The 144,179-nt window shown below is 40.5% G+C and overlaps 1 protein-coding gene and 1 pseudogene across 4 annotated transcripts; one reads left to right on the top strand and one right to left on the bottom strand.

Moving 5' to 3' along the window:
• Positions 1 to 55,407: 55,407 nt before the first annotated feature.
• Positions 55,408 to 122,666, top strand: LOC148014286 (uncharacterized). Of its 4 annotated transcripts, none has more exons than XM_087666498.1 (4): positions 55,408 to 55,570; positions 55,659 to 55,895; positions 120,107 to 120,183; positions 120,260 to 122,666. In XM_087666498.1, the coding sequence occupies exons 3-4, from the start codon at positions 120,169 to 120,171 to the stop codon at positions 121,637 to 121,639; spliced, it is 1,395 nt and encodes a 464-aa protein (XP_087522624.1). In that variant the 5' UTR covers positions 55,408 to 55,570; positions 55,659 to 55,895; positions 120,107 to 120,168; the 3' UTR covers positions 121,640 to 122,666. The 4 variants fall into 4 exon arrangements, 3 of the variants coding, with proteins under 3 accessions (XP_087522624.1, XP_087522625.1, XP_087522623.1); XR_015688614.1 differs by lacking the exon at positions 55,408 to 55,570 and having other exon boundaries at positions 55,579 to 55,895; positions 120,260 to 121,733; positions 121,858 to 122,666; XM_087666499.1 differs by lacking the exon at positions 55,408 to 55,570 and having other exon boundaries at positions 55,579 to 55,895; positions 120,364 to 122,666.
• LOC148014287 (uncharacterized) lies at positions 85,469 to 86,393 on the bottom strand (annotated as a pseudogene).
• Positions 122,667 to 144,179: the final 21,513 nt, after the last annotated feature.

The following is a 144,179-nucleotide window of genomic DNA, read 5'->3' as shown; positions in this document are numbered from 1 at the left end:
AAAATATTTAGTAGGGGGTAGGTGATACATTGGGATCCATTGTATCTTGATGTAAAGCAACTATTGACTTGGAATTGGGGATACAATGACAGTGGCCAAATAATTGCCTTGTTGATGGCACATTTTGGGTTAGTTGATGAAGTCTAAGTAAATACCATCACTTTGATTAGTACTATTAGTTGGTATATCAAATCTTTAGGAGGGTTAAATGGGAAGATTTATCAATTTGTATAAATGTTCTAGAGGTATGAGCTTAACTTTAAATACAAAGGGAGGCTAGGAAAGTTGTAGAAATTCTAGGTTTAATCCTCAAGCAAGAAGAGAAATTATCATATGAACTTTCTTAAATTACTGAGCACTCAAGTGAGAGGAAGCCCTAATTAAGTATCAGAGCTTCAAGATATGATGTATACAAAAGGGAATAGTGGGGGAATGATAGAAGCGAGCTCAAAATGTAGCTTTGTGCAAAATAAGAAGGGGGTAGTTTGTGGATGAATTCTTAGGATAGGAAAAATTAAAAAAAACAAGGCTTGAGATCAATGAGTGAGAGAATGAGTCTTGAGATCAATGACTAAGAGAATGAGCAAATTGGTAAGACGCCTGATTGTTAGAGAGATTAGAAAGAGCAAATGCATTACTAAGTTTGGGCATCGTGGACATAGTGTCTAGCTTAAACAACAACAAGCCTTTTTGGCTTGATGTGCAATCACATAAGACACCCTCGTGTGGAAGTGAAGCCAATTCATATTATTGGGAAACATTTATCTCAAGTAGTGATAGTCCAATTGCAAAAAGTATTGAGCAAAGAAAGTGAGATCAACACTATAGTGGGAAGTGATGAACCTTATAATTGGGATTTAGAGTATACTTTTGGTTTAAATTGATTATTTAAAGATCTTGTTAGAAGCTTTTGGTCGGGTCAAGTATCCGATTTGGGATTGAGATATCCATTTAGAATCCCTATTTAAAGAGCATGGTAGACATACTTGGTTTGATCAAGCTCAAGAGTCAAGTCTATGAACATCATTTAGAGAAGCAATGGCTCGAAGCCCATTGCATGTAGAGGATTTCACCCAATTTGGGGGATTATGGGGTGAAGATCCCAATGCATATAAGCAAAGGTTCGAAGTAACATTTGTGGTGAATGAAATAGTGGATGATGATCAAAAACTACCTATACTCCTTGCAAAAGTAAAGGATGAAGTAGCAAAATAGTACGGGAACATAGATGCACAACATACAATGACATATCATGCTTTATCTACGGCCTTCTTAGAAAAGTTTAGGTGTCAAGGTTTCCAAGACACACTAGTGCTTCTACTGGTTTATTTATCTCAAGGAGTGATCGAGAGTGTTATTACATTGAGCAAATGGAAATAATTATACAAAAGATAAATTCAACTTATATATGGAATTAACCTTGAAGTACATAAGTATGTAAGCCTACAAAGGCCATCCACACTAGAAGATACAAAGCTACATACTAGATGGTGGGAAGAAGTTCAGGCTAGCCAACAATGATGGAAGGATTTGGTTAAGAAACCTTGGATGGAATATCGAAGTATCTCAAGAGGGTTACCTAATAATGTGTCAAATGTGATAGTTCCATTAAATCCTCATGCAACTACAAGTTCTAATATGTGGAATATACCCTTGAATCCATATACTTCTATTCTTGCCTATGTGACACAAATAGGAATGCCCTCAATGCTGCAATGTCAACGTACATTAGACAAAACTAAGGTGACTGATATTATTGCAAAGCCCCTAAGCAAAATAAAATAATAAATAATATGAGCATTCCAAGCTCCTCTAAAGGAATTTTTTTTGCTAAGAATGCAAGTTGCTACTTTGCAATAGCCTCAAATTAGTTCAACTTCAAATCCACCTAGATTAAATATTTGGTATGGTAAGTACCATGGATATTGTCATGTGGCTATAGAATACCTCACTCCAAGATTAATACTAGACCACCTACCTTCTATACCTTTTGTGAAATGAAGCATACTTCTAAACATAGAATGCATGTAATAATTCCAAGAAACACAAAAAATGATCAAGCCATAGTCATGCCATGGTAGAGCTTCTCATTAATACTCATGGTACATTAATGTAGCCCCATAGCATGGAATAAAATGAATGCACACAATGAAAATCTACATGAAACACACCTCATGCAATGGTGGGTATGGAAATACACCTCCATGAAAGGCGAGAAGTCCAAGAAGAGATCCTTAATATGAAAGATACAAATGAAAAATGTCAACCCTAATTCTTAAGGCTAAGACTACAACTAATTCCCTACATGATAAGCCATGGTGATAGGAAGCCTTGTAATAAAATCCATGCAAATGTCAATCCATTTTCTATGAGGAACAGGCAAAGGTTGAAGTAAATCATCAAACAAAAGAGTGTAATCCTTGTTTTGTTGACATTAAGGAAAGCATTGGGAAACAAAGACTTTAACATCCTTGTAAATCCCTTTCCAATATAATCTCTTGTGGATCTTGTCAAAGGCTTTAAACAATCCAAGATATCCCACTAATGGTTAAGAGTGCATCTCTTGTAAAGTTTAGTGCTTGAAATTTGTTTGACATGTCAAGTCTCTCTTTGAAATAAAGGAGCCCATCATCGCACTTCAAATCAGAGAATTTATCTCCATCACCTTATGGTAGTTTCCTCATCATGGTGGTATCTTGATCATCCAATAAATACTCCTCTAGAATGCCTTATATCCAATCTTTGTGTATGGTAGAGATGGTAGATAGTGCATAGGCCACAATAATGTTTTTACCCAACACATACAAGATCTCAAAGTCATAACTTTTCAGTGTGGCCGATCCCTATTCTTTTTTGGAGATAGATTGGGTTGTGAGAGGAAATACTTTAAAATTCGATGATCATTCGTTGAATATCTTGTGGGTTTCAGGGAGCCAAAGTAAGCCTTGGCTAAAGGAAGTGATCTCAAGGGTCTATTTAGAATTGATATGGCCTCCATTCCATCCTAGTATACTACTGTAACACACTATTTATCCACAAAAGAGGCTAGAGCCACTTTGTAAAAAGAGAAAAATTAGGCAGCAACAAGCCTTGAAATTTACATTTATTCCAAAAACACTATACCTATACAAATTGTACACAAAAAATGTGCATAACCTGGTTTGGCAGCAACTTATTCATTAATAGCCTCAATCCTTCCGCCTTTGTATTTTCTTTCAGACTGAGCATAGACCCTTATTTAATGGGTTGTGGATCAGTCAATGTATCGAGATCCAAATCAATCACATCCATGTCTCTTATTCTATCTTCAGCTTCTGTTGGGTCATTTAGAGTCATCTACTAGACATCTTCTATAGTGGACCCCTCTTTTGATTCGTCACTTGATGAAGTCCCACTACCAGATGAATCATCTAATGCATCTAGTTTTGATGAAGATAAATGTATTCTCTCAGTTTGAGGAGACTCAAGATATGCATCCATTATCACATGTCGGAAACCTCTACCAAAAATCAGACGACTAATGGGTATATCAACTTGATAGTTGGATTGATCCATGGCCTTCCTAACAATACTTGATAGCTCGGCCATCTTGCAAACTTGATAACCCTAAAGTCCACAACACATTCCACATTAGCAATAGTTATGTAGACTTTGGTAATGCAACCTTCAGATTGCCTTAAACTCTCATCAGCCATTCAAAGAATCACGAAGGCATCCTTTTGGATTTCCAGCCCTAATCTTTTGATCAATTTTGAACTCATAATATTGACAGAGGATCCCGTATCCACAATGGCATGGTCCACTAATATGCCATCAACATATGCTGCTATCCTTTGGCAATGATTTTTAGCATGTTTAGACAAATCATTTTCCACCCGAGCTATTCCCAAGGGGTCAACAATATACCCAATGGCAAAGAATCTTCTTGAACTCTTTATGCACTCCTGGAGATAACTTGATCAACCGCATGAGTTTCACGTCAGGCTTTACCTCGGAAAGAGAACTCACTAAATCAAATTTGTGATGGCTAGCAATAGTTCTCTTCTCCTCTGCCAATCCATTATTTCTCTTGGTCATTGTTGCTAAACAAGCTTAAGCATATCTTTCTTGGATTTCATCATATTCTTTGGAAACACCTTATTGGGGTCAACTTTGCCATCAACAACTTTTAGAGGACCAGCTTCTTCACATCAAGGTTAAGGACTTGTGTGCCTTTATCATCCTACTTGGGGTTTGTCTCAACATGTTTTACATTATCCTCGTCACCTTCTTCAACTTTTTGTCCTCTTGTCACATCTCGAAAATTGGAAACCTTAGTGGTGTTAACACTTATAGATTTGATAAGACTAACACCACTACCACTCGGTAGCTCCTCTATGGTAGCTTTTTCTCTTTACAATATTTGTTTTAGTCCATCTCATTGAAGATTGTTACCTTGTACTCGATGATTTATTGGACATGGCTGCTTACTCCCTTACTGAAGAGAGCTAATCTTAGTATAGCAAGTACTAGCTAAGTGGCTAGACTTCCCACAATGTCACTTTTGACATTAGGAAAATTTCTCGGAAAGTGATGACTGTCACACCACTTACAACTAAATCTTGATGAACCATCCTCTTCAGGACTTTGACTTTCTATCAAGTTATGTTGTTTCTTTAGGAAATTAACATCTACAACTATCTACCCTGTACTATTCCATTATCATATCAGTATAATGCTTTATCATGTCCTTGACTTTGCCAAGAACATTTGATGCACTATATTCATTGCCGTAATCATGTACTTGCCGTTCAGTTGGTCTAACCAGTTGATTCGGGATCATTTGTTGCTAATTAATTGGAATGACAATATCATTTATCATTTGGCTTCCATTATTCGGTGGAGCCATTTGACTAGCTGTCGACATACACTTCCTCTCCCATTCAAATTGGTCATGGGTCTTCCTTGACTTCCATCGGTCACTCACACCGGATTATTTCCAAGCCCTAGACTCAAATTCAAGTTTACCCTGGAGACATAGGCTACTTTTAATTGCGACTCTACCTCCTCTGCTTCTGTAATAGCCGTATCAATGTCAGAAAGAGTAACATTGCTCAATTACACCTGGTTGTTAAAGTCTAGCCCATGCAAAAAGTATTGTAATTAAGTAGCAGCTGGGATGGGAATATAAGTTTGTAATTTACGAAACACTTCCATCAGTTTCTTGGCATAGCCTTGAACATTCTCGTGAGGTTCTTGATGTGTTACATTGAGACGTAGCTAATACACTCACCTCCTCTTTCAAGGGAAAACTCTCTTTATAAGGCTATAAAAAATAGATCAATCATAGATATGGTTCGAGCTTCTAAGCTGTGATACCATGGAAAACTCTCTTTATAAGGCTATAAAGAATAGATCAATCATAGATATGGTTCCAGCTTCTAAGCTGTGATACCATACTACATCGCATCCTTCTAGAGTCATATTGAAAAACATCATTAGATGTTCCTTATCTTGGATTCGACACTTAAACATTAACTTTTGGAACTCATTAATGTGGAGCTCCACATATCCCTTTGCTAATCCGTTGAAAATGGGTAGATGAAATCCTAAGGTTGGCAAGTCCGGCGTCCCTACAATGATTGGACTAAGTTGTGCCATGACGATGATTGGATTTGCTAAGGGTCTTCGAATTATTGGAATTATTACCCCTCTCGAAGTAGGCTAACTGACTGGGAGAGGAGAAGTACTAGAACTTCCTCTTCCTCCTCCTCCTAACAAACTATTCATAGAACTAGGGTTGCTAAGACCCCTTCCTTGTAGGGATATCAGACAACTCCATTGAGGAGAATACCTGCTAATAATTTCAGCCCACCATCTAGCCCTTTCAGCTTTTTCTTACTTTTGAAGCTTGGCTTGATAGTCATTTGGGTCTATTTCATTGCCTTTTGGCATACACTAATCAACTAGTCCCTATCGATTGAGATTCGAACACTGCCACTTATTAGTGACTCCCAACAAACACACCACCTATCGAGATAAAAAATGGGCCCAATAGTGGCTCTAAGGCTCTAGCTGGGCCTCTATTATCAACCAAAATGCCCCATGGCCTCGCAGCCCCCAGGAGTATCCAGAGGCTACACACACTAATCTAAAACACACATCCATACTATTTATAGTTCAATGGATCTCTTTCCAACATCTCACAGTAGGGAGTACTAAAAAAGATTGTACCATATATTCAGGACTCCCCTCGCGGGGTGGTTGACTGCCATGGCCCCACTATGACTCTCCTACATCTTAGGGATTGGCGTCAAGATGCACCATTTAAACATATAACATGTGCGATACATAGTCCTCTCTTATCAATCAATCATTCCAAGAGATAAAGTATAGTCCTCTCAGTGAGTAAGTCCCCCAAAGGAAATGGATCACTAACCATATAGCTCGGGACTTCTTACTGTGGGTTAACATTTATAGAAGCAGGTGCTATGCATCCACGATATATATTTCTATTACCATGTAATGAACGCAATGCAAGAGTGAATTATTTGTCGTGCTCAACCATTTTATTTATTCAAAACAACATTGTGGCATTGCACACATAGTTCTCTTTATACTTTCATACTAACACATTTGCTTTGTTGCATAGGGAACAATAGTGAGTATACTCATGCTACTGAACCCTTTAACTTTCAAACCAAACGTGTCCTATATGTTAAAATATTGAGAATGCATGCTATGGATGATCATTGATGAGCAGATAGACAAGCATAATGAGGCATAAGTAATGACAAAGAAGAACAACTGATATTATCCAAGCATAATGTAGGTACAATTGAATGATAATGATAGATGAAATGAGTGTGGGTATGAGTGTCTTTTATAGGCTTACAGTAGGTGTGGTATTGGTAGGTAGAAAAAGGTGGAAAGTGACCATGGTATTTACCAACTATGGTTTTAATAAAGCATGCATACATGACCTAGTCTAATGCTTTATTTGCACTGTGTTTCTTTGCCTTGTTGTTCATTACAAAGAGACTATAGTGGATGTGATTGCACATTTCTCAACACCCCTCCTCAATCACAACCAAGAGATACATTGAGTATATAGAGGTTGTCATGAGTAGAACCTTGCTAAGTGTAGACATGGAAAGTACCAACCATACAAAGCTAGAGGCTGTCTGTCACAAGGCCTCACTAAGTGTGTTGAGGCTGTAGTGTGCAAAGGTTACATGAGGAGTATAGGAGCTTATGTTAAGAACATTAGGCAATTACACATTTAAAACTTAAAAAAGTCTATCAAAAAATGAGCTACAAAAGAGGGAATGGGGAGTCCTATCCTTTTGTTCTTGGGTGTCTTCTTCTTCTTCTGCTTCTCCATTGTTGTCTTCATCTTCTTTGACTATTGCAAGATATGCTCTTTGAGACCTTTTCTTAGCATGAAAAAACTTCTCAATATGCCCAATTTTCTTACAAAAATCACAAACTATGCTCTTCTTCCCTTTCACATAGAGGAGTTATTGGTCTTACAAAAATCACAAACTATGCTATTCTTCCCTTTCACATAGAGGAGCTATTGGTCTCCTCTTGGGATGCTTGTTTCTCCCTTGCTCTTGATCTTCTTTTCTTCTTCTAGGAGAGATGCTTTGATATCCACGAGCTTTGGCTTTGGCATGTTGATTAATGTGGTAGACACATTATCAAACTTAGGTGGAAGACTCTTGAGAAGCACTCCAATGCAAATGTCTTCATCCATCTTCAAGTTGATTCCTACAAGTTGTGTCAACAAACTTTCCATATAATTCAAATGAGATGCAAGTGAGGTGCTATTTTTCATGTCAAGCCTAAAAAATTCAATTAATAAGCCATATTTGGAGGATTTTGAGTGAGCTCCAAACAAGGTTTCTAATCGATCCCATGTTGCTTGAGAGGTTTCACAATCATCAACATGATGAATGTAGCCGTCATCAAGTTCGAACTTGATAATAGCTTGAGCCTTATCATCATTTTTATCCCATATATGACTGAAAGTGCATCTTCCCTTGGTTTCTTCTCTTGACCACTTGTGATTGACCACAAGCCTTTCTTCATCAGGATCAGTTTGATCCTAGTTTGCAATGTATGGAATCCGACACTCTTGAATCGAGCTATCGGTGAATCCTTTCCCATATTGAGGTTGCAAGATCAGTAGCAAATCAACTCCAAAAATGTCATATTTTAGCAGCAGAAGAGTTGAGCCGCACAAGTGCCAAGAAGCACTAGGTGATTACTATCAAGAGATATGAGGTGATTAGTATGCCCTTTGAACTTGAAATCTTCAAAGATATTTGAGGCCTTCAAGATCTTGCAGGTCCAAGTCTTCCCCTCCTTGATTTGATGCTGGAGTAGCACAAAAAACTCAGATTTGATCAAAGGCAATTTATCAAAGGCAAAGCTGATTGTGTCAGATGACATAGTAACAAGAGTCACTAGATCAATGCCAAGAGACACTATGCTTGACTATACTTCAATCTTGCCAAAAAAGTCAGCAAGATCTCCCTTTCTCAATGATTTGTTGTGAGAATGTATGCCAAATCCAATTATGTTTGAGTGGTAACACTATGGCTTGCAGAGTGGCAGAGGAGAAAAATGAAGTGAAATAAAAGCTTGAAGTTAAAAGAGCTATGGCTTCTCTGTTAAGGTGATTGTGTTTTCAGCTCATGTAGCACGTAGACTTGGTCATTTTCCAAAAAAAATTTATGGATAGAAAGCCTATCTCATGGGCTTTCAAAGCCCCATGGTAGTCATCAAGATCGTGGGCTGCGGGCATGGCGTCAATAGTACACCATGTTGCAGGTGAATTCTGGGAAGTGGGCTGATACACGCGCAATGCTGGAGTAGAGAGGTGATAATGTTAGGCTTTGAGGTGATAGGGAGGAGTGCTAGAGAAGAGGAAGAGTTCCCTAGAAGAAATTATGAGCTGAAATGGCCTGGTTTGAGAGATTCAAGCCCTCCACTGAAGGTGGGTAGCTATGGAGGTAGGTGAGAGATTCATGGGAAAGTGGAGGGAAAGCTAGAAATTCAAAGTGGAATGACCCAATCAGTGGGGCCTAATGACTCATTAGCTTGAAAACCTGCTCTGATGCTATGTTAAAATATTGAGAATGCATACCAAGGAGGATCACTGAATGAGCAAATAGACAATCATAATGAGGCATAAGTAATGACAAAGAAGAACAATTGATATTATCCAAGCATAATGTAAGTAAAATTGAATGATAATGATAGATGAAATGAGTCTGGGGATGAGTGCCTTTTATAGGCTTACAGTAGGTGGTATTGGTAGGTGGAAAAAGGTGGAAAGTGACCATGGTATTTACCAACTGTGGTTTTAATAAACCATGCATACATGACCTAGTCTAAGACTTTATTTGCAATGTGTTTCTTTGCCTTGTTGTTCCTTACAAAGAGGCTATAGTGGATGTGATTGCACATTTCTCAACACTATATATAAAGTGCATCATAAAAATTAGATTTCGACCTATATTCAATACTCATAAATCCCCCTTCCCCTATTGTTTAATGTTATACTTTGGTGGTAGGTGTAGAGAGTGTTTCCATATCATTTTCTTATTGGAAAAGCAATAAATCACTCACTATAACACAAAAATAGTGGGTCTAAGGCTACACATCATGCCTTAGACCCACCGTACATCCACAAACACATTTGTATTTTTTTTGTAATTTTCTAACACAGAAGAAATATTTTTCCTATTTTTCTTAATTTATTTACTATTTATCTACTGCTATTTTTTGATTTTATAATCAACTTGATTAGGGTTATTGAGATTCATCATTATCTTTCATTCCATTCCATAAGAATATGATTTCTCCACCCGAAACGCCAAAACCCCCTATTTTTTGCTTAAATACTATATTTCGGGCTTTAATTATTAATAACAACCATATTTAATTACAGGTTCTACATATTACCACTTGCAACCTTCAAAGACATGTCAAACAAGGTTCATACAAATTTTGATTCCATATACACTTCATTTGGACCATAAACAATAAAAAACAAGTAATTTTTCTTCATAAAATAGAAATACCATTAAATTGCGTGTTTTGGGTAAGGGAAATTGAATAAGTGGATAGCCATTAGATCCGCCATCGATCTCTACATAGCATGGAACATCAATTCTCAACATCTTGCAATAATCTCGTACCTGCCAGACAAACATCCTTCATCTTGTTCTTCTCCCTCTTCCACTTGCATGAATTGCCTCTTGGAGGAGAGAGAGGGAGGAGAGAGAAATAATGAATTCCCATTTTCTCAACTGGGTAGCCATTCCTCGTGCAGAGACAAGTGATAGAAAGTAAAGAATTGGAGAAATCTGTGAGAATGATCAAAGTGATAGCTTCTTCTTGCCCTCTAAACCCTCCTCTCTCCAAATCAACATGGCATGGGCGGGTGTCATTTTACTACTCCACGTTGTTTAAACCCCCCCTTTGGTCAAAATTTTGGGGCTTATGGCCCCCTAAAGACCAAAGTCCATGCCCACACCAACTTGGCCTTTATTTTGACCGCTTCCCACTTCTATCGTATTTGGCACTCGATTCGTGATTCAAAAATTTCCGCACATCCATCTTGAAGTCTAGAACTACTAGGGACTTGTCTCGCTTTGATCTGGTACTTGGAAAAATTATGAAAAATTTGCAACCACTACAAAGGTCGATCTTTTAAAGTAATTTGAATTCTTGTCTTCCATGACCACTTAAAATTGTCAGATTTGAATCTTCTTCCTCCATTGAGCTTTCATTTCCACTTTAAATTTGCATCATTTAGCACATATTTGGAATTTCCTAGATATTTAAATCGCGCTCTCATGGCCTTCACCTGGAATGAGGTGGTGGATTTGGCCTTCTAATGTTTTTGGCTCTTACTTTCCAAGGACCCAATATTGGTTCCCCTAGATTGGATAAAACAATTTCATGTCTTTGCGGATGCATTAGATATTGCAATTGGTAGTATCATAATGCAACAATACACTAATGAATGATTCAACCCTATTTTTAATGCCAATAGATAGCTCCCCTCTGTCGAGCAAAATGATTTAGTTACTAAAAGAGAATGCTTGGGAATGATTGACTTAGTTAATAAATTTTGATATTATTTACTTGGCCATTCCTTTTTCTTTCATGTGGACCATTTTACTCTTGTCTACCTAGTCAAGCAATAGAATGCCACTGCAGATTGGCTAGATGGATCCTCTTGCTCTGGGAATTTGACTTCAAAGTGGTGCATAGACCTGAAGCATTACATGTCAATTTTGTAAGAAGTTGGAAATAGTTTAAATGTTGATAATATGCCATGTCACACTGACATTGGTATATAAGGAGATAAGTTGTAATTTTTTAGATCTTTTTGACATATCAATACATTTACAATCTTTCTCTCCCTTCTTGCTCCAAGCTTCCATGGCTTCTTCATCTTTCCTGTCTTTCTCTCTCCAAGTCTAGTCTTTCTCTCTCCTCGTCACTCTATTTCTCTCTCTTCCTGCAGTCTTTCTCTCTCCTCTGCAGTCTTTCTCTCTCCTCTTCTTCTCTCCCTAGTTCTCTCTCTGACAAGTGGTATCAGAGCCTAGGTATTTGATCCTTTCTTCTTTCTCTTTTCTCACATCCAGTTCTATTTTTCAAAAAAAAAAAAAAACTAGTCAGACAGGTACAGCATGGACAACAGGAGCTGTAAGGAGTAATGATGGAGTACAAGGGGATGGCAGCTTTCTTGAAGACCACACAAGCTATGCCAAGAAGCTTGGACAAATTGGAGGCAAGGGGATAAAAATGGCAATTCGTTTTCAACCCTAGTAAAAATTTAGAGCCATGGAGGATAGCCTTTCAACTTGACCCTTAGCTGGAGGAGCTTTTGATAAGCGAGACTCTTCTTTTCGGGATACTGTATGTTCTGAGTTCCATGAGGCATCCATGGCTTTTTCAACCTTTGAAGTCTGTGCACCCGAAGGTTTAGTACTAGACGAAGAAACATAAGAGCCAGTGGGTTGTTGTCCCAAGGCAGATTGCCAGGATGCCAGACCATCGGATTTAGGCACATCAGACAGCCTAGCATTTGCTGCATTTTCTAGGACATTCTCAGGCGCAAACCTTGGAACATTTTCCGCAGGATGTTTTGCATTTGGGTGGCTTATGCAGGCAGCGTAATTGGCAACATGGTGCTCAGGGTGGGTTAGGCGGTAAATCGACAGTAGTTGCAACTGCTTAGAGTGGTAGCCCAATGATGAATTGCAGTGATAGCATAGGATGATGCACTTTGTGATGTTGCATCTACTACAGTGCGTCCACTTCCTGATGCACCGCCACATGGGTAACTGCCTTAGTGACCATGACCCATTTTAATGTACTGGCCTTTCTAGGGAACATATGCGTGTTTTTCCACTGCTGCTGCAGAAGCAATCTTATTCTGTCCTATAACAGTGCTGGTAACAGCTAGCATTCCCTGAAGTTTTGATGCCATATTCATGGAAGATATAGCAAAGGCACTCCGTGAAGCGGCAGGAGCTTTGGAGGCGCAATGAGAAGGCTTCACTGTTAGTGTCGAGGGTGTAGTCTTCTCCGGAGTTCCCAACAATCGACAGGAGCAGGCCTTCAGGAGAAATCCTCACTCTGCAGTGAAGTATTACCTCTCCTTGGTTGAGCATTGTATTGGCTAGAAATAGGAGAATCTAGCTCTTTGGGCACAGTGGCACCAGGGCCCCTAAAACATTCAATTCACTAGTGGATGTTGTGACTGCTTTTGGAAGCTGTACAGCCTTGGCATCAACCTGCTTCTTTCCATCTACATCTTGCATTTTGTGCCCCTCCCCAGACTTGCTGAGATGTAGGGTCTTTTCTGGACATTGAAGAACTCCCTTCCAGTTTCACTGCAGTAGAGGCCTGTACACATGTTGCAGCTTCCTGCACCGGCTAGAAGAACTGGGAGCTTTCTTCTTGCTTTGCAACCTTGAAATTTTTCTCACCCACATGCATCTGGCCTCCCTTGGCCAAGGGCCTGCATCGTGAAATCAAATGCATCCTTGAAATCTGTGAGTTGTTGGCGTGGATCTGCATACACTAGTCTAAGTATCAACTTAATGACTACCTCTCTCATGTCTTGTATCTGAGCAGGAGAGAACTTCAGCAAAATCTCCTCAATGTTCACCTTGCCACTTCTAATATCATCTTCTGGTATAAAGACCGAGTACTTATTGTGATTCTGTGGGAGGTGCCACACATACTGAGTATAAGCAAAGTGCACATGGAATAGATCTTGGCTCATTCTCAGAATTGTGAATGCACACATAGGCTAAAATGTTGCATCATGAGGATCATCATTTAGAGTCAAGCGAGAGTTCTTCAAAACCTGTCTGTGAGTTCCACTGTCAAATCGAGGAAGGGCATTCTCCCTTGCAACTAGAAGAGATGGTTTCCTGGCTGCAAGGACACCTGCCTATGCCTGTGTTCATTCTGCTTTCATCTACAAGGGTGTTGGCGCCATTCCCTTGCGCATAGGCATTTTCCTAAGGTAGACAGAAGTTGTACATGCTTACAGAGTCCATGAGCAATGGAGGGGAACATTCTGCCGAATTGTTCACTTCACCTCCTCAAGGTTTTGGAAAACAGAATGTTGTTGATGGCTTATCATCACCTGAATTGTGTGGAGAGATTAGTGCAGGGATATTGGACCTGCACTCCATCGATGACATAGAGCTTCTATCTAAGGATGCTATTCATGAACCTTTTGAGGCTTCTCCATGCCTACAAAAATCTAAGTGACTCTTAAGCTTCCCACCCGTGTCAACTCATGTTGTGCCCATCAAGAGGAGATACATCATTGGATGACAGACTGTTGCTCGGAATGTAGGTGATGCTAGTGTAGCAGACTTTTCCATTTTCAGATTCAAGACATAAACACATCCTTGCTGGCCTTGAGTTCAGGCTTACATTAGGAGCTACAGTTGCAGAAGAAATGCTTGACAAAAGTTCAGAATGACTTGTACTAATGGACTGAGTATACTCAAGATCACCTTGCATTGAACTAGAAAGGGAGCTATAGAAGAGCTTATTGCAGAATTCTTCCAGAAGACATGTCTTCAGGATGGATCAGAAGACACTGAAAGATCACAGCTTGAAAATGTAGAGTTTCCAAAAGCATTTGGGACAGATATAATTCATGTCAAGGCAAGCAAGGGAACAATTATTGCGTGAAGGAGTGCTGAAAAGGCAGTATCACGCATCTTGCTGACTCCACTTTCACTGTCTTACTTCAGAAGTTGGGGTTTATCCTCCTTTCTGCAATAGCAATTTTTCCTCTTGACACACTACTTGAACTGTAACATTTTTGCAGCAGCAAGCATGTGTAGCTCAGGATTTTGAAGTAAGAAAAGGCTTGGTAATGCTGGAGTAACTGAAAAGCAGGAGGAACTCCATGTTGCAAAAATTTCAAGAGTGCTCCTGTACTACTGGGTGACAGTGGATTGAAATCGATATCTTCTTCGTCCTCTTCATCACTCTGTGTGCAACGAGTACTGTCAATCATTAAGGCAGATAAACATGAGGTTACAAGTCATATAGCTGAACCTACTATGCAGAGGAGGCAAATGTTCCAAGCATTTTAAAGCCAGCTATGAACAGGATTCTTGTCACTACTCAGGAGGCTTTTGTTATCTGGGAGACGCAAGGTTTCATATTGCATCAATAGTTCGATTGTCACCCATTGACAATGCAACCAATGGCAGTTTCCCATGCTTCAGAGAAGATTTGATTGTCTCCTGGCTCACTGGAGATCCAGATTCATACATTGCATTAGCATCATCAATGATATCTGGAACTCTAGGATTGACAGTTTTGGACAGCACTAAAATTGTTCAAAAATTTTGAAGAATTTCATGGGGCTTTTTCTCTTCAACACTTCCTAATTGTTCTTAGCATCAGTGACCGACAACATTTGAAGGTTCTTTCCCAACATTGAAGAGATTGAACCATTTCTTAAAGGCTCAGCAATGATCTATTTGATGAATCTTGTACCACTTGACTTTTCATCATCAACCTATTGCCTATGGAAGACCGATGGAGTATTCTCAAGGGTATGATGCTTTGGGGATGCAATCTTGTAATGCCATATTCATGGAATGCTCTCTCCTACTCATTTGAGTGTATAGGTATTGGGTATTGACTCAAGTTGGATAAGAAGTACTCAAAATACTTGGAACAGGGCCAAAACATGGTGCAGTCCAAACAGGGACAGATTTGGAAAAGTTGCTATAGAAATTAGTAGCATCATTCTAACGACAAAGAAACAACTGGAAGTGATATTAGTTATCATAAGCTTCGAGTGGAGCCATCAAACGTCTCTTTTGGACATATATTTCTTGAGTTAGAGCCTATTTGATACTGGCAGTTCACTAGCAGTTTACTGTGGACAGTTCTGGAAATTCTTAAACAGAGAGGGGTATTGCTACTCCTGAATTCAAACCAGGATTTCTATTTGATACTAGACATCCAAACCTTTGAGTCAAGCTATCATACACCTTATTTGGACTTCTATTTTTCAAGGAACAACATATTTCTGCAATGGCAGCTGAGAACAATAGTTCCAGCTATAGTGAACAACGTTGGCTTCAAACACAAGCTAATATTGACAAACTTGTAGCTTCGAATGAACAGTGTATTGCTCTTATAAAGGCATATATGGAAAAAATAGCAAGACCTGAACCAAATGCTTATGCTCATGGCCAGCATCAATATGCTGATGGTACACTTGGATCAAATGTTCATGCTTATGGACAACATGTATATGCTGATGGTACACACTATGATCCACATGCATCTTATGACTATGAACAACAACAATATGCAAATGAATATGAGCAGTATGCAAGTACATCTAGACAGCATGTTAATGCTTATAAATATGATGTACCATATCATAATGCAGAGTATCATTCCATTGAACCTTGGCAGCAGAATGGTTATTATGGTCAACATGCTTATGCTTATGAGCATCCATCTCTTCAGCAAAATAGTTCTTATGGATGTAACAGAAATGGTTATGCTTATCAGTACACTTCTAGCTTTGATCAACAGCAAGCAAGTGATTATGACCAATACAGTGGGATCAATGATCAAAGGCAACATGCTTATGTATATGAGCAGCAAACATCAGTAGAAGCAAATGTATATGCTCAACCAAACTGTTCCTCTGATGTGCAGCAGGGCTATTATCACCATGTGCAGTATGAACAGCATGAGCAATATGGTTATGAGTATGGACAGCCATCTGTTGTACATGATGAGTATGGATAGCCATCTGTTGTACATGATGAGCATGGACAGCCATCTGTTGTACATGATGAGCATGGACAGCCATCTGTTATGCATGAGCAGCAAGATGACTATGAGCAGCATGTCAAAACTATCATAGAGCTGATCAATGGTGATGAACAGGTGTGTAAACTGCTATCTAAAGCTAAACGTGTTAGACACCTTACTAGTGATACAATACGGGAACTGCATGCTGCGGGCTTATGCTATCGTTGTGCTAAGCCACTATCTTGTAATCACCAAGCCACATGTAGAGCAAAGTCTGCCAAAATAATTTTGCTATTTGAATATTATGATGTAAATGATGGAGAACATCTTGTTGAAGACCATTTTGGTATGAGTCCACAACAAGAAGTTCAACAACAAGAAGTTCAGTTCAAGAAGGCAGTTTATGGACAGCATGTGGACTTGGAAGACCATCATGCAATGGAGACTTTATTAGTGAGTACTATCATGATGATCGTGTTTCCAGCAGTATTTGATTTCGATCTTATGAAAGTTGATCCTATGCATGACAAAGATACAATTTTTCCTTTTGATCCGGGAGGCTACAGGCTGATTTTGACCTCCTGTATAGATTAGTACTACTATTGAGTATTAGGTAATCTTTTCTTTTATCCCTTGTAATGCTGTACAGAGTAGTACTCTGTTCTATCCATCTCCTCTTTAGCTTGTTTCTAGGTTTGTTTTTGGGGACAAAAACTTTTGGGAAGGGATGGATTGTAAGAAGTTGGAAATAGTTTAAATGTTGATAATATGCCATGTCACACTGACATTGGTATATAAGGAGATAAGTTGTAAATTTTTAGATCTTTTTGACATATCAATACATTTACAATCTTTCTCTCCCTTCTTGCTCCAAGCTTCCATGGCTTCTTCATCTTTCCTGTCTTTCTCTCTCCTCGTCACTCTATTTCTCTCTCTTCCTGCAGTCTTTCTCTCTCCTCTGCAGTCTTTCTCTCTCCTCTTCTTCTCTCCCTAGTTCTCTCTCTGACAAATTTTGACTTCCTTTCTTAGTTAGATTTCAGAGACTCTCTTGTAGGAGTGGATGATGACTTTCTTGATGCCCAATTACTTTTTGCAGCATGACTAACAATCTCAAATGGATTTCGATATACTACTGCAAATTACTAGCTCTTTGGAATCAGCATTTTGAATCCATCCTTGGCGAGCTCTATCAAGGACACTATTCAAAGTGTTGCAACACATTGTTCTCTCTATGGAGAAAGATGCTGTAATGAAAGAAGCTCATCATGGTATTGTCGAAGGCTTATGCAGTTGCTCAACCTATGCAATAAATCAGAAAACACCAATCAATGATATTGCCACACCTGGTCAACATCACTTCATTGCACCTAGGGGTTCTTAAATTAGGTACACCTGGTGGCCTTGGTTGGTCAGTTCTATCCCTAGTCCCATAGCCCTTTTTTTAATTCCCCCAAAACTCACTCAAGGCATGTGAAGGGAAAGACATACCTACGTAGCATACCTTGGTTAGACCTATTACCCTAGGTCACTTGCATATTTCCTTTCTTAAACCACATAAATGCCTTGACAAAGAAAGGTGAAAAAGCATTAAAATAAGAGACTATTCTCTTCAAACTCATTGGAAGTAAATACTATTGTAGATCCTTATTCTCAAGCCATCTAGCTATGATACATCTTATGTAGCATACTAATGTCATCTTTAGAATCTCCTTCAAGTGCAATTTCACCTAGCCACAATGCTTCTCCCATCTCTACATCAATGACATAGCTACGAGGAACTAGAATGGCAATCTTCTAGCTAAGTAATATCTAAGTATTCATGTACACTCACATAATATATGCACCATAACCTATGCATGGTTTAGGTCCTCAAAGTGAAGGACAACACTTTAGGTTCACTTAGAGTTTTGACCTATCTCCCAAACCAACAAATATGTCATACACATGATAAAAAGACTAGCATTGTGCCATCATATTTTATTCAATATTTTCCATCATTAATCAATATTTCTAACTTGTGAATCACCATGAGAACGTACCCCATGAGAATAATCAACATGGGAACCCATCAAGAGAATCCCAAAGAATTCTACCAACGAGGACATATACCACCACTTCAATAATAACTTGCCTTATAACTAGAAGCTTCTATGCCATCAACAGTCAAAAGAGATCCTCCAAGGCCAAGACACAATGGTCCTTAGCATCCACATCTTCAGTGCAAGCTGGAGCATGCCACTTGCAACGGAGAGTGCCATGGGACTCATACTCAACTAGGCGGGTGATAAAATATTAACCATAAAAAGTATGCAACATGCAATATACAAGCAAGCATGAGAAGGAGAAAATATTGCAATAATTTTATTGATTTATTATGTAAATCTATAGCTTGGCCATGATCCCTTGTGCAAGTTGTAATGATAGCATAGGCTCATGTGGAAAAACCATAAAGGTTCTAGTTCATTCTCACCATAGAAAAATCATGCAATGAGGGATGATCGGTCTTGAGGCCCTAACATGGGCTTGACTCCCAAGAGGGATAGGAAAACCCTAACCCTATAAATTATATATAAAAAGGTTTAGAATGAATAGAATAAACTATTCATGTGTATATACACTTTTTGCACGGTCTTTTCTACTTTGAATGTGAGAGACTGAGGGTGATATCGAGAGTAAGAGAGTGTGAGAGTGAGGGTGAGGGACCAAGAGGGTGAAGCTCTACTCATCTTCTCTCCAACCACACTCTCTTGCATACCCATGCTTCTCTTTTGCATGTGGAGATTGTAGAGGGTTGAGAGTTAGGGGAGTACTCTCTTGAATTGTGGAGTATGCAAAGTGTATCCTTTATGGGAGTGAAGGAAGGCCATGCCACAAGTACTCTCTTGGATTGTTGAGTATGCAACGTGCATCCTTTATGGGAGTGAAGGAAGGCCATGCTACTTACTACAAATAAATGCTTGCATTAATATGTAAGAGACTATGTGAGAGCTAGTTGTTGATCCTTGTGTATTGAAGATCTTGGTGAAATAAAAGTGTGTCTAACATTGCACTATGTTGAGCTCATGTAGTACGATACTTGGCTATTTGTTTATAGGTAGCAAAAGATGGACTTCCTATGGATCAAGAATATGGATAGTAAATGTTGGATTACATAATTTAAGAAGTGCTTTCCTTGATCATGCTGATGGTTTCAATGGGACAATCAAAGCATGAGATGACTTGCTCCCAAAGGAATTGAGTAATGTTTTGTGTATGGTTTTTCCAGGTTGCACTAACCTCCACACATTTAGTCATGTAGTTTGTGGTAACAATTATATACTGAGCTTGTGGGTATTGGCTATCTAAACTAATGGGTCCCATGAAGTCAAATTTCCAATTTTCAAAGGGCTAGCAAGTGATTACTGGTATGAGTTTCATTTTATCTTTTCTGATGGTTGGTAGTTTTGTCCTTTGGCACTCATCACAATGCTTGACAAAACATGCTACATCTTTGAAGAGTGTGGACCACCATAGTTGGCCTTAAAGTACCTTGCATGCTTTGGTAGTTGAATCAAAGTGTCCATTGGAAAAGCCACCATGTGTTTTTTGGAGGAAATTTTCAATTTCATCTTCACAAACATATCTCTTGAGTAGGCTATCATGCCCTAAGTAGTATAATTGAGTAGTGGTGGTCAGTTGATAAGATTTGCTCTTAAAATCAAGAGACATGTGAGGGAAGATTTCTCAATTGGCCATTTTGGTAGGTCTTATTCCAAGATATAAACAATGTAATTAGGCCAACAAGGTGTAAGATTGGCTTTGAAGAGCTAAGCTTCTTTTGTAGTATGGAATAGATGGGTGTCACCTTTTCACAACTATTAACTCTAGATAGGTGATGAGTAATGAAGTGCTATTTTCCCTTACACAATACAATCGAGAAGCCAAATTTAGGCAATAGTAGAAACTATTGAGCGAAATGTCATGTGGCACAAGGCTTATTCACGAGGTAAAGAAGTGCCTCATGGTCTACAAAAAGGTGAAGAGAGTGGAAAGAAGGTAGTGTCCCATTGTTATTCCTTCTCGTTTAGATTAACTCGTTTTAGCCTTAATGAGTTGTCGACTAGTGAAACTTACTAGATTATCCATATTATATTCACTAAGTTGGCAGAATACATCTTCAATTGCAATCTTAGAAGCATCAATGTGCACATGGAATGTGATTGCCCAATTTAGGGATCTTAAAATAGATGCAACCATTAGAGCCTTTTTCAAAGTTTTATAGGAGACTTAGGATTCCTTGGTCCATGCCCAGGTGATTAGTAGCTTGTAAAGTGGCTAACAAATAGCTGCATAGCTAAGCACAAATTGATGATAGTATCTAGTATAGACCCAAGGAAGTACTACACCCCATTTGGGTTGGTGGGCAGAGAGAGATTCATCTATTCTCCTTCATTGGATGGTAGACAAGTTCTACTATCCCATCCTTGATCAAGTTGTGCACATAGTGATACAAGATCTCAATGTGTTAGTTATATGCATGAAAATTTGAATTTTTAACAATGCTGATGCAACTCTAATTGTCACATGCTAGCATTATTCGATCTTTAGCCTCTACTCCCATATGCTATAGAATCCTCCTTAACCATATAGTTTCACATGCAATAAAAGAAGTTGCCTTATACTCTGCTTTGGTAGAAGACAATGCCACACTTGGTTGCTTCTTACTAATCTAAGAGAAGATTCCTAAACTTGAAGATAAACAATATCCAAAAACTAATTTCCTAGAATCATTGTTACCTACCTAATGTGAATCATAGGTCTCCATAAGAGAACTTTTGGAACTATATGTGATACTATAGTCAAGAGTTTCCTTCAAGTATATGAGCACTAGATCCCAACTTTCCAACAATGAATTTGTTGTAGTTTGTTTGAGAATCTACTCAAAACAACAAAAATAAAACACCAACACAAGTAAATGAGGATGTTAAACTAATCTCTTTTACCTTCCAAAGTCTGCTACTAGTGTTGATGTATCCTCAATGGATAACTTCACATTGATCTCCATAGGTGTAGCTATCTCCTTACACTTAGTCAAGCCAAATGCTTTTAAGGTCTCCTATGCATACTTCTTTTGAGAGATGAAGATTTTTCTAGGATCTTACTCGACTTTAATCCCCAAACAATAGTGCAACAAGCCCAAGTTTTTCATTTCAAGCTCAAAGTTTAAAGCCTTTCAAGTTTGATGGATCATATCTTCATATTCACTTGTATTAAGAAGGTTCCACATATAGGACAACATCTACAGGCTTTTCACCATCCTTGTAAACATAAAAGTTAGCATATGAGGTATATCTTTTGAAATTCAATTCTAAAAAGAATTTGTCTATCCGCACTAGTACTATGCTCTAGGGACTTGTTTCAGCCCATACAATGCCTTCTTTAGCTTACAAAATTTGTTCTCAAATTGGTGGGCCCCAAATCCCAATGGCTTAGCCATCTACACCTTCTCCTTGAGGTCACCATTTAAGAACACTTATTTAACATTCATTTGGTAAACTAGCCACTTATTATGAGTGGCCACTAAAAGTGCTATGTAAATAGTGGTCATTCTAGTAGTTAGAGCAAATGATACTTGCAAATAAAACCCTTCAACCTATGAAAATTCTTATGCAGCTAATCAGGCTTTGAAATTTTCTAAGCTCCCATTACCCTTGTACTTGAATTTCTAGGCCCATTTGGTGCCAATAATTTTCCTCTTTTTTGGCTGATCCACTAGCTCCCAAGTATCATTCTTTATTATGCTACCATACTCAGCTTGCATAGCTGCTCTCCATGCTAGATCGAGGGTTGCTTCTTCCAAGTTTGTTGGATCCTTTACTTCTCTCATAGTCTTAGCCATTGAGGACATATTGACTATGTAAGCAGAAGCCTTTCTTTGCTCCTCTATTCTCAGAGATCTCCTTGGTCCATCTACCTTTTCCTAAACAATGGTAGAAATAGGATTACTGCAATCATAGGGCTAGTTCACCCATTGCAGCAATGGCTTTTTCAATGAACTTTTTCCTCATCATCTGTAGATGATGCTTCCTCTTCCTTGAGGGTAGGGATTACTCTTGGAACATGTTCATAGTGAACTACTTCTTTGTCGGATGATAGAGTAGAATAAATTGTATTCTCCTCCTCCACTATATGTGGTTGCTCCTTGTATACCACATCATGGTTCATTATGATCTTCTTTACCTCTTGGTCATACAATTTATAAGCCTTTTTCTCATCAATATATTCCAATGCTAACCTCAACACAAGAAGAAAGTAAAAAGTGGAAAAGTGCATTCTTAAATGCAAGGCACCCCTAAAATTTTTTGTAAAAGAGCGTTGGGCTCCCTCCTGTGCAAATTGCAAAGGTAGATGGGTAGTAGAAAGGAAGCTAGGAAGATAGGAGGACAATGGGAAAGAAGGCCTAGGATACGATCGGCCATGTAAAAAGGGGACAAGGGGATGACTGCCCAAAAGATATTGAGGGTTTTTTATATAAAGTTGAAAAGTGAATGAAGAGCTTATTCTTTGGTGTGTGGCAAAAGTAGACTCTTGTTCTTCTCTCCTTCTCTTCTCTTTGCTTGTTTGTGAGTGCTTGAGGGAGGAGTGTGAGTGAGTGAGGGATTGTGTGTGAGCGTGAGGGATCTTGGAGGTGAAGCTTTCCAACATCTCATCTCTTCCCTTCCCTTCTCTTCTCTTCTCTTCTCTTCTCTTCTCTTTGGCTATGGAAGATGGAGCTTGGAGGAAGAGGCTTGAGGATGCTTGAGCTTGCATCATGAATCGTGGGGCTACCGGAGTGCTTGAGGGAGGAGGCAACTCGTTTGGGCATCAAGGTAAGCTCACTACACCTCGGTAGGATCGAAAGTGTGTCGACTAGGTGAGAGATAGCCATAGATGCTCGCTTGAAACGCTTGAAGGAATAAGTGGTCTCTGGGTCTGGCGGTTCATCTCTACATTTTAGTTCTGTTGTCGGGACCAATGGATTCAAGCTTGAGCACTTGCGTACCTCAAATCGAGTATCGAAGTAAGGGTTTTATCCCCGAACCATAGCTTGAGTTAGATAGGATATTTTGGGTTTTAATCCATGCTACAAGTAAGTATTTTTGGTTTTTGATGATTAATTGAGTGGGAGAAATAATTTTACTACTTTACTTTTGATTTTTGTTGTGATTAGAGTAGGTTAGGATGATCAAGAAATTGGAGTGGAAAGATTAGGGTTTGTTGCTATAAAATAGGCTCAAACAAGGCATAAACAGGGAAAAAATAGAAAAAATGAGTGCTTAGATGTGTTGGAATGGCAAGGGGGGTGATCGAGAGGATTAAGGTTGTGCCCAGCACAAGGGTTTAAGACCCTGAGAGGCAAGAGAAAGCCTCATTTGCACTCTTAGCTTTGTGTGTGTGTGTGTGTGAGAGAGAAAGAAAGAAAGAAAGAAAGTTATATTAACGTCTTCTAAAGACCAAAACTGGCCTATGAGACAAACTGTGATACAACTGATGAGGTCCAGCTATCCAAAATAAAAGTGCTGAATGAAAAGCTAAAAATTGAAAACTGAAAATACGGTGCTATGAGTGTGATAAGTGTCGTGTATGTGTATGTGCGTATGTAGCTCTGGTACTCCAGATAATGGCTACAAAAGGGGAACAAATGTCGGCTATGACAGGAGAACAACTGTCGGCTGTGATAAAGTGGTGCGAGAGAGAGAGAGAGAGAGAGAGAGAGAGAGAGAGAGAGAGAGAGAGAGAGAGAGAGAGAGAGAGAGAGAGAGAGAGAGAGAGAGAGAGAGAGTGTGTGTGTGTGTGTGTGTGCGCGCGCTTGGAGGCCACGAGCTTACATCAGATTGATCAGAGCATGCTAGAGTTTTCTGCGAGATTTAGGTATATGAGACCCTTGTCCTACACCCATAGTTGAATTCTAGAAGGTCTTTCAGGCGATCGTAGCTTGAGCTTGTAGATTTTTAACAAATTGTAGTCAACATGTGTTTCGGTTAATGGAATTAAACAGGCTTACCAGTGTCCGATTCCCAGAATCAGACGTATGATTCCACGAGATCGGACAGTCGGATCAAAGACCTTGTTCGATTCTAAGAATTAGACTACTAGAATAGGGCCTTGCCATGTCATCAATCGAATCACTCTGTCCTGTTTTGATTTCGATCCGTCCGATTTCCAAAATTGGTCACATCCAAATTGGACCAGCCACCTCGTTCGATTAGACACACCCTATCCGATTTTGATAATCATACGCCACCTATTCGATTTTGACAATCGGACATGCCCATTAGGAAAAAAATGAACTCACAAATGGGCCTTTTAGCCCCCCTCTCTCCTCCTTAAAACAAGGAAAATAGGAGAGAAGAATAGTAAAGTAATCCTCCTCTCTCCACTTTTGCAATCTCATTTTGCCTTTTTTATATTATCTACAAAGATATACTCAGATTCCTTCTCTCTCCTCATTCAAGAAGTCTTTTTCAACCAAAATTTATATTAAAAAAAGAGTTAGTTACGGGAGTGTGGTGCTTTGTTTTCAATGCAAAATGATTAGTAGACACGAGGTAATTGATTTTTTAATCGAGAATAAGGAAAATAAAATTTTGGAAGTTCCTTTTAAGATATTTTGGGGATTTTTTATATTCTAGATTTTGGTCAAAAAACAAACCAATTGGTCAAATTTTGTATTTTTTGGAAAAAAAATTGGAGGTAAAATAGAAATATCTAAAATACAAAAAGTCTTGGTTATCCCTACCCTCTGAGCTATTTTCCCCCATATCTATACTCTCTCATGGCTCTATTGTGACATCTTCTCTGTGTTTATGCAACCTTTATCAACAGAGTGAATTACTTACACCCTCCTTTCCCTTGGCACTTTTGTGTGCATGTCTGTGCATCTCGACTCTACCTCCTATGACAATCAAGTAGGCTCCCCGTTTCTGTTAATAGTAAAATGAATACAGGAAAGAAGGAGCTGCATATTGAGGTAGAGATTGAATACGCCCCATTATTCAAAAGAATCCAGCATACCAATGTCAACCCTTAGGTTTTGTAGAGTTATAGGCAAATGGGATTGAAACATGTGGATTTATGGGTTGATGGGGGAATCTACCCGATTGACCCCTTAAACAATAGACCTCAAACTTTCTCAAGAATCACAAATTTGTTGAAGTATGTGTGCGAGGGTGAAAATGGGTTGCTCGGTTACACTAGGCAACTCAATGATTAGGCATTCAAAGTATTTACAACTTGCCAAGCAACCATTAAAAAATTTCATGATGTGATTGTTGTACAATAGCTCATAGGACAAATGCTATAGCTGAATGATACTATAATTCAACAAAACAATCAAATTATTTCAATCTAGGACACTATCCATGGCATTGGTATCTCATATGAGGAGGCAAAGGCACAATTGGATGACTTGAGAAAGATCAATAGCAAGCTAACATAGGAGCATAAACATCAAGCCAACACAGGAGCACAAATGAAAGAAGAATCCAATCAATGAGTTAATTGTAAATAGCAGCCATTGGAAGCAACATATCAAAGCATGTAAGGTAGCTCAGAAAGAGAACTTAGGTGAGGGTGAGGTTGGATCCTGTATTAGTAGATTGTTGAAGGCAAGTACATTGGAAAATACTTAGAGCAATCCTAAGTTTAAGACTCTGAAGGAAAAGGTGATTGAGTGCACATTAAAAGATGTGTCATATGAGTTCTCAGCTGTGGATGCACAATCTATTTGTGATAGGGCCGGTATTAGCACAACAACTTACTCAAAGATATTCAAAGGTGTGAAGACTGGGTTTGGTCGTGTGTTGAAGAGAAATAGAATTGTGCCTCTTCCTCAACCTTGAAAGTTAATAGAGGCCCGACGGCAACTTAATACTAAGGTTTTGGAGCTGATAGGAGATCCCATGCATATTCAATGTGTGGAAACACTAAAGGTTGGACCAAAAATGCATATGAGGTGAAGTTCACCGAACTCAACAATTACTATTTAGATTTGTACAAGGTACAGTCGGCAATGCTAATGTACTACAATATGTCTATTGAGAAATGTAATGGTAAATTGCAGTTTGTTATAAAATTAGATAAAAGTGAGGTCGTCAAAGGAGTAAAGCTTGAAAGAGTTAGTGTAATTATGATGAATAGAGCTTTACAATTCAACAAGAACAACCTAGGGAACTTTAGTGTTCAATCCGAGCACCATGTGTGGTGGTTTGCTGCATTTGAAGTTCCTAAGGAAACATTTAAGGTGTTGCAGTTGTTCTTTTTGCACATGAGCATTCCTAGCATCATCGATTGTCAGAAACATGGTGAGATGCTCTCAGTTGAAGGGTATGGTCAATACTTGATTGAATGGCAACTTGCAAGAGACTTGAAAACTTTAAAATGCATGGTGGAATCTCCAATGGTGGAAATACAAAGAATCCATGCCTATATTGCTTGATAGAGAGGATGGAAGGAAAGGACGAAAATAAGAATTGACAAAGGGTGACAAGTGCTGCACCGACACGCAATAGAGAAGTTCCCACTTGAAAGCCCATCTTCAACATTCCGTTGGATCGTATTAACATTTGTTCATTGCATGCTTTTGTCAAAATCATGGAGAAACTTGTATATGAATACATTTTCTTTGCTTATAGGATGCAACCAGAAAAAGAAGCCATTGCAACGTGTAGGAATGTGGAGCGAGTGCTATTAGAAACTGGGCTACACAAGCATCAAGTGACGATTGAAAAAGATGAGAAGAGATCAAGAAAATCTAGTAACTTGCCAAAAAAACATTGCTTTGGAAGAGCAAAGACTAGGAAGTTTCTCTTAGCACCCATCAATGAGGAAAGGAATGTCATGATTCATAGGCCGCAGGACTACAATAGGTGGAAAAAGTTACATTTTGCAATTTCCTGATCTAAGTAATGGAGGAAAAACAAGGTTGGCCAAAGCTAAGGTTTGGATAAGTCTTAACAAATTGGCTCCCTTACTTTGCAAGATGGTGTTTAACAATGAAGATAAGTAAGAATTTATCAATGATGTGCATAGCTTCTATAAAAACATGGTGGAAGTGTGGGGAAAAGGCTCTATCACACATTACATGGTGCGTACTAAGTTAATATTTTAAAATAGTATGAATTGTATTATGTGTCTTTGTAGCATATCCTTGAGGCACATGGACCATAGTTTGCAGAAAAGGAAAGCATCAGAATTTGGTCCACACAAGGGATGGAAAATTCACATTGGATAGCACGTGGTGCATACCAAAGAAAAACCGATCATGGTGGAGGGGTGAATGGTAGTAATCCAATGATCCAATTGCTATCTTGGTGATATATGATTATAGTAGCAGATGAAGCTAAACTCTCGCAAAAGAGAGTAAATGAAAGTGCTAATGAATTGGCTATAGACATGATGGAATCATGTCGTGTCACTAAAAGAGTGCATTATGAAGCCTCAAGTGTCAAAGAAAACCATGGCAAGTGGCTAGAAACAAGGCTTCGACAAGGCACCAAATGGGTTCGAAGAGAGCTAAGATAGTAAGATGAACAATGTGTTCAGTGTGAATGCAATTCATAGTTTAAGAGAGAAAGAGAGAGTATAGATCTATGTGAATGAGTCTTATAGTTTAGGTTCATATAAAAGAGGGTTTCACTTTCTATCTTATTCATTGAGTCCTCACATCTCTTGTGCAGGAAAGATGGTTAGGTCTAAGGTAGTTGCAAATAAGCTTCCGCTCAGAGCCCCATATTGTGTTCAACTCCTTGGAGCATCTACTAGTTCAGATGCATCCCCTTCTCAACCTAACCCAGCTTCCTTAAGCCTCCCTCACAAGGGTCCTCCTCAGCATCCAACATCCCCACAAGAAACACAAGTGGAAGCAAGATACAGTGGCCTTGAGAGAAATTAGGAGGTATCAACGCTCTTTTGATCTCATCATTCTGAAGGCAAACTTCTCGAGACTTGTTCGCGAGATTGTGCAAGACCTCTACTGCACAGAAAGCAAGAGGTGGTTTTTGGCACAATGTTAGGATAGACCTGATTGCTTAACAAAATAATGTCTTCATGCTCTACAGTGTGTTGCAAAGGCCTTTTTAGTTGACTTGAGTAACTGATGCTCATCTTTGTGCAATACATGTGAAGCGCATCACTGTAACTCCCAAGGACTTCCAACTTGTAGAAATCTTCAAGCAGTGAAGGATGCATTCATTCCAATGGAATGAACACACTTTGTAATGTTATCTTTTTTGGCATAGTGTTATCCTTGTGCATTAGATATATGACTATGTCCTAGTGCAAAACTATTGTATGCGCCCTTAAAATATGAATTAAATTTTTACTCTTATCATTCACTCTCAGCTTTGACTGTGCCTGTTCACTATATTTTCAATTCTTACTTACAGTTTTTCTTACCACTATCAATTTCAATAGGAAAAACATGCAAAAATTTACCATTGCAGACTTTACTCTTGATGTCTCTTTATAGTCTATGTGGTGCGAAGTTTCTAAGGACCAGTAGTCGCGATATTTATTTCTCAATAATCAATCCATCCATAATTTTGGTGTGGGATAATTTTTAAAAAACTAAATTGTATCAAAATGCGACGAAACTTCACACGCGCACTCATTAGGTGGCCAAGAGCCTTAAAAAAAGAAGCCTTTCACTTCGGGTAGGAAAATGGCTCCAAATGCCAGACTTCGGACCAAGGGTCTATAGGCTTTTTTCTTCAAAAAAAAAAGGGCTCACTTCAGGCAGGAAAGTGGCTCTAGATGCCAAACTTTGGACTAGGGGTTTGCATGCTTTTTTTTTTCAAAAAAAAGGGGCTCACTTTTGGCAGGAAAGTGGCTCCAGACGCCAAACTTTGGACTAGGGATCTACAGGCTTTTAAAAAAAAAGCGCTCTTGGCCACCTAACGAGTGTGTATGTGAAGTTTCATGGCATTCCGATAAAAGGTTATGGATTTACGATTACACGATGGATAGTGTATATGAAACTGCATTAACCTGGTTTTGGGGTTTAAATGGGTTAAAAGTTCATTCTTCTTTTCATTTTCACATCTTGCTTTCTTTGCTTCCTCCATTCTCACACCCCCAACCTTTGTCTCTTCTTCATCTCGCCCTCCTCGAGGCTGCATGGCAGGCACCAAGCAAGCATGTCATCGTTTCCGCCCCAGCAAGACCTCATGCCAAGGCCCGCCACCTGGAACACAAGGTGGAGCCTCCTCTAGTGCAGCAAGAGGTGCTTTCTATAGAGCATAAGGACCACCACAAAAGAAGAGGAGATGGAAACCGGGCACTGTCGCCCTTCGGGAGATAAGGAGGATCCAATGCAGATACAAGCTTCTCATCCCGAAAAGTTCTTTTCATAAGGTTGTTCGGGAAGTCATGCAAGACTTGGAGTTGAAAGGGATGGGAAGATTTTGGGCACGAGTGTGGGATGGTCCACCAGTAGGAAGGTGGACTGCTACAGCTATGGAGGCCCTACAAACAACTATAGAGGGGTTTCTCATTGACTTGTTCGATGATACACAACTTGTGGCCATCCATGCAAAGCATGTCACAATCACAAATAAAGACATGAACTTTATCATTCGACTTCGATACGGCAAGGGGACTCCTCCATAGGTTTTGATATTAATGATGAAAGGTTTTGTAATGAGTGTTGTAGCACCATAGCATCTTGGAAGGCCAAAAAAATTTGTATACTTTACCACATTGGAATATTTATTTATATATACATAATATCTCATGCGATGTGTATTGAATTCATATAATTGAGTAAAGTTGTTTTGTTTTGTTTCTTGAAACGCATGACTCTTAATTTTTGTTTAACATACGAATGCATCAAAAGTAGTAATACATATGAATACGAGTTATGTTATTGCTTATGCACAATCGCAAGTGCAGTACTACATTTTTTCAATAAATATTTATTTATATGGACAAAGTAAAATATCTTATATTCATCAAGAAAAATACGTGCGATGGTGATAGTGATGGTAGATACAAAAAGCTGATAGCCAACAAGAACTCTCAATTATTCCTTGGCTTTTTCATCAGTGGAGAGGGGCCAGCTTCCAATGAAAATATAAGTTCCTTCTTTGCTTAAAAAATGATGTGCTCTCCCCTTTAACTCTTTCTCTAGGAGAAGTAGATCAGACACTTTAGCAAGGTCACCTAATGTAGCAAGCACACACATTGATCCACCACACGTTTGGTCAAACAAGTAAAGAAGCTTTGACTGCTTGATTAACACCACCTTCTCCAAGCTAGATGTCACGGGTATCACTCAAAAAGGTCCAAACTTGGTCAAAGCCCGAATTTTTCATTTTCACGATTATTTCTTGCACTCGTGGTGAGCACTTCTTATGGAAGACTACCAAGTTCACAACAAGGTTACCAATGTACTCCTTGAGAGTTGAATCCTTTTGTCGATCCGCATGCTGAGCTCCTCTTTGCCTTGATGAAAACTCATCTATATACAGTATGTCATGAATAACAAAGTCAAATCAAACAATATATTTAGCGACTAACCTAGAGTTATCAGAAAGCAATGAAACTTGACGGTCGAGTATGTCAAGTCCCCTGGAGTCCACCATTGAAATCTTGGCAAAAAATGATGCATGCACGGCTGCCAGAGCTGGGGCAACTTTTTGGGTGCAAAAAATGATGCCTGCAGCTGCCAGTCTCGCATCTGCGGCCACTTTCTGGGCCAGAAAGTGGCCCTAGATGCCAGACTAGAAGTTGCATGCATCATTTTTTGCCAAGATTTAAATAATGGACTCCCGAGGACTCAATGCACCCTCCCGTTAAGTTTTGTTACATAAAAATATGTGGTAGTTAGAAATCTCACATTCTCTAGATCATCTTATATCTTCATTTCCTCGTGTGTCAGCAAGGCACCTCTTTGGGCAGAGGGATCGGGCCAGAAAGTGGTCCCAAATGCCAGATTGGAAGTTGCATACATCATTTTTTGCCAAGATTTAAATAGTGGACTCTCGGGGACTTGACGCACCCTATCGTCAAGTTTTGTTGCATAAAAATATATGGTAGTTAGAAATCTCACAATCTCTAGATCATCTTGTATCTTCATTTCCTCATGTGTCAGCAAGGCACCTCTTTGGGCAGAGGGATCTACAAACTCCTTGGTAGGAAGCTGGGGCCTTGGTCCAAATAGATCATACTGTAGCGCTTCAAATTCGGCATCCGACACAAGGTAATCTTCTTCAACTGAGGTAATATTTTCCCGTGTTGCTATGATGGCACTCAATGTATCTAAGCTTGTCCCATCATATCTTCAAATCTTTGCCATCGTCGGGTGCACATCCATGTAATCATAATCAATCGGGTCTTCCATCAAATCCCTGACTAGGATGGAAAATAACTCTTCTTCCTTCATTTCCAAGTATTGCAGCACATCTGATAAAAGCAAGTATTGTACACCATCTACTTCAATGGGCTCTTTAATTGGTTCTTCTCCCATGTATGTGATAGTAACAACCTATGGAGTTGTATCTTCATTACTCTCCTCCTCTAGGGGTGTATCCAATGCAAGGAGGTAAATTTCCAATGCACAATCACACTCCACGAGATCCAAAGGTGTTGTACCTGGTGCACTGCCCATGGGAACAATGCATACTCTATGCGAAGGATCCACGTGGACCAGACACCTATTCACCACTTTTTGGTGATTCTTCCCTGCCTGAAATACCATGAGTTGTTCCAGAGGCACCCAAGTCATGTGTTGGATCCCTCGATGGAGTATGTGTAGGTAGCAATGGTGCTCACAAAGTCTTCCAAAACCTAAAGGGGGGGATCGAGTGATGAGAGCACGCTTTCAAGGTTGAAGTTCTTAAAGGAAACGTGAAATATATCGTCACCCTAGCTGATAAAGATAGTCTCGTGGATCCACTCATCAAAGTGTGTGTGAGCATCCATCGTAGCAGGTAGGAGGGATGTGGTGGATATAAAGAGATCAAGAGAGAAAGTGTGAAATGAAACAATGAAACGAGAACTAAACTAGTTCTACCTTAAAAACCTTAAGTTTTAAACCATTAAGGGTTGTTCACATAAGATATTTAGTTATGGCTTTACTTATGTCTTTGTAAAGTTTACATGCATATGTAAATGTGTTGATGTGGAAAGTGTATAATAAGTGTATGATTTTACATAAATACCATAATTTTCAAATATAACAAGTTTGCAAGCGACAATATTCTATTGGTTGAAAAAATCCAAAAATTTATAAGTGTTGGATATTACAACTTGTGGTATTGGGATTTTTAGGGAAACTCTACAATTTCTAAAATATGTGGTGCCACACACTTTCCGTTGGTAATAGTATCCTTAGCTCGGCTTTGAATTTTCCTACCACCTAGTTTAAAGTAGAAGCTAACAGGTGGATTCTGCATTAACATTGTATTTTCTTGGCACATTATACTCAAGGGCCAATCATCCTCCATTTGCAACACTTGGGGCTTGCGACCCTCACAAATGACAGTAATATCCACAGCTGCACTTTCACGCATGTCTTGATCAAGGCACAACCATTTACCCTTGAGCATCCTCCATCTATGATACTTGAACACTAGGCATAAAGTTTGTCGTGTGACAAAGTATGTGTAATTGGAAAGGAAAGTTAGCTGATTCATCCAAACTAAGATAATAGTCAATTATGAGATAAAATTTTTACGTGAAAGCCATGTCCCTTGTTGTGACTCGACACTCCACTGTGTCAAGACTGTGAGTCATTTTTTATGTCCAAGTTTTGCCTAGAATCCTTGTTACATAATCCTTTGATGCACTTTTTATGACGTACGTGCTTTTGGTATGTCTCAAACCCTTACATTCCTTGAACATGTGTGCAAAAATTGCAATCGGTATGAGCCAGCTTAGATGTACATTCTTTAAGCCGGTGCTTGGCTTCATAGAATTCAATATGTCTGCTAAAATTTTTGTGCTACACATGTGCAAAATGTCGCTACTACACAATGGCCATTCTATGCTATTGAGATTCAATATGTGCATAGACTCAAGGGTTCCATATTTTGACCCCCCTTGGGCAATATGTACTTGAAGTCATAGAAAAAAACAAGGTCCTCTGCAAGCTTGTTGAAAGGTAAGCATAGGAACTCTCCCTACATTAGAGAGGATAAGGGTACCTAGGTGTAAAAGGGATGGAGGACAGGGGAAACCCTAACCCTAACTCTTCTAGTGGCTATATAAACAGCCTAAAGTACACACTCAATGAAGAGGAGAGTGTATTAGTTGTACTTTGAGCAACTAACTAAACAATATCTTTTCTTGTACTTGAGCTCTCTCTCTCCCTCTTGTGCACACTCTCTCAAGCCTCCAACTCTAACTTGCAACATGGTATCAGAGCCTTCTCTGATCTCTTTAGCTTCCTATACCCTCAGCTTCACTAAGTGCACATGATTTTCCATCATCTTCATCTTTTACATCTTGCCTCCATAGCCAAACTAGACCCACCTCTGATGGAGGACTTAGGGAGAATAAAGGAGGAGGTTTCAACCCAAGGCCCCTTCTAAGGAACTCTTCCCCAATTCAGGGTGCAACAGCCCAGCACCATAAACCTTGACATAAGCCACGTAGAAGGATGACATTGTCTGAAACACAGAATTAGCTTAGTTTCTGGTAGCGTGACGTCTCCAAGCTTGGAGTGGGTAGAGCAGCTGGTGCAATCACTGGGGCCACCATAGGGATTTCATAGCCCCCTTGTGGGCCATCTCCCCCTAAGAGGGCTTAGGGAAATTTGATCTCTCTACTAGCTTCTAGAAGCCAAACCCTAACTGTCAGTTTCCTAGCAGTCATAGCCAGGAAGCTTCAAACTTCTTCAACTTTCAGATTTCTCAATGTTTGGTCATTAACAATGATTTTAATCACTGAGTTAACTCCTTCTGAGTTAGTTACTAATCTGGGAACCTTATCTTAGAGGTTAGTGCACTTGGAAAGTTATCATCAAACTTATCAAGACTGATATTTACCATCTCTAGCAACATGAGCTACAGATGAGTGCTTGTAAGCACTAAGGCACATTGTTTAATCATCATTGCTACTAATACTTACACAATCTGAATGTTTTTATCAGGAAATTAAAACAACTCAGTGTGTTTCTTCAAGTTGTAAGTCTATGTGTACAATTATAACCACATAGACCATCATACACTACAATTGTATTACATATATTGAGTGACTTTTTTCAAGTACACTGGTCAATGAAATCAGAGGGATGAGTGTCATTGTACTCTCCTTGGAATCATCAACAATAAGCATTGAAATCATAGACCGTCCTTATCAAACACAAGGTTCATCCATTAAGCCATACCACAAGGAGGAGCCTGAAGTCTAGTCTAGGCTCAGATCATTGAAGCCTAAAAAGACCATTAAACCTCGGAAGAAGATTGCACATAAGAAAGGACCACCTCATATTTTGAAATATTAGATATGTATGATTTTTAGCCTATCTCCTCATTACAACTGTGATATCAAGCGTTTGATTTGCTTCCGCATTCAGTGGCAAGGTTGTAAGGGACTAGACACTGCCCTTGCTCTAACAAGTGGTAAGACCTTCCCAATGGCCACAATATATGTTGATGTCTGTCCTCAAAATTAGAAATTTAATGGAAAAGATTTCCATCTTTGGTAGGTTTTGATCAAATACAAAATGATGGAAAGAGGATATTGGCCCTTCATACAAGGAACCAAAGTAATTGACCCTTCTAATCCTCTTGATGTAGAAGATGATGAACAAGCTCAGGCCATCATCATGCTTCATTTAGATGAATCTTTAATTCATCACATTGACCAACTCTCAACTGCAAAAGAAAAATGGGATGAGCTCAAAAGGCTCTACGGTGCTACATGGAAGAACTCCAAGATATTTCTCAAGATTTAGTTTTTTAGCTTGGAATACAAACATGGAGAATATCTAAGCAAGTTCATTTCACATATGAAGGGGCTTATGGCATAGCTTGCCTCTGTTTAGGCACCTATCCATGATATAGATGCCATTGCCATCCTGCTAAAGTCTGTGAAGAAGGTCTTTCCAACCCTTGTGACGACCCTAACTAATATCCCGAACCCAACTTTAGCAAGTACCATCCAGTCATGCATGAATGAAGAGAAGAGAAACCATACTGAAGGCCTTCAGCATTTACTTCCCGTGAGCAAGTGTTAGTTCATACAACTTCTACTAAGTGCTCTTTCTGTCACAAAAAGGAGCATATTATGAGCAACTGTTGGAAGAAATATCCTAAAAAAATGAAGTGCCGTAAATGCAAAAAGACTGGGTATATCACTAGTAAGTGTCCTAGTGTTCCAAAAGTACCTAAGGAATTGGAGGTCAACTTTGCCTCCCAATCCACAGGTGACCGACTCTTTTGAGCCTTGTAACACTCTCTACCTATAAGCTTTTCTTGTAGCCTCATTTATAAAGGCATTGAGAATTAAGGGGAGGCATCCTATTTGTATCCAATGCCACCTAGCATTGAGGGGGCGTGTTGAAAGGTAAGCATAGGAACTCTCCCTACATTAGAGAGGATAAGGGTAGCTAGGTGTAAAAGGACTCGAGAACAGGGGAAACCCTAACCCTAACTCCTCTAGTGGCTCTTGGGTAATTTACTTATGAATATATGTGTGCATCATGTGGATTCAAAATAAGGTGTTTTTAAAATACTATTCTTATACATTATTTACATATAGAAGGGTGTAATATAAAGGGGTTATTTATAGATTGAATAGAAAAGGTTTATGTTTTATTTAGAAAAATTTCATAGATAAGGATATTTATAAATAGGCCTTGAATGCACATGATGTAGAGGATATACATATAGTAACTTCCCTGAGCAGTGGCTATATAAACAGCTTAAAGTACACACTCAATGAAGAGGAGAGTGTACTAGTTATACTTTGAGCAACTAACTAAACAAGATCTTGTCTTGTACTTGAGCTCGCTCTCTCCCTCTTGTGCACACTCTCTCAACCCTCCAACTCTGATTTGCAACATTGCTTAATTGTATGCCCCTCAAAGAGCAATCTACCAATTTTGAGGTGGTAATACTTAAAGAACCTGTGAAACTCTCAACATTTTGCCACTCACAGCAATCTGAAGGGTATACTTCTATAAATACAAGACAAGTTGTTACATAGATATAATGAAAATTCTCATTCTCAATGAGTTGCAAATACTTACTGTTTGCAATATTTCGTTGAAAGCGCAGTGTGCGCGCAATATGTATTTGTTTTTGCATGAATACATGTTGTAAAAATGCCTCTATTACAAGGTGAGAGTCAACATTCCTTTTTCTAAGAGCTAAAATTTTATTCTTCCAATGCTTTGATACATTTGCAATTGCAAATGCTTTCACCCTGAAAGCTCCCTTCATAGTCGGATGCATATGTACCCAAGACAAGCAATGATACATATCAGTGATCCAATTCCCTTCTTCATATTTTCTATTACGTACTTCTATCGAGAGAATACTTGTTCTTCTCTCAGGCATTATAACCTATGCACTAGATGTAAAGAAGTATGTATTAACCCCCAAACAATAAGCATTTTAAGTATGTCTAGTAATCACCAATATGCCTTACAAATCAACATGGCATTAAGAGACGTTTACACTTTTGTAAATAGACACAAACATCGATATAGAAACGCATGTAGATATGTACATCGACACAAAGTATAGATCAAATTCCAAGGCATCACTTTAATCATACCACTTACATGAAATATAATGAAAAGAATAGCAAAAGAATACTTAGAGAAATTTGCCAAAATAAATTTATTATAATGAATAGGAGTTTGATTTGACTCAATACATTGTATGAAATGTAGGTATTATAGAGTAGTTGTTACAAGGATAGCAGCAACACGGCATGCAAATCTTAATAGGCACATTGGATTGACACCTGAGATATTCTAAGACTCAACACATTGTGTGTTAGATGGATGATATGATACAAGAGTTTATGGATCATTGCCAATTGGTATGGAGATCCGAATGGACATATAGGACCAATAAAGTAGAGGATTTTTGAACCATCGACTTCCAGCAAATCTGTATCATCCAGCACAAAGGAATAACTCACCATATCAAAATAGTTGATCGAGGATTATGTGCTTCACCTAAACCTTGTACAATACTTGCATGTATAAAAAAATACATGCATGAATCCCTTTTAACAAAAATACTTGCATGAATCCCTTTTAACAAAAAATATCTAGATAATTGCATGAATACAAGCAATACAAAACATGGCCAATTTACCTATAAGCTGATTTGCTGAAGATAAGATTGAATCGTTGCTTATCAAAACCCATTGCAAATGATGGACATAAGAAAACATAAATCCCATCAAACATAAAAGTCACTAATTAAGTGAATAAATTTTGGCACCACAAAATATGGCAGATTTACCCATAAATTGAGCTATAGAATCTCTGCTCTACCTTGTCTTAAGTGCTATGACAACAATTGATCCTTGAGTTAGAACTAACATCAAACCCTAATGTAAAGATAGTAGAAAAGGGATAATGTAGAGAGAAAGAAAGAGAGTGTGTGTGATACACGAGAGAGAGAAAGAAATGAGCACCTATTCAATCTTTCCCAAATTGATCTCTGCAAAGACAATAGCAAGAGTTAGTATTTACATGAACGTATACTGAAAAAACAGTAGAAAAGAGGAAACACAGAGAGAGAAAGAGAGAGGGAGAGAGAGACGAGCACTTATGCAATGTGATATCTACAATAAAACAAAAATAAGGGTTAGAACTAACATTATGTTGTATTGAAAAGATATCAACAAAAGAAAACCAAACAGAGAGAGAGATTAACACCTTTGCCTCTTGCTCCAAATAAACTCTGCAAGAAAAAAACAATTAGAACCAAGTTACATCAAATTCTATTGAAAATACAACATAAAAGAGAAACAACACATAGAGAGAGGGGGGAAAGAAAGGAAGGAGAGAGAGAGAGAGAGAGAGAGAGAGAGAGAGAGAGAGAGAGAGAGAGAGAGAGAGAGAGAGAGAGATGAGCACCTCTGTCTCCTACCCAAAAAAATCTCTGCAATGAAACAGCAATAACAATAAGAAACGACATCAAACCCTACTGAAAAAATAGCTAAGAAGAGAAAATGCCAAAATTTGGAGTTGCATGGAGAAGAAAGTGTAGAGGTAAGCATAATGCTCAAAACCCTAATCACTCTCAGGTAGGGAGCTTCAATGGAGACAAACATTCACGAGTATAGAGAAGAGAGGGAAAGCGGTATGTTGCTCAACTTTTGGGTCAAACTGATTTCGTGAGAGGGAAAAAAACCGAAATTGAAAATTCTCCAAAAAAAGGTAGGGAAATACAAGGTGAGAGAAACTCAAATTTTGTGTACTTTTCATTTTTTCTTTTTTAAAGTCCCCCACTACTCTTTTTTTAATAGATTACCCAAGATTTGGAGAGAGAAGATTCACCCTCATGGATGTCAGCATCTAGCCTTCCTATTGGACAATCCAAAAGGCTCACATCTTAAACTATATTATTTTTAAGGGCCCATTTGTGAGTTTATTTTTTTCCTAATGTGAATCAGACCATACTAAATTAGACCATTGGTAAATCGGACATTCGATTTCTAGAATTGGACCTTGCACAATCAGACACACATGGACTGTCAAATTTGGGAATTTGACACATCTTGGACAACGTAGAGTGCAACCTGCACCAGGAGAACGCATCAAATACCTTATAGGCAGTTCATACCTAGAATGGTAGCTGAACGGCCAAGAACAGTGTTGACGCACTTAGTAGCAAATGTAATATGCTTAGGACCATAGGATGACTAGAAGACCCCAGTTCGATCCCCCTGAACGAATTGAATGACATGGTGGAGACCCTAGCAAGCATCAAGAAAGGCCAGAACCAAGCTTAGAGCCCCATCAAGCCACGAATACAAGTGGGAGTGCGAAAGCTGAATAGCCATCTTGTCTTCGCACTCATACTATCTTCTAGCACTTGAAGTACACTTAATAAAAGTTGAAAGCTTGATTGTGTAACTGCACGAAAAAGAGCACACATACACACACGCATATGCACACGCACATGCACATGCACACGCACACGCACGCTCACGCGCATGCACGCACGCATGCACACACACACACACACACACACACACACACACACACACACACACACACAGAGTGATTGTAAATTGAGAATTGCATGTAATTAACAAGGAACTCACTCAGACACAATAACCTGAAGGAACCCACTAGTAGTAGGAGAAGACCCTGAGACTTAGCTAGGTGATTGAAATCCCAAGTATAGGATCTAGCTAAAAACGCAATAGAGAAGCTAATTGTAGCAAGGACAGACTCCATCAAAGAAGTGGATCTACTCAACCTCATCGATAACTTGGTGGAGCACAAGACCGCGGACATGGCAGAGAAGTACTAACCACAGACGGATGAGGAGCTTGACCTAGGCGGTCTCCAAAAATCCAGCGCAGCTGGTCGCCAATTACGATCTATAGGCCCGGACAGACCACCATGGTAGGAATTTTGAGGATGTCATAGCAGACTTTGGAGAGTAGAGGAGACTAGCATGGGAGGCCTTGCAAAGCCTAGTGACATACAATTAGGAGCAGTAAGCCAGGAGCTTGCAAAAAAACATGGAGGTACGTGAAATTTAGTGGGTGTAGTGCTAGCAAATAGAATTAGGATAGACCTTGGATGCCGAAAGGGAAAGAGAGCTAGAAGAAGAACTTACGCTGAGTGAGCTTCTCATGAAGCGACTGTTAGAGAACACTTCTGCCAAGTGAATTGCCACTGCAATGGCAACCTCATTGCTTGTAGGATTAGGGGTTTCTCAAGGCTCCAAGAGCTAGTCTAAAATCCCTATAGCCGCGAAGCAGTTAGACAAATACCAGCCAGACAATGACCCTTACAGCTTCGTGGAGCAGTTCATGCAGGTCTGTGAAGCCAACGGCCTCACCGATCTCACTCAACGATTGCAAGCCTTTGGCTTATGCTTAGGCGACACAACAGGGGAAGGACTTGGTACACTAGTTTAGATGTTGCAGAGTGCAATGACTTCAATGACCTAAGAATCTCTTCATTAAGAGATTCTCAGAGGCTGGGTACTTAGATAAGATGCTAGTGCGGCTGATGAATGTCAAGCAAAGGGATAAGGAAGATATCCAGGATTATGTGGCCCATGTGAGGAGTCTCTTCAAGAAAATTCCAACTATCGAGCTACCAATTGAGAGAGTGGTGTCCACAATATTCATTAATGGAATACGAAGCGAAGAGCTCTACAAGACCTTGGCCGACAACTTGAGCTTAGAGCGAGATGCGTTGATGAGAGGGTCTTTGAAGAGGGCATTAGAGTGGATGACCAGCTCAAGGAGAGAAACTTCAGGAGCTCAAATCGAGATGAGACTATCTCTAGGAATTCCGAGAGAGCTTCGACGACAAGCAAAAGATCCAACCCAAGTACTCATCAGGATAAAGGCAAGGGCACTGACTCAAGCCATGAGCTAGTGGAGATGAAGATGAAGCTAGCAAGATTACAATAGATGATGAGATGACCAACACGCCCTCACATCCAATATGTGTATTGAAGTGGAAACCACCTGCTAACTGAGTTTTAGGACCCTCGGTCCTGACCTTGTGCTAATTGTGGTAGGTTTAGCCACAATGCTATGCATTGGAGACTGCCGAGGAGACTCCCGTACTAGCAACCATATAATCAACCATACCTAGCCAATAGGCTGCCAAACTTCTTTAGAAGGGGAGTCCCATTGGCTCTCCTGGCACTCAATGATGCCAAGCCAGTCATTCCTAGGATGGAGATAAACCCTACAGGCATACCTAGACCACTTGGACCCTACGAGACCCATCCACTAAATGAAGCTCCAGTCCACTACACGGAGGAGCTAAACGACGAAGAATCTTACATGCACCCTTATGTCTCATATGACAAAGAGGGAAATGCGCTCCTTATGGACTACTGACTAGTACTAGTGATGGCGTTAGGTAGAGGAAGAGGTAGAGGCTTAGGAAGGCAGACCCAAGAGCCAATCACATGTTGGACTTGCAGTCACCCAAGGCATATCTCTTTGTGCTGCCCTGAAAGGGAGCAAGCAAATCGAGACAAGGCTGATCAGAGATGTGTTGAATGCAAAATCACATACCTCTTTGTTGGTTTCCCTAAACAAAAGCCATCCTCTAACTCAATGAATGAGCCATCATCCCCATTGGGATTTTTTGGTGTTGAGACACTCGATGGGGAGGCCACACCTATCCCATTGCATGTCATGACCCGTGCATAGACAAAGCAGACAAGAAGCCCATTGTGTCATACTTGAAAGTGTTTGGTTGTATTACATATGATTATGTGCTAGATGAACTGTGAAAGAAGCTTGATTCAAAAGCTTAAAAATATATTTTCATTAGATAATTTTGAGAGAAAAAAGAGTATCATTATTATGACCCTATCACAAGTGAGTTCAAAGTGAGTAGAGATGTTATTTTTTATGAGATGAGTAATTGGTATGTATCTAGTGGTGATGCATTGGATTATGATGATGAACATGATAGTTATGTGCAAAAAGAAAAGAGAGAATCATAGAGTGTTAGTGGACCAGAAACATAATCTAATACTACATCTACAATTATCCCTTTATCTGGGTTAAGGAGCAATCCCACATCTTTAGGTGCATCTACTAGTGTTGCAAGTAAAGACAAAGGGAATAAGAAAGTGTTAGATGGTAATGATGCATCTGCCAATCATTTGGGGTTTGATGGAAATTACTTTGGTTTAGGGAGTTTGGATGATGAGCTTGGTATTCCTTCAATCAAGACACCATGTGTACAAAGAGCACATGGTAATGTAAAGGCTCCAATGTGAGCGATCCAGTGGTATGCAGGTCTAGTAGGGTTAGATATCATGTTAAAAGATTTTGTTTTGAAGATTATGTAGCTTACCATTATTCTTATATGGTAAAGGCAGTTGAGAATGTTAAACCAACTTATTCTTATATCGATGTGCAGTGGTTCAAAGTGGTACTTGAAGGAGCTAGAGCAACAATTTGACAAGGTCCATCTGGATTTCTCGAAATAAATTCCAAAAAAAAATGGACGGATTCGTGCGACACCTTTGTGTTGCCGGCCCATTTTGAACATGTGCATGACCTCATTTGTTTATTAATTGTATTACGACATGGTACATGTCACAATAGTTAATCTCTCTTGTACGTATTTGTGAACACGTAATCTTCTATCCAAACCCCCGACAACCTCAATGGTGGTATGTTATACCTTCAACTCTCCAAAGTGCGAGAGTATATGATCAAAGCGATGTTTCGAGCATAGATGAGGACAATATGCAAATAGAGGGGTCGATATTGCAAGGGGTGGAGGCCACTGAAAGCTTGGAGCATGTAGAGGAGCCAGCATCGAGTAACAATAATGGAAATACAGGAGTTAAGAACGAGGTGGACTCATCCTTTTGTAGTGACATGTCTATCAACCTTCCAGTTTATGCTGCATTGTGTCAGGAGATTGATATGGAACCATAGGATACTTCATATTTGGAGCATCCACTTACTCAATTCGTTGACTAATCGCTTATAAGGGTACATAAGATATGCATTTTAAGTAATATCATTTTTTAAAGATTTATATTACTGTGCTTTGTATGATTTAAATTGATTATGCTAACATCATTTTTTGTATATGCAGGTGACCTTTGTGGATACTTAGATCATCAGGATGAGTCGAGAGATGAGCAATGAGGAGTTGCAAGATATCTTCACACGCATGTCTCCAGATTAAATGGCGAGATTCAGAGACATGGTAGACTAGGACCTGTCTCGGACATCGTCAGGCCGCTTTATTAGATCTACTTCGGTGCAATCAGATGCTTCATCTTCGAGCAGACGAGGTTGACTCTCCAAACTTGGGCCAAACGGAGGGAGTGCTTCAGGGTCAGGGGGATGTTGCAGAGATACAGATGCAGTGAGCCCGCGATCGGCTCGGGATACAGGTGCTACTCCTCACTCTCGTGGCAGTTCCAGAGAGCGTGGCTCAGGTGGTTGCTGTGGAGGCACAGACACAGTGTCTCCGTCTCGTCGTTCTGCTGGAGTTGCGTCACCTCTGGGATTTGTCACACCTGTGGGGACGTCTACTCCAGTTACTCCAGCTTTTGCTCAGTCATCCGCAAGTGGCACCCCTATGGGTGCTACTCTGATAGATACTACCCTGGTCGGTACACCAAATGTACAAGGGTCTCCTGGATATGCCCAAGAGATCGGTCGCAAGTGGGAGAGGACCCATCTTAGGCATACCCATAGGGGTATGCCTATTTTGTAGATGATAGGTCAAGAGCCATCATCATGAATGATGAGAGGAGGAGGGTGATGGCTCGTATGAGAGAGTTGTGCCAATAAGTTTTTCGGCATAACGTCTTGGATCATTGGAACAATATACCGGAGGGGAGCAAGGACTACATAGTAGCATCCTTGCATGAGGAGTTTCTGGTACCAGCCACAACAGATAGGTTTTCTACATGCTGGATGATGGAGTGCATGCGTGCATATATGTCACATAGATGATTGGACACACGCAAGGCACTCAAGAGTGGGGCTGCAAAGCTCGAGTGGCTAGACGCGGACGACTAGCGTCAACTCAGGGAGGAGGCTACAGATTCTCCAGGACATTAGAGTCAGCAGCGCGAGGCGGTGAGGGCACGACTAGAGGCCGGAGTGGTCCATCATCTTGGGAGTAGCGGCACAGGACATATCTGGAGGACTTTGTAAGTTTTTCTTTTGTTTTGCTTGCTTATTTTTTTACAATATCCTTTGTATTGACAATCGTGTTTCTAATAGTTAGTATTTTGTTTCCTTTGCAGCACTCCATTACAAATCGCGATCTGACCGGCCTTGAGACTCGATATGCAGAGAGGCACGGTCTCACTGCATTGATCGACCGATTGTATAGACGCGGTGGCCCTGTAAGTCACTCATCTTTCTAGTCTGTAGCTACCATGTTTAATTAGAATGCATTATTGTATGGTGGACCGATGTATAGTTGTTTCTTTTTTTGCAAAGTCCGTTCGATGCTTCTTTGCAGCAGGACGCGCTTTCGGATGGCGAGAATCTATAGCTCGCCCTTGGATCCCTGGAGCTCACACACCCTTCTTTTTTTGTCACCTGATCTGTGTAGACATTTTCTATATAGTAGTGATATCTTGCCATGATTGTACCAGTCGCTTTCATTATGCGATCATGTATTTATTTCATGTATCAGTGTTATGATTTAAGTACACTTTGTCTTTATTTACATGAGCATTGTACACAGTGTAGAAACTATTTTGTATGGCCTAACATATAGCACAAGCTGCCCTACCACAAAAAAAATTTTTCCCTGTTAATGTCGCTATTAGCGTCACAAATTTACCTACACCCGTGTTATTAGCGTCGCAAAGCATCATTATCCGCATCGGTAATGCAAATAGCATGCGACGCGCTGATACCAACACAAATAGCGACGTTGATAACGACACTAATACCGACTGTTCTATGGCGTCGACAATAACGACACTTTTTGTGATGATGGGAGAAATTTTCTTTATTTACATTTTCGTCACTTTTAACATCAGTATAAGGCCTATATCTTGTAATGTCTTGATTCCGATGTCGGTTGCCCTCTCAAAACTGAAAAATCCACTTGTCGAAAGTATGAAAGTAAAAGTCATGCACTAGATACTTTGGGTTTAAAAGCTTAAGCTTGGAGAAAAACTCAAGAAAGGAAACGCCATGGGGAGGGAGGGGGGTTTAGTTTTTCGGCGCCCCATTTTCCCCCAATTTTTAAGCATTTTTTGATCGGGCAAATGGAAAGGAACACTCCTGGCTGTTGGAATGAAGATTCTCTATGCCTCTGATTTCTCTAGACCGCGTGAGGAATGATGCACTATGCAGAAAGATATCAAGATTTAGTTATAAGTGGTGTGGTAGCCAACATTTCCCTAGGAATTGTCCAAATGTTAAATGCAATATTTGCGGAAAGTCTGGCCACTTAGCTACTACCTGTTGGAGTAAGATTAGTTCTCTCCAACAAGGAAGTAAACAACCATGTCCAGTTAACCATCGCGCACAAGGAAATAATCTCGAGCAAGATGAGGGACCAGGACAATTACTGCAATGAGGAAAGACTACTGCAGAGGAGTTGCCTCATGGCAGTGGAGTCAACCTTATTGAGGCCGTATGTGTCAATGATGCTGAAACTTCTAATCTACGAGCAATAACAAGAGATCAAAAGATCAAAGAGGGTGACAAAGGAATTGTAAAACCTATCGAGGGAAGCCCTGAGCAAGATGCTAGGGAAAAGCAAGTCCTGAATCCTGATATGGAAGGTGGACCTTTAAAACCTGTTGGTAGTAAAGTTGATCCTGAGAAGGATAAAGGGTTGCCAAGAAAGAAGGTAAAGGCTAAAAAAGAGGCACCAAAGTCAATCCAAAGATCAAAGGAGAGAATGGTTTGGCGTGAGAAGAGAAGTTTGGCTAACTACCACGACTTTGACCTAGCAAGTTTTCTTTGCAAAGTTAAACCAGACGTAAATCTCCTACAATTGATTAAACTTTCTCCATGAGTATGCAAGGAATTCAAGAAAATCATGTGTATAGAGTATATTGTAGAACCTTTGGGCATAGCTAGAGTGGGAGAAGATTGGTTTGATCATGTTGAAAAGCATTGCCCTAGGGTTCCAGCGTATGTGGATGGAATATTAGTGGAGCACGCTATCGTGGACACTAGATCCTCCATCAATATCATGAGTTTAGATTTGATGGAGAGGTTAGGTCTAGAGATCCAAAAAAATGGCTCCACACTTCTTAGGATGGCTAATGATAGTCTAAGGCAACCGAAAGGTTGCATCACTAAAGTCCATATTACAGTTGCGAGCGTGGAATGCTATATGGACTTTAGGGTGATAAGGTTTGCAGGATGTCCTAGCTATTGAGTTTTGCTAGGCAGGCCATGGATTCTACTACGAAGAGACTGTCAAGTCGATATACCCGCTGGTCGAGTGATTCTAGGTCGAGGTGCTCATCATGTAATAGTGGATGCTTACCCTGAGTCTTCTTAGAGTGAGAGAGCTCATTTATCCTCCACTGAATTAGAAACAGTAGATGATCCATGTAGTAGTGAGACGTCATCAAGTGATGGATCTAAAGAAGGGTCCACTACAGAGGATATTTATCAGATAACCTTGAATGAGTCGATAGAGCCTCAAGATCAAATAAGAGATGCGGATGTTATTGAGTTGGACCTTGACACACCTAATGATTCGCGGCCAATCAAATTAGGTTCCATGCTCAGTTTGGAAGAGAGAGAGGACTATGTCCCTGATTCAGGAGTTTTGCGACATCTTTGCTTGGAGCTATGACAAACCTAGGGGTATACCTTCGAGTCTGGCTGTGCATAACATTCTTGTAAAGGAAGGCACCCGCCTTATACATCAGAAAGTAAGGTGCATGCCTTTTGAACTAAGGAACGGGCTGTTTGAAGAGCTTCAGAAGTTGCAGAAGGTGGGTTTGATCTTCCCAGTTCAGCATACTGAATGGTGTTTGCCAGTTGTGATTAGAAAGAAGAATAATAATCAAATCCATCTTTGTGTAGATTTTAGAGAGCTAAATAAAAAGATTGTTAAAGATTACAACCCATTGCCATTTATTGACCAAATTTTGGATCAATTGGCAAGTAGGGAAATATATTCGTTCATGGATTACTTTGCAAGGTATAACCATAATGGGGATTGCTGAGCAAGACAAGCTGAAAATGACATTTATCACTGTCTTCGGTACCTTTGCATACCATGTGATGGCATTCGGGTTATGTAATGCACCTGGTTTGTGGCAAAGAATAGCCGACAAGACCTTTGGTGATATCTCTCCAGAGGAGTTGAAAGTATTCATTGATGACCTGGGGGCAGCCACCATAATAGAAAGGCAATTGATTATTTTGCATAAGTGTTTCAAGCATTGCAGACAATTTTTCATAGCTCTCAATCCGCGGAAGTGCATCTTTGGAGTGCCTTATGGGCTATTGTTAGGGCATGTGGTTAGTTAGGTAGGGATTACGACTGACCCTGAAAAAATCAGCGTCATAGTCGCCATGAGTCCGCCACGTACTCCAAAGGAAGTGCATAGCTTTATGTCATCGATAGGGTATTATCGGAGGTTTATCAATGCCTTGGCAGAAAGAATGTTGCCACTGACGAACCTATTGTCCTTTAACTCTCAGTTTGCATGGAGTGATGCTTGCAAAGTATCTTTTGACGATGTGAAGTAGGAGCTTGCCAAAGCACCTGTTTTAAAAGTACCTAAAAGGGGCGAAATATTCTATATATTTTCAACAGCAACCATGTATAGTATTAGCTGCTGCTTATCCCAAATTTGGGAGGAGAAGTGGTACCATCCAATAGCTTTTGCTAGTCGAAAGTTGGGCAAATCGGAATTTAACTACACCTATATGGAGAAGTTGTGCCTTGCGATGGTATTTGCGACCAAAAAGTTCAGGCGCTACATTCTTTATGAGAAGGTGGTTTTTTATACAAAGGTGGAAGGGCTTCAATTGTTGTTAAATAAGTTACAGTCGCCTGACCATTTAGCAAAGTGGTTAATCACTTTGCAGGAATTTGATTAGGAGATTAAGAGCAAGCCGCCAAAGATTCATAGCATTGTGGAGTGTCTTGTGGATTTTGGAGAGCCAAAAGAGGTATCGACTGAAGGAAGTGATATGGAAACTTTGTTCAAGATTGATACACCGTCTATTCCCTCTTGGTATGCTGCTATAACGCACTATCTTTCTACGAGAGAGACTGGAGCTACTTTATCAAAATCGGAGAAGAGGAAAATTAAACAACATGCATTGAAATTTCCCTTGATCACAGGAACACTATATTGGCAGGGTGTTGATGATATCTATCTCCGATGTGTGATGCCTGACGAGGTTCCATTTATATTGGAAGAGTGCCATGACTCCACTTGTGGAGGAATGTGATGGTCTTGGGATGCTCATTTGATGTTGGACACTTAGGGAATGTTTGGCCAATGTATTGGAATGCTTTTGGACTAATTTGAGCCCATATTTGGCTCAATTTTACTGTCACTTTTATTGATGTAATAAGAAAGGCTAAAGGCTATTTTATCAGTGAAAGCATATGCCTATTGTTGATGTTTCCCAACTACTTGGGATGATACATTGATGTCTATGGTTGATGCCACATGCTTGGCCATGCTCTCTGAATGCTTTTGGGCTTTGCTTGAGCTTGCTTTTGCTCAGTATTGACTGTCATTTTACTGTTGTACATACAATGGATAGCAAGCTTTTAACTAGGACAGTCTATGCCCAATGCTCTTTCATGCTATTCAGGCATTCTATCAGATGTATTGGTGCATGACATTGAAGCTCTATGCTTGGTTATGCTATTGAATGCATTTGAGCTTTGATTTGAGCTTAGGACATTTGACATTGGTTATCAATTACTTGATTGGATGCTTCAAAGATCTATGACATTATGGACTTTAAGCTTCTATTAGGTCTTATGCTCCCAACTATGTACCTGATGTATCTTGGATGCCACTCACATGAGGATTTAAGCTTTGTTTGCTCGTCTGGCATCTGAATTTTGTTCCAATGGGAACCACTTACTTGACACTTGGATGTTACATTGAGCTTTGGATTTTATTTGCAATTGGGCTTGAGCTACTTAAACTTATGCCCACATGTTGCAAGTTGTTTTATATCAATGATTGCCCCTATTTGGCATTGATTTCTTACTACTGTGTCTCATTTTCAGCATGTTGTAATTACGGACTATTGAATTTTTTTTAGAGTATTCCCCTCCATTTGATGATATTTTGGTCATAATTTGTGGACATCCCATTATTTAGTCCATACCTCTTGTTTGAAGCTTGTTTTGGCAAGTTTTAGTGCAGAAATCTCAGACTAGGCCGATCAAATGTAAGAGCATTAAGCCTAAAGGTCAAGATCATGATGTATGGGATGACTTAGATGAGTTTTCCAAGTCTATGATTACCTTGTCTCTCAACAAGCAGATTTATTATAATGTTGTCATAGATGGGTAGTCTGCATGGGATATTTGGGAGAAAATATGTAATCTCTATTATAAGCAGAGCCCTGCTTCTCAAATGTATTAGCTAAAGCAGCATGGAGCTTTGTATAAAGAAAGGTATGAGTGTTTCTCAACATTTGAGCGAGTTTCATATTATCATTGGCCAGCTGTCATCACAAGGTATTGAGTTTGACAATCTTCCACTTTTGTTCTTGTTGGTCACACATCCTCAGTCTTGGGACACATTCTGTACTACTATGTGTGTAAATATGCCTGAGAATGGGTTGAAATTGTTTGATGTAGAGGGTGCACTCTTAAGAAAGGAGATAAATAGGAAGAATGTGGATGCTTCTCATACTTCTCATGCTTTGACTATTCAAGGTAACCATGATGGCAAGAGCAGGAATACCACCGTGGTAGAGACTTGCAAAAGTCTCTACTAATTCTAACTCCCGTGGCAGTAAGTCTTGTGGATGCAAGTCCGATTTGACATGCCATTATTGTGGGAAAGTAGGACATATCAAGCCACATTACCATAAAATGCTCATTGACAAGCATAAGGAAAAGGACAAAGGGAAAGTGCACGACAAGTTTGATGATCGCAGCATTGTCCCTACTAAGTCTAGTGTTAAGATTGAAGAGATCAATGTAGTGCAATAACATGACTCTGATGATGATTACATACTTATAGCTTCTTATTTGGATGAGTCATAGTTGATCGATGCCTCACCTAGTATTACTCAGTGTTGGTTGATGGATTCAAGGGCTTCCTTTCATGTGACCCCTCATAGAGAGTGGTTCCACTCCTATTGCAATATCACTGGATCTATCCATTTGGGGAATGGCTTGGCATTACAGATAGTTAGTATTGGTGATATCGTGCTATAGTTTGGTTCACGCGCAGTATGTTTAATTTGCATAATGTTCAACATGTACTGGCTCTCATGAAGAGTCTTATCTCTATTGGCACACTGGATGATGAGGGTTACTTTATTTTCTTTGGGGATTCTTCTTATAAGATCACCCATGGGAACCTTGTTCTAACACGGTGCCAAGTCTAGCACTTTATATCCCTTGGTTGTATCTGGATCTATAGGCCATGTTTTGTTTGTGGCTATAGTTCCACATGTATCACTTTGGCATCATCGCCTTGGGCACATGTCCTTAAAGGGAATGAAAATACTGACTCTTTTGTAATATCTTTTGTTCATTGACAATAAGTGTTTTGAGTCATGTGATCATTGTTTGTATGGCAAGTAGACACATAGTACACATAAGAAGTTTGGCACTCTGCACATGGGTGAGCCTTTAACTCTTGTTCATTCTAATGTCTGTGCACCTATGCCCTGTCAGTTGTTAGGAGGCACAAAGTACTTTGTCACATTCATTGATGATTACTCACATAAGGTCTGGGCATATCCCATAAAGTTGAAATCTGATGTTTTGGTGGCTACCTTTCAACATTGGCTCGCATTGGTTGAGAACTAGTCTGGGTATAGGATAAAATGCCTACGATCAGATAATGGGGGTGAGTATGTCTTTAAGCCTTTGAGTAGTTTTTCAATGAGAGGGATATTAAGCCTCAATTGATCGCCCCGTACACCCCACCCCTGAATGGTATTGAGCACATGAGTAAGACAATATATGAAAGGATCCATAGTATGCTTAGGTAGGCAAGCTTATCACAACAATTTTGGGCTAAGGCAGTGATTGTTACCGTACACTTGATCAATTGATCTCCTTGAGGTATTATTAACTTTTAGTTTGCAAAGGAGGTGTGGTCTGGAAAACCTCCCTTGTATGCTCATTTGCGTGCCTTTGGTTATGATGCTTTCTGTTGTGTACCCACGAACAAGCACACAAAGCTAGATTCTAAGTCTGTGAAATGCATCTTTCTTGGTTATGGGGAGGTAGGTGAGATGGGAAATCAGTATGGGATCCACAGGCTCAGAAAGTCATCCGCAGCCACCCATGATGTAGTTTTCCATGAGGAAAATATGCATAAGCAGCTTGAGCGGATAGTCAAGATATGTAGGGCTATATTTCAGAGGAGTCTGTTACTCCCATGTAGCCAGCTAAATAGCCTACACAATAGCAGGCTGATGCTCCAACGGCCCATGACCATGATGTTAGATGGAATATGCAGGCTCCTTAGCCTGCCTTGAGATACTCTATTAGAGTTAAATGTTCTCCTGAGTGGTTTGAGCCCTTTGTTGATTATGTGATGGTAACATATGCAAATGAGTATCTCACTTATGATGAGGCCATGCACCATGGCGATAATCATTCTTGGGAGAGGGCCATGTAGTTTAAGTTTGACTCTTTATAGAAAAATCATACATGGAAGTTGGTTCCTTTGCCTGGTGGAAAGTGTGCATTGCCATGCAAGTGGGTATACAAGTTGAAGAGCACTCCTAGATGCCCCAAGCTTGCCTATAAGGCCATCTTGGCTGCTAAGGGTTTTAAATAGGAGCATGGTGTTGACTTCAAGGAAGTCTTTTCTCTTATAGTCAAGATGGTTACCCTACGCCTAGTACTAGCATTGGTTTCTTAGTTAGATCTCGACCTTTATCAGATGGATGTTACGACATATTTCTTATATGGGGACTTGCATGAGAAGATTTATATATAGCGGCCTAAGGGCTTTGGGGAAAAAGGCAAGGAACACCTAGTGTGCAGATGGAGAAAGAGCCTTTATGGCCTTAAGCAAGTACCTAGGAAATGGTACCACAAGTTTGATGCTTTTATGCACTCACAAGACTATACACACAATGATATAGTTGTGTGTTTATATACAAGGAACTCATGATAGTAGTCTTTTGATTTTAGCACTCTATGTGGATGACATGTTGATTGCTTAGAGAGCTCCTGATAAGATGGATGCTCTAAAAAGTCAGCTCAAGAATAGCTTTGAGATGAAAGACATGGGATAGGCCTCACATATACTTGGGATGCACATTATGCGTGACTACTCTCAGGGGCTCCTTTACTTATCACAAAAGGAGTATATCCAGAAGGTCCTTAAGTGGTTTCATATGTGGGATGCCAAGATCCCTTATGCATTTGCAATGGTGGCCAATTTGATATATGCCATGATAGCCACTCATCTTGACATAGCTTTTGCAGTGGGACTTCTGGCATGCTATATGGCTACAACTGGCAATTGGCATTGGGATATCATCAAGGGTATCATGAGGTACTTGAAGGGCACATCAAATATGTGCATATATTATGGTGGCCATGATACAAGAGTTGTGGGGTACACTGACTTTGATTATGCAAGACATGTAAACAATAGAAAATCCACCTTTGGCTATGTATTTATCTTTGCTAGGGGTGCTGTTTCTTGGATGTCCAATGTGCAAAATAGACTGCTCTCTCTACTATAGAGGTCGAGTATGTTTCAGCCACCATTGAGGCTTGCAAGGAGACTCTCTGGTTAGGACAATGTGGTCCCTACACTGTATTTGGATTCTATGAGAGTTGTCTAGTCTGGTCTTCCATGCGAAGATGAAGCACATTGAGGTATCGTATCAATTTATCAGAGAGATCACGGAGGATAAATCTATTGACATTGTCAAGATCTCAACTAACTAAAATCATGCAAATTTGCTCATGAAAAGTCTCTTAGTAGAGTGTTTTGCCTTTCTAAGGAAGCTGATGGGTATTGGATGAGTTCACCTCTATTCCTCATCCTATTGTACTCTACATACACATTGTACTTTGTCTTTTTTTTTTCTTGTTCCCTCTTCACTTGAGGTACATTCACCTTTAAGTGAGAGATTGTTATGGGTAAAGGTGCATGTGCCTAGCTATCTGTGTATTACTACACTAATAGTACCCGCACTTGCACATTGCAAACGATAGGTGACCATCACTGCCACTTCATTCTTTATTCTTTCAGCGACGTTTGAATAAAGGGAAGGCCAGACACACATTGTGACTATTGGACTTCCCACATCTTGAGTCTCTCTCTCTCTCTCTCTCTCTCTCTCTCTATCCATCCATCATAGCTCACACCTCTCTTGCTTCTACTTGCTCATGCTTCCACTTGGGCTTTTCCCTTCATGTACGTATGTATATTGTAATTATATAACACACACACACACACACACACACACACAAAATAAATATAAATACAAATATATGTACATATGCATATATGTATGTTATACACATATTCAATGCTACATTCCACTTTGTCAGAGACACTACTATATCCCCAATAAGATGCAAAGGTTGGGAGTCCAATATGTTGCACAAGGTATCAAGTTTGCAAACCACAAACGAGTTGATTTTCTTTGCAACCCTTGTCAAATTAGGATGCAAAGCCACTCCTATAAAAAGGCTTGCATTGTCACACCAATAGAAAGGTTGTTGAATGAGACTTTAAGATCAACACTTGCAAAAAGGTAGAAGCACCATGTAAGCCACAAACGAGTTGAAGGAGGACAAGGACGATATGCCTCTCTCTCTCTCTCTCTCTCTCTCTCTCTCAGGCTTTGCCTCACCTCATAGATGGTCGAATTGCACAATAATCACATGGACCATATATGCAAATCACACAACAATCATAGGTGAATGTTGATTGTTCCCTTGAATTGTGTTTCATGGTTGCCAAATGTAGCAAAGAATGGTATGCCTCTATCTCCCTCCCTCCCTCCCTCCCTCCCTCTCTCTCTATGCTTATTTACATGCCTAAAATGGCATATGTGATGCAATCTAGCACGACTAAATTCCACAAACATCATTGGCATGTTGGTCACTCCCCGCATTATGATGGCTTCTATTAGATATATGCTCAAATATATTGCGTTACTTGGATTCATCACATGTTGGAGTGTTGTTTTTATGACAACATGAAAGTTTGGACTTGTCATGATGGACTGCTATTATTTGTGATAGTATGACATATCCTCCTTGCACCACGATTTGCTATTTTTAACTGCTAGTATGACAGTTTCGGTAAGCATGCATGCCATTGGGTTTAGGGGAAGCTCCACTACTTCTAATGCAAGCCAAATCTTGCATTGCATGGTGTGCTTGAAGAATATTGATTGGTGTAAAACTAGTTCTAGGGTTGTTTGAACCTAGATATGGCTTATTGTTGGTTATATGACATTTTGATACTCTTAATGGTCAAAGTTTGTCTTGAATGCCATCATGAGGAGATTAGTGGACAGATAGTAGCAAATTTGCTATGGATGGATTGGCTCCAACAAGGTGACTAGGATCAACAAACATTGAGAACAGTGGTAGGGTGTAGGCATAGGGAGGAGATTGTGCAATGCATACTATTTTGCATTTAAAATGTTGTAGTGATTAGTTAGGCACATATGAAGGTGGAGCTCTGACATGAATTTGATATTGTTTTGTTCAGGTAATTGACAGGTTGCAGGTCATGAATGATCCAAAAGAAAAGCAAAAAGAGATGCGGCAAAATGAATGCGAAAGGAGAGGGAGTCGTCCCTTTTCTAATTCAAATTGTAAAAACTCCCTTGCTTTTCTGGGAGAAATGATATTTGAAAATGAGGTTGGTTACACACCAAGTGATGAATGACCAATTCTTACCTGGAGTGTCGGCATGCATTCTTTGAAATTGGGTGTGGACATGGGCACCATACCTTTATACACCAAATAGGTATAATTTATAAAAAATAAAAAATAATAAACTTAATTTTTTTTTGATTGATTACAAAGGTAAAAAGTGCACCCTTGTCCACCACTTTACAAAGTGGGCAAGGGAAACTCTCCATCCAAAAGTGGGTGGGGAGTTCTCTCTAAAAGTTTAGAGATGCTCATCTGGCGTATAGTGTGTAACCAACCTGATTTTCTTTGGTCTGCTTGTTGGCACCTCTACCCTATAATTTGTACATCAATCCTATAGTATAAATGGAATTGCATCTTTCATCTAAAGGACGTAGAGGGAGAGGAGAGATGTGGGACGGATATCATGGGAGGCGAATATTCTGTTTTTTCCGCTGGTTCTTCCTGTTCCTGATCGGTCAAAACATCTCGAGATACTTGAAGCTCAAGTATATTTTAGGGCCGAAACGATCGAAGCACTTGTATACAAGCGCATATATATACAGGGTCACGTATACTTTTGACTATTTCGAGCACCGTTGGGGACATGGCCACCTCTTGTATGAAGACCTGATTGGACTGCATTTTGTGACAGGCTCTGGGCTATTTCGATCACCGTTGAGGACATGGCCGCCTCTTGTATGAAGACCTGGTTGGACTGCATTTTGTGATGAGACGCACAACAACAGTTCAGACGTCTGCCCGTCTTTTCGCAGAAGAGACAGAAGAAAGAAGAACCGTAGGCCTGCCTGTGTCAGAGACACGCCCCGCACCCTCCATCTGAGGCCTTTAATTTTGATAGCTTCAGCCGGACAAAGAATCAACGTTCAAGGTCATCCTTTCTTTTTCTCTTTTCCAGTCCTTACGTTTCTGCTCAGGTTCGCTCTGGCTTTTGGGATTTAGGCTGCCAAAGATTCGTTGCGAGCAATCCAATCGATCTTCTTCTTAACAATGATTATTAGCTTGAGATTTATCATGCATACCGTATTGCTCGTCAAATTGCCTTGATGTTATTGTAAGCCTCTTATTGGATAAATTTCAGAGATGAAGCTTCTTTGCCTTGTGATGGACACTTATGGTCTTAGTTTGCTTATATGAAAACAGCCTTGAATACAGCTGCTACACGTTAGTGGGCTACACGTTAGTGGCCATGGTCATCGCTCGGTTGTGAGCCCTACACTCTGTCAACGAGAGACCTTATGAGCTCTTTCCAGTTCTGTTATATCTATGCTTTTTCTTTTTATGGTCAGTGTCCTTTTCTTCGGTTCACCATTGTAAGCACAAACTATACAACGCACACAATAACACAATCTGAAGAACACTCAACGAGGAAGAGTGCATAGAAATGCGGAATCACACAAAGGAGCCTCAAGCCTCCATGTCTCAAGGACTCGGGGCAAAGTTAGCTGATGGAGGAGTCACAGACATCATAAGCAACTCCAAGAGTGTGTTGTACCCAAAATGCAGCAACAACAGTCTGTTAATGTCGACATGGAGCCTGCCAAGCCTGGAAATGATGGCAACAGTCCTTCAAGAGTGAAGATGTAGCAATAGGAAGATCTCTTGAGGATAGCAACAACAACAGGTCAGTGAGGGATCATGGCAGCAGGTCATAGGCTGGTTGCAAGATGCAGCAGTTGACCGCCTCGAACAGCAGCAGATAGTCTTGAAACAATGACGTTGATGACATCCAGCAGCTCGAACAACAGCAGGTCCTCTTGGTAGAGAATGATGGTGATGCAGGCTGAGAGGTCATTGTGCAGGGCTGGAGGGAGAAACACAGCAGTAGGGAGAGTTGGCAATGATGGCAAGGAGAAGAAAAGGTGATGATGATGGAATAAAGCTGGCGCAGGAATAAGTGATGGAAATGCCCATGATTGCCTTACGTAGATACTTTTAAGCCTTTTGTCCCACTGCTTTAAAATATATTTTTATTGTCCAAATAGTCCATTTCGGGGCTGTTTAAAAAATTAAATTTGACTGTAAAATTATAGAAGTTACTAATTTGAGATTCATTTAGTCCTTAATTTCCCTTGCTTGACACTCAATCCGGGGTTCAAAAAGGTTCCCTAGTGTAGAGAGAGCATAACTTTGCCAAAAGGTTTCATTTCAAAGAGATTAAGTCATTGGACCAAGGATGTCATTCTAGTCAAGGCCCTAGTAGGATCGTAGAGGCAATGTACATCTTTTTTTGGGTAGCCTAAGTTAATGGATCCTTTCTGTTTTGTTTGTTTGTTTGTTTGTTTGTTTTTGTTTTTTTTTGGGGTGGATTTCTATGGCTCTTATGTTCCATAAGGACATTTAGTGTGCTAAACTACCCTCAAGAGTGTCGATGATGAAGTTATAGTGAGGTAATGAAGAGAGAATGATGAGATAATGTTGTTGATTATGTGAATAGTGATTGCTGCGCATGTGGATCTAGATTAACCACTTGGTAGAGTGAAAGGAGTGCTTTCATGTAGTGAAGGAAATATTCCTCATGAGCTTTTGTAATAAAATTGGAGGAGAACCGCTAGTTTAGACTTCTAGGGTTTAGCATAAAAGGGCACAAGGTGCCAATGTAACCACTTTTGGCTCATTTCACAAATACTCAATTTTTTGTCGAGCATTAGCTTATAGGGATTCCAATTTACACCTTTGTATTTTCTTGCAACAACCATAGCTTCCTTGTGCTGTGGATTGAATGAAAGGATTATCCATGGCATGGCCATGATTTAGCACTTCTTTGTGCAATTCCTTTTTTCTAGGAGTAGGCAGTCATGTTAATTTGGTTAGGGCAAGTCTCTTTTACAATGGTATCAAAGCTTGATTTAGATCTTGTTAGTGGAGCCATTTTCATGTCACAATCTCGTTACAATCATCAAAATAGAGCATTGCAGTTAGATACTTGGGCATCGGACTTGGTTATGACTAAATAGGCTCTTCCACAACAAACTGTGGTTATTCTTGAAGGACATGGCTAAGATATGGACCAAAACGGTGGAGTTGTTGCCATTCAAAACTGGAGCAATTTTTAAGGCTTGTGATAAAAAATGGAGCTACAAGAGGTCGGAGGAGACTAAAAGAAGTCTTACTACTTTTTGGAAGCAAGGTTTCATTTTTCTTTTCCTCATCTTTCTTAGGCTTTTCTAGCAAGGTCTCGTAGAGAAATCACTCCCTTCTCTCACAAGCTTCTTGAGCTAAAAGCAAGGCTACTTGAGCATTCTTCACATGGAATGCTTGAATAAGAGTAGCTATATGATGATCTTTGAGGTTTTTAGTATATGTGGGGCAGCCGGCACAGTTTACATTGGTGGCAGGCTTATCTACAGCCTCTAAACGATTCCATTTCCATCATACAAGGCAAGCTTCTTTTACATTACACATAATACAAGGGTTTTCACTATCCATACATATTCCCAAGTAACCATGTACACTACTAGTAGTCCATGCAATGGCAATGTACGGCTGTCAATGCATGTTTCTAAGTAACCAAGCACATTGTTGTTACTCTATGTATAGTTATTAAAATGTTAGTTAGTGCACTAGTAAACAACCAATTACAATTGCCCAAATCTAGGGCTATCAAGTGGTACTCATTGAACGAGTAAATAATTGAGCATATCTATAGAAATGTGTGTGTTTGCCACATTGATCATAGAATTCTCAAAGCTCATTGTCTACATAATACAAAGAGGTGCAACAAATCCAATAGCTTATCTTAGGCAATGCAAACTTTTTACAAAAGCATCTAACTCATCTCAAAGTTTGCCAAAGAAAGTCTTAATTGCTCTCTCAATAGTATCAATAGCTTGATGCCTTGCAAATGTAGACCATAGCTTGTTTTGACACTAAAGATGACCATGCACATTAAAGAATCTATCCCATTTACTTTTTAAACAAAGTATATTATATATGCTTTACTATGAGAGGTCCAAATACACCAAGCTGTCACAATGAGAGATTTATCCACTCCCATATTAATTGTGTAATCATTCTCAAAGCTCACTCCTAGGATGAGCAAATCAAGTGGTGAAAACAGCCAATCGACATATGCAATAACCCTCTTTATAAATCCATATTGAAGTTTGCAAGGCCATCGATAGAAAGACTCTAGCAAGCTATAACTGATCACCCAACAATAGTCCATGTCATAATGCCATTGCTCTATCTCGTGCCCATACCAAAGCTATATTTTGTGCAAACATGGATTTTCAAACAACACAAGTGGAAGCAATATCCTCAATTCCATTCCAAACAGTAAGGCAATGGTCCACAAGCAAAGATAACCTCTTACTACAAATGTATCACATCCCTGTAACTCACATCGCTTGCTTGTTTTTCAAGAATCAAAGAGAATGTCGGTTTGAATGTGCAATCAATAGATATGAAGTGGAGTAGAGGGTGAGAGTGAGGGTAGATGCACAAAGAAGCGTGCAACAATACCGTCACTATAATGAGTCACAAGGACGAAAGTACAAGATATAACCCCAAGGTCTGTTGAGAAATCCTTCACATGTAGTTTGCATTTTGTGTTTTGCGTTTAGAGTTTCACAATGGATAGCCCCAAAAAGGGGCTAGGGGCTAGGTGCCCACAGTGGGGCGCCTCCCTAGACAACCGGCGCTCTCCCTTTGGGCGCTACCCTAGACAGTCTCTTGCCTATTTATAGGCTGTCTCTGTTACTCATTCTTTACGGTTGATTCATTTAGTCTGTCACCTCTTCTCTCCAGCCTCTCCACTATCCTCACACCCCTTTAGGAGGACATTGTGGTTCCTGGTTCGTGGCTGTCTTCATTATCTTCCTTGTGTTGCGAAACCCTTGTTTCCTTGTATCACATTCACTCCAAGATTTAGATCTTCATCATTCCATGCATCAGAGTTTCTTCTCTCTTCTCTTCTCTTCTCAGTGTTTGCCGAGTTCACTCTGTGTTCCTCCCTGCAAACCCTACTGTCTCACTGGTACGCCATCTTTTGACATGGTATCAGAGCTGGATCTACTCAAACAGCGGCAAAGATCCTCCACTCCAATGAAGGCAAAGACCAGTGGCGGTTCGGCATCCACTTTTCTTCTTCCGCTGCATCAACACCCTAATTGGCGGTTGCTCCCTCTTGTGTTTGTTGTTTTCTAGCCTACGTTCACAGGGCTGTTGTTGTCGTCTCCACTTCCTCTTTTGCTGCGTTTACTGTTGGCAGCTCTTTTGTTGCACCTGGCAGTATTCGAGCACCTACTCTTTGCTGTTGGTGGCTCAGCCAGACTGCTAGCTACTCCTCCCTGCTATTGGTGGCTCGGCCAGGCTGTTGGCGTCTGTTCTCTACTGCTGGTGGCTCAACTAGATTGCTGGCGGCTCCTCCTTGCTGTTGGTAGCTTAGCTAGATTGCTAGCGGCTGTTCTTTGTTGTTGGTGGCTCAGCTAGATTGCTGGTGGCCGTTCTTTGCAACCTAGCAGCTCAGCCAATCTGCTGGCGGCTATTCTCTACAACCTGACAGCTCCACCATATTGTTGTACCCTGCGTTTTTCTACTCGTTGCAACCTCTTACTGTTGGTAGCATCCTCCTTCCACTAGCAATTCACTTCCAGCCCTTCCACTACCCTCCTACCCCTTGAGGCGGACATTGCGGTTCGTGCTTTGTACTGCCCTCACACCCCTTGAGGCGGACATTGTAGTTCATGTTTTGTGGTTGACCTCTTCCTTCTTCAGCAAGGCACATTGATACCCATGGCTTCTTTACCAACAGATAACCAATCTATTGGGTGCTTCTATTGTGGCATCATCAGACACACCACTGATGCTTGCCGACTTTGACCTTTGCTCCCCACCCCCTTGGAGTATATGCGTCTCCCATCCGGCACTACCTTTGTCACCTCTCCTTTTTGGGCCATAGAAATCGTTCTGCATTAGCTATCAGAGTACTATGCTCAAGGCAATAAGACACATCCGATGCACACTAAGTCCTTTCAAGCACATGGAGGATCGATTGGCGCTATCTTCATCATCTTCCTTGTGCTACGACACCCTTGTTTCCTTGTATCACATTCACTCCAAGATTCAGATCTTCATCATTCCATTCATTAGAGTTTCTTCTCTCTTCTCTTCTCTTCTCAGTGTTTGCCGAGTTTACTTTGTGTTCCTCCCCGCAAACCCTACTGTCTCGCTGGTATGTCGTCTTTTGATAAGGTCATGTAGACCTACAGCATGAAGTGTGTGTAAATAGGGAAGAAAACCCCTCCCATGCAAGAGGGTAAAAAATGCCACATGGATAGTATACCTTTACACAAGAATGACTTAGAGGAAAATACAAAGTGTATTTATTAAATTCCCTTGGAGTTAATGATGTGAACAAAATAGGGATGTCCCAAATCAATCCCCAAATGGAAGTAAGCATAAAGCTTTGCGGAAAGCTTTAAACATTTCTTTGGATAGAGCCTTGGTGAATATGTTTGTTATGTTGTCGTGTGTAGACACATAGACCAAATCAATCTGCCTTGCATGGAGTCTCTCTCTAACATAATGATAATGTACTTTGATGCGCTTTGTTTGTGCATGAAATACTAGATTTCGTGCAACTCCGAGTGTGCTTTGATTGTCAATGTAGATACATGTAGCTAATAGAAGTGCAATATGTAGGTTTGATAAAAGGTGTCTGAGCCAAACATATTTAACTATAACTATAAAAGCTGCCTTATATTTAGCTTCATAGCTTGAAGTGGCCACTTTAGGTTACTTCTTGCTAAGCTAAGAGATGCAAGCATCGCAAAGTAAGAAATGATTTCCACTAGTGGACACTTGTGTCAAAACATCTTGCACAGTCACTATCTGTAAAAGCATGCAAGGAAGTAGAGTTGCCATAAGGTTAGAACAGCTCAAAGCCCATGTGCCTCTTTTAGGTATTAGAGGACATACTTAACTGCTTGCCGATGCTATGAGCCTAGGCTATGCGTAAATTTTCTCAATTGGGATACAACATACTATCTGGCCATGTATTGCACAAGTGGATCAAATGTCCAACTACCTATTGATAAAGAGAAGTGTTGAAAGGATCACTAGCATCCTCAAGAGAAAAACGAAAGCTCGAATCAACTGGATTAGCAGTCCTCAAAGTGAAAACGTTGTAGTAATTGTAGGCCATCTTGTGGGCTATGCATTGATGCGCCTTGATCCATGATCTGGGCTTCCTAGGCATTTAAATTGTCATCAAATGTAGTTCTTGTCCCTAGTGTCTTAGGCACTAAGTGATACTAGGGCTAGGGTTTATTTAGGGTTTCCTATGATGGTTAAGCCGTTTAAAGGGTTTCATATTCTATTATAAATACACTTTGTGTCTCATTAGTACATAAGTGAAACATTATTCATTGTGGTCGCCTTGAGTGTTGTACGCTCTTTCACTCATTAATACACTCCTCATTCATGATTGAGTATTATTGTGCATTGATTAATTCTTTCATTCTCATTGATTTTCTATTAAATCAATCGCACAATTGCTCCATGCTGGGGCTGATAATAACTGTCCAATGTACTTGGATTCCGTGAAAACAACATGCCCTTGAATAGTATCAAATTGGATACCAAGATAGCAATGCAAGTGGCCAAGATCTATCATAGCAAATGCTTGCTATAAATCAGCCTTAAATGCCGAAATTTTTATCTTGTCATCCCTATTGGGTTTTACTCACACCTATGCTCACACAAGAGTATCAATGATGTGCACATAGGACATTGGAGCACTTTTCACTCTTCGTAAGAGAGGTTTTTTCCAGAGTCACTTTTATTTTCATGTGTATTTACATTACACATTTTGGTCACTTACCGCACAATACACACATCTGTGTGTGAATGCAGTTTAGTCACTTTCACAATCCTAAAATCTAAGGTTTGTACTTTGTATTTTGAACTTTGCACTTCACATTCTACTATGCAAACAGCCATGCTGTGACCACTCCCTCTCTCTATTAGTTGTGTACAGTTCTTTCTGCTCCATTGCTGTACTTCAATCTTACATTTGGTATCAGAGCTGTTCAGCCAGTTGTCTCTCTGCTCTCTTCACTCAGCTCAGCCCATGTGCTGCTTTGCCTGTGGTGACCCGTATTTTTGACGTGCCTTCTCTATTCTCCTCGAGCTCTGCAACCTGCCATGGCTGTTCAGAATAGTTCAGAAAACCCTAATATTATAGGCGCAGTCCAGAAAACCCTAATTTTGTAGGCGCAGTCCCAAAAACCCTAACTTTGAGGTGCAGTCTTGAACTGCCATGTCAGCTCCTGTGCAGTCCAGAACTGCTCCAGATCTGTTCCAGCCTGCCACATCAGCAGCCATACAGCTCAAAGCTGGTTTTACTTGCTCTTGGGTTGCCACATCAGCATATTTTCAGATCTGCACAGCTGGTACAGATATATTTTATTATTTTAATCAGAATTTCAGAGCCAAAGCAAAGGGCTTTTGCAGGAACAAGTCAAATTTTGCTTCAGCAAGTGCTTCAGTGCACGAATTGAAGAAATTTGGGCCAAAAAAATTGGCATTTTTTAATTTTTGGCAAACATTGGCACATGTAATGTGTTTTTAGTCTGAAAGTGACTAAAGCTACGCACATTGGACATTCAAAATCCGGGGCTTTTGTGTTTTTAGTGCTGCTAAGTACTCTTATTGTCAATTTCAGCACATTGAGGCAATATTGATTAAGTATGACACGATTTGTTCTTTTGACTAAATTTGGTCGATTATAGCTTGGCATTTGCTGTAATTTCTGGGAATTTGAAGATTTCCAGGTCAGCCAGCTTTTATAAATACTCTTTTTGCATTTGATTAAGTGACATTTATCATGGCAGCTCATGAACAAAATGATGTCTTCACTTATGTTTCGAAAGAGGATAGATTGGATGGCAGCAACTATTCTTTGTGGTCCTTTATGATGAAAAATGTGCTTGTTGCAAAAGGTCTTTGGAATTATGCTAGTGGGGAAGAAGTATCTTTTGGTGATTTGGCTCCTGCAACCCCTCCACAAGCATGAGGTTGTGGACAAAGGCAAGGGTGTGTAGCAGCAACCTTTCAACAAGCAATAGGTTGTGGATAAAGGCAAGAAGTTGCCACACAGCCACCACCCCAAAGAATAGTTGCTCAAAAGGCTTGGGACACCAGGGATACCCAAGCATTTTTACTTATTTCATTGGTAGTTTAGCGGTTGATAATCCCACATATTCGTTTTACTACTACTTCACGAGTAGCATAGCTCACACTTGAGCACATCTTTATGAGCAAGAATGAGGCACACATTTTTTTTTTGAAGGAGCTTGAAAATGTGAGATGGAAGAAGGTGATACTATGCAAGATCACCTTAATAAAATTTAGGACTTGCGGGAGCAGTTGATCATTGTAGATAAGTATTATTCTAATGTTGAGATGATTTCTATTGTTTTGAACTCTTTGCCACCGTCTTATTTGGCCTTCCACATTGCATTGAATCTTACAATGCAGGTTTCTCCATAGCCACTTACTTTTCTTCAATTGGCTAGCTTATTGTTGGAAGAAGAGCAAACAAAAAAGAAATAGTGGTGCGGAGGTAGTAGCTTCTGAACAAGCCTTTGTGACAAAGCAAAAAGGTAAAGAGCAATCAGCCCAAGAATGCTCCGCAGAGTTTTGGACGTTTTGGAACTTCATAGAACAACAAGAAGTAGAGGGGTACACAATCTAAGAAGGGTAAGTGCCATTATTGTAAAAAGCTAGGTCATTATATCATAGAATGTAGGAAACGCATTGCCAAGGAGAAAAAGAAAGAGTCTAGGATGTCAGTTTCAGATGCACCTTCTACTTCTATTGCCAAAGAGTCCACGTCTTTTGTCATTGACCGTAACTATTTTGTTTTTATACTTGCAATTATGATTCTCCTTGGGCAGATAGAGCATTTAACTTTAACGAGGATGCTAGTATTTGTTTTTTAACAGTGGTGCTTCTAAGCACATTACATCCCACAGGGATTTGTTTACTTCTGTTGTTGCAGCTCCTGTTTGCAAGTCGGTATAATATGCCAACAATGTATCTTATCTTGTTAGAGACGTTGGAGAGATTGTTTTGAAAGCCATTGATGGCTCTACTCTCTGTTTGCATAATGCTTTATATGTGCCAAGCATAAAGAAGAATTTGTTGTTCATTTCTTCTTTAGCAAAATGTGGAATGCAGGTCATGTTGGACTGACAGGCCACAACTCAGCTGGTTTGGGTTCGAACAGGAGCGTATGAGTATGACTGCTAGAGAGAGTATGTGCAGAGTGAAAGTACGAGAAGATAAGAGTGTACCAACAATGTGTTGGTACACAAAGAATAAAATGTATTTATACTTAGGGCATGTAAAGGGCGCGTTCATATGTACAATGTGCGTGTACTATATACACGGAGGTTACCGGGCCTTTATATCCCAACAACCTCCCACTTAAAGGTCTGATATGAACCTCTAGCTAACCAACTCCCACTAGTTGAATGCAATGCTCGTGTTGAGCTCTGCTTAGACTTTTAGTGAGAACATCTGCAGGGTTATCTTGTGTTTTAATCTTGGTCAATGTGATTTGACCATCTTCCAGAATTTGTCTGATGAAGTGATATCGCACATCTATATGCTTTGTGCGTAAATGATACATGGCATTCTTAGCCAGATACACTGTACTCTGGCTATCACATCTCAAAAGTGCAGTACCCATAGATATGGCGAGATCATCTGCACGTTTGCTCAACCATATAGCTTTCTTAGAAGCTTCAGTAGCTGATATTTATTCAGCTTCGGTGGTGCTCAGTGCAACAATGTTTTGCAACTTGGAACACCAAGAAACAGCCCCACCAGCAACTGTAAAGACATACCCACTGGTGGACCTACGAGTGTCCAAGCCACCTGCCATGTCTGCATCACAATAACCATGCAAACTAAGTGCACCCTGCCCATAGCAAATACTTTTTCTTTGTGTACCCTTAAGGTATCAAAGAATACACTTGACAGACTCCCAATGTGCTTTGCCAGGATTTGACATAAACTTGCTAACAACTCCCACTGCACGAGCAATGTCTGGACAAGTAGCAACCATAGCATACATAAGAGAGCCACAAGTTGATGCATAAGGAACTCCCTTCATAGCATTTTCTTCCACGTCATCTGTCGGGCTGTTGGCTTTGCTAAGCTTGAGATAAGGAGGTAAGGGTACCCCAAAAGGCTTAGCTTCAGCCATGTTAAACCTGTCCAGTACCTTTTCAATGTACTTTTCTTGAGATAAAAACAACAATTTCTGCATTCTATCTCTATGAATCCTCATGCCCAAAATATACTCTGCATTCCCCAAATCTTTCATGGAGAAAGCTGACTTTAGCTGATTTTTGAGAGCATCCAGATTCCAAGCTAGTCTTTCTTTTCCCAGCTAGTAACATATCATCCACATACAAAACAAGTATTATGGGGCTGCCATCTGTATCCTTTTTCATGTACAAGTAATGATCTGCATGGCTGCGTGTAAACTCATGAGATAGCATAAAAGTATCAAACTTTTTGTACCACTACCGTGGTGCTTGCTTCAGCCCATACAGGCTGCATTTTACCTTACACACCATCTGTTCTTTTCCATGAACTACAAAGCCCTCAGGCTGTTTCATGTAGATTTCCTCATCAATGTCACCTTGCAAGAAAGCTGTTATCCATTTGATACAGCTCTAAATCCAAAACAACAGTAAGAGCAAAAAGCACACGTAAAGTGGTCATCTTCACAACAGGTTAGAAGACCTCTTGGAAGTCAATTCCTTCCTTTCGTGCATAACCTTTGGCAACAAGCCTTGCCTTGTACTTGGGTTTCCCATCAACTGTCTTGACTTTGTACACCCATTTGTTTGGAAGTGGCTTCCTTCCCTTTGGTAATGACACAAGATTCCAAGTATCATTTGTATATAGAGATTTAATCTCTTCCTACATAGCTAGCTCCCACTTACTGCTGAACTCACATGACTTGGCCTCTTTGTATGTAAGAGGCTCATCCTCATCTGTAAGCATCACATAATGCAAGGAGGGGTCAAACCTATGTGTTTGCCTTCTTACGCGTGTAGACCTGCGTACCCAATGATCAACATTCTCAGGAATTGGGTCTACATCAGGAGGTATATTATTTTCAGCATTCATTTGCTGCTGTAAACCATTTTCAGCATGCTGTTCATGCTGTACAGCACCTTCATTTTCATTTCCAGCACCTGCATTTTCATCAGCAAGCCTATCTTGCTGTCCATGACCTCCTTGTGCTTCTGTTTGCTGTCCATCATCATCTGGCTCAAAAGTAATCGGCTGATCATCAGTTTCAGCCTGTGGTACAGCACCTTGAGGCTCATTTTTTGAAGTTATGGGTGGCTGTAAACTCTGAAATTTCACCTTTTTCAGATCTTCATTAGAGGCTAAAGAGCCTTTCAGCAATTTTGCCTCATTAAACACAACATTACGGCTGCGAATAATTTTCTTGGATTGAGGTAACCACACTCTGTAGCCAAATTCACCCTCATCACCATAGCCCATGAAAATGCCTTTGGTGGATTTTGGGTCAAGTTTGTTCCTCAGCTCATCCCTAACATGTACAAAAGCGTCATAGCCAAATATACGTAGATGGTCATATGAGGCCGATTTGCCAGACCAAACCTCCTCAGGGATGCCATTATTTAAGGACCTATTTGGAGAGCGGTTGCAAATGTGAACCACGGTTTTGAGTGCCTCTCCCCAAAATGCACGAGGGAGATTGGCAGTGGACAGCATGCACCGCACTCTTTCACATAAAGTCCTGTTATATCTTTCAGCCACCCCATTTGAAGGACTGAAAGGGGCTATAAGCTCCCTCTTAATACCATGTAAGTCACAAAATGACTTAAATTCAGTCGATGTGAACTCACCCCCATTATCAGTTCTCAAGCATTTCAGCTTTCTATCTATTTGAGTGGTCACAAATGCACGAAAAGTTTTAAAAACAGCAAACACTTCACTTTTCTTTTTCAACAAGTACACCCAAATCTTCTTGGAACAATCATCAATAAAGGAGACAAAATATGCAGTACCACCCAATGATTTCACGGGCATACTACATACATCAGAATGCACTAAGTCCAAGACATTGGACTTACGAGAGACACCAGAGTAAAAGGAATTTTTGATTTGCTTTCCAAATTGACACTCATTACAAAAATCAAGTTTAGAGCCTTTTCCATCAACCCTCTTCAGAGAGGTAAGAACATCAAGTCCTTTTTGGCTCATATGGCCTAATCTCTTATGGCATAACTCCAAGTGGTTGCAAATTTCAGCAACTGCAAGAAACTTGCCATTCAAGGCTTTACAATGCAAACAATACAATGTGCCTTTCTTGGTTCCTTTTGCAATTAGCATGGAACCCTTTTTTACTTTCCACAAACCACCATCAAACAGTGTGGTGTAGCCATGCAAGTCAAGTTGACCAACAGATAGTAAACTCTTTTTAATGCCAGGCACATATCTGATATCTTTCAACACAAGTTCTTGACCATTGTTTAAAGACAAGTGTACGGTGCCAATTTCATCAATGCTGCAAGCATAGTTATTTCCAAGGTACACCTTTCCATAACTGCCTGCATTAAACATAGCAAAACACTCCAAGCAAGGAGTTACATGGAAAGAGGCACCAGAGTCTACAATCCAAGTCTGAGTGACACCATCATCAACTGACAAGAGTGCATCAATCACATCAGCCTTGGTAATCTGCATATCCTGCATGTGACATACAAGGGCATCATAATCAACTGCACATAATACATCAGCCTCTGTATCTGAAAGCTCCTCTATGACTACATTGGAGGCCACATTGGCCTTTTCTTTGCCTTTGGATGTCTCCAATGCATCTGTCTTTTCTTCCTTCTTTTTATCTCGTGCATTTTTCTTTCTCTCCTGTTCCTTCTTGTAGTACCTGCAGTGTCAGGTTTCTTGTGGCCCTTCCGACCACAATGATAGCAAGTGATATCACTCTTATCCTTTCCTTTACTCTTGCTCCTGTTTCTCTACCCTGTATATGCATTTTTTTTAAAGCCTTGCCTCTTACATTATAAGATGAGTTGCTTCCTTCTCCACTAGACATACATCTAATTTCTTCATTCAAGATAGAACCCCTCACCCCATCATATGAGAGATTGGGGTTATTGCTGAGTGAAACCACCAAGGTTTCCCACAAGTCTGGTAGTGTCATGATAAAAAAGATCGACCTCAACTTATCATCAAAGTCCAAGTTTGCATCTTTGAGCTAATTTAGAATCCCTGTAAATGCACTCAAGTGCTCAGCTGCAGGCTTTGACTCATCCAGTCGCATATTCACCAACTTGCGCATTAAATGCACCTGATTAACAGGTGTGGTGATCTCATAAGTAGTTTTCGGCTTCTCCCATATTGCATAACCTGTGTCTAAACCCTTAATGTCTGTCAGAATGTCATCAGTGACACCCATCTTTATGCAAGCCATAACCTTTTTATTCACTCTGGCCCAATCTGCATCAGTCATTAGTGCGGGTTTATCTTCTTGCAAAGCATCCTCACAATCCTTTAGGAACAAAATGCCCTACATACGGTCTTTCCAAAGGTCAAATCCATGACCATCAAACCGTTTAATCTCCATCAAACTCTTGATGTCTGAACTGGAAGAAGTTGCAGCCATTTTATCACGAACACAAGAGTAAATGCACTAATCTGCAGAAGCACAAGCTGAACCAGCAAAATACCCTGCTGTTTTTCCTCAACCAGAAATAAATCTCTGCTGTTTATACATTAACCAGTCACTGCACGGGCAAAAATGCAGAAATTTACCAAATTCTGTGCAAATCCCCAAAATTTCAAGTCCAAAATTGCATGAACGTCAGTCAATCTGATCCAACTGAGTAAAGCTTTGCCAATACATGAAAAACCCCAAATTTCTAGGATCCAATGTCAGGAAATTTTACCCAGGAAAGGCAAAATTTTGACAAAATTTGCAAAATCCCCAATTTAATTGAGGTCACCGCATGTGATGTCTGCAATTTTTGACTCAAAAGTCAATGACAGGCATGAATGATGCCAAATCTGGGAAAAGCCCCAAATTTTGTGGCCCGATTTGTACAGATTTTGAAACAGTGCCTCTGGTGTGTGAACATCCGCCAAGGCTAATGAGGGGATTAAAGAAAATTGATTTGTTAAATTAAAAAAAAAAAAAACTACGGAACTAACGGGGAGGGGGGTCCGTTGACCCCCGTCGCATCACGTCGCTTGTCACGCGAAGTCGCCTGCACGTTGTGACGCGTACCCGCCGAAACTGCCCGTGAAAGACGTCCCGTCTGACCTGCGCGCCACGTCTGACTGACGCCTAAAAAAGGCCCATCGAAACTGCCCGCCTCGTCACGTCTGACTGACGCGTCACGTACTGCCTGCGAAAGGCGTCACGTCTGACTTGCGCACCATGATCTTGAAAATGTGCAGGGTCTTATGAGCTCTGATACCAATTGTTGGACTAACAGGCCACAGCTCAGTTGGTTTGGGTTCGAAGAGGAGCGTATGAGTATAACTACTGGAGAGAGTGTGTGCAGAGTGAAAGTAAGAGAAGATAAGAGTACCGACAATGTGTTGGTACACAAAGAATAAAATGTATTTATACTTAGGGCATGTAAAGGATGTGTTCACATGTACAATGTGCGTGTACTATATATACCGAGCTTACCGGGCCTTTATATCCCAACAGGTCACTTATTTTGATGATAACAAATGCATGGTTTGGGATAAGGAATTCTTGACTTTGGTGCTCATTGGCACATTATGTCATAGACTTTATGAGTTAGATGCTCACTATTAATTAGTTAGTTTATTTGGCATCTACTCTTACTCTTGCTATGTCACAAGTAGAGTTATGGCATGCTCGAATGGAGTATGTGAATTATGGCAATCTAATGCTTATGTAGCGTATTCAGATGTTGGAAGGCTTACCTCTCTTGGAGAGATCTCTCGAGCAGATTTGTGGGGGATGCATTTTGGGAAAAATGCATCGGTTTTCTTTCCCTCGTGATGTTGCTTTCAGAGCTAAGGCTAGGTTGTAGATTGTGCATTGAGATATATGTGGACCCATGTAGAGAAAGTCATTGGGTGGATGTTTTTACTTCGTTACGTTAATTGATGACTTTACACATTTTTGTTGGGTTTTTTCATTGATTAAAAGGTCAGAAGTGTATGATGGATTTTTGACTTTTGTTGCTCTTGTGGAAAATCAATTTGGCTATAAGATTAAGACTCTCCATTCGGACCGAGGGGGGAATATATGTTTTCATTGCTGAATTCCTTTCTAAAGCAAAAAATGTTAGAGTCATCACTTGGACTGGCAAGCAGGGCTATGCAAGCAGGTGCCACGTGGTAGGTAGTCGGCGAGTTGCCACATGGTAGCAGTCAGAATGCAGCAATCGGACTGTAGCAGTCGGTTGCATTAATTGTAGCCGACCTGATCATTTTCAGGCATTACTTTCAGCCTTTAAATAGGCTGTGTTTTCAGTAGTCTTTGGTAGTTGTGTCTTAGAAATTTCAGGCTATAGACTGTGGGGACTGCTCTCAGGGCTGATGGAGATCGAGATCTTCAAGATGGAGATATACGTAGATATTCTCTCTGTACCCACGTATAATTGTGCATCCTTAGACAGCATTCTTCATTGTAGATTTTCTGTGTTTCACTGTCTCTTTCTCTCTGTTCACTCTTTGTCTCGGTCATTCACTTCCGCATTGCTTCACTCTGACATGGTATCAAATCATTGAAGGATTGATCTAGGATGGATTGTTAACAGTGGTGTCTCTCGGCACATGACTCCTCCTTTCGCAGGTGTTACTCATTTGTGGCCTTCTCATGGTTGGATTCTCATTGGAGATAGTTTATCTATTCCTATTTAGGGACAGGACAACATGCATCTTTTTCCAAATGGGCGTGGTGGTGCCCATACATTTAAGGTACTTTATGTGCCGGCTTTGGGGTATCATCTTATCTCAGTGCACAAGATTTGTGCTCTCAACCTCTTGGTTGAATTTGATGTGGATTCTTTTCAGATTCTTGATCAAGGATCGAGACAGGTTCTTTCTTTAGGTTATGAGGAGAATGGAGTCTACAACTTGCGGTCTTATTCCACCTTGACTTCTCTTCTTCTTACCTCTCAAACTTAGTTCGAGCTTTGGCATGCTTGGTTTGAGCACCTCAATTATGATTACCTTCAGAAGGCGTCAAAGGACCAGTTTGTTCGAGGTTTGCCGTGAGTTAGCAATCTCATGTATCTTGCATCCATGGGAAGCAAACTCGTGATGTTGTTACCAGCAAGGCTTTGAGGCGGTCTTTAGTACCCTTGGAGCATGTTTCTACTAATCTTTGTGGACCGATGAGGACGGAATCTCTTCGAGGGAGCTTGTATTTCATGCTCATTGTAGATGATTACAACAGGATGACATGGGCCTATTTCTTGAAGCTGAAGTCGGAGGCTTTCTCCAACTTTAAGGATTGGTTGCTCTTCGGGGAGAACCGATTGGGGCGGAAGCTGAAGGTCTTACGAGTAGATAAGGGGGGAGAATTTTTTTAAAATGAGTTTACTTGATTTTGTGCAGATTGTGGTATTCACCAGGAGTTTGCAAAACCTCTTAATTAAATGGTAATTTCATGGTTGAATTATTGGGGGTTAAAGGCCACTTATGCCTAGCTACGTACATTTACTTGTACTTATTAACTACACACTTGTACACTGTAGGTAGCAACCACTTGCCACTAACACTTTATTCTTCATTCTTTACATGATAATGAAATAAGGGAAGATATGCCACACATTGTGGCTCCACATATCATCTTGCTCTCTCTTACTTGAACCTCCATAGCTCTTTCTTGTTTCTTTCTTCTGTTTGTGCTTCCACTCTTGCTCCACCTTTCAACTAGTATTAGAACATGTATTCAAAGAGCTTCACTGACATTATATTCAGCCTATGGAGAGAGCTTGACTTGCAACTTTCAGGGCAGCCCCATTTCAGTCCATTTGAGGTATGTATTCGCTTCCCTATCTTCAACATTTGTTCCAAGCTGATTGAGGATCTTCCCAAGGCTTAGCTAAGCATTGAGTGCTTACTAAGTTGAGAAGCAATTACTTTATCTATTTTGAGTGGATATAGAGCATGCTGCAAAAGTTGTGGATAAATATGGTAGCTTAGCATCACTTTTTAGTTTGAGAAGTCATGGATAGCTATGATAGCCTAGAGATGTTCTAGGAAGCGCCGTCCGGGATTTTGATTAAATCCTCCAAGTTTGCTAACTAGGCTTGCTTGAGTCTACCCCGTAGTGGAAGTTCCAGCCGCTTCCACGAGGATCGACCTGAGTTTATCTGGTTAAATCTATTACTAGCGGCTAATTAGTATTAGCGGATTCTAAAGTGATGCGAATCAGGCTTTTTGGTTTCTAACGGTCCATCAAGTGCGATCTTTATTCCTACTTAGGAAAGCTCTCGGCTTACCGAGACCACCCAACCATAGGTTTGGATCCGTTGGGGATTCCATCTTTCCACTTCTCTCTCTCGAGTATTTTTAGTTATCTAATTACCTACCACTTTAGGTTCAATATGTAAAAACAACTTCTTTGAATTATCTCTTGATACAAATTCGTTACACGCCCTTAATTCACGACACAAAAACAGAGTAAAGTAATTCCTTCTTAATAGTTTCTTTTAAAAAAAAAGACATTTTATAAATATTTTCTTGTTCGAAGATATTATTCTCTCCAAGTTCCATTCCCTAACTAGTATTCAAACTTTCAGTCAGTCGTGAAATCAAAGGGTAGTTGGTATTTCGTAAGAGCCTAAGGAGTTTATGATTATGACCAAAGCCCCTTGGTGGGCCAACAAATGGGCCAACAAAAAAAGAAAAACCCCTTAGAGTAGGTTTTATCCAGGTTGGCCTTGGGGAGGTCTAGTGCCATTAATAACATTGTCTCAGTTTCTGTGTTCATCAGAATATTGTCTTAGTCGGCGATGTGTACTTAGTCATCCATCTTTTAGTTTGATGATTTTAGGAAAGATTAGTACTGCAACCAACCTTCCTCCCGCGGATGGATGGTAAATCCTTGATTACAACTTAATTACAAGAGCAAACAATAAATGCAAATCTGAAAATAGAAATTTACCTATTGATCTTGGACAATACATACCTGATTGGCCCCAAAATTGGCGCCCCTTTCGGTATTTCTTTAGCTTTATGGAAGAAAAATTTGATTTACAATGGGATTCTCCCAATTCCCTTCGAATCCAATATCCCCTTGCTGTTCAAAGTGACCAGCAAGTTTTTAATCTATTTTGCCCCTTGATTTGGGTACTTAATTGGCCTTCACCCACTTCATAGACGATGGAAATGCCCCAAATTCAATGGCTGGCTAGTCCTCCACCTGTACTCAGCTGAAATTCATCTTCAGTCCTGAAAAATCCAAGTCTTGGAGTTTCAATTTCTGGCATGCTTCCCAAGGCTGTGCTAAACCCTAATTTCTACTGCAAATTAGGGTTTACAACAGAGAAATCTGAAATTTATCAGTCTTCAAGGGTCCAAATGCTGAGATCTTCATAGCAAGGCTGTGAAATGGCTAGGAGATAAGAGAGAAAGCTGTAAAGAGTGAAAAGTCAGACTTTCTTCGCGAAGAATTGAAGAAAATCTGTCATTTACTGCTGTTGCCTTGTCTCAACAGCTTGTAGATGCAAAGAACTGAAGAAAATCAATCATTTACTACTGCTGCTCTATCTCAACAGCCTGTAGATGCCGTCACCTATTGTTGATCGGTCTTCTCTTGCCCTTGGCTGTCTCAAAAGGTCCTCCAATGCCTGCAAATTAGACCAACAGTATCTTCTTCCTCTCTCTTGCAGGCTGAATACACTAAAAATGCCTCTCTTCAGTCTCTAAAGATGTTTTTCAGTCTTACATGGGCATTTTTAACAAGTGACAGCCTTCCCAAATGGTTTTTCCAGTATTATCTATAATTAAATATTATTTTAAATATTTAAATATCAAAAATTAATCTAATAATTATTTTGATGCTTTGAAAAAATAATTTGACTAGTCGATAATTAAATTGGCAAGGCAACTTTCATTCTTGAATGTCTCTGCGCTATCTTTGATGATTAGATTGGCGTTAGGTACCATTAAAGGTCACTTCTCTAGTGTCTCAAACTAACACTTATGGCGAAATGAATGACCTAGGTTAACAACTGGCACCAGATATCAACAAGTACATGTGCGGCATAACTTGTAGCAACTTTTACTGTAACCGGCCTATTCACTGGGAAGGGCGGTAGTGTACAACCAAAATAAATAAATGCTTTCACCCAATTTAACAGTCGCCCACTTTACTTGAACTTAAAGAGATAGAATCAAGAAGACATACAGGAAGCTAGAATGCTCTTGTTGCAACACATACACCCTATTGGCCCCTAAGTTAGGTGCCCCTTGCGGTATTTCTTTATTTTTAAAAAGAGAAAGTACAATGGGCTGTCTTTCACCTATTCTGGGTGAAATTTGACATCATAACAGTACAATTACTGACCCAAATCAAGTTTACCAGGAGGGGAAACTCTGCCCAAGTCTGAATCTTCTGGTTGGAGTGCAGAATTGACCATTTCAACCTGCTGTATTTACTGGTTCAGACCTGTTGTGAAACCTGTTTACAACTCATACCGTTCCTTGTATTGTTCAGCCCACTGTAATTACTGGTTCAAACCTGTTCTAACACCTGTTCTCAGCTCATATTGTTCCCTGCACTGTCCTGCATCATTTGGGCCAAGTGCCCCTTGACTCTGACATCAATTGGGCTCTGAATTAACCTCTGAACAGTCCAAAAACAGTACTGATTCGGTGTTGTTTCAGACACTTGGTGAAGTTACCACCCTCACCTGTTCCTGCTTGTGGGCAGCAAACAATTGCTCCTGTTCCTGGAGAAAAGAGGCTCTTGCCTCATGCTAAAACAGCATATTCCACACATCTGTACTTGAATCAAAAGAAAGGCCCTTGATTCTGCAGCATAACCATACTGTCAGGGAGAGAAAGAGAGAGAGTAGGAAGCAAGCTCAAGCCTCTGTGCATCATAGACAAGGTAGACCAGCTCTCAAGAGCTCTCCATGTGCAACAATCCATCTCCCTTTCACAAAAATAAGCCCCCCATGCATTGAAACTCGTTTTTGTGCTGCCCTCTCTCTTTCTTTTGGGAATTTATTTTCAGTCTAAAATTCTCCATCCTCAAAATTTGACCTCGGTACAGACCAGAGGATTAATCCTCGTATCCAATTTCCTAAATACCGCACGCCAAAAATGGCTATCAAATTTTCTATCCCGATCAGAAACTATATTTGCCGGAAGGCCATACAATCGGTATATGTTCTCTACGAACAATCTAGCCAATTCTGGTGTTTTAACATCAGTTGGAGTTGGAATGAACCTAGCCATTTTGGTTAACCTATCCACAATCACCCACACAGAGTCATGCCTCCTCTGTGTTCTAGGTAAAGCAACAATAAAGTCCATGGAGATACTCTCCCATTTTCCCGAAGGAATTTCTAATGGATGGAGAAGTCCTCCCATTTTTAATCTTTCAGCTTTATTAACCTGGCATTTATTACATTTGATCACATAGTCAAGGACGTCCTTATTCATTCCAGGCCAATAGAACTGCCTTTTAATAAGACTATAAGTCTTATTAACTCCTGGATGTCCCGCACTAGGGTATCATGACACTCAAAGAGTATCTGGCGCCTTATTTCTGTATCTTTCGGGACACATACCCTACCCTTGTAGAGTAAATAACCATTATCAATGGTAAAATTCTTCCACTTGAATCCAGTTTGAGCAACCCCTGATGCTCCATTTCCTTGTTGAACATCCTCAGATATTCCTTCCTCAGTAGAAGCACTTTCATTTGGATCCCCATTTTTTATTGCTTCCCATATGTTGGAATATGCCGGATCAACCTGGCATTTTCCTTTTAAAGATTTAAGCAAATTGGAAGTGAACTGAGTAAAACTCAATTCATTAATGATGGGCATTCTGCTGAGTGCATCATCTACTATATTATATTTTCCTTTTCTATATCTTATCTCATAGTCGAACTCTTGGAGGAGTTCGGCCCATCTGGCTTTACGCCCGTATAAATCTGGTTGATCATTAAGCCACTTAATGCTTTCATGATTCGATAAAATCAAAAGTTTGGCACCATACAAATAGTGCCTCCATTTCTTCATTGCATGTACTATTGCATACAGCTCCCTCTCATAAACAGAATAATTCTGTTTTGCACGATCTAATTTCTTGCTTTCAAAAGCAACTGGTCGACCTTCTTGTAATAAGACCGCGCCTATCGCCTTATCATTGGCATCAGCTTCAACCACAAATGGTTTATTGGGATCCACTATTAATAATACTGGAGCTGTAGCAATAGCTACCTTAAGTTTTTGAAAACTTTCATTTTGATCTGTTCCCCAATTAAAACTTTTCCCTTTTCCTTTAAGTTGGTCTGTCATTGGAACATCTATTTTGGCATAATCTCGAATGAATCTACGATAAAAGCCAGATAAACCTAGGAAGATCTGCAGCTCTTCCAGGTTCCTTGGAGGTGGCCATTCAATAATTGCCCTTACTTTTTCTGGATCCATGTTGATTCCCTCTTTCGAGATAATATGCCCCAAATATTTGACCTCTTGTGCAAAGAATTCACATTTAGTTTTCTTCGCATAAAGGGAATGTGTTCTTAATAGTTGGAATACTAATTGTAAGTGTTCCAAATGTTCTTCTCTTGATTTACTAAAGATCAAGATATCATCCAAGAAGATTACTACAAAATGTCCTAGATAGGGCCGTAAAACACTATTCATCAGCTTCATAAAGGTAGCTGGTGCATTAATGAGGCCAAAAGGCATCACCAAAAAATCATAATGCCCGTATTTAGTACGAAATGCCGTCTTGGAAACATCTTGTGCCTTAATTCTTACTTGGTGATAGCCTGATCTTAAATCTATCTTTGTGAAGAATTTTGCCGCTTGTAATTGATCAAAAAGATCTTCCATTCTGGGCATAGGAAATTTATTCTTCACCGTTATTTTATTAAGTGCTCTATAGTCAACACAAAGTCGCATAGAACCATCTTTTTTCTTTACCAATAAAATTGGTGAAGCCCAAGGTGAATTACTGGGTTGAATAAACCCTTTATCCAGGTAATCCTTAATTTGTCTTTCAACTTCTTAATGCTGTGTTTCACTTAACCTATACGGTGGTTTTGAAATAGGGTGTGTATCCTTATTTATATCAATTGGGTGATTTATATCACCCCTATCTGGTGGAAGACCACTTGGTAAATCAGAAGGAAACGCATCTTTAAAATTATCTAACAAACTACTCAATTCATTATTAACATTCAACTCACAAACATAAGAAAATTGTTGCTTTATATTACAGAAAGTAAAAGTATTCTGTACAGGAAAAGACCATAGCATATATACCTCACAAACTTCCTTCTTTATCAGCTTCTGAACTTCAGTAGAACACAACAAAGGATTATCAGATACTTCATGTTCACCTTGAATAACAAAAATCTTACCATCCCTTTCAAATTCCAGTGTATTATGGTGATAACTACGTTTTAAGGATGGTTCCAATCCCCATAGCCACTCCCTCCCTAGAGCAATATCAGGTCTTTCCATGTTCATTATTTGGAAATCAAGTTTATCTTTATATCCTTGAATCTCAATTTCCAAATTGGATACCATTGTATCCCATATTTTATTGTCTTGGCCTTGCATCATACGAACAACATATTGATGCCCACTGTTTTGTTGGGGAAGTTTCAATTTTTTGACAAGTGCATAATTTATAAAATTATGTGTGGCAGAATCATCAATCATGACTCTAACCCTTTTTCCAGCTATCAATCCATGTACTCTAAGTAAATCATGTGGCCCAAAAGTAGGCTGCCACATAGAAGTTGACATACAACACTTATGTTGTACATCCATGTGCAAGACCTCTAAAGATTTGTACTTTTCATGGCCCTTTAATTCTAAGGTCTGCACTACATGGATTTGTTTTTCTTTTCCCTTGCCTTTGTCCTTATCCTTTCCTTTGTCTTCCCCCTTTTTCTTTTGAGGGCAATTCCAAGCAGCATGGTTAGGGGATAGGCAATTGAAACACAACTTTTCTTTTTTGGCCTTATCAAAGTCATCAGGACTTAACTTTGGCCTCATATATGGTTTCTTTTCAAAAGGTTGTTTTTTACCCTTAAAAAATGGCATTTTCCTTTTAAATTTGCCCACAAATTTTGAGGTTTCCAATTTCTTAGACTTGGGCTCCGTATCAGTGAGACTAGTGAGTGTATCTGGACGCATACTATCTTCATGAATTAATGCAAATTTAATTGCCTCTTCCAGCGTCTTAGGTAAACTCCATTTTACTTCCTTTTTACAGGCTTTATCTAGTCCCCTAATGAATCCTCTTGTTTTTTGGAATTCATCTATTCCTTCCAATTTGAGGATTATGTCACGATATTCCTCCAGATATGTCAGCAGGGGTCGTCCCTTTTGTCTGACATAATCCCAATCTTCCCAATTTCTTTCCATTTCATTTTCAGGAAGAAATTCTTTCAAAAAGACGGATTCAAATTGAGCCCAAGTTTCAGGTATTTTATTTGCCTCCTTTAAAGTTCGCCACCACTTATATGATTTGGGCCCCAAAGTTAAACTAGCCTCCAATGCTTGGAGATATGGTGGGGTATTTTTTAATTTATGTAAATCTTCCCATTTTTGGAGGAAATTAAAGATTGTGTCTTTATTCCTATCTTTTTCCTCCCCGTAAAATTGAGGTGGTTTCATATCCTTTAGAACTGGATTATCCCTCAATTTATGGTAAGGTTGGGGTTCCTTAGGATCTCGCATAGTCACATCTAAATCTTTCGATGAAGATGGGACATCCGAGGTTTCTATCTTATTTTTATCTCTTTCCAACAATAAAGTTAATTGAGATTTTATTTTAGTGAGTGTTTGAGTTAAAAATTCCATTTGAATCCCCTGAGCTTGCATACGAGCAGTAAGATCATCAAATTGCTCTCGTGTAGCAAAAAATTCTTCCCATTGTTCTTATTGTATTTCTGGTTCATGGGGATCTACCATAGGTTGGTCCCCAGAACTAGAGCTTTCCATTACCCTTTCTTTCCCTTTTTCTGCCATTAATACACTGGAATTGGAAAGCAAAGATAAGAAATTTGCATACAAAGTAAAGTACTTCCCTGATTTTAATGGCAGGGAGTGGTTGCTGGTTTGGAAAGAAATCTGAAGAGTAAGGAACAAATTTTATCGCCCGAACAAAGTCGGTCATGCAGAAAATGGAGCTTCTTTGCAGAACGACTAGTATTCAGCCCCCTTCTTTAATAATCATGCTGGTCATCAATGTCGCTTTCCTGAATTTGCTTCCTGCTGAACCTGTACTTGTGATATAAATACAGTCGAGGCTGAAAAGAAGAAGTCCGAACACGCAGTCGACTGATCAAACACGTATCAGAAAAGGACTTCAACTTCAGCCCGTGAAAAGGAGAAGAATGCGTGTTTTGTTGGTGTGTTCATGGAGGGCATTCACAAACAGGCACGGCCAGGATTCGGTGGCCCACGATCAGCTTACGCGTTTTTTTAAACAGGCGTAAAAAAATGGCTGCCCTTTCGATACGTTTCGTGACCACAATTACACGTCACGTTTAAGTTTTTCGTGACGTGTCACGTCACGTCTGACCAGTGACTTATGGGTCCGTCGACTGTTGTCGACTAAATGAATAGCGGGCACTTGACGTTTGACCAACGACTTTACGGTCCGTCGACTGAACAGATTGCGGGCACTTGAGAATCCGTCACTGCCCTTTCGTTGAAGATCTCCAGGAATCCTCACGGCTCTGATACCAAGAGAGGTGCTCACTTTTAATGTGACATTAAAAGTGACATTTAATGTAACGTTAAGGTCACAGTAATAGTTGTCACAGTTTTGTGACATACCTCCCTCTCGAAATCGCAAACATCCTTGTTTGCATGAATGTTATACATGCTATCAGCTAACCCAGTGAACTTACACTTGGCAGCACATGTACAACACATACATGCTATCAGTCAACATTGTGAACTGAACACACTGTTAACACATGTATGTTCTAACTGTGAAACATGATAGACTATCATCATGTGACTCCACATCACTGTTTCCAGATATAGTGGCCGGTACACCACAATGATATCCCCATAGTGGCAGATTCTCATTTGATGACTCCACATCACCCTGACTAGAGATCTAGTGGGCCGGTACATCAAAATGATATCCCCACTGAGTCAATTCACAAAATACATGCCCGATCGAGTAACCATTGTTACAACATGTATTCAATTCAATAGAAGTAAAAACTATATTCTTGCAAGCAATACTTACTTCTTTAGCATTGAGAAAACCATATGGACACAATAAGTGTTAACCTGTACAAAATCTGTTTCTGTACATAATTTCTTTCTTGAGCAATTGTCACTTTGACAATCTATTTCAGCTTAGAGATACAAGGGGTCAAGGTAGGTTGCAAGCGAAATGCTTCAAGGTAAAGTTCCAACACATTAGGTGACTCTGCAAGTTCACCTTCATCCATCCACTTAGCATCTATAGCTGGATAGTTCTTGAACTTAACCAAATACCTTCTAGCAACTTTGCCTTTCACTTTCCTTTCTTTGTGTGCCAATACCTGTTCTGGAACAAGAATTTCATCAAGTTCCTCGACTTCGGGCTGTTCCTCAGTTGGCATATCTTCTGGCACATCACCCACATAAGGTCTAAGAAGACTTACATGGAAAGCATTACGAATCTTCCAATTGTCAGGCAATTTCAGCCTATAGCTGACATCACTAATCTTCTCTGTTACTTGAAAAGGCCCATAGTATCGCATACTAAGCTTAATGAAAAGACTTTCCTTTCCTTTCTGCTTCTTTAAGCGTGCCTTTTCAAACCGCAACAGTACTACCTAATCACCAAGTGAAAATATCAATTCACGACAGTGATGATCAACAGCTTTCTTTTGCTTTGCCCGAGTCCTTTCAAGGGCATGCTTAACTTTCTGATACATTTCACCCATACTCTGCACATACTGATCTGCCTGAAAGATCTTATCCTTTGTATGCAAAATAGGAGGAACCTTTTTACCACCTTCAACAATTTCAAAAGGGGCTTTGCCTGTTGACGAATGCACAGTATTATTGTATGCATACTCGACCAAAGGCAAATATTGCTCCCACTTTGACTTGTGTTCTGACACATAGCACTTAAGCATATCCAAGACAGTAGAATTTGCCTCTTCTGACTGTCCAGCAGTCTGTGGATGAAATGACGATGAGAACTTAAGCGTTGTGCCCATGTTCTCAAATATGCCTCTCCAGAATAGACTTCTCATCCGTGGATCATGGTCACTGACAATAGACTGTGGCATACCATGATACTTGAAGACATTGCACATAAACAAACGTGCCATCTGATCTGGTTTTATCTTCTTCCTAACAGGAATGAAATGAGCCTGTTTGCTAAACTTGCAAATAATAGTCCATATCCCATCATTTCCTGTCTGTGTCCTTGGAAGATCAAACATAAAATCCATAGCTATGCTTTCCCATGGTTTATCTGGAATAGGCAATGGCTGTAAAAGCCCTGGTGCTTTTTGCCTGTCAAACTTGACCTTCTGGGGCAAATCAAACACTGCGGCACAAAAGCATCCACGTCTCTTCTCAAAGTAGGCCAATAAAAGAATGTCTCTACTGCTTTGACTGTTGCATCAATACCACGATGCCCTGCATACGGCGGAGAATGACTCTTTGTCATAACTTTCCGTGTCAATGGCATAGTCACACATAGTCTACCATGCATCAACATGAAACCATCCTTGAGAAGATAATATTCATGATGTTGTCCATTGACAAGCTGATCAAAGATCCTTGCAAAATCTTCATCATCAGCATACTGTTCCTTCATATCATCAAGCTCATGATGATAAGGAATTGACATATCTGAAATTTGTGATTTCCTTGACAAAGCATCAGCCACAACATTCTTTTTGCCTTCCACATGCACAATCTGAAAATGGAACATTGACAAAAAGTTTGCCCAACGCATATGCTTTTCTGACAGCTTAGTCTGAGTTAAGAAATAACGCAATGTCTGATGATCTGTCTGGACAACAAAATCTGCCCCAAGTAGGTAGTGTTTCCAACAAGAAAGCGCATGAATCACAGCCAACAATTCTTTCTCATAGACCTGCATAGTCTGCTCTGGCCCTCGCAAGATTCTGCTTTCATAAGCCACTACCCTGCCATCTTGCATCAACACTGCACCAATGCTATTGCCACAGGCATCACATTGGACAACAAATGACTTCCTAAGATCTGGTAGAATGATCACTGGACTAGAAGTCATCTTTTCTTTAAGAAGATTAAAAGCTGAAATCTCTTTCTGTGTCCACTGGAAAGGGATTCCTTTCTTCTGTAAAGCATGCAAAGGTGAAGCAATCTCTGCAAAATTGCGAATAAGCCTCCTGTAGTAAGAACACAAACCCAAGAAGCTTCTAACATCATGGACAGTCTTCAAATTTGGCCATGTTCTAATTGCTTCAACCTTAGCAGGATCCATTCGGACACCATTCTTTGACACTATGTGCCCCAGGAACTGGATTTCTTCCAAGAAGAACTCACTCTTCTTGCCACCGATAAGCAACCTATTACTTCAAAGCTCATCAAAGACTGCTTTCAAGTGTTCTCTATGCTCATGTTCATTCTTTGAAAAGACAATCATGTCATCAAAGAATGTACCAACAAACTGCCTGTATGGACGAAAAATCTTGTCCATCATTCGATTAAACGTAGCAGGAGCATTAGTAAGTCCAAATGGCATTACCAAGAACTCATAGAGACCAAACGTGATCCTAAATGCAGTCTTATGCACATCCTCTTGCTTAATCCTGATCTGGTGGTATCCACTCTTCAAATCTATCCTGCTGAAAATTGACGCTCCTTCCAAACGGTCAAGGATGTCGTCAATTCTTGGAATGGGGAACCTGTTCTTGATGGTACTCTCGTTCAACGCTCGATAATCTATGCACATGCGCCAAGAGCCATCCTTCTTCTGCACTAAGAGCACTGGTGAGCAAAAGGGAGATGAACTTGGCTGAATCAGCCCTTTCTCCAACAGCTCATTCACCTGGCTCAATATCTCTTTCTGTTGGGCTGCACTAACCCTATACGGAGGTCTATTTGGTGGGCTACTGCCTGGCACCAAATCTATTGCATGATCCTCAGACCTCTCTGGTGGCAACTGTGATGGTAATGAGTCAGAAAAACAATCAATGAACTGAGACAAGAAAGCAGACCTGTCTCTATCTAACATAGAAAAATTTGACTCATCATTATCCTTGACATCACGTGCAAAAATCAAGTACGCAGAAAGATGATTCTTTATTACAGATGTAATGGCAGAAACCGATACAACAGGTACAGACTCTCCTTTAAGCTTCACATCAAGCACATGAGTCTTTCCCCTATGTTCCAAAGTCAGTGTCTTGTTAAAGGCATCCATCACACCATGCTTTTTGAACATCCATGGCATTCCCAACAAGACATCATAGCCTTCAAGTGGCATGATATAAAATTCTTCTGCATCAACATAAGACTGTATATGAAGACGCAGCTTCCCAAGAATGGGTGTCACAGACTCTGAGTGACTAGGACATGCCAACCCTGCCTCTGCTGTGTAGCCCATCTCATCTGCTCTGATGCCCAAAGTAGAAGCCAACTCTGGTGAGATAAAGTTTGCCTTAGCTCTAGGATCAAAGAAAATAAGTACATGTTGATCCCTAACTTTACCCCAAGCTTTGTAGAGCTCATTAGTATCCAAGTGTGGCTTGTCTCCTAGCATATCTGGCACTAAACCTGCTGAAGGTTTGGGCTTCTTTCCTTTCCTGACCTCTTTATCATCATCAGCTGATCTCTTATTCTTGTCCGGACAGTTAGACGCAATATGACCAGTCTGCTCATAGATAAAGCATTTCCTCTCAGCCATTAAAGCCTTTCTTTCTTCAAGAGACTTGCGCACAAAAGGTTTCTTCTGGTCCTTTGGCTGCTGTCCAAAGAACTTGGCTGGCTTCTTCTTGAACTGCCAAGATTTACCTGTGCTTTGAGAAATCTGAGAAACCTGTTTACCAAATGGCTTCTTTGCTGAAAATTTTTCAGATTTGTCCTGTTTAATGCTGCCCCCAAAACCACTCGACTGTCCCAACAATAATGCATTTCCTGTAGCATTCTCAATTAACTGAGTCAAAGTGGTGACCTTTGTCTTTGTACAATAATTTCGGAGTTCCTTGGGTAGCCCACATCAATATTTCTCTATCTGCTCAGTCAATGGCACAACCCTATAAGAAGTGACTGGAAGCAAAGCCTTCCAAAACTTCTTATTATAGTCTTCCAGATCCTTGCATTTAGATGCATCCAAATTGTGCCAAGCTGACATAACATCAATCTCAAATTCATTGGTCAACCAAGCAAAAGCAAATACTTGCTTAAAATAAGTCCAAGTGGCAGGAGCCTGTCCTTGCATCAACAGTGTACTCCACCACTGACTAGCATTGTCCTTAAGAAAAGTGGCAGCTTTCCGGACCTTAGAAGGCTCTGTAAAGTTTCCCTCCTACAAATGCGGCATCAAACTGCTGTAAGAAAGAGAGTGCCTTAGTCCTATCTTTAAACCCTCAAAAGATATCAAATTGTACGGCTGCACCACCTTCCTTGTATGGCTTTGGCTTCTCATGAGCCATCAAAGGATCGGTAGGATATGCTTGTAACATAGGAACACTAACAGATGGCATGGAAGTTGCTAGACCACTGACTACAGGGCTTGTAGACACAATACTTGCTTGCTGATTTTGATAACCAGCCATACCAAAAGTGCCCTGTGGCATGCCAAAACTGCCCTGAACACCTTGAAATCCAGGCTGTATGCCTATATTGCCATACATGGGGTTTGGCATAAAACCCTGTGTACCCCCAAACACCGTTCCCGGTACATAAATTTGGTTTCCAGGTGCATAACCAGCCATACCCTGAAATACAGATCCACCTCCAAAGTACCTAGGATGTACAGAGGTCGGTGGGAAAACCTGTGGTAAAGCCTGAAAACTATTTCCCTGTCCATTTAAACCAACATTTGGCTGCTGTAAAGTGGCGAGCTGAACTGGCAATGCCTGTGTAACTAGCGTTTCCGCCACTTGTTCCTGGACAGTCGGAACTAATATTGGAGTCTCCATTTACTCCGCAAGCTGTCTTGGTGTTTCCATTGAATCTGCAGCATGGTTAGCCTTATCCTGGACCTCTACTGGATCCGAAATCTTCGCAGATTGCCCAACTTGCTGTAAAGGAAGGGAAGGCTGCAAAAATGCCAAAAACCTTGGATTCTGCATCACTTGAGTAAACATACTCACAGCAGCAACTAACTGAGTCTTGAAAATGTCTTCGTCCGTAGAAGAAGCCGTAAGAACTTGTGGCTCCACCATAATAGGAGAAGTAACGAACTGTGGAGGTCTAGAAGATTCTCCCACCTCATGAACAACAGGGATCTCCTGTGACGAAGACGCTTCCTCTCTGGTGTCTTCCTTTCTATCAGCCATAATGCACAATTCTGTGTCTTACACCCAAACAGACCCTGGCTCATTCTTTAAGGAAAAAGTGATTCGGTCCTGGCAATGGAACCATGTAACCAGCCTGTTCACTGGGAAGGGCGGTAGTGTACAACCAAAATAAATAAATGCTTTCATCCAATTTAACAGTCCCCCACTTTACTTGAACTTAAAGACACAGAATCAAGAAGACATACAGGAAGCTAGAATGCTCCTGTTGCAACACATACACCTTGTTGGCCCCTAAGCTAGGCGCCCCTTGCGGTATTTCTTTATTTTTAAAAAGAGAAAGTACAATGGGCTGTCTTTCACCTATTCTGGGTGAAATTTGATAGCATAACAGTACAATTACTGACCCAAAGCAAGTTTACCAGGAGGGGAAACTCTGCCCAAGTCTGAATCTTCTGGTTGGAGTGCAGAATTGACCATTTCAACCTGCTGTATTTACTGGTTCAGACCTGTTCTGAAACCTGTTTACAACTCATACCGTTCCTTGTATTGTTCAGCCCACTGTAATTACTGGTTCAAACCTGTTCTAACACCTGTTCTCAGCTCATATTGTTCCCTGCACTGTCCTGCATCATTTGGGCCAAGTGCCCCTTGACTCTGACATCAATTGGGCTCTGAATTAACCTCTGAACAGTCCAAAAACAGTACTGATTCGGTGTTGTTTCAGACACTTGGTGAGGTTACCACCCTCACCTGTTCCTGCTTGTGGGCAGCAAACAATTGCTCCTGTTCCTGGAGAAAAGAGGCTCTTGCCTCATGCAAAAACAGCATATTCCACACATCTGTACCTGAATCAAAAGAAAGGCCCTTGATTCTGCAGCATAACCATACTGTCAGGGAGAGAAAGAGAGAGAGTAGGAAGCAAGCTCAAGCCTCTGTGCATCATAGACAAGGTAGACCAGCTCTCAAGAGCTCTCCATGTGCAGCAATCCATCTCCCTTTCACAAAAATAAGCCCCCCATGCATTGAAACTCGTTTTTGTGCTGCCCTCTCTCTTTCTTTTGGGAATTTATGCCCAAATTGTGACACATGGCATACATGTAACAATTTTCCTGTTTAAACCTTTCGGTCTAAAATTCTCCATCCTCAGTTCAAAATTTGACCTCGGTACAGACCAAAGGATTAATCCTCGTACAAAAACGAAGATAATGACGCGAAGAGATTCTGGGGTCCAAAAATAGTAACTCCCTAAATTTTAGGAGTTGCTTCCATTGCATCCCCACTAGTCTTCTGACCATCTTTGCAGACTATGGCTACATCCAAATCTGTAATGTAGCTCAACTGAAAGTGAATTTCCACTGATGACCCCACATGGACTAATCTCTTGAAGATTTGTCCATCTTCACTTTGAATTAGTCTCTTCCAAGCTAGTTCTTCAACACACTTGTCCATATATACTTTCACAAGTCTCTTCCAGGCTTGTCAATCTACAGTGCCATCAGTCTCTTCCAGACTTATACTGGACCTTAAGTGTCCTGTCTTGACTCACTAGACATTCCTGTCCGTTTCACAAACTGGCCATGCAACTCAGGCGTTTAGATTTCAAGAGGGATCCTTCCAAAAAGAAAAACCAAATAAAATATGTAATAAAGAAATCAACAAAAAGGTAATAGTTGTCACAGTCTTGTGACATTTACCTTTGACATCCCATGATTTTTTCAGGTCTCGGACTCTTAAATTTACTTTAATCCTAGTTACACCTCACATCTGCAACATTTACTGAATCATGTGATTAAAAATTAATCCAGATGTCAAGTGAGCTTTCAAAATACATATCCTCATGACAAGTACCTAGCTTACAATCACAAATATCTTATTTCGAATGCATTACACATAAACTTTTTAACAAGTTTATTTCCAAGACAAATCTTTTCTTTCCAAAAATAATAATATCGAGGCAAATTAGCATAAGTGGCAAAAAAACTTCGAGACAAATGAGCATAAGTAGCAATACCTTCCAATAGTCTTCTTGGGCCTGCTCTTCCTTGGGGATTAGTTTGGATTGAATCTATGCAAGAATTTAATACTTGAGGATAACTCCCTTGGAGTTTTGTGGGTCTCTGTCTCAAATAAAAGAAAATATTGGTTAGTTTAATTATGAACCGTATCATTTGGCAATTGCATCTCAAGGTCTCTTATATACCAAGGATTTGCATCCGTTATTATCATCAGAGATTTCGTTTGATCAACACAAAAATCAGAAATATGAAATCTTTTAGGGACAGTACTTTCCTTGTACTCGCTTAGGTTTATCTTGTACAGACCCAAGTTATCCCTTGGAATTCGCGGTTAAGAAATTCTCAAAGAAATTATATGCAGGAATTGAATAAAATCTTATTTTATGCATGGAGCTTTTGTTGCCTATTCATGGGATAAAGGCCTGCTAGTTGTTTTTATTTAGAAAAAAAATAGTATCCGAGGATCCATGACGGGTGCTTGGTTGATGGTATCTGCGGCTTCGTTTGTAATCCCCGTACTCGTAATTCCGTTTGTAGTAATTATGTTCGCAGTGTTATTGATAGCTCTTGCCTCTGCGACTTTCATAGCTTTTTTTTCGGGGCCATGGTCTTTAATTGCGAGATTGCAAAAAATGGGAGTTTGGCGAAGGAGCTTGGGGGTAATTTGATTGATGGAATTTAGATTGATCGGGGGGGGGGGGGAGGGGGAAAAGCAATCACCAAGAATTCTAAGAAATCGAGAATAGTCTTGATTCCTCAAGGAAATAGAATAGAAAGGACGGAGGAATTGAATTCGAGAGCTCGCAGAGTATCCTCCTTGTCTTCTTGATAAGAAATTCTCGTGCTCGCGCTTCTCTTGCCCCACTTCCTTTTGCTCTATACTTTTAAGAAGGGCTTGTAAAGAAAAATACCCTAACACAGAAACATAAACAGAAACCGTACGACAAAGCACAGACTAATAAAAAGAACACAGTTAGGGTTAGGGTTAGAGTAGTTCAGAGACAATGAACACAGTGAATAAATGAAATGATATGACTACTAATAATACGATGCTCATGCAACAAACATACTATGCAGTGAATGAATACTGAACCTCGAACTTCTGTATCTCTAGGATCAGGGTAGGGGTAATGAGCTGAAGAGTGTGTCGTACTCTGAACGGATCCCGAATCGCAGCAAGGCAGCCTCTAGATGTCGAATACCAGCAAACGCAGTAGTGAGAAGTTGGATCTGATGCAGACAGCAGTGAGGAGAGAGAAAGACTAAAAACGGAGCTTGCAGGAGAGAGGAAGACTAAAAACGCAAGCAGGAGAGCCTACAGGAGAGAGAAAGATAAAAAACGGAGCCTGCAGGAGAGAGAAAGACTGAAAACGTAGGCAGGACAGCCTGTAGGAGAGAGAAAGACTGAAAATGCAGACAGGACAGCATGTAGGAGAGAGAAAGACTGCAGCGACTGTAGACAGGAGAGAGAAAACTGTCAGGGTGGCAGCTGGAGTCTGCAAACGCAACAGTTTGCTTGCGTGGCCGGCTGTACGACAACAGTGCAAATGAACAACAGTCAGGCGCCAAGTAGAAACAACAACAATCACCATGTGGAGGGCTAGAAATAGACGCCAGACTGTAGGGAATAGTGATGGACAGCAAGGGCTGAGATGTTCTCCGTGAGCGGGGTGTGGGCAGCAAGCTGGTAACACTTGAAACTTGCAAAAACGAGATTGTGAAAGAGTGGAGGGCTGGCTACCAATTTATAGAAAATTAGGGTTCTAGATCCTCTCCCACTTTAACTTTTTCGATCCGCTCTCCGTTTTAGGGTTTTGGCTAAAATAAGCCTAAAATAAGCATGTTTTGGAGCTGTTTAAGTGGCTAACTGCATTTCTTAGCACAACACCCCCTCTGAGGCCCAAAATAGAGCGAGAAAAGTAGGCCAGCCTAAATTTTGATTTATCCCAAGGCGTCCCATCCCAAAGCAGTCAAGGCATCGGACAAAAGGTGCACGTCGGCTGCCCAGTGGCCTACCAAGACTATAGAGACAATAGATATCTTACCAAGGGAGCCCAAGTGATCACCCCAGAGAGGTTAGGGCATCGGACCAAGGGTGCTCGACGGCTGCCCAAGGGCCTACCAAGGCCTTCAAAGGCGGATGGAATCAACAATGGACTTGTTTGTTTTGTTTTGTTTTGTTTTTTTTTTTTTTTTTTGAAAAGTGTTTTGAAAATACATAAGTAATATAGGGGCAGCGGCCGATTAAGTGACAGATAGGAAAAGATAAAGAGAGTTTAAACCCAAGATATTCACAAAACTAGCAAGCCAATCCCTCGCATTGACTAGGATAAGTGTCTAAGGATGAGAAAAGTGAGTGTATACCAATCATGTGTTGAATATGTGAGAGGCAAAAAAAACGGTGGGCTTAGTAAGACAAGCAAAGCAAGCAAGCAAGCAAGGGTAGGGAAACCGCCTTTAGGAGAACTGCCATGTGTTATGCTACGAATATGGTGGATCCTAGAGTTGACCACTCGAAAAGACCGAAAAGGGATAAATGTGCACAGATGCATGTTGAGATGAATAGAATGCCAATGCATAGGGTAATGCAAAGGGAGATGCAAGATGTCATGCTCATGCAATATGCTATACAACGGTGCCACTAAGACAATGTCCTCGCAGGGCAAGTGGTCACTTGTCCAAGTGCCCTTTTACAATCAGGTCATCTTGATAGTGTGGATGAAGTTACAAATGCCCATAATACAATACAAAAGAATAAGTGAATGTAATGTCTAAAAAACTGTAAGCATCATCACTGTCACGATCAAGAGTAGGAGCCGCCCCCTCTCAAACTGGAAGGGAAAGCAAGAGGGAAGCACTCTCTCCCGTCAAGCTGAAGAAGTAGAGGAGGGTGTATCGAAGCCGATCTTGGCAGGTACTGAAGAACCGGCTGGTTGACCACTTTGGTCAAAATATCTGCAAAATTATCTGATGAAGGTACAAACTCTAGGCGAATAGTGCCTAGCTCAACCTGCTCTTTGGAAAAGTGGAAGTGGACTCCCACATATCGTGTCCGTGTGGTGTGATGATCGGATTGCCCGCAAGGGCAATGGCACTCTGGTTGTCGCAGTAGACAACTGTGGGAGAGTTACATGGAAAATGAAGTGCCGCCAGTAAACTCCTCAGATAGATGGCCTCGGTGGTGCCATCGAAGAGAGCCCTGTACTCAGTCTCGGTGGTGCCATCGAAGAGAGCCCGGTACTTAGTCTTGGCCGTGGAAACCGCCACCGTCTCTTGCTTACGGCTGAACCAAGAAATGGGAGCTGTGCCCAAGGCAAAGAGGTAGCCGCCATGGGAATGCGGGGTGTCCGGATCTCCTGCCCAATCAGAATCAGTGTACCCTTGCAAACATAAACCAGAACCATATGTTAAGCCATAAGAAAAAGTACACCGCAAATAACGCAACACATGAAGACATGCAATTCAATGTGACATTCTAGGTGCTGTGAAATACTGACCGAGTATGCTAACTAAGTAAGCTAAATCTGGCCTAGTGTGAATTAACCAAAGAAGTTTTTCTACAATAGAACGATAGGTGTGTGCATCGAAGAGCTGCCCTAGGATATCCTTCAACAAGTGGACAATAGGATCAAAAGACATGGCCACTGGCCGTATGTACGCACGATACCCAAAGATTCTGAAATGAGAAATAACAGGCCGAGAGCCAAAAAATGCCTCATACGGGGTCTTTCTGAGGAAGAGCCGTAGTTGGGTACCGGTGGAGGATGTACACCGAAGTGTTAACAACCTTGACCCAAAGGCGCTCAGGAAGCTCTGCTGCCATAGAGCGTGCCATTTCCATGACTGTGCGGTTCTTACGCTCTACGACTCCATTCTGAGAGGGGGAGCCATGCTTCTGTAGAAACTCGGAAAACTCATGAGAGAGAATCTCACCACCGCTATCACTCCTCATGCACCCAACACGATGATCAGTCTGGTTATGAACCAGCAGTACCCAAGCAGAAAAATATGTGAAAGCATCTGACTTATGCTTGAGGAAGTACACCCACATGTATCAAGAATGATCATCCACTATAAAAAAGAAGTACAATGCGCCGTTCAAAGGAGCAGTGAATGTCGGCCCACAAAGATCAACGTAAACCAGTCTAAGAGGATCCTCAGCTCTATGTGTAGATTACTGAGGAAATGGGGTACGGTGTTGCTTCCTGAGCTGACAGGCTTTACAGACATCTTGAGCTAGCTTCAGGTGTGGAAGGCTCTCAACCAGCTCACGACGTGACAACTCATAAAGTGAGTCATAACCAAGATGCCCTAAGCAAAAATGCCAAAGACGCTCATTGTGCGTAGGTTCCCGAGATGTGGCTAAGGCCTGGAAGCTATGGAACACGGAGCGTTCGGCGGTCGACTCGGTCAGAAAGTGTCATGTGGTATAGGCCATTAGGTTGTGTCTCACCGCGAGCAATCACTAAACCAGTCAGAGAGTCAAAAACCTCGACTGTGGTCGCTGTAAAGAAAACTGCTCGCCCTAACCGGCAAAGCTGCTGAACAGATAACAAGTTCACCCCAAGCTGAGAGACATAATATACATTGTCCAGCGAAGCCAGATCCAGACCCTTGTCAGTGGCAAAACTGACACAACCTTGAGCATGAATCTTGACTGAGGAGTTGTTTCCTACACGGACCCGCCTGGCTACAGGGGCTCGGGTACGGAAAATGTCCTCTATAGGAGTCATGTGATATGTAGCTCCACTGTTCACAATTCAAACTGGAGCTGAAGTGCTTGGCTGTGACGAGTGGGCCTCTCTACAGTAACCTCGTCGGGAGGCAACTCACAGATGTGCACGAGACTCGCATCTGATGTCTCTATGGAGACGATATGGGCCTCTGCAGACCAGTCAGACAAACCCTTTGAAGTTGAGAACGTTGTCGACTGAGATGACTGTGCGGTGGCAGTGTGAATTTGACCTTTAAACTGCCCCTTGCCATCACCTTGCCTCCCTTGCTGGGGGTTGCCCGACTGAGGGGCGGGGGTCTGAGACTTAGGTTTTGGTGCTGTGCCTCGTGCCTTTGATCGACATTTGTCGTCAAAATGGCTAGCCTTTTGACAATGTTGACGATACCTATTCTTTTTAGGTACATTCTGCCACCCAGATTTGAGTTGTGACTGGGAGTTTCCTTGAGAATCCCCAGATTGATTTAGCTTTTGAGTTTGATTTTGATTTTGAGTGGAGGTTTGGTTTACTTTGCCCTTCCCTTGTTGCCCTTTCTGAGAATGAGCAAGAAGAGTCCCCTCTGAAGGGAAATTCATATGAAACTGATCGAACAAACGTGCGTAATACAACAACTGACACTCAAATTCATAGAATGTAGGCATGGTAGGCTTTGAAACTATTCCTTCCACAAAATTGAAGTATTTCTTGGGGAGTTTATTTAGGAACAATGTGACCTAATCGTCAGAGAACTTGGGAGTGCCCGTAGTGGAGAATTCAGCGAGGAGGCGTCGATACTCAGCCAGCTTGACTTTCAAGTCATCCCAGTCAGCGATTTTGAAAAGTTGAAGCTCATGGTCAAGATTAATATGATCTTGAGCCACATAGCGGTCAGTCAAGTGTGCCCATTGCTCTGACACTAAGTCAAAATGCTGAAGCTGAGAATGAAACTCTGGCAATAAGCCCTGCATCAGCTCGACAATAGCGGAGGCATTCCTAGCCTTCCATGAGCAGACGACCTCGTATTGAACAAATGCGGGATTGGGTTGGGATTTCAACCCCTGCACTAGATCCCATAGGTTCTGTGAATCAAGGACATGTCTCATCAAATTCAACCAAGTAGTAAAGTTTGACCCGTTAAAACGAGTCTTGTCATTAAATGCATTCTTGGCAGAAGATGAGCTAGAACCATAAGGTATCAGGTGGGTGGAGTAAGATGATGGTGGGAACGATGGTGGAGGTGAGAGTGTCTGATAAGAGTAAGAAGGAGGGGGAAAAGGCAGGTAGGCAGAAGTAGGCTGTGAGTGTCCAATGAGTGCCGATTGATGCGGAGGCACTAGAACATGAATGTTTCCATAAGGTGCCAATATAGGTGGAGGCACTGGGACACAGTAGCCTTGTCCAAAGTAAGGCTGGGATACAACATTATGACCAGAAGGTCCACTAGGCAATGCCATGGAGGCAAACTGTGGAGGCAACTGATCCACACTCGGGAGAGACTGAGTGGGATACCCAGGCTGCAATGATCCCGAAAGTGTGTATGAGGTAGGTGGAACACCACGCGGCTGAGGGAAGGATGAGGTCCTAAAGGACGTGCCTATGTTTCCATAACCCCTCGGTGTGATGTGCGGTGCGACATGAGGTGTCTGAAATGGAAATGTAAATGGTGTAAATGGAAGTGGTGAAGTAGTGGAAAAATGTGGTGGGATGGGTGGGTTTTGAAAGTGAGGTGTAGATTCTTTTTGTTAATTTTTATCATTCAAAGACTGAAAATGAAATTGTGAAGATGATGATACACCATGTAATGAAGTGAAAGGAACACCAAATTCAATATGGTTATTTGAAGTAGACGGAAAAGAAGGAAGGACAGAAGAAGAGTTACTTGGCTTTTTCTTATAATCCCCGCGACGTGTGTTAACATACAAGAATTGGTCCTCTAGAAGACCTTTTCCGTAGTCAACAGACTGGACTCTTTCTTTCACATGATCTCTACCAGTATATTGCAAAACAGAAGAGGTAAAAGAAGAAGGCACAAAAGACGAATCAAAAGTACCTTGCATCGGAGAGGACGGAAGAGTCTGAAAAAATGGAACATACTTCAAATCTTGCTCTCCAAGAGGGGGCCCCATCCTTGATGGAGGTCTCGACAGTCCTGCAACATCATCAGACTTACGCGCAACATCTGAAGAGTGAAATCCACGCATACCTTCATTTAGAAGCTTTTCTTGAAGGGCAATCCTTCGGTCGAGCTCCTCAATCTTCTTTTGTCGATAGACTATGATTAGTTTATATTCCTCAGAGGTCAGCTTGCCTATCTTTTCTTCCATGTACTCAGATATTTCTCCCACCATGTCGGAACTTTGTGGAGCAAGCTGATCGGCCCACTCTTGCTCGGTTCTCGGCATAGACTGATCTGGAGATTAAATCGGTGTTGATGTATTCGAAGTCATTTGAACCTACTGTTGTTCTTACTTTTTGCGAAGAGCTTTCAGATCAAAAGCCTAGGTTTCTCAGAGAGTACTAGGCTCTGATACCATGTAAAGAAAAATACCCTAACACAGAAACATAAACAAAAATCGTACGACAAAGCACGGATTGATAAAAAGAACAGAGTTAGGGTTAGAGCTAGAGTAACTCAGAGACAATGAACACAGTGAATAAATGAAATGATATGACTACTAATAATACGATGCTCATGCAGCAAACACACTATGCAGTGAATGAATAGTGAACCTTGAACTCCTGTATCTCTAGGATCAGGGCAGGGGTAATGAGTTGGAGAGTGTGTCGTACTCTGAACGGATCCCGAATCGTAGCAAGGCAGCCTCCGGATGTCGAACACCAGCAAACGCAGCAGTGAGAAGTTGGATTTGATGCAGACAGCAGTGAGGAGGGAGAAATACTAAAAACGGAGACTGCAGGAGAGAGAAAGACTAAAAATGCAGGTAGAACAGCCTACAGGAGAGAGAAAGACTAAAAATGGAGCTTGCAGGAGAGAGAAAGACTGAAAACGCAGGCATGACAACGTGCAAGAGAGAGGACTAAAAACGGAGCCTGCAAGAGAGAGAAAGACTGTAGCGGTTGCAAATAGGAGAGAGAAAACTGTCAGGGCGGTAGCTGGAGCCTACAAACGCAGTAGTTTGCTAGCGTGGCAGGCTGTACGACAGCAGTGCAAATGAACAACAATCAGTCGCCAGGTAGAAACAGCAGCAATTAGCGTATGGAGGGCTGGAACAACAATCAGTCGCCAGGTAGAAACAGCAGCAATTAGCGTATGGAGGTAGAAACATGCGCCAGACAATAGGGAACAGTGATGAACAACAAGGGCTGAGATGTCCTTCATGACTGGGGTGTGGGCAGCAAGCTGGTAATACCTGAAACTTGCAAAAACGAGATTGTGAAAGAGTGGAGGGCTGGTTGCCAATTTATAGAAAATTAGGGTTCTAGATCCTCTCCCACTTAACTTTCTCGATCCGCTCTCGGTTTTAGGGTTTTGGCTAAAATAAGCATGTTTTGGGGCTGTTTAAGTGGCTAAGTGCATTTCTTAGCACAACATGGTCTCTCCTCTCTTGCTCAGATTGCTCTCCACGACTCCCATGCCTCTTATTTATAGTTAATTTAGAGAAAAAGGATTGTGGATAAAAAGAAGAGCTCTTCATGGAAGGGATTTTGGAAAAATCAGCAATCTGAAGCTTCCAAGATGCAATCTGATGGTTCCTTTGGCTTCGAAAGGGGGATAAAACCCTAGAATACTTGATCAGAATTCTTCCAGATCACTTCTTTTTCTCTCGGTTTGGAGTGCTGTTTGTTGACTGTAAACTGCGATTGCGACGCGCGTGATTTCGCGAATCCTTTTTTTTACATGAAATCTTTAAAACTGATTGTAAAAGCCACTTGTTTTTTTTGCATGATACCCTATTCTAGAAGTTTTCATAGTTTTTAAGGATATTTACAATAAATAATATAAAAAAGCTAGTTTTGTCATAAAATCTAGTATTTCTGGACCATCCATACTATAGACACTGATACTAATGACTAATATGGCTCATAACTCTCATTCATGCGGTAACTTCCGTGATAGGTGGTTATAGTCGTTGTCAATCCAGACGTAACTCGACATTTTTCCGGATTGACAAGGACTGTAGCCACCTGTCATGGAAGTTACCGCGTGAACGAGAGTTATGAGTCATATTAGTCATTAGTGTCAGTGTCTATAGTATGGATTATCTAGATATATTAGATTTTTGGACAAAACTAGCACATTTTTTATATTTTAGATATTATTTATTGTAAATATCTTAAAAGCTATGAAAACTTCTAGAATGGGGTGTCATGCAAAAAAAACAGGCTTTTTCAGACAGTTTTGGAGATTTCATGCAAAAAAGAAGGTTTAATGAAGTCGTGGGCATCGCGATTGTAGTTTACAAGCAGCAAACAACACTCCGAACGGGGAGGAGTCGTCATCTAGAAGAATTCTGATCAGGTGTCCTGGGGTTTTACCTCCCTTTCGGAGCCAACAGAATCATCAGATTGCATCTTGGAAGCTTCAGATTGTTGATTTTGCCAAGATCCTTTTCATGAAGAGCTTTTTTTCTTAGCCACAACCATTCTTCTCTAATTTAGCTATAAATAAGAGGCATAGGGAGCCGTGGAGAGCAGTCGGAGCAAGAGAAGAGAGATCCTTCTCAAAAGTATAGAGCAAGAGGTAGTGGGGCAAGAGAAGCGTGAGCACGGGAATTTCTTGTCAAAAAGACAAGAAGGATACTCTGCGAGCTCTTGAATTCAATTCCTCCGTCCCTTTTATCCTATTCCCTTGTGGAATCAAGACTATTCTCGATTTCTCAGAATTCTTGGTGATTGCTTTTTCCTCTTTCTTTCCCCTGGTCAATCAATAATTCTGTTAATCAAATTACCCCCAAGCTCCTTCACCAAATTTCAATTTTTTACGACCTCGCGATTAAAGACCATGGCCCTGAAGAAGAAAGTTACGAAGATCGTGGAGGCAAGAGCTACTAATAACACTGCGGACACAATTACTACAAATGGAATGACGAGTACGGGGATTACAAATGAAGTCGCAAATACCATCAATCAAGCACTTGTCATGGATCCTTAGGTACTATTTTTCTTAAATAAAAACAGCTAGCAGGCCTTTATCGCATGAATAGGCAACAGAAGCTGCATGCGTAAAATAAGATTTTATTCGATTCTTGCATATAACTTCTTTGAGGAATTCTTAACCGGGAATTCCAAGGGGTAACTTAGGTTTGTACAAGATGAACCTAAGCGAGTACAAGGAAGGTGCTGTGTCCCTAAAAGATTTAATATTTCTGATTTTTGTGTTGATCAAAAGAAATCTCTGATGGGGGTAATAACGGATGCTAATCCTCGGTATTTAAGAGACCTTGAGATGCAATTGCCAAATGATACTGTTCGTAATTAAACTAACCAATATGTTCTTTTATTGCGGGCAAAGACCTACCAAACTCCAAGAGAGTTATTCTCAAGTATGAAATTCTTGCTTAAATTCAATCCAAACTAATCCCCAAGGAAGAGGAAGTCTAGAAAGACTATTGGAAGGTATTCTCACTTATGCCGATTTGTCTCGAAGTTATTTTGCCACTTATTCTAATTTGCCTCGATGTTATTATTTTTCGAAAGAAAAGATTTGTCTTGGAAATAAACTTGTTAAAAAGTTTACGTATAATGCATTCGAAATAAGATGTTTGTGATTGTAAGCTAGGTACTGATCTTTCCTAAAATCATCAGGCTAAAGGATAGATGATTGAGTACATATTGTCGACTGAGGCAGTATTCCGGTGAACACAGAATGCCGACTGAGGCAGTGTTCTTGATGGCGCTGGACCTTCCGAAGACCAGCGTGAATAAAATCTACTCCAAGGGTTTTTTTTTTTTGTTTCGCGTTAGTGGATTTAGACCAATTATGATGCGAAAGGTCTTGTCGTAGGGAGCTCTAGTCGGTAGGAGGAGGTGAGGATATCCAAGGGCTCTGGTCATAAATTCCTTAGGCTCTTACGAATTGCCAACTACCCTTCGATTTCCAGATTGTCTGGAAGTTTCGATACTAGTTGGGGAACGGAACTTGGAGAGAATAATACATTCGAATAAGAAAATGTTTGTAAAAGGTCATTTTTTTGAAAGGAACTATTAAGAAGGATTTTCTTTATTATGTTTTTATGTTGTGAATTAAGGGCATGTAATGAATTTGTATTAGGAGATAATTCAAAGAAGCTGTTTTTATATGTTGAATCTAAAGTGGTAGGTAATTAGATAACTAAAACTACTCTCGAGAGAGAAGTGGAAGGATGAACCTTCAACGGATCCAGACCTATGGTTGGGTGGTCTCGGTAAGCCAACAGTTTTCCTAAGAAGGAATAAAAATCGCACTTGATGGACCATTAAAAACCAAAAAACCTTATTTGCATCACTTTAGAATCTGCTAATACTAATTAGCCGCTAGTAATAGATTGAACTAGAAAAACTCAGGTCGTTTCTTGTGGGAGCGGCCGGAACTTCCAGTGCGGGGTAGACTCAGGCGAGCCTAGATAGCAAAGTCCGAGGGTTTTATCAAAATCCCGGACGGTGCTTTCTAGGATATCTCTTGATGGGCTACTAAAAACGTACCGCCAAGAAACGGATGTGATATCTCGAATTTGATTTAAAATCTTCTCGACTTCTCGTAGAATGGACTTGAGGAACTCTAAAATCATTAAATAGAAAAGGTCTTGAGTAAAAAGATCCGAGGATTGTAACTCGACATTTTTCTAGATTGAGAAGATTGTAGCCACCCTTTACAAAAGTTACCGCGTGAACGAGAGATATGAGCCATATTAGTCAATAGTGTCAGTGTCTATAGTATGGATGATTTAAAAATACTAGATTTTTTGACAAAACTAGTATATTTTTGATATTTTGAAAATTATTTATTGTAAATATCCTAAAAAACTACGAAAACTTTTAGAATAGGATTTTATGCAAAAAAGCAAGTGGCCTTTTCAACCAGTTTTGGAGATTTCATGCAAAAAGAAGGATTGGCGAAATTGCGTGCGTTACGAACGCAGTTTATAGGCAATAAATAGCACTTCGAACGGGAAGGAGTGATCAGGAAGAATTCTGAGGAGGTGTCTTAATATTTTACCCCCCTTTCAGAGCAAACGGAACCATTAGATTGCATCTTGGAAGCTTTAGATTGCTGATTTTGCCAAGATCCCTCCTATAAAAAGCTCTTCTTCTTAGCCACAACCCTTCTTCTCTAATTTAGCTATAAATAAGAGGCATCGGGAGCCATGGAGAGTAGTTGGAGCAAGAGAGGAGAGGCCCTTTTTAGGAGTATAAAGCAAGAGGGAGTGGGGCAAGAGAAGGGCGAGCACGAGAATTTCTCGTCAAGAAGACAAGAAGGATACTCCGTGAGCTCTTGAATTCAATTTCTTTGTCCCTTCTATTTTATTTACGTGGAATCAATGGCCCCGAAGAAGCAAGCTATGAAGGTTGCGGCGGCAGGAGTTGCCAATAATGCTACGGACACAATTACTACAAACGGAATGGTGATCATAGTTGTGAGGTATGAAAGGTACAATACGATAAAATACGGTACTAATTGGTACCTTGTAATTTTATAAGGTACGGTACGATATTAGTACGAAAAAAAATTAAGATGATTTTTTAAATAACAAAAACCATAAATATTAAATGATAGATCATAGAATACATGTTTAAAGTGGAAATAGCCATTTCATTTTACAGAATAAGATGAATACATGAGGGTGACCATCGCGGTCGCATAGGCTACTCAAAACATGCGATACATCATACAACTACAGCCTAGTATATCTGATACAAAAAAAAAGAGAGACCTATGTCATATGAATGATGAATTTATGATGAGGCATCACTATCATCATCATCATCATCATCATCATCAGAACCATCTGAGTGCTCATCAAGAGAGTTCGAAGATGACTCCTCGGCATCCGATGATGAGATAGACTCGTACTCATCCTCACTGATGAGGTTATCATCATCATCAAATGATGGCTCCCTAGGTGGCAGCTGTGTAGGCAAGGGGGGGATGTCATCATGAGGCACAGGATGTGAGCTACTAGAACCCTGCCTTACATATGTCTGCAAGCCACTCGAACCACCCCTCCTTGATGATGGAGGGCGTCGAATGACCATGTCCCTGCTACCACCTGCTCGAACTCCTCGCCCACAAGTACACTGACTGCGAGTGTCACGAGTATCTGCTGCTATAAGCTCTCTATAGAGCTTTGCAAAAATCATCTCCTCCTCGTCCACCTCCTTATGTACTCTCGGAAGAGTGTCGCCCGTCAAGTTGAATGTATCAACATTCACCCACACAATGCAGTGATGCACATAAGATTGATCATGATAGTATAAAGTTTAAAGTTCAAAGTTCAAAGTTTAAAAGTTAAAACAACAAATTTTAAATGTTATGGTTAAGTGTTTAAACTTTACCTGCTTCGGACTACCTATGCTCATCATAGCCCTCATCATGCGTAAGTTAGTGTAGCAATAGACTAGTCGCTCTAACTGTCGTGTGCTAAGCCGATTGCGAATCTTTGTGTGAATGAGAGAATAGACACTTCAGTTTCTCTCACATGCACCCGAAGAGCAATCTTAGACAATGACCCTCATGGCTAAGGGCTGAAGAGTCTCCAGTGCGTATCCAAAGTTTTGCCACCAAAATAAAGGCTTCACAAGTTACTCTCTCCTCCAACAAGTGGGAGGAGTAGAAGCCGCATGCCCTCTCTGATCTGCATAGCATCCTAGCTCCTCTAGCACTGCATTGTGGTCATCAACAGGAACCACACGAGTCAAATGAGCAAGCTAGTCTGAATGGAACTCTCTATCATCCATGACCGCCGATGACTTGTAGGCTGGATGTACCAATGCGGGAAAACCATGGATGGGCTTATGCATCTACGCCCATCTCCTCTTTGCTATCTCTAAAACATGTGCACACTGTGTCTTTGTGATCAATGTACAAGCACGTGCCTCCGCCAATGCTGCTCTAAAGAAGTGAAAGAGAGCCCATGGTGGACCCCTCACAATCACTCATACGTAACACCGTATAAAAGGGAGTCATGACAATGATAACGGCACGGACTTTTTGCCAAAACTGCTCATTAAGGCATAAGCGCTGCATGGCTTTGGCCTCCTCTGTGCTCATCCCACTCATTCCATAGAGTGGACACCACTGTCTGGCGCAAGGCAGACCGCACCTCATAAAGGCGCTTCAACAATAACCATTTGTAAGCAAAGTGAGTTGAAGAAGGCTTCTTCAACTCCAGTGTGCTATGCTCACAATACATCGCAAGCACCTTTATCTTTACCGTGAAGAATGTGACAATTGATGTAGCTTTGTGGACCACTCTCACCCACTTGAGCTTCCCAATGTCCTCCACGAGCAAGTCCAAACAATGACTTACACATGGAGTCCACACAATTGTAGGGAACTCGGCCTCAAGCAAACATCCCATGCACCGACAATTTGATGCATTGTCGGTAACAACTTGCACCACATTTGAGGGGCCCACCTACAACCACAATTTACAAATTACAAGTTATGTATAAATCAAATTTCAATTATGAATCATGATATTATCATAATGAAAGAAAGTGAAATAAATTTAAAACGCAAATTGCAATGTATACCTCAATGATAGCTTGTCGAATGTGGCGGTAGATGAATGCGCCCGTCGTTTTTCTCCCCCTCTTGCCGGTATCTACGGCCCACAAAAAGTAAGTGCTGAGTGGACATGAGACGAGTATGTTGATGATGCCCCGTTTCTTACGATCACTCCATCCATTGGTGAGAATGTAGTAACCATATTTTAGCCATGCGGCCCGAATAGGATCAAGAGCTCTATCAATCCTCTCTTTCTCTTCATTAATCTTTCTCGTCCTCATGTCGTTGTATGTGATATTGGTCCATCCTTTACATGGACCCACATTGGCAATGGCTTTTACTATCTTCTTCCATTGCTCTTGCTTTAGGACATTGAATGCAAGATTGCACTCAATCACCGTGCGTGCAATTTCAATGTCTGCAAGTCGTTGCCTTTCTCTAAGAAAGGCAACCGATCCACGCACATGACCGGGAGCTTGAAAGAGAGACAATTGTCTCTCCGGCACCGCATGAGCCTCCACTCTTTGTCTTTTACCGGAGCCGGATGCGGATGTGGAGCCCCTACCACCAATGGTAGTGTCCCTCTCCACATGGATCGCATGCAAATTGAAGGCCTTGTGCTTTTCACGTGTCATGGTGCCGATGACGAATAAAGAGGCCACAGAGAGAGAGAGAGAGAGAGAGAGAGAGAGAGAGAGAGAGAGAGAGAGAGATGCTTGAGTCTCGACTCTTGAAACTTGAGTCTTGAAAGTTGAAAGGGAGGGAGACTCGAGAGGCCCGAGGGTTGGGGTAAAGTTGAAAGAGCAAGAGTGAGAGAGAGGGAATGGGAGATGAGAATGGCAAATGCTTTGATAGGGTGCGGGATAGAGGCCCGAGGGGATGGGAGATGGGATTTGAGAATGGCAAATGCTTCGATAGGGTGCAGGAAAGAGGAAGATGAGAATGGTAACTTGTAAGTGCTTGCTGAATTGGTGTGGAAGCATGGAGGAGAGGAGTACCTTTTGTAGATGAGAGAAGGGTCAAAGTTCAAAGTTCAAACAATCAAAGTCTAAAGAGAGAAGGAATCCAAAGAGAGGGCTCCAAGCTGGAGCCTGGAAGGAATCCAAAGAGGAGCACCTTTTAAGTTTTGCATGGTTGGAATTTGTAAAAGGGGGGTGGGGTGAGATATCCAAGGCTTTCCACCCCTCCAAAAAGTGCAACAGTGCAGGAAAAGCGCGAAACGCAGGACGCAAGGGCGTAGGAAACATGGAACGAGGACATGCATGTAGGTCAGATGGCTGAAAGAGATCAGTTTTAATGTACGAAATCGTACTGTAAGGTACCGTACGGATCGTACCGTACGGATTGTTCGGTACCACATATGGAGGCAACTATGATGGCGAGTACAAGGATTGTAAACGAAGCCGAAAATACCATCAACCAAGCACTTGTCATGGATACTCATATACTATTTTTCTTAAATAAAAACAGCTAGCAGGCCTTTATCGCATGAATAGGCAACAGAAGCTGCATGCGTAAAATAAGATTTTATTCGATTCTTGCATATAACTTCTTTGAGGAATTCTTAACCGGGAATTCCAAGGGGTAACTTAGGTTTGTACAAGATGAACCTAAGCGGGTACAAGGAAGGTGCTGTGTCCCTAAAAGATTTAATATTTCTGATTTTTGTGTTGATCAAACGAAATCTCTGATGGGTAATAACGAATGCTAATCCTTGGTATATAAGAGATCTTGAGATGCAATTGCCAAATGATATTGTTTGTAATTAAACTAACCAAGATTTTCTTTTATTGCGCGCAAAGATCCACCAAACCCCAAGCGAGTTATTCTCAAGTATGAAATTCTTGCTTAAATTGAGTCCAAACTAATCCCTAAGGAAGAGGAAGTCCAGGAAGACTATTCAAAGGTATTGCCACTTATGCTGATTTGTCTCGAAGTTATTTTGCCACTTATGCTGATTTGTCTCGAAGTTATCTTGCCACTTATGTTGATTTGTCTCGAAGTTATTTTGCCACTTATGCTAATTTGCTTCGATGTTATTATTTTTGAAAAGAAAAGATTTGTCTTGGAAATAAACTTGTTTAAAAGTTTATGTAATGAACCAGGTATACGAGAAAATACCAGTCACACTGACGGTATAAAAGGTGTAAGAAGGTTTTCTCAGGCATCATGGAATTATCAAGAAATCTCTCTTCCACCTCTCTTTAGCTCTCATGGTTTCTCCGTTTTCCTCTCTCTCTCTCTCTCTCCTTCCTATCTTTCTCTCTCCTCTTCTTCTTCTCCTGCTTTCTCTCTCTTCTCTCCCTTAGTTAGGCTAGCTAGGTCTCCTTCATTACAGGTGGTATCAGAGCCTTATCGTTGATTCTTCTTCCCTTAGATTTGGGTTCCTTACAGTTCTTCACAGTTAGAAAATCCTAGTTACACAATTCCCACAGGTATACATGGAGTACTTTGACAAGCTGTCAGCCTTCTTGAAGACTATGGCAGCCTTTCTTGGGGAGCTCATTGGAGGTTTGATTGCATCTGGAGGTAGAAGGGCAAGAATGGTAGCTCGTTTTTACTTCATAGAGCAATTTTAGGGGTGCCTCTTCCAAGAAGACCCCTCTAGACTTGGGGAAAAGACTAACCGTGACTATCTTTTACAAAAGTGAGTTTTCCCCCTTCTTTCTCTTAGGACCCTCAAGCTGCCATGAAAGCTCCAGCCCAAAATTTTGCAAGATCTCTCTTCCCCTTCTTCCAGGGCTTGCATGGCACCTCCAGCCACTTTCTTGAGACCTTGGGCTCACCTTGGAGTACCTGAGTGCCACCCCATACCTTGCTGAAGCCCCCAGGGCTGCCCCCGTAATTTGCGGCACATTTTTGGGGGACTGATCTGCTGCTCTTCCTACCCCTCCAGCTCATAGCCATGGTCTTTAGCGTTAAACCCCAGCTCTAGGCACTCATTTGGTCCCACTCTTGACCTCCTTGGCTGACATTTCATCTTCTTGGCACTTCCCAAAACCCTATTGTGGGCAGTAGCCATGAAACCTTCAAGGGATCTTGAGGTACACTGAAGACCCTTCAAATTCTTGTCTCGGGAGCCGTGGGAGCAACCATAAGCTTCAATAAGTGTGAGCCACAAGACATTGAAGGCTCCATACGACCACGGGCTGCAAGGAGGACAACCATGAATTTCTTGGAGTGGGCAGCCACTACCTCTTCCCCAAGCTTAAGCAAGGTATGTCTCATGGTTCTTGGTCTCTCTTCTCCAACCACTTGTTGACCCAACCTCTTGCTTGGAGAGATTAAACGAGGGTAATTTGATTGACGGAATTTTTGATTGACCAAGGGGAGGGAGAGGGGAAAAGAAATCACCAAGAATTCTGAGAAATCGACAATGGTCTTGATTCCACAGGGGAATAGGATAGAAGGGATGGAGGAATTGCATTCGAGAGCTCACGAAGTATTCTCCTTGTCTTCTTGACGAGAAATTCCCGTACTTACGTTTCTCTTGCCTCACTCCCTCTTGCTTTATACTCCTGAGAATGGTCTCTCCTCTCTTGCTCAGACTGCTCTCCACGGCTCCCCATGCCTCTTATTTATAGCTAAATTAGAGAAGAAGGGTTGTGGGTAAGAAGAAGAGCTCTTTATGGAAGGGATCTTGGCAAAATGAGTAATTTGAAGCTTCCAAGATGCAATCTGATGGTTCCATTGGCTTCGAAAGGGAGGTAAAACGTTGGGATACCAGGATACCAGATTAAAATTCTTCTAGATCACTCCTTCTCCTTGTTCGGAGTGTTGTTTGTTGCCTATAAACTGCGATTGTGACGCGCATGATTTCGCCAATCCTTCTTTTTATATGAAATCTCCAAAACTGACTGAAAAAGCCACTTATTTTTTTTGCATGACACCCTATTCTAGAAGTTTCCATAGCTTTTTAGGATATTTATAATAATAATATAAAAAATATGCTAGTTTTGTCCAAAAATCTAGTATTTCTAGACCATCCATACTATAAACACTGACACTAATGACTAATATGGCTCATAACTCTCGTTCATGTGGTAACTTTTGTGACAGGTGGCTACAGTCCTTGTCAATCCGGAAAAATGTCGTGTTATGATCGTGGAGTCTTTTTGCTTGAGATCTTCTCTATTTAATGATTTTAGAGTTTTTCAAGTCCATTCTGCGAGAAGTTAGGAAGATTTTAAATCAAAGTTGGGATATCATAGCTATTTAGCGAAAGGACACTTGGTATCTTGCGCCTCATCCCTCTCATAAGAAGGTGATTGGTGTCAAACGGGTTTTCAAGACCAAGTACCATAATGATGGCTCTTTGGACAAGCACAAGGCTCGCCTTGTTACTAAAGGTTTTGCACAGTGCCCAGGTTTTGATTTCTCATAAGAAGGTGATTGGTGTCAAACAGGTCTTCAAGGCCAAGTATCATAGTGATGGCTCTTTAGACAAGACAAGACTCGTCTTGTTGCTAAAGGTTTTGCACAACGCCTAGGTGTTGATTTCCGTGATATTTTTGTCCCTATTGGTCGTATGGTGACTATTTGTGCTGTTCTTGCCTTGGCTAGTCATAGGAGATGGCCTGTCTTTTAGTTGGATGTGAAGTCGGCCTTCTTGAACGGCGATTTGAAGGAGGAGGTTTATGTAAAGCAGCTTCTTGGCTTTGGTTTCTCAGATAGGAAGGTTTACAGGTTGAAGAAGGCCTTGTATGGCCTGAAGCAGGCTCCGCGTGCTTGGAACGAGAAAATTGACTCATTTCTCTTGGCAAAGTTGGGATATCGGCACTCTAGGGCTGATCTGCAGCTTTATGTACACACTTTTGAGGGTGGTCGTGTATTGTTTGTTTTATATGTTGATGACTCGATTGTTACAGATGACCATGCCCAAAAGGTTGAAGAGACGAAGGTAGCCTTGCATCAGAAGTTCGAGATTACGGATTTAGGACTTCTCCATTTCTTTTTGGGCCATGAGATTTATCAGACTTAGAGGGGGATTTTCCTCTCTCAGCCGAGATATGTACAGGAGCTCTTGGTGACTTTCTAGATATAGGATTGTCGGTCCATTTCTACTCCTATAGATCCGAACTGAAAGGCCACTTCAAACTCAGATTCTCCTTTGGCGGATGCTACCCGCTACCGTCAGCTGATTGGATCATTGATTTGGCTCCTCAACACACAGGTTGATCTATGTTTTACGGTAGGTCTCTTGGCTGGGTTCATGAGTGCACCTCAGCAGGTGCATTGGCAGGCTGCGCAGAGGATACTACAGTTTTTGAGGGGGGCCTCCGACCTAGGGATGTCCTATCCAGTAGGTACAGGTGCTTCCGATCATGTTCTTGCAGGTCAGAGTGATTCAGATTGGGCTGGCGATGTGGACCCAAAGGCAGTCTACTATAGGTTATTGTTTTACCTTGGGTGCTGGTACTATCTCCTAGAGTAGCAAGTAGCAGCCCACGGTAGCTCTATCTTCGACTGAGGCGGAGTATCGGGTCGTGTCTTCTACCACATGTGAGATTGTGTGGCTTTGGTGATTGTTGGAGGAGCTTGGCTGCCCGTAGACTTGTCCTACGATTTTGCGGTGCAACAATGAGAGTTGCATTGCCTTGGCACGGAATCCTGTATTCCATGCCTGGACAAAACACATAGAGATCTAGTAGTATTTCATTAGGGAGAAGCTTCTGGATGAGACCATCGATGTGGAATACTGTAAGAACGAAGACAATCTTGCAAATTTGTTTACGAAGGCACTTCCCTAGGCTCTACTTCGCCAACATTCCAGATCCGTCCGTTTGTTGCCTTGTCCAGGATCTGAGAGGGGGTGGTAGCAGTCGGACTGCAGCAGTCGGCTGCATTAGTTGCAGCCGACCTGATTATTTTCAGGCATTATTTTCAGCCTATAAATAGGCTGTGTTTTCAGTAGTCTTTGGCAATTGTGTCTCACAGATTTCAGTCTGCAGACGGCGGAGATTGCTCTTGGGGCTGACGGAGATCTAGACCATCGAGGTGGAGACATACATAGATATTCTCTCTGCACCCGTGTATAATTCTGCATCCTTGTACAACATTCTTCACTACAGATTTTCTACATTTCACTCTCTCTCCTCTCTCTCTCTTCACTCTTTGTCACGGTCATTCGCTTCCGCTTTGCTTCACTTTGACAAAAAGGTATTGCACATTAGTTTACTATTGCATATACTCCATAGCGAAATGGGGTTGTAGAAAGGGAGAATTGGTCACTTACAGAGATGGCCATATGTATATTGAAAGCAAAGAAATTGCCACATTTTTTGGATGGAAGCAGTTAAGTGTGCTTGTCGCGTGTTGAATAGATGCCCTACTAAAGCATTGAAAAAAAATATGCCTTTTGAGGCTTGGAACAACAGTAAATCTTCAGCTGGTCACTTTCATACCTTTAGGTATCTTGTATATACTTATATTCTCAAATCGTTGAGAAAAAAGTTGGAGAATAATGCTGTCAAAAAAGTTGGACAATAAGGCAGCCAAATGTATATTTGTGGGGTACAATAGTGAAAGCAAAGTGTGTTTTGAGGGGCTGCTGTCCATTTCTTTTGATGATACAATTGGAGCTCCATTAAATGAACAAAATGTTCAGTGAGTTGCCCCATTAAATAATGCAGAAATTTAGCATGTGGCTACTTAGAATATTCAGCAAGATGTTGAATATTTGAATGCTCCTCTTGCTGGTCGTACTTGAAGATAGACACGTTGCATGATTATGCCAATGCTATGGAGTTTGTTATGGCAGCAAACACACATGATGATGATGAGCCTGATTCTTTGGAGGATGCACAACAGAGTGTGCATTGGATGGCAGCAATGCAAGCTGAGTATGATTCTATCATGAAGAATCAAACATGGGATTTAGTTACTTTGCCTATTGGGAAGAAAGCCATTGGTACTAAATGGGTTTATAAGTTGAAACGAAAAGCGGATGGATCCATTGATAATATAAAGCTAGGCTTGTGGCAAAAGGCTATGCACAAAAGAAAGGCATTGATTATGAGGAGACATTTGCTCCTACATCCCATATGATCACTATCAGGTGTATGGTTGCATTGGCTGCCCATTGTGGTTAGATTGTGCACTAGCTTGACATTAAAACTGCAGTTTTAGAAGGGGAACTTCAGGGGGGATCCTTGCTGGTCATATGTCTTTATGTGGACGATCTTCTGCTCACAAGGATACATGCTGATCAAATTTCAACATTTAAGAAAAATTTACCTAAACTTTTGATATGTTAGATTTGGGGCCTTTGCATTACTATTTGGGCATTCAGTTTATTCATGATACTAGAGACATTGGATTGTCACAGTCCAGATATTGGTAAAATCCTTGAGAGATTAAGGTTCCAAGATTATGAGCTAGTAAGCACACTGATGGAGATTGGACTTAAGTTGTCTTTGCATAATGACAGTGATATGTTTGATATCCATACATATGCTTTGGCAATTGGTTGCCTCATTTATTTATACATCACAATGCCAGATATTTAGTTTGCATTTTCAGCCTTGAGTAGATATATGCACAGCCCGTGCATGTCACATTTGCAATCTATCAAGTGTGTTTTTTATTATTTGCAGAGTACCAAGACTCTTGGATTGCTTTATGTCAAGGGGCGACTGCTACAACTACATGGCTCTCGATCTGAGGGGGAAAAAAACATGTAGTGGAGCATCTCAACTCCACATCACTTGCCCAATCCGAGTGGTCTCGTGATTTAGATTGGGTTGGTGATTTTGATTCTCATCACTCTAATAGTGATAATTGTTTCTTTCTAGATGAAAATCAAGAGCTAGAGAAAATGCAGGGAGAGTATAAGCTTCTAATCGTGCAACATGAGGATCTGGCGGCAAGAATAGGTCGGATCAAACAGGGCATGAAAGAGTTGCCGCAGGGGAAGAAGGAAGGAAGCGAGAAGAGGAACACCACCACCGATAAATAGAAACCATGACCAAAAAGCTGAGCCTTGAAAGAGAGGAGCAGGAGAGAATAAGCAGGGAATCGGAAGACCAGGAGCGGTTTCTTGGCTTAGTAAGAAACAATCCATTGTTGCCAGATCGTCTTGTGAAGCCGAGTATAAGGCATCTTTCACTACTACAGTTGAATGTGTATGGCTGAGATGTTTGTTGGCTGATCTTGATGTATGTGTCACGGAGTCTACTCCTTTGTGTACTGACAATCAGAGTGCCATTGCAGTGGCACTGAACGTAGTGTTTCATGCATGCATGAAACACATTGAGATACAATATCACTTTGTCAAAGAGAGGCTACATGCAAGGGATAGTAGTCCTGTCTACTGTTCTATCAACAAGAATGTGGCAGATATCTTCACCAAAGCTCTTCCTCATGACAAATTTGACGTATTTTGCAATGCGTTAAATTTGATCTCCTTTGATGGATGACTCTTGTATGTTGATCACGGTTTACGTATCAGTCCAGGGGGGTTGGTTGGGTTTTACTCATGTCTACTCTCACATACAAGTGTTAGTGATCCACACGTAGGAAAATTAGCGTGCCATTGCAGTGGCGTGGAACCCAGTGCTTCATGCACGCACGAAACACATCGAGATACAATATCACTTTGTCAAAGAGAGGCTACATGTAGGGATATCAGTCTTGTCTATTGTCCTACTAATAAGAATGTGGCAGACATCTTCATCAAAGCTCTTCCTCACGACAAATTTGAAGCATTCCGCAATGCTTTAAATTTGATCTCCTTTGGTGGATGACCCTTGTATGCTGATCACCTATTACTCAAGAGGGGGGGGGGTTTGTTGGGTTTTACTTATATCTACGCTCACACAGGAGGGTCAGTGATCTGCATGTAGGAAATTAGGGCACTTTTTACTCTCCGTGGAAGAGGCTTTTTTTCCTAGTCACTTTTATTTCCATTTGTGTATTCACATTACACATTTTGTTCACTTATTGCACAGTACACACATTTGTGTGTGAACATACTTTAAGTCACTTTTACATCCCTAAAGTCTAAGGGTTGTACTTTGTATTTTGAACTTTGTACTTCACATTCTATTATGCAAACAAAGCTATGACCACTCCCTCTCTCTATGAGTTGTGTACACTTTTTTCTGCTCCATTGCTGTAGTTCAATCTTACAACCCTCCAATTGAGTATATCATCAACATACAACATCAGAATGAGGAGATTATACCCATCCTGTCTAATGTAAATGACGCTCTTAGTTAAGCTGCTTTGAAAGCCTAGACCAATCAAGTAAGAACGAATCATTGTGTACCATGCTCGTGATGCTTGCTTCAACACATACAAGCATCAATGGTGGACTTTCTTTTCCATACCCTCTTCTACAAACCCTCATGGCTAGTTGAGATAAACTTCCTCATTCAAGGTACCATGTAAGAAAGCAGTCTTAACATCAAGTTGATGTACATTCCAACCATGATGTGCAGCCAAAGCAATGATATGGTTGTCATATGTGACGTGGGTACAAAGGTCTTGTAATCAATGTGCTGTTTGTGAGCATAATGCTTTGCGAAAAGTCTAGCTTTATAGTGATCAATGCTTGTGTCTTCATGATGTTTAGGCTTAAGACTCTCTTAATGCCGATGGCACACTTGCCTTTAGGCAAGTCACACAACTCCCCAGTACTATTCTCATCAATGCTTTGCAACTTTGAAAACATAGCATCTAGCCAGTGTGTATCCTCCAACACATCCTCTATACAAACACACTCTTTGTTAGAAGTGGGTGCAGTGATGGAAGTGTAGAAGATAGCTATAATAAACTGCACAACCAAAGAGAAAAGAGAAAACATAAGAAAACAAAAGAACACTGTCAAAGGGAGAACTCGGAGATGCATTGGGAATCTGCAAGTGATGAATGATTTGATTGAGAAGGAGGGAGCCGTATAAATAGGCATAAAATAATACAAATAATTCATTGGGTTTAGCCCACAACAAATGTTGGACGGCCAGCCATAAATGCTATAAATCACACGGATAATGACCAAAAAATATGCCTAAAGTAAACTATAATACCTAGCCCACAAGTGCACATGCCCTGACTCATTTATGAGTTGACTAAACTGTTAACACTCTCTCTTAGATCATGGATGATATGATATAATGCAATGATACAATGATAATGACTCATCATACTCCATACAACAAAGACCACTACAGTAGGACCATGGATACCCAGGCAAATGGGTGATTAAGCCACCACTAAGGTGTCTTGGAAAGAACTTGATGTCGATGTTGATTATACCAGCTCTTGAAAATAGAGAATAATTATAATAACTCTCTGTGTCTATTAACAATGCCTTGTAATAGGATATATGAATATCTTATCAACAATGTCTCTGAGCATATGTGAACATACATTCACAGCCTTTGGTCAAACTACCAAAGTGTTCCCTCATGTGAGCTCAGACTAGGAGCTAATTCTACTCTTTGTTAAGGAACAACCCATCATGAACTTGGAAGTTAATTCGAGCTCTAGGATTTCAAAACTTGCCAAACTTAAGTTGATGTGAAACGAAGGGCTCTCTTTGGATCCTTTGCATTTGTATACTTATATAGATGAGGCTCACTTGTCCCATCTCATTGCCCTCTCACTCTTCCTCTTTGGCATTGAAGTGCTACGAGGGCCTTGCATCGATTTGAAGATGACTTCTTTGGCCTTCTCCTTCTTTTTCCTTGAATTTGCTTACTCCTTATAATCCTTGTGCTATTATCTCTTCTTATCATAGTGATAGCTCTTTGAAGCTGCAAATGTCTCATTGAAGCCACCATATTGAGATGAAAGCTTCCCCTGTAACCGCAAAGACACCTCATGCTCAAGTAGCATTGAGGACATATGGATAGATCACTCGTGCCAATGATGTCTGGGCTTACAAAGCATTGGCTACTTTAAACTTTGGAGAGAGATTATAGAGCATAGTCCCCACAAGATGAGCCTTGGGGAGGGTAGATTGCATGTGATGAAGCTGATCCTGTACTTCTGTAATACAAAGCAAGAATGAGTGGATAGTATCTTTAGGATCAAACTTCATCTGTTGGAGCTATCCATAGAGGCTAATTGCATGCATGGTTGAGGGAGCCTCATACATTATTTGAAGCTTCTCCCATACCATTGAAGTGGTCATGTAGAAGATGATTGCCGGTAGAGAAGAGCAGAATATGCACGGGCATTATTAGAGTCCCTTATAAGCCTAGCTTCCTTATGGTTGTCATGGTTCCAATCATTAGGAAGAGTAGTAGAAGCTTGAGGGCGCTCAATAGCGCTAGAAGCCACACACCATAATTTCTTCTGCACAAATCATACTTTCATAACAACACTTCATGTAAGATAGTAAGCGCCATGAAGTTTATCATCAGTAGAACAATAGGGAGGAGCAATTTGGAGAGGATAGGAAAAGAATATGAATATAGAGAGAGAGAGAGAGAGAGAGAGAGAGAGAGAGAGAGAGAGTACAGCCGAATACAACACAAATTGCACTGCTGGGAGTTCATATGCAGTATTAAGAGGAGCCGATCACAAAACGAGTACAAAATCTAGGAGAGTCAGAGGGATGAGAGCCAATAAACATAGTTAGAAGTTGGAAATTGTCACTAGAATGGCAAATGAGCTTAATGATTTAATTAAGCTTCATGAAGTTTTTTAATTAAAATGAATTTTAATTTTAGTATCCCTAGCTCTTGGTATGGTGACCATTGCACTGACAGTGAAGCATTTGACAGTGGAGCATGTGATGGACAAGTGTACAGGCCATGTGGTACATCGCTAGGATTAAAGGAATAAGGTGCAACGTAAAGCTTTCATTAAATTGAAAGTTTGAACCTTAGAACTGAGTTACATTGAAAGTTTCACCCAATAAGCAACTCACTTAGGGCACTTAAGTTATTAAGCAAGCCTTGAGCTAAAGTTTCGCCTAGTAAGTAGCTCACTTATGATTAATGGCTAAGTCATTAAGTAGCCTTTAATAAAAATGTGATATGACTGAGGAGCAACTGATTACTTATTTGGAAAGCTTGTCTTGGCTATTTGGGGCTTCTTCTTTTTCATTTGGAGCAATCCAAGTTTGAAAACAATCATTCTTTTGTTTATTGTCACAGAAAATTACAGATTTCAGTCATGGAATGAGCTTACAATATAGATGGAGTATGGATAGTAGCCAAATTTTTTCCTTTTGGTATGGGGATTCAATTGGGTAGCCTTGTAACTCCATATATAGCAAGGTATTCTATTGTTTTTGAGCTAAAAAGTAAAAAAATCGGTTATGACAGCACTAGGCTTGAGATTCTTTCTTCTTCTTGATCTCAAGCCTAGTGCACTTTTTAGGCAATTTTGTTGCGAAGAAAGTGACATTTTCACAGTTCCCTCATGAGAACCCGCCCCTGTTTGTGAGAGGAACAATGTTGGACTGCATGGGGACTATGTAGGAGAGTTGTCTTAGCAAACGCTTCATGAAATTGGGATCAAACGCTGCTTGTCATTTTTAGGGTTTAGCAAGTTGAAGTGTTCATTTGTAGCTTTGAACACTCTACAACTAGTTGGAGACCAGTAGTGAAGGTGTCAAGGCCATTGTGCACTATGGATCAATTATGTCATGAGAAATTGCTGAAAAACAACCATTTGTAATAGATTTTGAGCATATTTCAATAATCTAAAGAAATACTGAAAGGGGTGCCAAGCTTTGGAGCCACCAATAAGTGTAGAAAATACCTAAAAGCTAGTCGCCCAAGAAGCAACAGATAGAAGAAGACTGATCAACACCAGAAAATTATGAGGGCAAACTGTCCACGACGAAAAACAACAGAAAATTGTAAGGGCACTGTCCACAACAAAAAACAGCACCTAGGGCCCAAACACGAATGTTTGATACCATGTCGGAAGTGGGTGCAGCGATGCAAGGGTAGAAGACTTGTAATAGATTTCACAGCATAAGAGAAAAGAGAAAACAAAAGAAAATAAAATAATGCTACAAAGGGAGAACTCAAAGATATGCTCAGGAAGTGGAATCCATATACCAAACATGAGATTGTTGTATACAACAATAAGTCATTGGCTGCATGGGTAGTGGCAGTGGCTCCCTCTCTCCAACAAGACTTGCATTGGGAATTCGCAAGTGATGAATGATCTAATTGAGGAGGGAGGGATATAAATAGGCATAAAATAATGCAAATAATGCATCAGGTCAGCTGGCAATAAATGCTGGATAGTCAGCCATAAATGCTATAAATCACATGAATAATGACCAGAAAAAATACCTAAAGTAAACTATAATACCCAATCCTTAACTACACATGCCTAGGCTCACTCACAAGTTGACTAAATTGCTAACACTCTTCACCACAAGCAGTGGACAATAAAGCACAATGTGTAAAGTTCCATAATGCTTGACGAGAAGCTATTGTAGTATCCTAGAAGGGGAGCAGCCTGTTTGCTGTCCCTTAAGATCAACCATCTAGGCACAGTCTTTGCTTCTTGGATGGTAGACCTCTATGTGGTCTCCACGTCATCATGATTTGTTGCCTCAATGGAGAGGAAATCAGGCTGAAATTCAATGTGTATAGGTTGCTGAATTTTCTGCTATGATGCATGACATTGAGTGGGTGCATGCTCAACAATCATTAGCAATGACCTGAATAATGGTATAAGCGAATTAAACACATCTTTGTGTCAGAAATGGTGTAGCAATGGAAGCATAAATAAGTGTTAAAATAAACAGCTGAACACAAGATAGAAAAGAAGAAAAACAAAAGAATATTGCAAAGAAAGAGAACTCAGAGATGTGCTTGGAAAACAGAATCCATATACCAAACACGAGATAGTCACATATAACAGTGAGTCACTGGCTATGTGGGCACTGGCACCGGCTCCTCTCTCCAATAGGAAGACCACTTAAAGAATGATGATGATTGAATCTATGGAGGAGGAGCCGAATAAATAGGCCCAAAATAAGCCATAACTAGTAGTTGTTCTGGCACAAAATGCCAATCTAGCATAAAATGCCAAACCAATAAAATGCCTAAAATACTAATAAATGTGTCTAGCCTAACTGGTATGCATAGATTTACACATGAGTTGACAATCTTGCTAACACTCTCTCTTAGATCATGGGTGATTTGATACAATATAATGATACAATGATAATGACTCATTATAGGTCATACAACATAGAACCACTAGAGTAGAACCATGCATACCCAAGAAGTGGATGATTAAGCCACCACCAAGGTGCCTCGGAGAGAATCTGATGTCCATGTCGATCGTACCAACTCCTGAAAATAGAGAAGAGCCATAGCATGTTTCTGTGTTCGTCATCAATGTTTCGTAGTAGCATATAGGACCATCTTGTCAAAAATGCCTCTGAACATATGTGACCATGGATTCTTTGTCTTTGGCCAAACCACTAAAGTGTCTCCTCATATGAGTTGAAGACTAGGAGACAAGACCGAATACCAGCCCATCATGAATGTGGATGTCAATTCCAACTCCAGGATTTGAACTGCTAGACTTTGATCGATGCATCAGGTATGTCCGTCTTTGGAACTTGTACACATGTATACCTGTATAGATGAGGCACGATTGTCCCATCGCACCACCCTCTCATACTCCCTCTTTGGCATTGGAGAGTTGTGAGGGATGACTACATCACCTAGATTAGCAGTAGAGGAAGGAGTAGCTAAGCTCTCCTCGTGACCAAATGATCGGAGTCAGAGTTTGAGAAAGAGGATAACTCGTTGGAGGTACTGCATGTAAGATTGTCAAGTCCATGTAACTTATCATTTGTAGAAGTGCACGGAGGAGCCATATGGAGAGGATAAGAAGAGAAGATAGTAGGGAGAAAGTATACACAAAGAGAAGATGGCCAACCAAATAGCACAAACTGAACAAAAATAGAGTTCACACGTAGTATTCATAGGCTGATCACAAAAAATCAAATAGAGGATTTTGCCTTGCACAAGATCAAGATTAGATCTAAAAATGCAGAGATGCTGAGCAGAAATCCACCTATCAGTAGTCGGCAGCATGACAGGAACCTCTAGACCCAAAATAAGCCATAAGCAATAGCTGGTCGGATTGGCACAAAAAATGTCAACTTGGCACAAAATGCCTAAAATACTAATAAATGTGCTGAGCCCAATCGGCATGCATGGACTCACACATGAGCTGACAATCTTGCTAACACTTTGGGGCCCAATGGGCGGATTTTTGCAATCATGCAAAGGTATTTCTGAATTTTCAGCAAAGACAATATCTCTACTGACAAGCACTTTGCTTATAATTTGTTAATTATTAATACAATTGATATCCTTTTCTCTTAGTACTATAGCCAATAAAATGCATTTTATTGCTTTGTTGTGCAAACCATCTTGTATAATCCCCATGCAATTTTATGATGTTCCTCTCACAAAGGGAGGGATTTCTTGTGATGAAATTGTGAGAAACTCACTCTCTTTGCGGCCAAGTTGTGCTAAAGTGCACAAGGCTCGAGATCGTAGAGGAGAAGAGAGGATCTCAGTGTGTCTTGCTGTAATAGATCGTCTTAATGATATTTAGATAAAAACAATAGCATACCCACTGGTTAATGGAGTTATAGAGTTGCCCAATGGATTCCCATGCTAAGAGGAGAAGATTGGCTATTGACTTTTCATACGTGCGGTTAGCAAGCTGCAATTTGAGAAGAGTGGCTATCACCAAACTCATGTTGCTCAAATGAAAGTGCAAGAGAGATCCCAAATAGCCATGTCCAATTTTTTAAATGAGTAACAGGTTGCTCCCTAGTCAAAAATCCAATTTGATTAAAGGCTAATTAATCTATGGCTGATTAATCATAAATGAACTGCTTATGAGACCAAACTTAAGCATTGGGCTTGCTTTACAACTTAAGTCAAATGCTGACTACTAGGTGAAACTTTCAAACACTCATTAAACCTTGGAAAAACTGCACTTTTCTAGGTTTCTTGGGAAATTGCATATTTCCAAAATTCCTTTTGCCTTGTTCTTCTACCACATAGTCCGTACACTTGTTCATTGCATGCATGTTGTCGAATCCTTCATTGTCGATACTATAGTCACCATGGGAGGAGCCAAGGTACCAAAATTAGAGCTCATTTTAATTAAATCATTAGGTCATTTCTCATTTTGGTGACAACTTGAGTGATATTAGGGACTTGATATGCATAGGATGGATGTCCTTGCATTTAAGTTCCATGGGGTGCATGGTTTTGGAGCGAAACTCCCACTAGTGTCACACCCACAACACCTGGCTGATAGATAGGAATTGACATATGGGATGAGTGCCTAAAGGAATACAATCCCTGGAGTGCATAGGTGGAGAATGTGGATGAAAAGGAGGGTAGAATATGTTCACAGAAGACAGAATGAGATGAGGATGAGTGCTGAAAGGAAGATGCACCAAAACCCAACTCATAAGAAAAAGCTTGCGAATTTGGAGGGTTACATGTCCTTTTGCGTCTTGAACCTGCCAAGTGGGCAATGGGTTATATACATAAGAATCCAAATTCTTTTGCTATGGTCTGCCAATGACTTTGACACTAGTTTGGTAATGAGATAAGTAACTGCCTCAAGAAAAAGAATTGTCCTTTCAAAGAACTATGCCTAAGGGGAGAGTCCAAGAGTGTGATATTGAAAATTTCATGACAAGTATCATCGACTTAAATTAACAATATGATGAGTGCAAATTTCTGGCCTCAAAGCTGTGTTTATAAAGCAACAAAGATGTGCTTAAAAGATATATATTTGATCAAGGAAAATAGGATCTGGGTTCTGATTCATTAATTTTCCTTTTGCTATTCAAATATTGACTGGTACTATCAAGTATGAATAAAGTTGCCAATGAATGACTGTTGAAATCTATACTTTCTGTGCATGCGTGTGCATGCACGTGTCCCTCCCTTTCTCTTTTCATGTCTGTTTGAATGACAATCGTATTTCTCATTTCCACTACCGTTTGAATGACGACTGTGAATACTGCAGTGTGGACTTTGCATAGATCAAGCAGTCTTTTGAATACTACACGGTCTTTGAGCGGCCTAAGCATGGAAGACAAACCGGTAAGAGAAATCATGATTTGTTTTTGTTTGGTGTATCTTTCTCTCTCAATCTCTCTTATGAGTCCAGTATTTTTAGGTCGATCAAGGTTGCTTTCTCTACCTGAAGAAAGACACCCTTGCTCTTCTCAAAGAACAGTCTGCTTCAGATTTCCCTTCTCTAAGAAAAATCCTTCTCCACAGAGTTTATAGACAACGAGGTAGCCAGCCTTCAAATACATTCAATGCTGTTCAAGCTGCGATTCACTATTTCGAAGAGTTTATGCAGCACAATCATCAGCCAGATTTTGATTTTTTCAATGACCTGCTTCCCCATATCCACAGATGGGCTTTGGACTATCAAGACACTGAATTGGACATTGGTTTGCTGCAAGCTGGAAAGGTCAACAAGGTCCTCTTGTCCAGGCGCAGAATAAGGACCATACTTTCCAATGCATTTTTCTTGAATGTTATGTCCTTGAGGGACGGCCAAAGGTCTTATGGGAACATCAGCCTTTTCCCCCTCTACAATTATGATTCTGAACTTGCACGTCAGCGCATTGTGTGCCTCCTTTCCTACTTTGCGCAGGTGCTTGACCTCACAGATGGAGAGGAAGTGGTATCTTTTGAGAGGCATACGATTGCTGGACCATCCCCTGATTGGGGCTCCCTTGATGTCAAGATCAATGTCGGTCATGTCAGGGTCTTTACTGAAAGAATGGAAACATCAGATGCTGTAGGCTTTGCAAACTTTGCAAACAAGAAATTGCACATCCATAAGATTATATCTTCTGCCACACAGGAGGAAGTACTGTTCAGTACATGTCCAGAGGCCTTTGTTGGTATTTTAATTAGTGAAGAAATGTTGGACATAGAGACCATAATAATCAGAAATGTGAGGAGGTTCTCGGAGTATGAAGGCTACTCAAATACATTTCGGTTTACAGGGTTTTATCCGAGATTGAGAACATTTGACATTGTGTCCATTGATGCTGCTACACATATGCATTTTACGAAGTCTAAGGTAGACAGGGACCTGAACAAGGCCTATATTGGCTTTCTGGCAGCTTTTCAAGGAGGTACAGAAAAGGTGGTTACTTCCCATTGGGGTTGTGGAGCATTTGAAGGAGAGAAGCATTTTAAGTTCTTGCAGCAAGTGTGTGCTAGTGCCATGGCGTGTGTCTCTTTGGACTACTCGACATTTGGTGATCCGGTAGTTGCTAGAAATTTTGAGTACTTATTGAACATCATTGGATCTAAACAGCTGACGGTTGCAGATGTTTATCATGCAATATCTGGTTATCAAGGGCAGAATAATGGCTTCTTTCACCATGTTGTTCAAAAGTTGGAGAAAAATATCTATGTATGTGGCCTTGGGCTCTGTGGGGTGAATCTGCAGCATGTTTCAGTTACCATTAGAAAAAAAAAGACTGGTTTTACCTTATCAAGCATGTGCAAATGGGTTCAGCCGAAATCATAGAGTGAATACTGAAAGATCTTGTTGAACCAAGCCATACTGAAGAGGTACACCTGCTTTCTTGAACCGGTGGTGGTCTATATGGTTGACCATGCATGTAAGTATATAGAGAACAACATTTATACTGCAATCATGCAGCCTTAGCTCAATTGAATAGATGGAAGTTCTGTATGTGTATTCTGTTTCCTGACAGGGTTTGCTGCCAAACTTTATGTGTGTAGTGAATACTTGTTCTGAGTTGTAGAGTATACAACATTTACAAAAGCCAAAACAATATGACATCAATTGGAACAGAGTTATGTGCAGTTCAATGACCTGTTCAGGTGACTCCAAAGACTATGTAATGGGTGCTTCACATGCAAGCTGTGAGCGTTGCCCACAGAAAGGACCAACAGTCTGGAGAAGGCCAGGACATAGAAAGTCAGACAGTTCAAGCAAGGAAATGCTGCCACCTGTCTCAACTGCCTTCAGTTAAAGGCGACAATTGTTGTGATGAGCCTGTATTTGCAGATGGTTCAAATGTTGTTTACAATGCAAGTAAAATTTTGATTTGTAGAACACAAACGTTAGTAAGCATACTCTAAGCACATATTGTGGAGACTCAAAATGAGTATGATATAAAGTAATGGTGTTGTAATGTCATAGCAATGGTCATATACTGATCATAGAAAGTATGTTTTTAGTGTTTTTATGGACATTGATGCTCATGGTGTATTTGATGGCAAATGATGAAAATTGTTCTCTTTCTATGAGTTCTTGCATGGTGTAATAGAGTTCAAATGCCTTAATGCCTTAGCCAATATTTAGCCTACTAGGGTTAAGTATAAAAGGCTAAGATGTAACTTGCCAAGGATCTTTTTGTCATTTCTAACATTTCATATTTGAGGTCTCAACCTCTCACCATCTAATAGAGTGCATACTCTTAGCCATCATAGCGTTGGGGTGCATACCATGTTGCAACCTCTCATCAATTGAATCTCAGCCATTAATGGTAATATGATTTCATCCTAGCCACCTTGGCTATGGTTCCTTGGCAATTTAGTCTATTTTTTGTATTTCCAATCTAATAGTTCTTTGTGGGAATTAGCTTCTTTACATTGGTATCATAGCAAATCTTTGATCCAATGGGAATGTCATTTTCATGGTGGATTTGGTTACAAAACTAGGCATAGGGTAATTGGAGAACAAGAATTAGTCATAAGACTTTACACATTTAAAACCATGACTAGTTAAAGTTATTTGCTGTAAGTCGGGACTCAATTTGAGAATCTTGAAGAAGGCTTGAAGGAATAATGGCGGATTCAAAGTTATTTTAGTGGCTCATGGTCAATTTGGGGCTGTTTTGAAGGTTCTTGGACTTAATTTGAGTCTAAATAGGATGTGGAAGAGTTAAACTGTAGTTATTTTTTGAAGCTAGTTTCTCTTTTCTTTTTTTAAGCTTCCTTGTGAGAGCTTTCACGGAGATCTCTTCTCATATATTTTTTCCATGGCCATTACTTCTTATGCAATCTACAGAGGATGATGATTGAGGTCTTAAGCAACCTGTAGACTACCCATATGCCTAATCTTTAGTTTATTTTCATCGCATGATGTACCATGTTTTTGGATAGTTTGTGCTGATTTTCAGTAGCCTTTTTTTTTCTAAAATTAGCAATCATGATCATGTTGATTTGAAGCTATTCTCTCACTTGCTTGATTAAATGTAGTCTTAACCTGGATTATTAATAATTTTACTTAATCTTTTACGCTTCTTGAACCTTGGAGCTCTCATCATAACCCTAGCTATGACAAAATTATGACCATGAAAAATTTTAAGATTTCTTGAAGTTATGAGTCAATCTTTGTGTCTTTTAGCTTCAAGAAGTGAAAAGCAAGCATCTGCAACTGACATTGGGTATACATTGAAGCTTTAAAGTAAGATTGGAAGTATTATTTTTAATTTCAAATTGAAAAAATACAACTATGTTTTTTTTTTAAATTTTGCTTTCTTGAGGCTTCAATCCATGGAACATTTGTTGTTTACAACTTCGGGAAGGTTAGATTGAAGCTACTCTATCAAGGATTGACTTACATTAAAGCATTTCATAAGGATTGATGGTATTTTCAGTCTCTTGAACATAGAAATGTATAAAATATTTAATTTTTTTAATTTTACTTTTCATAAATTCATGATATTTATACCATAAGATCTTAATTCACTAGTCGAAAAGATGGTTTTAGACATGAAGGAAAAAACAATCAATGGGGATGATTATTATCATGGATGTGATCCTTTTGTAAGTCTTTTTACCATCAGTTCTCTAATGTGCAAAATGAAATACAATTGGTAATCAAGTTTATGAAGGTGAAAGGAATGATGGGAGAAGATTAGTCCACAATCTCTCAACTAAAGAGCATGCTTCAAACGGTCAACTCTCATCTCATGGTTTTGGCAACCTACTTTTAGGCAACACTATTGGAACAAATATTTATGGAAGCAACATTCTTATGGATGGCCATCTTACAATGAAAAGGAGTATAAGGAAAAGATCAACATGACTAATTTTAAAGGAGACAATGCTTCACTTTTGGAATTGGAGGAATGGATTAACAAAGCTTGAATTGTACTTTAATCTTTATCCTGGAAGTAAATAAGTTAATATTTATTTTGCGGCTCTTCATCTTGAAGGTGACGACCATACTTGGTGGTGATACATGCGCAAGATTAGGCAAGACTTTCTCATTTGGAAGAAGTTTAAGCAAGCAATGATTGATATTTTTGTTTTTTCTTTGGAAAAAGAAAGGCTTCAAAGAGGAATGCAAGGATTTATTTTAGCCCATCAACAAACTTGCCTATCGCTTGTCCAAGTTTGAGAGAGAAGAGGTGGAGTGACAAGTTAAAGAATTGCTGCAAATGGGTTTAATTCAGCCAAGTCAATTGTCGTTTGCCTCTTCTGTACTCTTAGTTAAAAACGATGGATCATTTCATATGTGCATTGATTATAGGGATTTGAACAAGTCAATGGTCAAGAATAGGTATACTATTCCTCAAATTGATGATCTTTTGGATGAACTTTAAGATGCAAAGGTCTTTACGAAAATAGATCTTTGTTCGGGTTATCATTAGATTCAAATCAAGGAAGAAGATGAATTCAAAACAACTTTTAGGACTGGAGAGGGTTATACCACTTCTTGGCTATACCATTTAGGCTTTCCAATGCGCTCGCTACTTTTCAAGCCCTTATGAATAAAATATTGTAGCTCTTCTTCTTCAAAACAATCCTTTTTTTTTAATGATATCCTTATCTATAGAAAATCCAAGGATGAGCATTTGAAGCATGTAGGGAGGTCTTTGACACATTACGAAGATACATACTCTTTGTTAAGATGACAAAGTGTTCATTTGTGAAAGATAAAGTGAAATACTAAGGTCATATTGTGGAACAACAAGGCATTAGAGTGGATCCCAATAAGGTGAAATGTATGAAAGAATGGCCTACTTCTACGAATGTGACCTCTTTAAGAGGATTTCTTGGATTACCGTCTTTCTATAGGAGATTCATAAAGAATTATGCTCATGTGGCAGCTCCATTGACGAATAGGCTTAAAAAAGAGGCTTTCTTTTGGGACTCCATAGATGATAAAAGTTTTGATGAGATCAAATCTCTTTTAATTTCAGTACATATCCTTGTATGCTCGGATTTCTCTAAGGATTTTATCATACGTGTGGATCCTAGAGGAAGAGGAGTTGGGGCTATTTGTGTCAAGATCATGGAGTCATAGCTTATGAAAGCTGAAAGCTTGATGACAAGGAGCACCAATTATATGTTTATGAGCAATGGATATTGGCGATATTACACGCTACTAAAAAGTGGCGCAATTATATCTATGGCAGCTATTTCAAGGTTAAAAGCGATCATCGTATGTGGAAATACTTCCTTTCAAAATCAAATTTGTCTCCTAAGCAACGAAGATAGTTAGCTACTCTTCAAGGATATAACTTTGAGATATCCTATATGGATGGAAAAGATAATGTGGCATGGGATATCTTATCAAGAATGTGGGCATATTCCATTTCAACCATGCATAAGGATTGGATCCATGACATTCAAGAAGAGTATTTGCTTGATGAGTAAGATCCAAAATGATGAAGACATTTCAATAAGGCAAAGGAGAAGAGTATCCAAATTATAAGTGGCCCAATGGTCTTTTATGGTATCAAGGATTTTCTTCTTGACTCCTCAATCATCGGTCAAAGAGTGCATTTTGCAAGAGATGCACTCTTCACCTTTAGCAGGACATCGTGGTTTGTTCAAAACATTTGATAATATCCATAACAGATTTTATTGGAAGGGTATTTGGAGAGATATTAAAGGCCATGTCATGACTTAATTTTTATGCCAACAAAATAAGGATTCCACGCTTCTATCCAGTGGTTTGCTTCAATCACTATCTATTCCTTATGAAAAGTGGACTGATATTAGCATGGATTTCATAACGGGTTTGCCTACATGCTTCTCTTAAGAGAGAACATAATAAACTTGCTTATAGGTATTAAGGTCCATATCAAATAATTAAGCGAGTTGGGGATCTTCCCTATCAACTTGATTTACCTTCAACTACACATATCCACAATGTCATTCATGTATCTCAACTCAAGAAGTATGTTGGCCCTAAAATTCAAGTTCTTGAAGAACTATGTCCCTGGTGAAGACGGTTTGATCATTTATGAATCTGAAAAGATTATTGGTGAGCAGGAGAAGGTTCTAAGGAATTGAGTTCTTGTGGAATATCTTATAAAATGGAAGGGTTTGCCTATGGAAGAGTTTTCTTGGCTTCATGCTTTGTATTTGGAACAAGTTCCATGGCTTCTTCAAGAGGATAGTTCACTCACTGACCAATAACCAGCTTGTTTTAATAAATATTTGTATTGAAATTAATTGCTTTATCTTTATCAAAATTTGATTTTGATGGCATAGTTGGATACTACATATTTTCCTCTACATTTCTATAGCTCGCACATGGAAATTGGACATTTCTACTTCAAGATATAGCCAAATTTGTATTGCAGCTTGTTTTGGATAACCTATAACAGTTTGTTCCATTTACATGGTCCTTCTTAATCAACTTATTTGGTCTTCTTCAACATGGAGTTTTATTTCAACATGATTTCATCTATTTCAAGCTATTCTTATACTCATCCTTGTGTCTTATCTCAAATTTAGCTTTGAGGACAAAGCTCTTCTAGGTTGAGATGGCTTATAATAGAGTTAAAATGCCTTAATGCCTTAGCCAATATTTAGTCTACTAGGGTTAAGTATAAATGGCTGAGATGTAACTTGCCAAGGATCTTTTTGCCATTTCTAACATTTCATATTTGAGGTCTCAATCTCCCACCATCTAAGAGGGTGCATACGCTTGGCCACCATAGCATTGGGATGCATACTATGCTGTAGCCTCTCATCAACTGATTCTCAGTCATTAATGGTAATATGATTTCAGACGATCCACATCCCATCCCCCATGATGTGAACTCTTATTAATGTATAATTTGTCACTCCCAAAAAGACAATTGTATTTGATACATACATGAGTAAGACCAATGAGCTGTGTGTGTTTGAGAGATATTCAACGGGGGATTGTAAACTATGTCGATAAGGATCCATTATATTAGACTTCAAGGGGGGTGTTGAAAGATAGAAATCCATGTATTAGGTGTGTATGAGAACATAATCTAAGGTGGATATCTAGGGTTAGGCTTATAAAAAAGTTAGTATAAGAGTTATGTGATATAGAGAGAGACTATTGTTATTTGAATTTGAGATGGCATAAGTAGAACCACACACACACACACACACACACACACACTCTCTCTCTCTCTCTCTCTCTCTCTCTCTCTCTCTCTCTCTCTCTCTCTCTCTCTCTCTCTCTCGTGGATTCAATTATATTTGTGGATTCAATTGTGTTTGACCTTGTTATTGCCAAGTGAATTATGCATAGCAATCATGCCTTTGTCTGAATGTTAGAGCCTTGTTGCTACATATTAAAGACGCTTATAGACTTGGATGTATTTGGAATGCGTGATTTTGAGCATAATATACTTCATTAAGATATTTTTGAGTATTTATTTATGGAGATGGCAATTGTTATAATGACTATAGGGATGATAATGATCACACACACACACACACACACACACACACACACACACACACACAGAGTCTATTATATTTTGAATCTCAGATGGTGTATCTCGTGTTTTTATAACATCCTTCATTTGGTTTGTTTAACTTGTTACATGCATTTCAATGTCTTTAAAGCTATGGTTCATGTAGATCCATTTGGAGTTGTTCCTTTGCATTTACTTGCATATTAATAATTTTTTGGTTCACTTTGCATTCGCATATTGAGAGATTTTTCCTTCAGTGTTAGATTCAATGTTGACACTAAACTCAAGTGCATTCTTGAACAATGTCGTTGTTGTGCATGTGTATCTTGACATGTATGAGATCTCCTCTCCTATGGCTTGTTTTTTCACTAAGGCTACTCAATTTCTGTGGTGAGCATCTTTCTTAAACAATTGCTCCAGTCATGAAGTGGATCTTGCAAGCATCCACATATTGACTTGCTAGTATATTAATTTTGAACCATGGAATAATTAATTTCTTTATGTTGTAAATTTTACTTCACCTAAAAAAGTTTTATTTTTCATCCTTTGTATGTCAGCATGTTCCATGATTCTAGGTGAAATTTTTAAAAATCTTAAAGTGTTAAAAAACCCTTTCAAATGTTCACAAACAACATTTGAAAATTCATAAAAATGGTAGACTGAGTTTCTATTGAGGTTGGCATGTTTTTGGATATTTTTCATAATATGAAGAGTCTATGTGATTTATTTGAGGATTTTTTAAATTAGGTTTACTATATTTGAAACGTCATAAACTACATTTTTTCAATTAGAATCATAATTTTCATTAGAATAAAAATTATGAATTGCCTATGGAAATCATGAAAACTAGTGGAAATACAAGGGGTACTATTTTTTATTATCCGTTTTCTTTGTAACTCTACTAAGTGGCAATGCATTCTAAATTGAATTCAAATGATTAAATTGGCTTCAGATGCTTTGCATTTTACTATATTGTTTCTTGTTGAATAGAAATATATTAAATATTTAGATTTGTGCTAAACATAGGATTTAAGGATTTGGAGGTAGTTTAGTAATGAGTAAGATAGAAAGTTAAACTTGTATGTTTTTTGGCTTGTGCATTGAATTTTATATGTGTGAGCATAAGTGGAGGATTGTAACTTAATTTATAATCTAGGGAGTACATTAATTGTGATCATTTACATATGAGAGATTACAAGGATTTTTAGAGTGATTTTATATGTTTTTCATTATAATTCAAATAAGAGAAGTAGTAAGGTGGATTCTCTTATTACTAAAATGCATTAATTTTTAATTAGTAATGAGAGCAACAATGTTTGCAAGTATTCTTTGGGGTTTTGATTAGATATGGTAATTTTGATTGATTTGAATGTTTTCTATTTTAATGCTCTAAAAAGATAAATGACATCTAGATTTATTGATCTGATTAATTTGAAATCATACTCAAGTTTAGCACTGAAATCTTGGATGAAACACTGTTAAATGAAAGGAGAAATGTAATGAGGAGCAGCCCTTGAGAGATGAGGAGAATCCCTAGTTAGCCTCATGTAGTTTTCTAGATTTTATTTGAGACCTAGTATATATTTGTTTAGAGTGAGTGTAAATGACTGTGGGTGTAACAAGTCCCGATGGATAAAAGTTTTTTTAAATAAATAAAAGCAAAAAAAAAATTCCCTCCGTCCCCAGCCGACGTCGCGCTGGAGGAGAGGGAGGGAGGCCACGTTCAAGCAGCACGCTGGGGCTCATGTGGAGCCTTAGCCATGCGTGCTGCCAAGTAAGGGAGGGAGGAACCTCTCCCTCCCCCCTATTTAAATCAGTGGAGGCTAGGGCTTGAGGGAGAAAAAAAAAGGGAAAGGGAGTGCTGTAGCCGTGACGCCGCCAGGAGGGGACGAGAGTGGGAGACTAAACGCTGCCGCCGGAGAGGAGGCGGCCTGGTGTCGCTACCGAAGGCCATAGAGGATCCGTCGAGCCACCGCCACCCCTGCTGCCCTCGTAGCCGATGGACGGCTAGCTACCCCCCCCCCCCCCCCACCCCCACCATGTCAGTGAAGCTTCTCTAGGAAGCTTCCTAAGGGGGGGGCTAATTAAGCCCCCTTTCACCCCCCCTTATATCTGTGAGAAATGCGGGATCTAGAGCATGGCAATAACCGGAAGCTATGGAGGATGAAGAAATAAGTGTAGACTCATGATGGAAAGGACACTGTTTGTTACACAAGTGAATTAGGTTCCAAGATTGAGACTTGGACTCATAAACACAATCTTGTGTATGTGGACAATGACATTGACACTTTACTGAAATGAAAAGAGTACTATCATTGCATTAAGAAAGGAAGCAAGTACAATGCTTTATAGGAAAGTAGGAAAACTGCAGTAAGCACCATTGTGCATATGGGATAAGTTAGCCTGCATGTCCTTGACCCTGAGACTCCATACAAAGAGGCTGTTTGAGTGTGATTGCTGATTCTCAACACCCCTTCTCAATCACAACTAGGAAAGGCACAGAGTGTGTAGAGGCTGTAATGAGAACCACCTGCAAAGTGTGGGCATACCACAGACATGGCAAAACACCAGAGGCTGTCGCAGAAAAAGCTAAGTGTGGGTACCATAAACATGGTGGACATCCAGAGGCTGTAACAGGGGCCTCACAAAGTGTACAGGGACTGTAATGCCAAGTTACATAAGGAGTTTACAAAGCTTATGGCAGGAAGCATTAGGGCAAGGAAAATACAAGGCTATTAAAACAGTCTATCAGAATTATGAGAGTACAAGGACTGATGAGTCTTGTCCTTCCGATCCTGGTGGTCTTCATCTTCATCTTCTTCCTTTGCTCCATTTTCTTCTTCTTCTTTGACTGCGACTAGATAGGCTTTTTGGGATCTCTTTCTTGCGTGGCAGAATTTCTCGGTGTGTCCGGTCCTTTTGCAGAAGTCACAAAAGAGCTGATCCTTCTTGCCTTTGTACCTGTTGCCAACATATAATGCATGCTCATCTCTAGAGGTACTTGGTTCTTCTTTGGTTTTTAGCTTCTTTTCTTCTTCTAATAGTGATGCCTGGATATCAACAAGTTCAGGATTTGGCATGTTGATTAAAGTTGTTGATACGTTATTATATTCAGGAGGCAAGCTCTTAAGTAGAACACCGATGCAAACATCTTCATCCATTTTAATGTTTATTCCTGCAAGTTGGGTTAGGAGTCCTTCCGTGTAATTGAGATGTGTGGCAAGTGATGTGCTGGACTTCATTTCAAGCCTGAAGAATTCAATCAGGAGACCATACTTTGATGATTTAGATTGTGCACCGAACAGGGTGTCAAGTCTTTTCCATGTATCCTGTGAGGCCTCACAGTTATCCACATGATGGATATAACTGTCGTCTAGCTCCAGTTTGATAATGGCCTGAGCTCTGTCATCATTCTTTTGCCAAGTAGTTGCAAGGTCCGCGTCCCGAGGTTTCTTCTCTTTGCCATTTGTGATGGCCCAGAGACCCTTCTTCATCAGGATGAGCTTGATGCGGGTTTGCCAAGTGTGGAATCCGACTCCTTTGAATCGAGCATTTGGAGAGTCTTTTCCCACGTTAGATTTACGGGAATAGTAGCAAATCACCTTCAGACTTATTGGATTTGAGCAACAGAAGAATTGATTGAGAGACACAAGTGTTGAAAAACACTAACTGAGTGTCAATTAATACCAAATCTGCAAAAGTCTTTTACTCTTTTAAAATCCAAGTGATCTTCCCCTTCTTGATTTGATACTGATGCCTTCAGATCTGAGTGACAGTACTTTAACGAACTTCAGAGAGTATTGCTCAATGATTAAAATCACTGTTGATAACTTCAGTGAGAGAAACAGTGAAAAATATCAAGATTTTGAAGCTTTTGGCTATGGTGGAATTAGGGTTTCTGAGACAGGGGCCTGGTTTTTTCAACATTGCAGGAGCTATACTTGATCATTTTAAAAAAAATTTACATGCCTAGGAAGCTGACTTCATGGGCTATCAAAGCCCCATCATGATGATCAAAATCGTGGTCAGTATGCAGCACGTAGACACGTCAAACAGCAGCAGGCGCATTTCTGACAAGAATCCGCGATTTGCGCAATGCTGAAGCCAGGGAGCAGCAATGTCATCGATTATCATGCCAGGATGAAGCGCCTTGAGCAGAGGAACAACTCTCCAGAAGAAATCGTGGGCTGAAATGGCCTGGTTGAAGAGTTATGGAAGCTCCAAGCAAGGTAGGTCCTGTCTGGCTATGGCAGACACAGAGCAGAGATTGGGGATTTTCACAATGCTGAGCTCCAGATGGTCCAATGTCCTGGATTGATGTGGCAAGAAGAAGCTCTGGAAGCAGGGGAACACTTTCCCAGAAGGAAGCAAGTGAAGATATGCCCTGTAAGTGGAGATCCAGCTCCTTCAACAGAGGTAGGTTGCAGGTTGGCTACGGCTGCCAAGGGGTAGAGAGTGAAAATGGAGTTGGAGATGAAGTCAAACACTTGAGCTGAGCTGGATAGAGATTATGAGAGACTGAGAGAGTAGAGAGAGGACCTGAAACATGCTAAGCCATGCTCAACTGTGCTCTGATACCATGTGAGAAATGCGGGATCTAGAGCATGGCAATAACCGGAAGCTATGGAGGATGAAGAAATAAGTGTAGACTCATGATGGAAAGGACACTGTTTGTTACACAAGTGAATTAGGTTCCAAGATTGAGACTTGGACTCATAAACACAATCTTGTGTATGTGGACAATGACATTGACACTTTACTGAAATGAAAAGAGTACTATCATTGCATTAAGAAAGGAAGCAAGTACAATGCTTTATAGGAAAGTAGGAAAACTGCAGTAAGCACCATTGTGCATATGGGATAAGTTAGCTTGCATGTCCTTGACCCTGAGACTCCATACAAAGAGGCTGTTTGAGTGTGATTGCTGATTCTCAACAATATCCCTTTTAACCTTTTCACTCCCCCCCCCCCCCCCCCCCCCCCCCCGACCCCAAATCCAAACCATCATCATGGGCCCCGGATGTTGTCCCGTGAGGAGTAGACAGGAATAAGGTGGGAGAAGATAAAGAAGAGAAAGAGAGGAGTGAAGGAGGAAGATTAGAGTGAAATAGGGTGGGAGAAGATAAAGAAGAGAAAGAGAGGAGTGAAGGAGAAAGAGTAGGGTGAAGGAAGGAATAGGGTGGGAAAAGATAAAGAAGAGTAAGAGAGGAGTAAAAGAGGAAGAGTAGAGAAGGAATAGAGGGAGGTAGAAGAGAAAAAAAAAGAGGGAAAAAGAGGAGTGAAGGAGGAAGAGTAGGGAAGGAGAAGGAAAAAGGTAGAGGAAGTGCAAGAAAAGAGAATAATTTCCTTCTATACCTTTTACCCCAAGCCCTAAGTTCTCCAAAGGTTCATGTGGTTACAAAATCACACTCACCCATAAAATTTTTGCCAAGTATATACCCTATGGGGTCTTCTTAGGCTTTATAAATCTTTTCCTCTCCGAAGAAGCTAAGAACCTAAAGGTCCTATTATTCCTTCTCGTGATCAACCATTTAAAGGGCACCTTGCCTCGAAAGAGAGACGGTGGAAATCCGGAAGAAAGAGTAAAAGCTACCTTCACGTTCGAATTGCGATGCCGCCTAAGAAAGTCCAAGGAGTAGCTACGGGAGGGTCATCTCCCAGTATCCATGTGGACATCTCACCCCAAAACCAGGTTTTTCCTTCTTGGCTTTAAATCGGTTTTAAGTCAATCATGCAGAGAGAAATTGTTAGGGATAGGATATATTTTTCCGAGTTATTTACAATGAAGGAGTTTAGTTTAATTGAACAAATGATAATGTATAGAACATAGTTTCCTTCGAATAGCATCATGCATTATAACGAATTGCGAGCAAGATTATATACTTATTATAGTAGTATATTTCAGTTAAATCCTGAAGGTATAAAAATTGTATCTTGCACCATTAGTCCTATTCCTTTTTGCAACGAATCATTGTAAATGATTAAATTCATGAAAGGTTTCTTTCGTTGCTCAAATTACTAGGAAGTTATCATTGCTAATTGCATATCTTAGCAAGGAAATGATTGTTATTTGGTATGAGTTTCGTCGGCAAGGAAAAATGAAGATTAAATTTTATTGTACCAACTGAAAAATCAATTGTCACAGGGATAACAAAACCGTGACGAGGTGATCAATATTACCTTCCAAAAGATAACCAAACCAATCTAAACTTAGAAATACCATACTGCAAAAATATGCCTTGGAAATGATTTAAAGACCAAAGAAACGTTTATACCTTAAGCACTTGACTACTTTCCTTATTGTAGGGTCAATAAATTCGTAACGATAAAGGACTAGGGTTTGTCCCTGAGGTTCTTAAAAAGAAACCCTAGGTTCGACATACGTCAGCTTAAAGAAATTAAAATGGATTATTTCAACGCAGGACTTGCGCAGCAAGTACAAAGTCATGGAGTCTTGTGACTGATTCACAAGACGAAAGGGTAAACAACCTCAACAAGGATGGCAAATCCTTAAGTTATCTTGCAAATGGATGTATTCTTGGATATCCTTCTAAATAAGGAAAGTTATAAACCGGAAACTAAAGTATCTAATGAACTTTAGGGTTGACCAAGTTGGGCTAATAAGGTACGCCCTAACCTGGAATATAAAGGATCTTGCCAAGTTGCAAGACACCTTGGAGCGAGTGTTGATACATTCAAAAGGAAAGATTAATTCCTTAGTAGTTTGCCAAACAACACGGTCGATTTAATGGAAATGTTTGTGCTTGCTAGAGATTTTTGAGCATTGTTTGAATTATGAATTACAAATTAAATGAATACCTATACTTTAGGTTGAAGACCTGAAGGGAGAGACAGTTTCAGTTACCCCCGACTGCCTGCCTGACCCTAATCAAGGGGGTTGTTGACCGCGCCGGGAACGTGGACTGAACCCGCCGCGAGAGATCTCTCCGTTGAGCTCTACTTGGAGCAGGAGGACGCTTGGGTGCCAGGGGGGCTCTGGCCGTAAATCCCTCGCCTTCTGGGTCTTGCACAAGAGGCTAACGTGACTCGGGATTGGATCTCGAGGCCCGCATACTAGTCTACGGGCAGAAGCTTGGGATAGTGATCATTGTGGATTACTGGATAGCCTTCGGGCAGATTATGGACAAGCCTACGGGCGGAACTCCTTGTATTTCAAAGATAAAAATGATGATATGTTAATAAAGAACTTGTTTGATATTGTTTTTCTATGTCACGTGATAAGATTACGTGAAGGAACCAGTATTTAAAAGATTAATTAAAGAAGCTGGTTGTTACATGTCAAACTAATGTGTTAGGTAATTACATAACTAAAACAAACCGAGAAAAGTGCGGAAGATGGGCCATAGTTCCGTCCTGCTGTTGGGTGGTCTCGGTTAGCCGGGAACTTTTCTCAAAGAACAGTGGGATAATCGTCGAAGAAAACGAATAACGAAAGCAATGACCTAGAGTTATGTCTTAACCGATTTACGTTGTTTTAGGGGAACGGAATGGGACTATGCCTTATGGCAGAGAGGTTGAGTTTTGCATCCCTCTCGTTTCCCATTCTCCTTGAACCAAGTGCAGCATGAATCCGCTTCGGACCTGGCGTTTCTGCGTAAAGTAGTTCGCTTGGGTCCGACGCTAGTTGCTGTTAGTTAATGACCAGTCAGGAAAACCCTAATTCCGGTTGATCCTAAGTGGGAACGGCCAGGATACTTCCTCTACGTGGCAAACGTGGAAAGACCTAGATCGCAAATCCCGTAACATTCCATGGGAGTGCCAGTGGAGCTTTCTAGACATCCCTTCCGATGGACTGCTAAGACGTGTCCTAGATGATACGAAGAGGACACATTACAGTTGGTATCAGAGCCGACCAATAACGGAATTGCTTTTATAAAATTTCAATTAAAAGAAGCAAAGAAATTGTTGCTGTCCAAAACATTTCCTTACCTTCAATGCTGTCTTGCAGAATTATGAAGCGTGGAACAAGTTTTTGGTATTTCAGGTCATGTTTATGATTGCAATGCATTCCCCGCTTTATAGACAAAGAATTGGGATGATGAACATCCTGGAGCAGATTTATAATCCATCACCTTTATACATAGAACGAAGATGGACGGGGTCTTCAGGAATCTACTATATAGCCACCCACCGGTTTGCTTATCTACAGACCAACCTAAAGAGGATCAAATGATTGGAAGACTTGAAGGTCGTGAAGCTGTTCGTTTTTGTGGAAGCTCACGTAAATTCAACTTTACATATCCGAGGTCGGAGGGTTGAGATAAATTCATATGTATATGAGGAAGTAACCCGTGTAATCCCAGCTGACAGGATTACAGTGTTGGGCCACCATGAGAAGTATGGATTCCAATGAAAAGGGTATCCTGAACTTCCAATGACTTATCGATTCCTAAAGATCCATGACCCAAAACCCTACTATTACTCAGTTCCTGTAGATAAATGCAATACAACGTTGTTCTCCCCAAACTAAATATAACAACTGACTTATCATCACACGGAACGTTGTATTCAAAAGGGCTATGCCCATGTAAATACAAATAAAGACTTCTTTTTATCAATATCTGGCTGTGCATAAGAGTCGTTAAAAAGCTAAGTAGCTACATTGTTTACGAGATAGCTGAACTAAAAATGAAAGATAAGCTAACGTCGATTATCATATAATAACGTTAAGAAAACCTTTATTCAGGCATAACCCCAGGTGTACAGGTTCCAAATTCACCTCCTACATCAAGTACTGCTGTGATCCAGGAGAAGAAGTTCCTCCTCAAGCAGATAAAGCCACCCGAGTTTGACGGGAGATGCAGATTCGTCCAGGCTGATGCTGAAATTTGGATTGAATCCATGGAGGATTACTTCGAAGCAGCTGGTACTACACCTACCAATCAGGCTATGCTCGCCAAGTTAAAGCTCATCGGCGAAGCCAGACTTTGGTGGAAGCAATGGTGCAGGGATCAAGGGATTTCAGAGGGATCCGTTACCTGGGAAAAGCTGAAGAAAGCTGTGCAGGAAAGATACTTACCACCTGCATATCGCACACAGAAAATGAACGAGTTCTACGAGCTAAAACAGCTAGGACTCACTCTTGATGCATACTACTCTAAATTCGTCTCACTTTTAAAGTATGCGCCACAGATGGACATGATGCAGCAGGTGTCCAAATTTTGTGTGGGCTTAAATCCACCAGTAAATACCCATCTCGAATCTATGCGTCCATCAGATCTTCAAGTTGCACTCATTCGAGCGGCGCCTATAATTCAGGAGGTGCAAGCTAGACCAAGGGGTAACAAAACTTGGTCTTATAGTGACCCGAACAGAGGAGCATTCAAACCTTAAATGAAGAGAGTTCAAGGTCATAATCAGGGACAAAGAAAGAAAGCAAGGACAAATAACGTCAACAACTTTGTTCCTACTCAAAGTAATGGCCGAAACCTCGGTTGTTTCCACTGCAACGAACCCGGTCACTTCAAGAGGCAATGTCCCAAGCTCAGCAGAGGACATCACCAAACGCCTTTCCAAGGAGCAGGCCGCGGTCAAGGAGCCGCCACCCGTGGAAGAGGAAGAACCGCCTGCATTGCCAATAGGCAAAGATACGAAGAAGAAGAAGAGGAAAATCTGACTATGGAAGCAGAAATCGAAAGAGTGACAGTCCATGTCGCTTTACACAAGAAAGGGCCGAATCGCCAGTTCTCGGTGATTCAGACACCGTCGGACTATCAAGGTAAAGGTTTCAAAACCTTGATTGATTGTGGCAGTACACATTCCTTTATCTCACCAGCATGTGCAAAAAGATTAGGAATAGCCACAGTAGAAGCACCTACCCTACTTGTGGAATTGGCAAATGGTCGTGAGGTGCTAAGGTGGGATTCTTTCTGGGAGGAAAGAAGACTTCAGTCAAATTTAGAGTCATGAATTTAGGAATGCATGAGTGTCTACTCGGAATGGATTGGCTTAAGCCCAACGACGCCCACATTCACTGTGGAAAGGGTCAAGTTTCTTTTCGAAACTCTGAAAGGGAATTTGTCACAACTCAAGGTGAGGCAGGAGTGCCAAGAATCCAATTGGCCAAAGTATCTCAAATCATAAAAGGAGTCAGAAAAGGATTACCCGTTTACCTGATCAAACTCAACAAGTTAGATCAAAAGCAAGAGTCTCATGAAGGACCTTCTTGGCTAAAGGAATACGCTGACATATTCCCTGAAGAATTGACTGAACTTCCGCCTCAAAGAGAAGTAGATCATGAGATTAGGTTAGTACCTGGAGCTGCGCCAATTGCAAAGAGACCTTATAGAATGTCCATACCAGAAGCAATAGAGTTGAAGGAACAACTCAAGCAACTGTTAGATCAGGGCTACATCCAGCCTAGCAATTCACCGTGGGGATCTCCAGTACTATTCCAGAAAAAGAAAGATGGGACACTTCGACTATGTATTGATTGTCGAGGGTTGAATCAATCAACAGTCAAGAACAAGTATCCTATTCCTAGAATAGATGAGCTTCTTGATCGTCTTCAGGGTGCAAAGATCTTCTCCAAGATTAATCTCAGGTCAGGTTACTATCAGATAAGGATCAAAGAAGAAGATATTTCAAAGACGGCCTTCAATACAAGATATGGGCACTTTGAGTTCCTAGTTATGTCATTCGGGCTTACGAATGCACCTGCTACCTTCAATAGATTAATGCAGGACATTTTTAGGCCATATCTTGATGATTTCGTGCTTGTTTTCTTCGATGACACTTTAGTCTATTCTAAACAGGAAGAAGATCATGAACCCCAACTTCGGATTGTCCTTGAGACAATGAGGTCACATAAGCTGTATGCAAAAATAAAGAAGTGTGCATTCTTCAAGCGTCAGATTGAATATCTGGGATTCATAGTATCATCAGAAGGAATATCAGTAGACCCAGCCAAGGTCAGAGATGTGCTTGAATGGCCAACACCAGTATGTGTCAGAGAAATACGCAGCTTTCTTGGATTGATAGGATGGTATAGGGTCTTCATAAAAAACTATGCTTTGATTGCAACACCTCTGACGGATTTACTAAAGAAGCAGACTTCCATTACATGGTCAACTCCCGAACAGAATAGCTTCGACAAATTGAAGCAAAGTTTGGTATCAACACCTATTCTAAAACTTCCAGACCTCAATAAAGAGTTCGAGGTAGTAACAGATACTAGTATTCTTGCCTTGGGGTGTCTACTTATGCAGGAAGTTCATCCAGTAGCATACTCTTCAAGGAAATTAAAGAGTCATGAAAAGAATTATGCCACGCATGATCTGGAATTACTAGCTGTCATCCATGCTCTAAAGCTTTGGAGACACTACCTGTTGGGTAACAAGTTTACTCAAGTAACCGATAATAAGAGTCTCAAATGGATTTCTTCCCAGAACGAGCTTAACATGAGGCAACGTCAGTGGATTGAAGTGTTGGAGGAATATGATTTTGAAATCAAGTATCGACCAGGGAAGGAGAATGTAGTTGCCAATACACTCAGTCGCAAGGCATTCCTAAATTCCCTAATCTTGCAGAACCCATTAACGGTCAGATCTCTAGCTACAAAAGTATATATGCCAAACAACCCTATACTTGAACTAGCTAGAGAGGAAGCATACCATGATTTGGCCTACCAAACAATGCTAAAGGAAATATCTACCAAGGAGCAGAATCAAAAGTTGCAAGCTAAGTATCAGGAATTTTCCATTGATAATGGACTTGTCTACTACAGAACAAGGCTGTGTATACCAGCAAGCCAGTCACTTAAGCAGAAGATAATATGGGAAGCTCATGATTCCCCTTTCGCAGGACATCCTGGCTATGCTAAGACTCTTAATGCAGTTAGGAAGAGCTACCATTGGGAGAGGCTCAAAGGTGACGTTCTCAAATATGTCACTGAGTGTTTGTCTTGCCAACGTATCAAAGCCGAACATGTCATGATGCCAGGGAAACTGAACCGCTTGACATTCCCCAAATGAAATGGGAATTCATCAGTATGGATTTTGTTGTGGGCTTACCCCAAGTCCAAGGAGGATACAATTCCATTATGGTTGTGGTTGACATGCTTACTAAGGTTGCACACCTGATTCCAGTAAAGACAAACTATAAAGCCTCCGACATTGCAAGATTGTTTATCAAGGAGATATTCTTGCTACATGGGTTACCTCGAAGAATCATTAGTGATCGAGATTCTCTCTTCACATCACACTTCTAGAGAGCTATCTTTGAAGCTATTGGGACTCAACTCTATTTTAGCACCGCCTACCATCCCCAAACGGATGGCCAAACAGAGCGAGTAAATCAAGTCATCGAGGATATGCTTAGGGCATACTGCTGTCGAGAGCCGAAAAGGTGGATTCAATACTTGCCATTGGTTGAATTTGCCTACAATGCTTCTTACCAGCAAAGTATTCAAATGACTCCTTTCCAAGCATTGTATGGTCATGATTGTCGAAGTCCTCTAAACTTTTCTGATCCAACCCTAAGGGTTGAAGCGTCAAGACAGATGTTGGAAGACATGGATGATCAAATAAAGCCGATAAGACAAGACATACAAGTGGCCAAGGATAGACAAAAGGCATACGCAGATTTGAAGCGTAAAGAAAGAGTCTTCGAAGAAGGAGACATGGTCTTCATTCGCGTACACCCTAAAAAGAGTTCTCTATCCCTAGGAGATTGCAAGAAGCTAAGTCCAAGGTATTGTGGGCCGTACAAAATCCTCAAATGCCTAGGACCCAATGCTTATAGATTGCAACTCCCTGAGAGCCTAAAGGTTCACAATGTATTCCATATCAGCCTATTGAAAAAATATGTACCCAACCCTAACCATGTACTTGATGACCAACAAATTGTAATGCGTAGTCAAGGAGTCCTTGAACTAAGGCCAGATAAGATATTAGATGTTAGGGAGACACAGTTAAGATCTAGAACCTTGAGAGAATGCTTCGTCCAATGGAAAGATTATTCCGAAGAGGATGCCACTTGGATACAAGAAGACACTCTCAACCACCATCAATATCCCCAGTTTATCTCGAGTTGAGGACATCTCGATTCCTCTAAGGGGGAGAGAATGTACCAAGTCCCGATGGAAGGGAAGCAATGTAACAAGTCCCGATGGATAAAAGTTTTTTTTAAATAAATAAAAGCAAAAAAAAATTTCCCTCCTCCCCCAGCCAAGGTCGCGCTGGAGGGGAGGGAGGGAGGCCACGTTCAAGCAACACGCTGGGGCTCATGTGGAGCCTTAGCCATTTGTGCTGCCAGGTAAGGGAGGGAGGAACCTCTCCCTCCCCCGTATTTAAATCAGTGGAGGCCAGGGCTTGAGGGAGAAAAAAAAAGGAAAAGGGAGTGCTGTAGCCGTGACACCGCCAGGAGGGGACGAGAGTGGGAGACTAAACGCTGCCGCCGGAGAGGAGGAGGCCTCGTGTCGCTGCCGAAGGCCGTAGAGGATCCGTCGAGCCACCGCCACCCCTGTCGCCCTCATAGCCGACGGACGGCTAGCTACCCCCCCACGTCAGTGAAGCTTCTCTAGGAAGCTTCCTAAGCGGGGGGCTAATTAAGCCCCCTTTCACCCCCCCTTATATCCCTTTTAACCTTTTCACTCCCCCCCCCCCCCCCTCATAACTCTTTTTTACACAACCCCCTAAGCCTTTTTTTAAATCCCCCGTATCCCCATTACTTCTTTCTTCCCCCCCCCCCCCCCCGGACCCCAAATCCAAACCATCATCATGGGCCCTGGATGTTGTCTCGTGAGGAGTAGAGAGGAATAAGGTGGGAGAAGATAAAGAAGAGAAAGAGAGGAGTGAAGGAGGAAGAGTAGAGTGAAATAGGGTGGGAGAAGATAAAGAAGAGAAAGAGAGGAGTGAAGGAGAAAGATAGGGTGAAGGAAGGAATAGGGTGGGAAAAGATAAAGAAGAGTAAGAGAGGAGTAAAAGAGGAAGAGTAGAGAAGGAATAGAGGGAGGTAGAAGAGGAAAAAAAAAGAGGGAAAAAGAGGAGTGAAGGAGGAAGAGTAGGGAAGGAGAAGGAAAAAGGTAGAGGAAGTGCAAGAAAAGAGAATAATTTCCTTCTATACCTTTTACCCCAAGCCCTAAGTTCTCCAAAGGTTCATGTGGTTACAAAATCACACTCACCCATAAAATTTTTGCCAAGTATATACCCTATAGGGCCTTCTTAGGCTTTATAAATATTTTCCTCTCCGAAGAAGCTAAGAACCTAAAGGTCCTATTATTCCTTCTCGTGATCAACCATTTAAAGGGCACCTTGCCTCGAAAGAGAGACGGTGGAAATCCGGAAGAAAGAGTAAAAGCTACCTTCACGTTCGAATTGCGATGCCGCCTAAGAAAGTCCGAGGAGTAGCTGCGGGAGGGTCATCTCTTGGTATCCATGTGGACATCTCACCCCAAAACCAGGTTTTTCCTTCTTGTCTTTAAATCGGTTTTAAGTCAATCATGCAGAGAGAAATTGTTAGGGATAGGATATATTTTTCCGAGTTATTTACAATGAAGGAGTTTAGTTTAATTGAACAAATGATAATGTATAGAACATAGTTTCCTTCGAATAGCATCATGCATTATAACGAATTACGAGCAAGATTATATACTTACTTATTATAGTAGTATATTTCAGTTAAATCCTGAAGGTATAAAAATTGTATCTTGCACCATTAGTCCTATTCCTTTTTGCAACGAATCATTGTAAATGATTAAATTCATGAAAGGTTTCTTTCGTTGCTCAGATTACTAGGAAGTTATCATTGCTAATTGCATATCTTAGCAAGGAAATGATTGTTATTTGGTGTGAGTTTCGTCGGCAAGGAAAAATGAAGATTAAATTTTATTGTACCAACTGAAAAATCAATTATCATAGGGATAACAAAATCGTGACGAGGTGATCAATATTACCTTCCAAAAGATAACCAAACCAATCTAAACTTAGAAATACCATGCTGCAAAAATATGCCTTGGAAATGATTTAAAGACCAAAGAAACGTTTATACCTTAAGCACTTGACTACTTTCCTTATTGTAGGGTCAATAAATTCGTAACGATAAAGGACTAGGGTTTGTCCCTGAGGTTCTTAAAAAGAAACCCTAGGTTCGACATACGTCAGCTTAAAGAAATTAAAATGGATTATTTCAACGCAGGACTTGCGCAGCAAGTACAAAGTCATGGAGTCTTGTGACTGATTCACAAGACGAAAGGGTAAACAACCTCAACAAGGATGGCAAATCCTTACTCAAGTTATCTTGCAAATGGATGTATTCTTGGATATCCTTCTAAATAAGAAAAGTTATAAACCGAAAACTAAAGTATCTAATGAACTTTAGGGTTGACCAAGTTGGGCTAATAAGGTACGCCCTAACTCGGAATATAAAGGATCTTGCCAAGTTGCAAGACACCTTGGAGCGAGTGTTGATACATTCAAAAGGAAAGATTAATTCCTTAGCAGTTTGCCAAACAACACGGTTGATTTAATGGAAATGTTTGTGCTTGCTAGAGATTTTTGAGCACTGTTTGAATTACGAATTACAAATTAAATGAATACCTATACTTCAGGTTGAAGACCTGAAGGGAGAGGCAGTTTCAGTTACCCCCGACTGCCTGCCTGACCCTAACCAAGGGGGTTATTGACCGCGCCGGGAACGTGGACCGAACCCGCCATGAGAGGTCTCTCCGTTGAGCTCTACTTGGATCAGGAGGACGCTTGGGTGCCAGGGGGGGCTCTGGCCGTAAATCCCTCGCCTTCCGGGTCCTGCACAAGAGGCTAACGTGACTCGGGATTGGATCTCGAGGCCCGCATACTAGTCTACGGGCAGAAGCTTGGGATAGTGATCATTGTGGATTACTGGATAGCCTTCGGGCAGATTATGGACAAGCCTATGGGTGGAACTCCTTGTATTTCAAAGATAAAAATGATGATATGTTAATAAAGAACTTGTTTGATATTGTTTTTCTATGTCACGTGATAAGATTACGTGAAGGAACCAGTGTTTAACGGATTAATTAAAAAAGCTGGTTGTTACATGTCAAACTAATGTGTTAGGTAATTACATAACTAAAACAAACCGAGGAAAGTGCGGAGGATGGGCCATAGGTCCGTCCTGCGGTTGGGTGGTCCCGGTTAGCCGGGAACTTTTCTCAAAGAATAGCGGGATAATCGTCAAAGAAAAAGAATAACGAAAGCGATGACCTAGAGTTATGTCTTAACCGATTTACGCTGTTTTAGGGGAACAGAATGGGACTATGCCTTATGGCAGAGAGGTTGAGCTTTGCATCCCTCTCGTTTCCCATTCTCCTTGAACCAAGTGCAGCGTGAATCCGCTTCGAACCTGGCGTTTCTGCATAAAGTAGTTCGCTTGGGTCCGATGCTAGTTGCTGTTAGT

This window comes from Lygodium microphyllum, chromosome 25 (assembly GCF_053477565.2).
Source record: "Lygodium microphyllum isolate KBCC chromosome 25, Lygodium_microphyllum_v1.1.10, whole genome shotgun sequence".
Lineage (NCBI taxonomy): Eukaryota > Viridiplantae > Streptophyta > Polypodiopsida > Schizaeales > Lygodiaceae > Lygodium > Lygodium microphyllum.
This window is presented reverse-complemented; position numbering and strand designations above follow the sequence as displayed.